General features: G+C 41.7%; 1 protein-coding gene across 1 annotated transcript; it reads left to right on the forward strand.

The window, feature by feature from the left end:
- The first annotated feature begins 26,654 nt into the window (after positions 1–26,654).
- On the forward strand, positions 26,655–113,616 carry LOC124803151 (stress response protein nst1-like). Its single transcript, XM_047264332.1, has 2 exons — positions 26,655–27,525; positions 113,336–113,616. Exons 1-2 carry the CDS (start codon positions 26,655–26,657, stop codon positions 113,614–113,616), a joined length of 1,152 nt encoding a protein of 383 aa, XP_047120288.1.
- Positions 113,617–144,179: the final 30,563 nt, after the last annotated feature.

Below are 144,179 nucleotides of genomic sequence, written 5' to 3' on the forward strand. Positions count from 1 at the left end.
TGGCGAAAATGTTTGTAGATTACTCAACCTACGCTATGGGATGGAAGGTTGTAGGACGCTCCTCGATAGATCAGGGGTGCACTACACACAGGTAGCAGATACGTGGGTAGCACAGTACTTGTAGTGTGCACATGGTTTTTTTTTAGATTAGGTTCCGCCCCATGGGAAACAAACCGCTGTCCTGTAAAATTACCAGTTCATGACACTGATGTGGGTGTGCCAACTGTAAAAATTGTTAGTTCTCCTAAACAGCTCATTCCAAAGGATTTAAATATGCGAAATCTCATGTTAGTAAATTGTCGAAGTGTCTGCAGCAAGATCTCCGAGTTAATCTCCGAAATAAACAGTAGCAATGCCAATGTTGTTTTAGGTACAGAAAGCTGGTTGAAACCAGACATAAAAAACAGTGAAATTTTGAACTCGGTTTGGACAATGTTTAGGAAAGGTAGGACTGATGCTATGGGAGGTGGTGTGTTCATTGCAGTTAAAAGCTGTTTAAACGCAGTTGAGATCGATACTAGTTCGGACTGTGAAATAGCCTGGATAAAGCTGTCAATCAGACAAGGATTGACCATTGTATTAGGATGTTTTTATAGACCACCAGCATCCGCAACAAACGTCGCAGAACGTTACAGGGAAACTCTTGAGTACATAGGAAGTAAATATCCAAATTATCCATTAGTTATAGGTGGAGACTTTAATCTAGCATACATTGACTGGGAAAATTACACGTTTATCACAGGGGCAGAAGCAAAGATTCGTGTTAAGTTATTCTAGGAGCGCTCTCAACATACAACCTTGAGCAATTGGTTAGAAAACCAACTCGAGATGGGAACATATTAGATATCCTGGCGACAGACAGACTTCATTTTTTGGAGGAAGTTAATCTAGAAGAAGGTATTAGCGACCATAATGTCGTTGTGGCTTCTATGTCAGTGGAAGCTGAAAAAAAAGCAAATAAAAGTATCATTAATGAATACCTTTATAGTCAGCTCCAAGCATTCACCTTGGGACTCAAAGATATTGAGCATCTTAGGTCGGAATTTAAAGGTATTTTCCACCATGTGTTAGAGAAGTATGTGCCTAGAAAAAGTATAGGGGAGGGAAAGGATCCATCTTGGTACAACAAACATATTAGGAAGTTGCTGAGAAAGCAGAGAATTTTACACATTCGATTTAAACGTAGTCACTGCCCCGCTTACAAACTGAAGTTATGCGAAATGAAAGCAGCTGTCAGAAGGACAATGAGAGATTCTTTTAACGAATTTGAAAGCAATGTTTTATCTGCAGATTATAAAAATAGCTCCAAAAAATTTTGATCGTACGTAAAATCTGTGAACGCTACAAATAATTCAATACCTTCTCTTGCTGACGGTACAGGTAATGTAACTGATGATGATAAACAGAAGGCGGAAATTCTAAACCTAGCCTTCAAAAACTCGTTTACGGTAGAGGACTGCAGCACCATTCCACCTTTCAATTGTCGAACAAACCAAAGGATGGTCCTTCTCCGCCTCTATCGCGCCTTAGTGCGCTCGAAATTGGATTATGGAAGCATAGTCTACTCCTCTGCTCGGCCGTCTATTCTTCGGCGTCTCGACTCTATCCACCACCGTGGATTACGTTTAGTGTCTGGAGCTTTTTACACCAGCCCTGTGGAAAGCCTTTATGCTGAGACTGCTGAACCTCCGCTATCCAATCGGCGGGCAGTCCTTCTGAGTCGTTATGCTAGCCATTTGTCTTCCATGCCTGCTAATCCAGCCCATGACCTTTTTTTCGACGCCTCCCTTGATGTCGGGTATGCAGGCCGCTCCTCCTCCCTACTACCCCCGGGAGTCCGCTTCCGTCAACTGCTCCATTCTCTTTCCTTCCGCTTTCCTAAAACCTTCTTGACAACTTGGGGTACAGCACCGCCTTGGCTCCGTCCCCGGATCGACTTGCTCAGAGACCTATGTCAATTTCCCAAGGATGGTACCCCTACACTTGTTTACCGTCGGGCATTTGCTGCTCTATGTGCACAAATGACGGAAGCCACATTTATTTACACCGATGGCTCGAAAACATCGTTAGGTGTAGGGAGTGCCTATATTGTTGGCGACACCCCAAATCACTTCCAGCTTCCCGACCAGTGTTCGGTTTATACTGCGGAGCTTTACGCTATTCTCCAGGCTGCCCACTACATCCGCCGCCATCAGCGGATACAGTACGTAATCTGCTCAGATTCTCTCAGCTCTCTCCTAAGTCTCCAAGCTCTTTACCCTGTGCACCCTCTGGTCCACCGGATTCAGGACTGTCTGCGCTTGCTCCACCTGGGGGGCGTCTCAGTGGCGTTCCTCTGGCTCCCAGGACACGCTGGTATCTGTGGAAATGAGGCGGCCGATATAGCGGCCAAGGCTGCAGTCTCTCTTCCTCGGCCAGCTATTCAGTCTCTTCCGTTTACCGATCTACGGAGCGGTTTATGTCGCCAAGTTGCTCATTTATGGCATGCGCATTGGTCAACACTTCCCCATAATAAATTGCGGGAAGTGAAAGCCCTTCCTTGCGCATGGACCTCTTCCTCCCGATCGCGTCGTCGGGAGGAGGTAATTTTAGCTAGACTCCGGATAGGGCACTGTCTTTTTAGTCATCGACATCTTTTAAGCGGTGATCCTCCCCCACTCTGTCCCCACTGCTCTCAGCCGTCGACGGTCAGACACCTTTTAATTGAATGCCCCTATTTTAATCCGTTACGCTCCCGTCTACAGCTATCGCCTGATCTATCGTCGATTTTAGCAGATGACACGCGCTCAGCTGACCGCGTTCTACAGTTTATTAGTGACAGTGAAATGACGTCAGTCATTTGAAGCCTTTTTTTTGAGGGACAACCAACCCCTTTCTATAGTGGATTTTTAAGCATTCCTTCTGCCCTTAGTTTCTCAAATTTTATGACTTTGTTCCCATTGCTGCTGATTTTAAATTTCGTTTTTTTCCTGTTTTCTACGTCACGGGCTGGGCGCTAATGACCATAGAAGTTTTGCGCCCTAAAACCACAAACAACAACAACAATAGTGTTCAGTGTATCTGGTATTGTAAAACAGTTAAGATCCTTAGACGCTAGGAAAGCATCTGGCCCAGACGGTATCCCCGTAAGATTATACACTCCTGGAAATGGAAAAAAGAACACATTGACACCGGTGTGTCAGACCCACCATACTTGCTCCGGACACTGCGAGAGGGCTGTACAAGCAATGATCACACGCACGGCACAGCGGACACACCAGGAACCGCGGTGTTGGCCGTCGAATGGCGCTAGCTGCGCAGCATTTGTGCACCGCCGCCGTCAGTGTCAGCCAGTTTGCCGTGGCATACGGAGTTCCATCGCAGTCTTTAACTCTGGTAGCATGCCGCGACAGCGTGGACGTGAACCGTATGTGCAGTTGACGGACTTTGAGCGAGGGCGTATAGTGGGCATGCGGGAGGCCGGGTGGACGTACCGCCGAATTGCTCAACACGTGGGGCGTGAGGTCTCCACAGTACATCGATGTTGTCGCCAGTGGTCGGCGGAAGGTGCACGTGCCCGTCGACCTGGGACCGGACCGCAGCGACGCACGGATGCACGCCAAGACCGTAGGATCCTACGCAGTGCCGTAGGGGACCGCACCGCCACTTCCCAGCAAATTAGGGACACTGTTGCTCCTGGGGTATCGGCGAGGACCATTCGCAACCGTCTCCATGAAGCTGGGCTACGGTCCCGCACACCGTTAGGCCGTCTTCCGCTCACGCCCCAACATCGTGCAGCCCGCCTCCAGTGGTGTCGCGACAGGCGTGAATGGAGGGACGAATGGAGACGTGTCGTCTTCAGCGATGAGAGTCGCTTCTGCCTTGGTGCCAATGATGGTCGTATGCGTGTTTGGCGCCGTGCAGGTGAGCGCCACAATCAGGACTGCATACGACCGAGGCACACAGGGCCAACACCCGGCACCATGGTGTGGGGAGCGATCTCCTACACTGGCCGTACACCACTGGTGATCGTCGAGGGGACACTGAATAGTGCACGGTACATCCAAACCGTCATCGAACCCATCGTTCTACCATTCCTAGACCGGCAAGGAAACTTGCTGTTCCAACAGGACAATGCACGTCCGCATGTATCCCGTGCCACCCAACGTGCTCTAGAAGGTGTAAGTCAACTACCCTGGCCAGCAAGATCTCCGGATCTGTCCCCCATTGAGCATGTTTGGGACTGATTGAAGCGTCGTCTCACGCAGTCTGCACGTCCAGCACGAACGCTGGTCCAACAGAGGCGCCAGGTGGAAATGGCATGGCAAGCCGTTCCACAGGACTACATCCAGCATCTCTACGATCGTCTCCATGGGAGAATAGCAGCCTGCGCTGCTGCGAAAGGTGGATATACACTGTACTAGTGCCGACATTGTGCATGCTCTGTTGCCTGTGTCTATGTGCCTGTGGTTCTGTCAGTGTGATCATGTGATGTATCTGACCCCAGGTATGTGTCAATAAAGTTTCCCCTTCCTGGGACAATGAATTCATGGTGTTCTTATTTCAATTTCCAGGAGTGTATATTGAGTATGCTAAAAATATAGCACCATTCTTATCCATCGTCTATCAGATATCATTGGAACAGCGGAAAGTTCCACTGGAATGGAACAAGGCCCAGGTCATAGCAATCTATAGAAAGGATAGAAAATCGGATGCACATAATTACCGGCCAGTTTCACTGACATCGATTTGTTGTAGAACCATGGAACATATTTTGTGTTCAGACATAATGACCTTTCTAGACTATGAGAAGCTCAGCTGTAGAAACCAGCTCGGTTTTAGGAAACAGCGGTCATGCGAGACACAGCTGGCCCTCTTCGTGGATAATATACAACAGGCTCTAGGTACTGGCTCCCAGGTTGATGCCATATTTCTCGACTTTCGAAAGGCGTTCGACTCAGTTCCGCACTGTTGCTTGCTACAAAAAGTGCGCGCTTACGGTCTATCCGATGACATATGCGATTGGATAGAAAATTTTCTAAAAGACAGGAAGCAGTATGTCGTCCTGAACGAGGTGACTTCAACAGAAACAAGCGTAACTTCAGGTGTGCCCCAGGGCAGCGTAATAGGTCCTTTGCTTTTTACGATGTACATAAACGATCTGGTTGATGGTATTGACAGACTGTTTGCCGATGATGCTGTAGTCTACAGGAAAGTAGTATCACACGAAAGTTGTGAACAGATCAGTAAAGATTTGCAGAAAATAAATGCGTGGTGTAATGACTTGCAGTTATCTCCAATATTAGTAGGTGTAACCTACTGCGTATAACAAGGCGAACTTCCCATTAATGCAAGAGTACAAAATAAATGCCCAGTCTTTGGAAGCGGTAAAGTCTGTTAAGTATCTGGATGTGACTATTCGAAATGATCTCAAATGGAATGATCAGATTACACAGGTAACGGGTAAGGCGAACTCTAGATTGCGGTTTATTGGTAGAATCCTGAAGCGATGCAGTCCCTCAACAAAGGAAATAGCTTATAATACGTTAGTTCTACATCTACATCTACATCTATACTCCGAAAATCACTTGATGGTGTGTGGTGGAGGGTACTTTGTGTACTTCTATCTGTTCTCCCTTCTATTCCAGTCCCGTATTGTTTGTGGAAAGAAAGATTGTCGATATGGCTCTAATTTCTCTGATTTTATCCTGATGGTCTCTTCGCGAGATATACGTAGGAGGGAGCAATGTACTGCTTGACTCCTCGGTGATGGTATGTTCTCGGAACTTCAGCAAAAGCCTGTACCGAGCTACTGAGCGTCTCTCTTGCAGAGTCTTCCACTGGAGTTTATCTATCATCTCCGTAACGCTTTCGCGATTACTGAACGATCCCGTAACGAAGCGCGCCGCTCTCCGTTGGATCTTCTCCATTCTTCTGTGAACCCTGTCTGGTACGGTTCGCACACCGGTGAGCAGTATTCAAGCAGTGGGCGAACAAGTGTACTGTAATCCACTTCCGTTGTTTTCGGATTGTATTTCCTTAGGATTCTTCCAATGAATCTCAAATGGTTCACGTGGCTCTGAGCACTATGGGACTTAACTTCTGAGGTCATCAGCTCCCTAGAACTCAGAACTACTTAAACCTAAGTAACCTAAGGACATCACAAACATCCATGCCCGAGGCAGGATTCGAACGTGCAACCGTAGCGGTCGCGCGGTTCCAGATTGTAGTGCCTAGAACCGCTCGGCCACTCCGTCCTGCAGTGAATCTCAGTCTGGCATCTGCTATACCGCCGATCAACTTTATATGGCCATTCCATTTTAAATTACTCCTAATGCCTACTCCCAGATAATTTATGGAATTAACTGCTTCCAGTTGCTGACCTGCTATATTGTAGCTAAATGATAAAAGATCTTTCTTTCTATGTATTCGCAGCACATTAGACTTGTCTACATTGAGATTCAATTGCCATTCCCTGCGCCATGAGTCAATTCATTGCAGATCCTCCTGCATTTCAGTACTATTTCCAATACACTTGCGTCCAGTCTTGGAGTATTGTTCGTCTGTATGGGACCTTTACCAGTTGGGTTTGATTCAAGAGCTTGAGAAGGTCCAAAGAAGAGCGGCACGATTCGTGACTGGTACATTTAGCCATTGCTAGAGCGTTACAAATCTCATAGAGAGTCTGAAGTGGGACACACTTGCAGATAGACGGCGCTCAAAACAGAAGGGGCTGCGCACGAAATTCCGGAATCCGATCTTCTCCGAGGATGTAGAGCATATATTAATTATTACATCAACTTTCAAATGGCGCAATGATCACCATTCAAAGATAAGGGAAATAGGCGCTCGTACTGAGGCGTTCAGACAGTCGTCTTTCCCTCGCGCGATCCGCGAGTGGAACAGAGCGGGGGAAATATGACTTTGGCGCGAATTGTACCCTCCGCCACACACCGGTCGGTGCCTAGCGGAGTATATATGTAGATGTAGATATTGAGAACTATGGCAGACAGAAATGTGCCACTCTTCTGTCTGTTTCTCCTCTGACAGTTTGCGTATCCATGTTTTGAAACTGGAGGGTGCTAAACAGGACCCCAGACAGCTGTGCGCGTTAGCATGCCGCTCCCGGGATTCAGGGATACGCACCGCAGCCAGACACTGTGACCGAGCGCTTCTAGGCGCTTCAGTCCAGAATCGCGCTGCTGCTACCGTCGCAGGTTCGAATCCTGCCTCGGGTGTGGATGTGTGCGATGTTCTTAAGTTAGTTAGGATTAAGTAGTTCTATGTTTAGCGGACTGATGACGTCAGATGTTCAGTCCCATAGTGCTTAGACCCATTTGAGACGCGCCGTTCCCAGACCGAACCACCCCTACGGACTAATGAGAGTTGACGTGCCAGCCAGCGTGCATGTGGTTTTTAGGCAATTTCCTACATTTTCTTAGGTGAATACAGGACTGGTACCCAAGTCGCACCTCAGTTACATGATTTGCAGACGTTAAGAAAACTTTCGCACTATTTCACATCGGATAAGAGTAGATGCAGTCATGTTATTTTTGACATTGTCAGTGGGGAGATAAGGCGATATTTTGATTAAAAAAATTGTGGATAGAATCCTATGTCAAGATCGCCAATTTTCTTTATTAATTACCGGTTTAGGTTCACTGACGAGCCAGATTAATCTGAAATATTGTTTCGTGTGTGACAATCATTACACATTGTCGTATTCTTAGAGCTAAGTCGCCGTAATATGAAAAATCGTGGTTCGTTATGTAACTTGACAACGATAACCACTGTAAGACGTCGTGGTCTCCTGACTTTCATTGCTTACATATTCCGCCCTCACAATCATATTCCGCACATCAAGACACTTCGTTTGAACCCAAACTCGATAAGATAAAGTCAATGCTGTATGAATTCATGTAAACGATACACAAATAACAAGTGCGCACCGGGCTTGAGATACTCCAGGCTGGCGTACACACACACACATTCAAGACACGACGGGCACAAGAGCTTTTAGTTCGGGAGAGGCGGACTGCACGCCGAGAGGTCAGTCCCTTCAGAGGACGATTCAGCCTATCTACATCGGATGGCGACCGCCCATGGAGCGGACAGCATTTGGCCGAGTGAAAGGGAAGAATGGCCGCGTGTTCGGCTTAAAACCAAATTCCGCTACATTGTGTGGGAGCGCCTAGCCTACGCATTCTTTACAAACATAGAACGCAGTTTCAGAGGTTTTCACAGGGAGACAGCAAACGCCAAACGCTGATGCTACAGATTTCTGGATTGGTCGGCTTAAACGAAACGTCATTCTCTCATTTTAGAAGAGCAATGCTGATTGGTATACGATATTCCTGACGCCTTGAGCTGAAGGAGTAATGGAAGAGATATACCCCTTCACCTCTGGCGTGGAGAGGGGCCGTTCTGTTGTCGCTCTTGGAGTGAGAACACGTAAGGAGAGTGTGTGCGCTCGATCGGAGTGCGACTCTATATTGAGTCTTTGCGATTAAGCGTTGTTCGCTGTGTTGGCCGCCACACTTATTGTGTGGTGTGAATGGACAGAATTATAGTTAAACGCTTGTGAGCGAATTTTTGAGTGGCATTGCGGTGGACTGGTTATCAGACCGGTGTACCACGCCAATAGTTAGACTAGGGGAGAATAGGAGTCCTTGACTTTATCAAGGTGTAGGGAGAGTTTGATTGGCAAGGGTCAATCCAAACAGAACGAGAGTTATCTTATTTGTCAGCAGCGAGCGGCGCAGACAGCAGTCATCGCAGCATGCGGTATTGTCCTCTACAGATCTTGCGAGCGCCATATTTCCTCCACAACAGTACACTTCACTGCATTTCACACGCAACAGCCTTGACTGTACCTGGCAAGATTCTAACGGATAATTATTCAAGTTGAGTAGGCGCGACTCTCAGCCATTCTACCAAGTCAATAACAATGTTAAACTTTGTATAGAAATTTCATTAGCGAATCCTATCCTTAAGAGGTAATTTCACATTCCGAAAAGAACCTGGAAATAACTTGTTCAGTTCATAACTAAAAGTGTCATTGTGATTTCTCAGAATTTTTGCAAAATAATTAATAATTTTTGTTAGTTTCATGTTTTTCTTACACTAACTGGCACTAGTCCAGTACCCAAGTATCCCACTAGTTACGCAAGAAATTTTGTGAATTTTTGTGTCATTTCCTTACAGCGGACGACTGCAGAGAATATTTATTATTATTATTTTAAGGCATTTCTCTTTAGAACGTTAAGAGCGTCTGTCTGACTTCTGGAGTAGTGTGGGGGTGGAAATTGCATCTTGCAGGAGCCACAGGGTAAAGGGTACATCTCAGATTAATCCGTTGCACAGAATGACAGAATAGCACCCACACGCTCACATCACTAATCAGATATTGTTACAGTGTCCATATTACCTTACATGTGTGCGAACGACCGACAGCAGTAGTTGTTGCATCGCCCATGAGTGGATGTCAACAAGACATCACTTCTAGTATTCATAGCAGGACAAGGAAGTGTCCACGTGGCGGCTATCAGTCTACTGGTAACTGCTGCTGTCACAGAGACGTTTCCTTGACTTGTTATGAATACTAAAAGTGATGTCTTGTTTACATCCACTCATGGGCGATGCAGCTATCATTGCTGCCGATCGTTTTTATACATGTGTGGCAATATGGGCGCTGTAAAAATATCTGATAGTGACTAACGTTGTCAGTTTGCGTAATCAACTACGGTTTTGAGTTTAGGGCGACTTAGCTCCAAGAATACGATGATGTGTAATGACTGTTACACACTGAAAAACATTTTAAATTTATAATTTATATGAGGGAGGCTCAATGAGCTGGAATCGGTACTCAATAAAGAAAATTTGCAACCTTGATACAAGCTTTTTATCGACACATGTATTAGGTGTAGTCAGTTGGGGTACAGAAAATCAGTCCTAAGAAGGGGGGGAGGGGGGGGGAGGTGTTGGCTACACTGTACCTTCAATGGATTGCGATATGTACTTGTCAATAGCTGGAATTAAGTTCGTGAAAGTTATATTCCCCAAAAGCCACATTGTGACTGCGAATTAGAAGTGGCTCTGGAATCTGATAAATGTTAATAATAGCTGTGGATAATTTTTAAAAGGGAGGATGGAAAAGAACCTTCAACATCGCAGCGCGTCAGCAATCGTTAGTTAATATATTAGTTGTGTTGGGAAAAAATGTTTCACAGTTATGTTTTGCGATTACTTACAGTTAGAGTTCAAAAATCCTATGTCATGTGCATTCTCATGTCATGTTGATATCCACACACAAACACTAGAAACGTTTTGGAGAACTTCACAGGTAAATAACACATTTCAACTTTGCAAAACATATTGCAGCAACATGAACACTGTATTTTGCAAAGTGGGAAAGTGCTATTTACATCCACGTCTAATGGTTGCTCTGCGATTCACAATTAAGTGCCTTGCAGACGGTTCATCAGACCACCTTTAAACTACTTCTCTGTTGTTCCTCTCTCGAACAACTCGCGGGAAAAACGCACACTTAAATCTTTTCGTGCCAGCTCTGATTTCTGTTATTTTATTATGGTAATCATTCCTCCATATGTAGCTGGGCGCCAAGAAAATATTTTTCACACACTGCGGAGATGATTGAAATTTCATGAGAGGTCGTGCAGCAGCGAAAAATGCCAATTCTTGTATCATAGGCATGCCACTCTCTCCCTTATTACGCGATGATACAAAACGAACTGCCTTTCTTTGAACATTTTCGATGTTCTTCGTTAATGCTATCTGATGCGGATCCCTCACCGCGCAACAATACTCCACAAGAAGATGGACGAACGTAGTGTAAGCAGTCTCTTTAGTAGACCTATTACATTTTGTAAGTGTTCTCCCAATAAATCGCAGCTTTCGTTTGCTTTCCCCATAATATTATATATGTGATTGCAATTTAAATTATTAGTAACTGTAATACCTAACTATGTAGTTGAGTTTGCAGCCTTAAGATTTATGTGATTTATCGTGTAAATTAAATTTTTAGTGTTAATGTGGATGGCTGCACACTTTTCTTGATTTAGAGCCAATTGTCATTTTTTGCACCATATAGATATCTTATCTAAATTATTTTGAAATTCGTTTTGATCATCTAACGACTTTAAATAGGGATAAATGACAGCCTCATCTGCAAAAAATCTAAGCGGGCTCTTCAGATTGTCTCCTGAATCGTTTAGGTATATCAAGAACAGCAAAGGGCACATAACACTTCCTTGGGGAACGCTAGATATTATTTCTGTTTTACTCGATGAATTTCCGTCAGTTATTACGAACTGTGATCGTTCTGACAGGAAATCACGAATCCAGTCACAAAACAGACGATACTCCACAGGTACTCAATTGAATTAGAAGTCACTTCTACATCTACATCTACATTTATACTCCGCAAGCCACCCAAAGGTGTGTGGCGGAGGGCACTTTACGTGCCACTGTCATTACCTCCGTTTCCTGTTCCAGTCGCGTATGGTTCGCGGGAAGAACGACTGTCTGAAAGCCTCCGTGCGCGCTCTAATCTCTCTAATTTTACATTCGTGATCTCCTCGGGAGGTATAAGCAGGGGGAAGCAATATATTCGATATCTCATCCAGAAACGCACCCTCTCGAAACCTGGCGAGCAAGCTCCACCGCGATGCAGAGCACCTCTCTTGCAGAGTCTGCCACTTGAGTTTGTTAAACATCTCCGTAACGCTATCACGGTTACCAAATAACCCTGTGACGAAACGCGCCGCTCTTCTTTGGATCTTCTCTATCTCCTCCGTCAACCCGATCTGGTACGGATCCCACACTGATGAGCAATACTCAAGTATAGGTCGAACGAGTGTTTTGTAAGCCACCTCCTTTGTTGATGGACTACATTTTCTAAGGACTCTCCCAATGAGTCTCAACCTGGTACCCGCCTTACCAACAATTAATTTTATATGATCGTTCCACTTCAAATCGTTCCGCACGCATACTCCCAGATATTTTACAGAAGTAACTGCTACCAGTGTTTGTTCCGCTATCATATAATCATACAATAAAGGATCCTTCTTTCTATGTATTCGCAATACATTACATTTGTCTATGTTAAGGGTCAATTGCCACTCCCTGCACCAAGTTCCTATCCACTGCAAATCTTCCTGCATTTGGCTACAATTTTCTAATGCTGCAACTTCTCTGTATACTACAGCATCATCTTCGAAAAGCCGCATGGGTCTTCCGACGCTATCTACTAGGTCATTTATATATATTGTGAAAAGCAATGGTCCCATAACACTCCCCTGTGGCACGCCAGAGGTTACTTTAACGTCTGTAGACGTCTCTCCGTTGATAACAACATGCTGTGTTCTGTTTGCTAAAAACTCTTCAATCCAGCCACACAGCTGGTCTGATATTCCGTAGGCTCTTACTTTGTTTATCAGGCGACAGTGCGGAACTGTATCGAACGCCTTCCGGAAGTCAAGAAAAATAGAATCTACCTGGGAGCCTGTATCTAATATTTTCTGGGTCTCATGAAAAAATAAAGCGAGTTGGGTCTCACACGATCGCTGTTTCCGGAATCCATGTTGATTCCTACATAGTAGATTCTGGGTTTCCAAAAACGACATGATACTCGAGCAAAAAACATGTTCTAAAATTCTACAACAGATCGACGTCAGAGATATAGGTCTATAGTTTTGCGCATCTGCTCGACGACCCTTCTTGAAGACTGGGACTACCTGTGTTCTTTTCCAATCATTTGGAACCTTCCGTTCCTCTAGAGACTTGCGGTACACGGCTGTTAGAAGGGGGGCAAGTTCTTTCGCGTACTCTGTGTAGAATCGAATTGGTATCCCGTCAGGTCCAGTGGACTTTCCTCTGTTGAGTGATTCCAGTTGCTTTTCTATTCCTTGGACACTTATTTCGATGTCAGCCATTTTTTCGTTTGTGGGAGGATTTAGAGAAGGAACTGCAGTGCGGTCTTCCTCTGTGAAACAGCTTTGGAGAAAGGTGTTTAGTATTTCAGCTTTACGCGTGCCATCCTCTGTTTCAATGCCATTATCATCCCGGAGTGTCTGGATATGCTGTTTCGAGCCACTTACTGATTTAACGTAAGACCAGAACTTCCTAGGATTTTCTGTCAAGTCGGTGCATAGAATTTTACGTTCGAATTCACTGAACGCTTTGACATCGTTTAGCTTCTGTTTGTCTGAGAGATTTTGGCTGCGTTTAAACTTAGAGTGAAGCTCTCTTTGCTTTCGCAGTAGTTTCCTAACTTTATTGTTGTACCACGGTGGGTTTTCCCGTCCCTCACAGTTTTACTCGGCACGTACCTGTCTAAAACGCATTTTACGATTGCCTTGAACTTTTTCCATAAACACTCAACATTGTCAGTGTCGGAACAGAAATTTTCGTTTTGATCTGGTAGGTAGTCTGAAATCTGCCTTCTATTACTCTTGCTAAACAGATAAACCTTCCTCCCTTTTTTTATATTCCTACTAACTTCCATATTCAGCGATGCTGCAACGGCCTTATGATCACTGAATCCCTGTTCTGTACATACAGAGTCGAAAAGTTCGGGTCTGTTTGTTATCAGTAGGTCCAAGATGTTATCTCCACGAGTCGGTTCTCTGTTTAATTGCTCGAGGTAATTTTCGGATAGTGCACTCAGTATAATGTCACTCGATGCTCTGTCCCTACCACCCATCCTAAACATCTGGGTGTCCCAGTCTATATCTGGTAAATTGAAATCTCCACCTAAGACTATAACATGCTGAGAACATGTTTGTGAAATGTATTCCAAATTTTCTCTCAGTTGTTCTGCCACTAATGCTGCTGAGTCGGGAGGTCGGTAAATGGAGCCAATTATTAACCTAGCTCGGTTGTTGAGTGTAACCTCCACCCATAATAATTCACAGGAACTATCCACTTCTATTTCACTACAGGATAAACTACTACTAACAGCGACGAACACTCCACCACCGGTTGCATGCAATCTAACCTTTCTAAACACAGTCTGTACCTTTGTAAAAATTTCGGCAGAATTTATCTCTGGCTTCAACCAGCTTTCTGTACCTATAACGATTTCGTCTTCGGTGCTTTCTATCAGCGCTTGAAGTTCCGGTACTTTACCAACGCAGCTTCGACAGTTTACAATTACAATACCGATTGCTGCTTGGTCCCCGCATGTCCTGACTTTGCCCTGCACCCGTTGAGGCTGTTGCCCTTTCTGTACTTGCCCAAGGCCATGTAACCTAAAAAACCGCCCAGCCCACGTCACACAACCCCTGCTACCCATGTAGCCGCTTGTTGCGTGTAGTGGACTCCTGACCTATCCAGCGGAACCCTAAACCCCACCACCCTATGGCGCAAGTCGAGGAATCTGCAGCCCACACGGTCGCAGAACCGTCTCAGCCTCTGATTGAGACCCTCCACTCGGCTCTGTACCAAAGGTCCGCAGTCAGTCCTGTCGACGATGCTGCAGATGGTGAGCTTTGCTTTCATCCCGCTAGCGAGACTGGCAGTCTTCACCAAATCAGATAGCCGCCGGAAGCCAGAGAGGTTTTCCTCCGATCCATAGCGACACACATCATTGGTGCCGACATGAGCGACCACCTGCAGATGGGTGCACCCTGTACCCTTCATGGCATCCGGAAGGACCCTTTCCACATCTGGAATGACTCCCCCCGGTATGCACACGGAGTGCACATTGGTTTTCTTCCCCTCTCTTGCTGCCATAACCCTAAGGGGCCCCATTACGCGCCTGACGTTGGAGCTCCCAACTACCAGTAAGCCCACCCTCTGCGACCGCCCGGATCTTGCAGACTGAGGGGCAACCTCTGGCACAGGACAAGCAGCCATGTCAGGCCGAAGATCACTTGTGAGGAACGGTGTCAAAAGCCATCTGGAAATCTAAAAACGGGGGGGGGGGGGGACAATTTGACGTCCCTGTCGATACTACTCATTACTTCGTGAGAATAAAGAGCTAGTTGTGCTATGCATGACGATATTTTCTGAATCCTGGTTAGCTGTTTGTCAATAAATCGTTTTCTTCGAGGAGATCCATGATGTTCGAACACAGTGTATGATTCAAAATCCTACTGAAAATCTCAGTCAGTCACATATTTTTGTAATTCAGCGTATTACTCACATTTCCTTTCGTCGGTACTGGCGTGACTTGTGAAAATTTCCATTCCTTAGGTGCGGATCTCTCAACGAGCAATCTAATTTGTGTTTGCCGTCTGACTTTAAATGCGAATATTTTTGGTTAGGCTTTATCGTGACTGTTATTGACATTAAATGAAACGAGAAGTTTACTGTTACCAGTCACTGTTTATTTATCTCCACGACGCGTGTCAAATGTTTAAACCTTCATCATCAGGTGGATTTACATTTGTTAGTATGACATCTGTCTGTGTGTTGTGTCACGATCTTTTGGATGAACTTGTTGCACTGTCTAGTGGGAGAAACAAAACGCTATTTCAGAACATGGTTTTTGGATTTTTTTGACAAAAAACTAAAGGTGTATCGAACGGTAAAAGTAAAATAAGTACATTAGTGTACCTCCAGTGGTCACAGGTTCCTTTCACTGCCGTAACACATCACATTTATACTGTCATATTTTGTAAACAAATATGACGTCGTTCTGAGGTGGGTCCGCTGTGTAGAGCGGCTACAGCAGCGGGCCGAGAACAGATTCCTGAGGAACAACTGCTTGAATGAGACGATCAGAGGAGACTCCGTAATAGTCTCCCGAGGTGTGTAACTGCCTTACACGAGGACTTGCTGCAAAGTACTGCCTCCGAATTTTTGATGTGAAAACTCTTTAAGCTTTTAAATAAAGCAAATATTATTAACATTGCACATATTTATTCTTCTTCATGTCTACATATTTGTCCACATATTTCTCTCAGCTAAAGACCAGTTTGTTGATACACTCAGTGTACCATGTTCGTCTTTGTTGATGGAGCCACAACCTCACCTCTGCTCGCAATGCTTCATCACTATAAAATTGAAGTAATGGAAGGCGTTCTTTAAGTTTTGGAAACACTTGAAAATCAGATGGGTCAAGTCGAGACAGTATGGAGGATGATCGATGACAGTGAAACCAAGGTTTCGGATAGCTGCAGACGTCACAGTGCTCGTGTGTGGTCTGGCATTGTCATGATGAAGGAGACGATGAACCACATACGGATGAACTCTTCGAATTCGAAACTGTATTACAGCACACTGTTTGTCACGCACCAACCTAGTTACGTTACATACTGTCGTCTTATACGCTAGTATTATAGCGGCAGAGGATTCAAATACGTAAAGATAAAAAAATAAAGATGTATTACGTTAATTACGTTTGTTTTATTTAAAAAGCTTTAAGAGTTTTCACAAAAAGTTCAGAGACAGCATTTTTCAGCACGCGACGAGATATTTGGCTGCAGAAGACCATTTGACAGTTTCACCTCGCACTATCACTTTCTGTAAATCTTTGGACGCCATATTCTGACTAACTACAATGCTCTGTGGTTTCAAGTCGTTCCATGAGAATCGCCATTTTCTTGTTCACTCGGCGTGGTTGTCGGTTGCCAGCTACAGTAGTTGATGTATCATATCGGCGTTTATACTGCACGTGAACACAACTCAAGTTACTACAGACTTACCTACAGGGAAGAGGTTACGTCCAAGGATCATATGGCAGAAGAGAAACGTTACCTCAGAGTACGAAGAATTAACATCGTAACAACATTATTACAGAATAAATTATAAAGGATTTTACAGAATAAGTTGTAAAGAATTTTGGAGGTCTTTGTTATGAACTGTTGAATACATGTGCTGTCATAAATATTTCAGGTGGTAAAGAAATCCGATTTTGTCAAGTTCATATAACATAACCTTTACACTTATTTGTATAATGTGACATGTTGCAACGTTTGAATATAATAATTATGTTGAATACAGTGGTAACAATATACACAAGTAATAATTTTGGTTGGGATGCACAGACAGAAATGAAAGGCTGGACGCAGAGCGAGAGGAAGAAAAAGAGTAAGTGAGAGGGAGAGAGAGGGTGGAAGGAGTGATTGGATGAGAGCAAACTTTCAAAGCAGGGGTTCTTATGATTATATCTGTTACATGTGATAACTGCCTAAAAGCTGGTGTAATACATTGGTTAATGCTTTAAATATGAAAATGATGTACAGTTTGTGCCATTAATTGATGTGCATAAGGTTTCAAGCTGACAGGGGTGTACAAGCTGTTGGTGTGATGATATATTTGTAAATGAGGTTAATCCCTTATATATTTGGGGGATGCCATGGTAACATAACTAAATATCAATGGTAAATATTAAGGTGTGTGCGCGCGCGTGTGCATGTGTGTACACTGAAAATTTAATAACGTAGGCAGTTGCTGAAAACAGAGATGATACTATTGTGAACACTGTAGTTTTTGTCATTTAAGATGGATTCAGGTTGTTTCGTTTGATGTTTCTATATTTGTAATGTTTCTGGGATGTCTAGTTTTTGAGTTCTCGGCCATTTTAGCGAACGACGCGCCGGCTGTCGACCGCAATTCACTTTTTATCCGTCGTAGCAAAATGGCGAAGGACATTCAATTTTTGCTTTAGGACCTCCGTTGTCTCTATCGCGAATTTTACAGACCTTTCTTCAAAAGAAAGTCCTTCTTTTTAGCTGCCTTTCTTCCGTCGATTGGGCTTAACGTGTAGTCGCTTTTAACGCCTTTTTCGTCTTCGCGTTCTACATTTCTGATACGGGCACTTATGACATTAGTAGTTTTTGTGAAAAAAAGAGAGAAAGGGTTTCCGTGAGCCAACTATGAGTAATCGGAAAATATATTCGCAAAGTACTTCCGCACAGCAGAACGGCATTTTAAGATAAAGTGATGAGTTAGCTCGACAACCAAATTCTCAGAAACATTCTTTAATTGCAGATGACATGCTACCAATGTCCAATAACGTGGAGATTGCCCTACACTGCCCAATAATCTAACATTAAGGCAGTGACAACATTATAGAGAAACAGTTATTAGGCCTAATTTTCGTTATAATAATTATCACTCACAATATGTTTACATTTTACAGGACTGACGACGGCACGAAGGTGATGAAGCACATACGAGTAAGCATACATGAAAAAACAGTTGTTCGCGTAACTGGATCTTATATCCGTAGTTCAGTCGATTATCTGTAGCTCGTGTGGTCGCAATAGATGTTTGACTTACGAAAAGAGCGGAGTTATCAATAGGATTATATGACACAGTCATCGCGTAAAGAAAGGTAAGAACTGAGTAAGGAGAGTCAGCAGATCAGATATTGTTCCTTACCTCAGTCAGTACGAACTGAACCCTTATAGTCACATCGTTGTCTGTCTGTCTTTCCTGCTATTAATAATCCTTTTCCGCAGGAACGCGCAGACGTATCAAGTTGAAATTTATACCACCTACTAAAATCTACAGTCCCTTGCCGGTGTAAAATGTTGAACGTCGTAAGTTAATGAGTCCATAGATACATTAATTTATGTCACATATTTTTATCTACATCTACATGGATACTCTGCAAATCACATTCAATTGCCTGGCGGAGGGTTCATCGAACTACCTTCAAAATTCTCTATTATTCCAATCTCGTATAGCGAGTGGAAAGAATGAACATCTATATCCTTCCGTACGAGCTCTGATTTCCCTTATTTTATTGTGGTGATCGTCCCGCCCTATGCAGGCCGGTGTCAACAAAATATTTTCCCATTCGGACCAGAAAGCTGGTGATTGGAATTTCGTGAGAAGATTCCGTCGCAACGAAAAACGCCTTTCTTTTAATGATTTCCAGCCCATATCCCGTATCATTTCTGTGACACTCTCTCCCATATTTCGCGATAATACAAAACGTGCTGCCTTTCTTTGAACTTTTCCGATGTACTCCGTCAGTCCTACCTGGTAAGGATCCCACACCACGCAGAAGTATTCTAAAAGAGGACGGACAAGCTTTGTGGAGGCAGTCTCCTTAGTAGGTCTGTAACATTTTCTAAGTGTCCTGCCAATGAAACGCAGCTTTTGGTTAGCCTACCCCACAACATTTTCTATGTGTTCTTTCCAATTTAAGTTGTTCGTAATGCGTAACACCCAGGCATTAAGTTGAATTTACGGCTTTTAGATTAGACTGATTTATCGTGTAACCGAAGTTTAACGAGTTCCTTTTACTATTCATGTGGATGACCTCACACTTTTCGTTATTTAGGGTCAACTGCCACTTTTCACACCATTCAGATAATTTTTCTAAATCGTTTTTCAGTTTGTTTTGATCTTCTGATGACTTTATTAGTCGATAAACGACAGCGTCATCTGCAAACAACGGAAGACGGCTGCTCAGATTGTCTCCCAAATCGTTTATATAGATAAGGAGCAGCAAAGTGTCTATAACACTACATTGACGAACACCTGAAATCACTTTTGTTTTACTCGATGACTTTCCGTCCATTACTACGAACTGTGACCTCTCTGACAGGAAATCGCAAATCCAGTCGCATAACTGAGACGATATTACATAAGCACGCAATTTCACTACGAGCCGCTTGTGTGGTACAGTGTCAAAAGCCTTCCGGAAATCCAGGAATTCAGAATCGATCTGAAATCCCTTGTCAATAGCACTCAGCACTTCATGTGAATAAATAGCTAGTTGCGTTTCACAGGAACGATGTTTTCTAAACCCATGTTGGCTGTGTGTCAATAGACCGTTTCCTTCGATGTAATTCATAATGTTCGAACACAATATATGTTCTAAAATCCTGCTGCATATCGACGTTAACGATATGGGCCTGTAATTTAGTGGATTACTTCTACTACCTTTCTTGAATATTTGTGTGACCGATGACTTGCCTGTGTCAGTGTCGATAAGAGGCAAAAATCCTCGAGATTCTAGATTCCCAGTATGGATGAACTGTCTATATCCGTAAGTAAATTTTCACGGAATTCACAGAGCGCGAGTCCTACAGACGGTGGCCAATTTTTTAGTTTCTCTGCGGTATTTGAGCCTTGGCTTAAACGCTGCTGGCGGATGAGCGAACACCGTGGAGAGAATGAGCATGCAGGGCACGTTCCGCAAACTAGACGGGTGTCTGCGGTCTCTGGGTATCGTTCCCGGAGCCAAAGTTTCCAGGCGTCGGCGTTTGGGGTGTTGGGTGGGTGGTGGGAGCGAGAGGGAAGGGGCGGCTGGGTTGGGGGAAGGGGTTGTGGCGAAGGGTGGGGGTTAGGCTGCTAGCAGAGATGGGGTGGGGGCTGGCGGAAGTGACCGAGGGAGGAGGAGGAAGATGATATGTGTGTGTGTGTGTGTGTGAGAGCGAGAGAGAGAGTGATAAAGAGAGGGGGGGGGGGGGGAAGGGCCAGAGTGAGGGCAGTGGGTGGTGGGTGGTGGATGGTGGGAGGTGGAACGTGTGCAGCAAACCGCTGAGGCTGCCCGCCTGAGCGGACAGCTAACGACGCGGTCGCCTGCAGTGTAGTCTGCAGAGTGTGGCCTACACTCTACACCCTGCAGCCCTCCTTGATGGCCAGTCCAGCCCAGACGCAGTGGCGCCAGCTGAAGAGCAGATCGGCGAGAGGCCACGCCGTACTACTGCCTACTGTTCGTCCTGTCCCACTGCTGCACTGATGGTGCTTATCGCTGAAAGAATCAGTTTTCTGTTACACCATTTTTAGTCATCTCTACATCTGCATCTACATCTACATCCATACTCCGCAAGCCACCTGACGGTGTGTGGCGGAGGGTACCTTGAGTACCTCTATCGGTTCTCCCTTCTATTCCAGTCTCGTATTGTTCGTGGAAAGAAGGACTGTCGGTATGCCTCTGTGTGGGCTCTAGTCTCTCTGATTTTATCCTCATGGTCTCTTCGCGAGATATACGTAGGAGGGAGCAATATACTGCTTGACTCTTCGGTGAAGGTATGTTCTCGAAACTTTAACAAAAGCCCGTACCGAGCTACTGAGCGTCTCTCCTGCAGAGTCTTCCACTGGAGTTTATCTCTCATCTCCGTAACGCTTTCGCGATTACTAAATGATCCTCTAACGAAGCGCGCTGCTCTCCGTTGGATCTTCTCTATCTCTTCTGTCAACCCTATCTGGTGCGGATCCCACACTGCTGAGCAGTATTCAAGCAGTGGGCGAACAAGCATACTGTAACCTATTTCCTTTGTTTTGGGATTGCATTTCCTTAGGATTCTTTCAACGAATCTCAGTCTGGCATCTGCTTTACCAACGATTGACTTTATATGCTCATTCCATTTTGAATCATTCCTAATGCGTACTCACAGATAATTTATGGAATTAACTGCTTCCAGTTGCTGACCTGCTATTTTGTAGCTAAATGATAAGGGATCTATCTTTCTATGTATTTGCAGCACATTACACTTTTCTACATTGAGATTCAATTGCCATTCCCTGCACCATGCGTCAATTCGCTGCAGATCCTCCTGCATTTCAGTACAATTTTCCATTGTTACAACCTCTCGATATACCACAGCATCATCCGCAAAAAGTCTCAGTGGACTTCCGCTGTCATCTACAAGGTCATTTATGTATATTGTGAATAGCAACGGTCCTACGACACTCCCCTGCGGCACACCTGAATTCACTCTTACTTCGGAAGACTTCTCTCCATTGAGAATGACATGCTGCGTTCTGTTATCTAGGAACTCTTCAATCCAATCACATAATTGGTCTGATAGTCCATATGCTCTTACATTGTTCATTAAACGACTGTGGGGAACTGTATCGAACGCCTTGCGGAAGTCAAGAAACACGGCATATACCTGAGTCTCGTGGACGAATAGCGCGAGCTGGGTTTCACACGACCGTCTTTTTCGAAACCCATGCTAATTCCTACAGAGTAGATTTCTAGTCTCCAGAAAAATCATTATACTCGAACATAATACGTGTTCCAAAATTCTACAACTGATCGACGTTAGAGATATAGGTCTATAGTTCTGCACATCTGTTCGACGTCCCTTCTTGAAAACGGGGATGACCTGTGCTCTTTTCCAATCCTTTGGAACGTTACGCTCTTCTAGAGATCTCCAGTTTAGCCTCACTGTTAAAAGTGCTCAAAATAACTGGTTACTCAGATAACCGATTTTCGGTTTTTTACTGCTATTATTTCCAATAACTAGCTTGGGCATCGAACAAATGTTTAACCAGACTACTGAAACTGCTCACAATAAACGTTTTCTGAAATAAGCGAGTTTAGTTTTTTTGGTTGCTATTATTACAAGCAATTAACGTGAACGTCTAACAAATGCTGAAATGGTCTACGAGGGGCGTTTGAAAAGTCCGTGTAAAATTAAAAACTAGTTATGTGTTTGGGATAAACCTTTTTTATTTTTCGACATAGACTCCTTTTAGACTTACGCACTTCGTCCAACGCTGTTCTAATTTGTTGATCCCTTCCGAATAATAGGAATTGTCCAAATCTGCAAAATAGCTATTAGTTGCTGCAATCACCTCCTTGTTTGAATAAAATCTTTGTCCCGCCACCCATTTCTTCAAATTGGGGGACAAATAGTAGTCCAAGGAAGCCAAGTCTGGAGAATAGGGGGAATGTGAAACGAGTTGTAATCCTATTTCCATTAATTTTGCAATCAAAACTGCTGAGGTGTGTGCTGATGCATTGTCGTGATGGAAAAGGACTTATTTGCGATCCAGTCGCAGCGTTTTTCTTGCAACTCGGTTTTCGAACGGTCCCATAACGATGAATAATATGCACCTGTAATAGTTTTACCCTTTTCCAGATAGTCGATGAGGATTATCCCTTGCGAATCCCAAAAGACAGTCGCCATAACCTTTCTGGTCGAAGGAATGGTATTTGGCTTTTTGGTGCAGATTCTCCCTCGGTAACCTACTGTTTAGATTGTTGTTTGCTCTCAGGAGTATAGTAATGTATCCATGTTTCATCCACAGTGACGAAGCGATGCTTATCGTGAACAGCTGCAAACAATCCTTGCAACACTTCACACGATTCCGCTTTTGGTCAAGCGTGAGCAATCGTGGAACCCATCTCGCGGACAGCTTTCTCTTGTCCAAATGTTTATGCAAAATATTATGTACCCGTTCATTCTAGATGCCCACAGCACTAGCAATCTCACACACCTTAACTCTTCTGCCATCCATCGTCATATCATGGATTTCATCAATGATTTCTGTAGTCCTAACCTCCACAGGGCGTCCAGAACATTGAGCAGCACTTGTGCCCATATGGCCACTCCAAAAATTTTGAAACCACTTATAAATTGTTCTAGCAGAAGGTGCAGAGTCATCGTAATGTTTATAGAGCTTCTCTTTAGTCTCCTAGGCATTTTGCCTTCCATAAAGTAATCACCACACGAAATTCTTTTTCATCCATTTTTTGACAATCACTCGACTACCTTGATTGACACGAATGCCAAACACAAAGAAATAGACCAATATGGCTGAAACTTGGTGTGCGTTCTTTCCAAAGATGCTACTAACTAAACATAACCTCGATACGCGCTGGTGGTGCAATCTCTCGGACTTTGCACGGACTTTTCAAACGCCCCTCGTAAAACTCTCTCAAATTTTTGCATTATACGTTTCAAGATAGAATCAAAATATGAAATAGGAATGTAAAACCGTTCACGGTTTGCCGTTTTTCTCGGAAGGTAACAAAGGGTTGAAGTCTCCCACTGATTCTAGTTTTCATGAAACCCCGCTATAAAATCATGTCGTAATCGAGAATCGTACCGCTATTTGGGCATTACCAATAGTGCTAAAATGTGAAAAATAAAGTTGAAGGACTCTGTTATTTGTGGTAAGTTGTCTATTTCAAAGGACTACAAGCAGATAAAGACATATTATGTAGACACAGGCAGAAGATGAGCTATTTCCTATTTTTATCATAAACTGTGAAAGAATTATTGTCTAAGCAATGATAGACCATGTGTGGGTTTTACTGCACGTGCACGTGCGTTGTCTATTAAGCCACGCCCCATGGAAACAGGTATATTATTCACGATGAAAGAGAACGTCAGCCGCATGAGGACTCCGAAATAACCCAATGGCGACTCGAACCTGCCTTTCCCACTTTACACGAGCTATCGCCTTAATCGCTTCTGCTATCCGGGAGCGCTTCCAGTCCGACCTAAACTTGTCGCACACAACTTCCGTACCACCCGAGTCTATTTTCGTCGTAGCTCATAGCATTTCACATAATTCTTGTAAGAGGTTGGACCTAAGATGCATCCACACTGAAGATATGATGAAATTCTGGCGATGCTTAGCTATTACTATTATAAGTTTGGTGTCTGTTCTTTCGGACATCTCCGAAAGAACAGACACCATACATATGATAGAAGTACATAATTGTCTCAGTTATTCTTACCATTCTTATGTCACGTGTTTGTTTCTCGATGTTTTTTTATAGTAGCTCTGACCGCTTTTTCCACTTTTTGGTAACAACCCAATATTTCAAAGCAATGGAAATTTTACAAATAAACATTACTCGTTTCTAAAGAATATTTTATTTAAAAACAAAAAGTTTTCAGCACCGCTGATCAGGCAATTTGATATACCGTTTCTTTTAATTTGGTTATTAGTGAAAAAAATAAAAGCCTATTATAACTGAGACCAAACAAATACCGTAAAATACTGGTTATTCAGATCTATAATTTCAGTATCCGTTTTAACCGGTCAGTTTTTCCATTTGTTCACTGCTGGGCTGAGCGTTTCACGTTATAACATGCCCGTCGGTATGCGTTTCCTGCCTAGTATGTTCCAAAACACCGCAATTAAAAACCCAGGGCTCATATCTCGGGTTCTGTTGGTGATAGAAAGATAGGGTCAAGTAAATGTCTCCCTCGGGTATGGGTGTGTTGTAACGTTCCCTGGCAAACTCACGTTATTAAAAAGAAAAAAGGAGTTTATTTGTACCATATACGCCGCTCTGGGCAAGTTGTATATATCGTAATTATTGAACAAAAATATTACTGAATGTGGTGTAAAAGACATTTGTTATTCTACTTATATTTTTTGTTGTAATATTTGTCTGTATTTAGGATAGGAATTTTTTTCTGTATTTATTATGTGATTGTAAAATGTGTCAGTATTTGCGATAGCAGAGATATGTTGCCAGAAGAGAATAATATCGTCAATTTGCAAAGAAATGTTAATAGTCAGCAATACTATTTAAGCACAATGCATTATGTATTCTTTGGTCTTCTCTGTTCAGAAGTCATTGCGGTAGGACACTGTGAAAGAGTTTTTTACGAATGGGTAGACTTCTTTTGTCTCTGTCTGGACTTAGCCGCCATTAGACGATGCGTTACGAATTAATGTGAGTTGTATTGTTGTTTGATCTAAATATATTAGAGTTTATCAAAAGTGTGAATTATTTATGTAAATTAGCTTGCCCACGTCATCTATAAAATTTCTTTAAGAATTTTTCAGCATTTTTTAGCGGTGTTGCTGGGCTGTGCCGCGACCAACAATAGCAAACCCGTAAATCGGGAACAGATGCATAAAAATCAATGGTGAATTAAGAAATTGTTCTTCCTTTTCAGTGATCCTGTGGCTGATAAAATTTGAATTAATTATACGTTTGTGCATTCGTAGGCGGATAGCTAATGTTAGTTAACATTGAAATTTAAACAGTTTGGTTCTTTCAAAATATCTTAAATGTGTAATGAAGTAGGTTTGATCAGTGATAAATGTCGGCTTGGCAATAATTAAAACATTTTCTGCTAATAGAGGTAATCTTGTGTTCTATGGCTAGTGCCGGGATAAAATTCAGTAAAAATATTTAACAAAAAATCCACTGCATCAGGAAAGTGTATGCCAAGGCCGAATGATTTAAAGGACCCAATTCTCAACCTAATATTCTTAACCAGTTCATATGAGTTCACGTAAATATTATTTTTTCTTTAAATGTACGTAATAATTAAGTAAGTAAAAATTTTTTATTACCACACGAAAATAAGAGAGTGGTTCTACAACAAAGTTCGCACGAAAGAAAATTAACTTAAAAACAACAGATAAATTTTATTATTCTTCTTTAACGAAATTTCAAATCAATCCCATTCATTACGACCGATTTCGTTAAATTGGCGCCCAACGTGGGGCTCGAATATGCAGTGGCCACTAAATACCCGTGAGATAACTAGGGAATTAATATAGTCGAACTTTGTTGCAGAACATTTAATAATTTTTCTATGTATTGTATGTATTGCATAACCAATATTGTGTGGTAATACCTGTGTATGATTTTTTGCATGAGAACACTATGTACCCAGAGGCAAGCTGAAGAAGAGAGCTCAATATTTCGAAAAATTAATTACCTACCACAATATCAGGGGGCAGCTGCACCCAAGATAGATCACCAAAAGGTAAAGCTACAGTGTAGTTGTCCTGTGGGTAGTAAAGTAGCCTCAGTGCAGTGTTCTCGGATCATTAGTGGTGTGCTTGTTGTTAGTACTTTGTTTTAAAATAACAGGACATTTAGGTAGTTAGTCATTGTAGTATATAGTAAGTGTGTATTAGTTAATGTCCATTTCTTGTGTGATTATGTCAGTGAAACCTGAGTGTTAGGATATTTAGTTCAGATTTTATTTCTTTTGTTTACTATGGTTAGATTGCGTAGTCAGAAAGATATCAACATGGATAATGAGCAACAGTCAGTAAGTAGTGATACCGAGTTGGAAAGTGGGACACAAAGTAATGTTAGTGACGTAGTTCAGGAAGTACAATGTGAGAATCTGGGGGCAGAAGGACAAGAAATGTTGCCATTGCCACCCAGTGATTCAGTTGATAGCGGAAATACTGTGCCATCCGCAAGCACTGGACACGGACCAGAGAGTGGTGAGGTGTCAGAAGTGCAATCATTAAGAGTTATGTTCGAGCGCATGCTCAATTTCCAAGCTGAATTTGTACGTGTGCAAGCAGAACGTGATAGAGAACGTGATGCTAAACAAGCAGAACGCGATAGAGAACGTGATGCTAAACAAGCAGAACGCGATAGAGAACGTGATGCTGAACAAGCAGAGCGTGACCAGAGATTGGTAGCTGAATTTGCATGTATGCAAGCAGAACGCGATAGAGAACGTGATGCTGAACAAGCAGAGCGTGACCAGAGATTGGTAGCTGAATTTGCCAAACAAGCAGAGCGCGATGGAGAACGTGATGCTAAACAAGCAGAGCGTGACCGACGCCTGCATGAGAGGGACTTGCAGTTGATGCAAACTTTAGAAGTTATGCAAAGTGAGATTGTTAGTTTGAAACAAAAATATGAAACCATACCCAAAACGGTGCAAGAATTAAGCGAAAGAGTAGATAGTGTTCAAGTGGCTAACGCCAATATAGTAGAGGAAATCAGTGTCCTGACTAATAGGGTCGAACAACTAGAAATTGACACAACTCAAGTAATTGAGAACAAAGTGATCGAACAAGTGCACAAAGTAGAAAATGAAGTCATGAAAGAAATAGATCAGAAAGTGCACGCCGCAATTGAGGCCAGAGATGTGGGCTCAAGTGCGGATGTGCAAGATCTAAAAAGGATAGTGCACAAAGACATTCCGCCGTGGCAGCGGAGTGTGGACCGTCGTCTTGCCGAGATGGAGCTTAGCTTGCGGCATGACGAGGCACGGGCGTATATCACGCCAGCCAGGTCCAACAATGATAGGCATATAAATACTGCAGTAAAAAATTGCGACTGCGAGACAGAACAGGCAACCAATGTAAGCGAAACAAATAAATGTCATTCCAAAGTAGTGATTGAAGAAAGCTTGATTAGGAACCGACAGTTTCAGATCTTTACAACGGAGAAGAAATCTGTTCACCCTGTAGTGTTTATCAAGGGATTTAGAAACATTTTGCCTAGCGTTTGGAGTCATACCCAGAAAATACAGTTCGTTATGTCTTACATACAAGGAGATGCTGCATTATGGGCAACCGAAGCAGCTGACAGTTGTGATACATATGAGCAATTTGAAAAAGCATTCTTGGCCAAATATTGGTCAACATGTATCCAGGAGAGATTACGGAAGGAGGTATATAATCCAGAGCCGTATTTTCCACGACTAGGCAATTTGCGAAAATATTTCGAGAAGTACATTAATAAGACCCGTTACTGGGACGAACAGATTTCATCCCGGGATTTGATCAGGCTTTTGAAATCACACTTGCCGATACATGTAAAGGAAAAACTTATACACGTGCCTGAAAATGATATGGAACATTTCTTGTCTGTTCTGGACTCAATTGACCTGATTCAGGAGGACGTTAAGGCAGCCTCTGAACAGGCTAGAAGTAACGGAAATGGTTATAGAAATGGTAGAAATAACACGCCTCCACCAAGTAATGGAAACGGCGGAGGTAATGATAGGAGACAGGAGTATGCACAAAACGGAAATAGAGGTAGAGACCGGAACGGCAATAGTCCGCCGGTGAATAATGACCGGAAAAGGAGGTTCGATGACCGGTATGAGACAGGCCCACCAAGCAATAATAGATGGAAAAATGCCAGGGGGCCGAGCAACACTAATACTTATAATGATGCAAACCGAACTTGGCCGCAGAACCAGAGGCCCAGTCCGGACCGGCAAAACAGTGATAGATATGACAATAACCGACCGCCACCACAAAATGCGCCAATTGCGCAACCGTGGCGGCCGACGCAACACAACGTGCACATAGTGGAGGTCAGTGACACAGAGCAGCCACGCCCATCCACTAGCAATAATTCAACAAACTAGATGCAGCCGAGATACGCTCTCCATCGTCGGCTGAGGTTTGGAGTGAGAGCAGCCCGACACAGAACAAAACACCGAACAAAATCTGTATCCTTAGGTATAATGACGGGGTACAGATGGGAGATGAATTAATAACTGAACCATCCACGTGCATAAAGGAGCACAAAGACAAAGTACAAGCGATAATAGAGATCAAAATTAACAATATTGATGTGCAAGCGGTCGTAGATACAGGTGCTACTGTCAGTGTTATGAGTATGGACTTATTCAAAGTACTGGGGAAGGAAAGGCGTATGCTGACTTTTCCCGTGAATAATTGTAAAGTCACTGGAGCCATAAGTGCACAGCGACAAATAATTAAACTCCAAGTGCGAGTAGAGATGTATGTAGGGGATGAAGCCATAGCGTGCTCATTCCTGGTAGTAAAGGGTTTAAAGGTAGCCTGCATTTTGGGGGTAGATTTTTTAAGAGAAAGGGACGCAATAATCGACCTTTCTCGGGGAAAATTAAGCTTGATGAATGCTGGTAGGAGAATAGAATTGTCCATGCTCAGATCTGAAGAGGTACCTGTACCTAATTGTAACGCTATTAACATAAGGTGTAGGAATCAGTGGATACTACATTTAGACAATCATTGTCTAGGTCAGAATCTCTATTATCCTGACGTACAAGATGATCAATTAAAAGCAAATGTGGACGCACTTGTGAACAAAGTATCACAGTCCGAAAATTTGAACTCTATGCAACAGCAGGATTTGGTACAGTTATTATCTAATTATGCAGATGTATTTTCAGAACGACCAGGAATTGTTAAGGGATATCAGTACAATATCGAGGTAAAGCCTCACAAAACTTACTGTCGAGCCTCATACTCCATTCCTTGGTCCAAGAAGGAAATAGTAGCTAAAGAAATAAGAAAACTGATCGAGTGGGGAATAATAGAACCGTCTTTGTCCCCTTATAGTAGTCCTTTGGTGGCGGTAGCAAAAGCAGACGGACAGGTACGGTTAGTACTAGATGCGAGAGACATAAATGAAATTATTGTACCTGTTAGGACTCAACCGGAAAATCTTGATGAGCAAATTCAAAAATTTCATGGAGTGCAATATTTGACATCTATTGATATGAGAAGTTCTTTCTGGCAAATCCTGCTCACACCCGAGTCGAGGAAATATACTGCATTTATATTTGGGGGAAGGAGCTACCAATTTAGGGTACTACATTTCGGCCTAAATGTAAGTGCAGGAGTTTTTATAACAGCCCTCGACGCGGTTTTAGGTCCGGATTTGCTGCAAAGTGTAACAGTGTATGTAGACGATCTAGTGATTGCCACTGCCACCTGGGAGGAGCACGTAGAACTACTGAGTAAAGTCTTAGAAAGGTTTAAGCAAGCGGGAGTAACAGCGAATCTTGATAAATCCAAATTTGGACGTAATCAGATTAAATTTCTAGGTCACATAATAACACCACAAGGCATCAAGCCTGACAGCAAAAAACTTGATGTAATTCGTGGGTTTCCTAGTCCGAGAACTAAGAAACAGCTCAAAGCATTTATAGGTCTAGCATCTTTTTTTAGACGGTTTGTTCCAAACCAATTAATGAATAACGAATCTTTATTGAGCCTGTTGCGTAAAAATGCGCACTGGGTGTGGACAGAAGAATGTCAACGCGCATTTGACGCTATCAAAAATGCCTTGGTGAACGCCAACATACTGCGACACCCAGACATGACAAAAGATTTTCGTATAGCGACAGATTCGTGTTCATACGGTCTGGGCGCGTGTTTATTTCAGTGGGACAGGAGCAACGACCCCACAACAATCAATGTAATCGGATTTGCCAGCCGCACACTAAACAGCTGCGAGAGAGCATATTCCGCTACCGAATTAGAGGCTCTTGCAGTGGTTTGGGCGGTAAAGAAATTTAACTATTACATCTATGGTAAAGAAGTCAAAGTATTCAGTGACCACCAGGCTTTGAGCTATTTAATGACTTGCAAATTATACCATACCCGCTTGCTAAGATGGAGGTTAGCATTACAGGAATATAAAATTAAAATCATGTACCTTAAATGACAAGATAATGTTGTAGCAGACGCCTTGTCGAGGCTTCCACTAGGGCAATCCTCAATGTCAAATATTTTGGGACAATCGGAGGAATATCGAATACTATTAGTACAAGATAAGGTACATAGGAGGGACTTTTTACATATGTGTAAAAATATGTCCATATTGCAGGAAACTGATCCGATTTGGCGAGATATCATTAGTAAAATTAAAGAAGGAACCAATCTTAAAAGTGTTCAGAATTTCAAAATAGTAGATAATATTCTGTATTATAAAACAGGTGTGTCAAATGACCATGGAGTCGTGTGTATACCACAACAGGCTATCCCAGCTGTAGTGTGGCACACGCATTTAGCATGGGGTCACGCTGGGATAGGCAAGACAATAAGGATTTTGTCCAAATTCTGTTATTTTAAGGGGATAAGCCAGCAGACTCGCACCATTATCAGGACTTGTCCTCTGTGCCAAAAAGCTAAGTTTCAAAATAAGTCCACAAGGTCTGAACTGCATCCTATAGTGCCTCATCGACCACTTCAGTTAGTATCTATAGACATAGCAGGACCCTACCCACGAGCCAGGGGTGGATTGAAGTACATTTTAGCGGTGTATGACCTTTTCTCTAAATATTTAAAAATATACTGCCTTAAATCAGCCACTGCTCGTGGAATAGTTAAATGGTTAGGGAAGGAATATTTTACACAAGTGGGTAAGCCTGAAGCGATAATATCGGATAATGCTTCCTATTTTACAGGCCATACCTGGAAAAACTATTTACATGAACAAGATATAAAGCATATACTAATTTCCCGTTTTCACCCACAAGCAAGTTTAGTAGAGAGAACATTTGGAGAGTTAAATAAATTTTTCAGGTTATACATTGCATATAAACACACAAGATGGCCAGATCTGATACCTAAGTTTGTAGAAGTTCACAACGCAACCCCGCATGCTTCTACGGGGTATCCACCAAACGAGATTATAATGAATAATAATAGAGTTTTGAATGAGTGGCTGGCACCTTTGCCTAAGGTCCCAGTCATTCCTGAGCCTAAGGAAGAGAAGATAAGAAAAGCAGGGTGCAACCTTACCAGGTGCGCTCAGAAAAGGAAAGAAAAATATAATCGACATGTGACGAATAACCAAAAATTTAGTGTTGGGGACTTGGTACTCTTACGCAATCATCCTAAGTCCTCGGCATCCTTGAAACAGAATATCAAGTGGCAATTGGTGTACAATGGACCTTTTAGAGTAGTAAGTGTGCCACATGAGTGTAGCTATCTCTTAGCAGATCCCCACTCAGGGAGAGTACGGGGACTGTATCCGCGTAAGGATGTAAAAGCATTCCTACAGTAAAAGACTAATAGTCCTATGTGGACACCATTCTTTTGTAAATAATGAACATTAATGATGTGTGATCTTTAGAGATAATATACTAGTGTAGAAGTGTTTAGTTATAAGAATATGATTGACTTTCTCATGTGTATGGATATTTGTGTTATGTACTCTTTTAATTTGTGTTATCTAGAACATGCTCTAAATGTTTGCACAGATAATCTGATTAGTGCAATTATTTGTAGTGTTAAGCTGTGACAGAGTTCAATCAAAAAGAACATTTTAGTAATGATTAGTTAGTGTACTACATAATTTTCTATGTGCCCAAATTTGAAATATTTCTTGGCACAATCTTCTCTATTATGTGTATGTATGTATATATGTGTAGCTGTCAGATTGACAGATTCGAACCCAGAATAATATCAATAATATGAGGCCCTGAGAACTTTATTATCTAACCAATGTTATTAGAGAAAATAATGCACCCAGTAGTGACCCGAGGGCACCACGGGAGGCAAACTTGTTGCAAATTTATGTAATGCAAAGTTACGCACAAAGAAGCTTCAATTGAAGCATGTGCAGATTCAAACAGTAAAAAAGAGCTAGCCAGATACAGTCCAAGTCAATTTTTGCCTACAGAGACTACACTGTAGTTACGTAGGACGTTGATAGTAAAGTGTGACATGAGTTCAAAGGAGTTATTGAACAATATGCCTGAATCCGGCTGGAATGCACAAATAAAATCTACTCGAACACGAATATAGATGACTTTTGGGCAAACTAATACCAAATTTTAATATTTTGTTACCATGTACGCAAATATCACACCTTGGTAAAGAGTTACGAATGTGCTATTACAAAAAAAAAAAAAAAAAATTGCACAGCGGACATTGTAAATAAAAATAAAGGAACTTAAACAAAAGTGCAGTATTGTGCGGCAGAGACAGACAGTGACTGTTAAACCTGCAGCAATACGTCACGGAATAGTTGTGTATAAGTGATAAAAAACTGTATCATCGCCGTGTGTGCAAGTGGACAAGGAACTAGCACGACACGAACAGTGAACCGATAACGGACGGTGGATCAAGCTAGTGTCAAACTTTAACTCTTTGTGTGTCAAGGGACGCTAGGAAAGCGCATTGACTACGAAGATACATTTTGTCCTAAGGTGAAAACTCGCGTGTGACTAATGACAAGTCATGACATGGTGAAAAATATTGTATGCCCATAAAACGTGTTACTGTGACAAAGAAACATTGTGCAAACCAGACTAGGGAAGGCCTACTGAGTAATAACTGCCGCTAACTGTGTGCGTTCTTTCCCACAGCAGGAAAAATGCCTATAAGGGTAGTACACTGTTTCTGAACTTGTTGCATGTTTCCTGGAGCACTGCAAGAAAACGTCGCACGGGCGAGCGGATATCCAACGCGCATCCGGCTACATCAGCTATGCAGCGGCCGCAGCAGCCCGTAGCAGACCAGACAGACAGCCACGCCCCTCCGCGCCGTAGCTGTCAACGCCGGGGGCGGTGACCTACACGGAGTCAGCGCGCCGCGCCGTGCGCCGCTCAACAATCACTCCGCACCGCTCACCAAATACAGCATTATTGATTTTTTTTTATGTTCACATAAACTGAATAACATGTCAATGACTTCATTTCGATAAACATTGATCATTTACTACGTAGGACAAGTGACCTTGTAGTGTATCACACGAATAATAGTATCACACACAAAAAAACTTCAGTCGAACTGTATGTGACTGTGATATTGTGTAATTGTGTAACCGTTTGTGACGAACTGAATTTAATTCAAATGAATAACTGCATTTAATTCAAATGACCATGAACCAACTGGGATGGCTGGGCTCCGGCACAGTTTTGCCCAGGTTTCCTGTTTGCCTACGCCCAAATGGGGGAGCCATGAACTTATATAATCCTGGGACTAAATAAAAGAGCCATTCCGTAAAATATACAAGTGTAAAGAACGTTACTGGCACCATTGTGTCAAAGTGTAAAAACTCTTTGCCAAATGCTGCCAGGGGGCAATGTAACGTTCCCTGGCAAACTCACGTTATTAAAAAAAAAAAAAGAGTTTATTTGTACCATATACGCCGCTCTGGGCAATTTGTATATATCGTAATTATTGAACAAAAATATTACTGAATGTGGTGTAAAAGACATTTGTTATTCTCCTTATATTTTTTGTTGTAATATTTGTCTGTATTTAGGATAGGAATTTTTTTCTGTATTTATTATGTGATTGTAAAATGTGTCAGTATTTGCGATAGCAGAGATATGTTGCCAGAAGAGAATAATATCGTCAATTTGCAAAGAAATGTTAATAGTCAGCAATACTATTTAAGCACAATGCATTATGTATTCTTTGGTCTTCTCTGTTCAGAAGTCATTGCGGTAGGACACTGTGAAAGAGTTTTTTACGAATGGGTAGACTTCTTTTGTCTCTGTCTGGACTTAGCCGCCATTAGACGATGCGTTACGAATTAATGTGAGTTGTATTGTTGTTTGATCTAAATATATTAGAGTTTATCAAAAGTGTGAATTATTTATGTAAATTAGCTTGCCCACGTCATCTATAAAATTTCTTTAAGAATTTTTCAGCATTTTTTAGCGGTGTTGCTGGGCTGTGCCGCGACCAACAATAGCAAACCCGTAAATCGGGAACAGATGCATAAAAATCAATGGTGAATTAAGAAATTGTTCTTCCTTTTCAGTGATCCTGTGGCTGATAAAATTTGAATTAATTATACGTTTGTGCATTCGTAGGCGGATAGCTAATGTTAGTTAACATTGAAATTTAAACAGTTTGGTTCTTTCAAAATATCTTAAATGTGTAATGAAGTAGGTTTGATCAGTGATAAATGTCGGCTTGGCAATAATTAAAACATTTTCTGCTAATAGAGGTAATCTTGTATTCTATGGCTAGTGCCGGAATAAAATTCAGTAAAAATATTTAACAAAAAATCCACTGCATCAGGAAAGTGTATGCCAAGGCCGAATGATTTAAAGGACCCAATTCTCAACCTAATATTCTTAACCAGTTCATATGAGTTCACGTAAATATTATTTTTTCTTTAAATGTACGTAATAATTAAGTAAGTAAAAATTTTTTATTACCACACGAAAATAAGAGAGTGGTTCTACAACAAAGTTCGCACGAAAGAAAATTAACTTAAAAACAACAGATAAATTTTATTATTCTTCTTTAACGAAATTTCAAATCAATCCCATTCATTACGACCGATTTCGTTAAAGTGTATGTTGTCCTTAGCGTAAGTTAGTTTAAGCTAGATTAAGTAGTATGTAAGCTTAGGGAACGATGGCCTCAGCAGTTTGGTCCCATAAGACCTTACCACAAATTTCCAATTTTCCAATTTCATGTAAGTGTTTTGTACAGCCCATGGGCTAGGGACCATTTGTGTATCCAATAGAAGGATCGCCTTAGAGTTTGATGTGGTCTACAGTCGGTATTAAGAGAGATGAGGAAGCACCAATAGTTCATGGGTGCATGGGCGTTTCCTTAGAAAGCTCCAAAAAAAGGTTTTTTGTCATTTCTTTGTATCAAACGGAGCCGCTTATTCCAAGAATGCATAGCATATGGCTGAAATAGTTATGATATATTCCTAAGATCTCGGTCCGGAACTCTAACGGCAAACTCTCTAGGCATTTATCTAGAAGCGCCATCTTATCGTTTTCGAAAATAATGAGAGAGTATATAACAATGTGAACGACGAAGGGCGAGATGGTGAGAGCGAGAAGAGACACAGCAGCAGTGGTAACGAGTGAATAATATAGTAGCGTTAAGACACAGCAAGAGGCAGGCAGCGACACTGACAGGAGAAAGTAGTAGTAAGACAGATCGAAGGGGACAGTGGCCGTGAAACAGGGGACAGTGACAGTCAGAGCAACAGAAAGAGATGATCAGTGCGAGTTGGGCCGAATGACTGAATGAGAATGGACAAGTGCAGTGGACAAGTGTGGGCGACTTACAGCGATGGACTCACGGGTGTGAGCGTGTTACAGTTGGGTGTCAGAGGAGACTTGTACGTTAAAAATTACCCTAGTATGTTCGCATGCCAACATTTCTCGGATAATTTTTAAAGGTGCTGAAGAACATATAATGAGGCACCAGTCTTCATTCGGAGAAGGATATTCGCCTTTTTTGTGCTCTGATCGGAGCATTTTTTCAGCGCTTTCACGCTTTCAATAATATTTATACACTGACTCATCCAGTACACGAATGTTGGTCGTTTGTGGATGAAACTGAAGAGATGTGTGTACAGTCCTAAGCCATTAACATTGTGCATCCCTAATTCACTCAGTGTCGGCTTCGCTGGCTCGTATGAGGAGCCTAGAAATCTCTGCAGGACTTGAGTATATGAAGAAATTGTAGTATTTCCAAGACTGTACAGTTCGAGGACTCACTAAGTACCAAATAAGAACATTTCTTCATTATATTTGCAATTCTCTTAATTACTCGGTAAAAAGTGAAATCAGTGTCTTCATTGTATCTCGTGTTTTCTTAATCACTCATATAACTGGTTCACGTTGTATATGAGCTTCAAAGTTCCCAATGTTCCTTACGTCCGCACAAAAAGTGTCTGTTTCTCACAAATTATTTCACAAGACTCCCATATACAGCTGCTCTTTCCGGCCTATGGAGAGTAATAAGACTGGAGATAATGTAGATGCAATCCAAAGATTTCAGTCACTTACACAGACATTCAACGATATGTTCCGTCAAAATATTACAAAAGTTGTGTAAACATTTATGCAACTACTTTATAAAAATTAGAATATTTATGTTAATTTCACTACACAATTGATAAATTTGTATTCAACAAAGTGGCTGTTCACAAGCTATAAAGATCTATTTTTACAACGCTTTTATTTTACTTATAAATGAAGTTATAGATACCCATCGGTGTCTGGGATTTCATAATATGTAATAGGCTTCACTGTATCACAAGGTACAGCTGAAGGTCCGCACTTACATTTTATTTAGGCCAAAACGTCTTACACATTCAGTAACGTCATGTACCGTCTCTGATATTCAGCTGTTTGTTGGGAAAGGTCATCTGAGAATGGTGGAAAGAAATGATCAATTCAGGGTGAGCACCGAATCTTACAATCGACTGTCTGGCCTTTATAAATAACCTTGTGATCTTTCCAGTTTCCATAGATACGGCAGCAAAGCAGCTTAAGCAGCCGAAGACACAGAAAGCGAAGGTTGAGCTTCAAATCTGCTTTCAGAAGACCCTCTTAGTAACAAACATAAAATAACGCCAAATGAACTGGAGGTCAACATAGAAAAAATTAAGCATAGTGAGAAGTACAAATACCGAGGCTACTTGAAAGAGCCTGTAATATACCCACTCCTTCCTATTTGCAGCTACTGTCCACATTAGTCTTTTATGCAGACCTGAAAGCAGAGAAGATTACAATACCGTTATTCTAATGGATAATAATATAGGCGTGGAACATTTTAATTTTTTTATAAATAATGAAGTATAAAAGAAGAAGAACATACGCATTGCCAATCAGACTTATGTTAGGTAAACTTCATTGTTTACTAGTATCGAACGGTGGGTAATGTGGACTAGAGTTATGTTTGCAAAATTCTGTACTGTAGTCATACTAAAGTAACAGGGGCGTAATTGACTTAGACAGCTTCGTTCCTGACACCACGAAAGAAATGGTAAGGTACCGAAAAAATGGTGTGATACAAGGTAGTCACTAGTGTAAAATACATACTAATCAATTTAAAAAACTAATCATTCTAATAAAAGTATAAGTTAACACGTTGCTGAAATAATTTCTATGTCGGTGTCTCATCGAAGGCTATGACCAGGGTCTAAAATAAGCAATTCCAGTAAGTTTACATGGTCAAAATCACGATCAGGTACATGATAATGCTCTAAATAGAAGCAATCTAGGTAATGTCAGTTGAAATAAACGGTCATATATGTAACCTATTTGTTGTTCCTCTAATAAATACACACAACCACAGCCACTCAGTAAAATACACGATGTGTAACTGTTGTACTAAGTACGTGATCTCGTCGAGTGTCAATTCTAGTTAATTACGATCAATGATGCGCTTAAACTCTGTTTACTATGGGCAAATGATCTACTGGACCAATCACAACTACAACGTGGGGACTCATTCATTTTACTTATCTTTATAATTCAGTTGTTGTATAGCATTGGTAGTTAAAGCATATCGGGTACCCACTGATTAACAAGAAACGAGCATGAAAGTTGGAAGAACAATTATTTTGACTGTAAGATCAATTTACTGATTAAGATAAACTGACTGTAATAACGGAAGTTGATAATTTACTAAGTATAAAATCTGTCTAAGGAGGGCAAGTTACTCATCGAAGTGACAACATATTGAACTCTATAGTAAGTGTAAGCGGATATAAACACGTGAACTACTATCTTAATTGGCAATGCGTACGTTCACCTTTTTTTATAGTTCATTATTTATAAGAAATTACAATTTTCCACACCTACACTGTATTATTATCCATTTGAATAACGGCTTGTCACTTAAGCTTTTATATACTCCCGTTTTTTAATACCTATAATAGAACGATTGTGCATATACAGCTTCATTTGTATTTAGTGATACCATGTAAATGGCTAATGTCCAGAGTGATGGCATTTTAACGGAAATGACCAAATATATAATTAGAACCACTAAAATTATCCATTATGTAATATGGTTATAATAGAATTGTTTTGCATAATAACTCATAAGTTACTGTTGTTGCATTGGTTGTTTATGTATGATATGTTGTATTTAGATCCTGAAGATGATGATATAACAACATCGAAACTAGCTGCTAGTAAAACCAACACCTTAATACAGCTGGAGGAATTTCGTCATTTTTTAACATATATTATACTAACTGACGTCCCAAGTCGTCCGTTTCAACTATGGATATACAAAGACTGAGTATGTCTTTCCAGGGGATGGGACTAATCCGCAAGTTCTCAGCCAGTAACATCAAGCTGATGAAGACAACAGTAGTCATCGCATACAACAAACGATGTACGGCGGAAGTCGTGACTCCAAGCTATACGGAGGTGAAGATAAGTACACGTAGTGTAATAGGACACAAAGTGAAAATAAACAGTGAAAAACTATGGATGAGATTAGAACTCAGAAAATTGTACCATAAATATCACCTACTGTGTGAACATTGATTACTTGAAATTAAGTACAGTCTTGAGTACTGAGCAATTCGATAGGGCTATGATGTGTATTATCGAAACAGTTAATAATACTAAGATTATTATTGAAAATAGCCATAAAAAGAAGCTTTATATGTTAAAACGTAAGAAGGGTGAACTGCATAAACCAGAATATATACATAGTGGACATATCTTTTGTGACAGAGTAGTTAATGACAGTGATATTATTTTTAGTAATGAAGAACTACGTCTGTTACAGAATGGCAATAAATATGCAATCAATAAGAAAATACACTCAAAAGATATCAAAACCCTTCTGGTTGAAGTTAAGAGAACTCTTAACTAAGCTAAGGTTAATAAAGCACAACAGAACCTTTTAACGAGTAAAATAGCTGAATCCATTAGCAAACAGCTCTCCAATAGTAGAAAAATGAATAATGACCAATGCAGATAACAAACTAATCTATAACATTAATCGTAAATTAAAAGAACATGAGGCCTTGGTTGTTAGAGCTGATAAGGGAAATACTTAGTAATATTAAAAATAAGTGAACATTACAATAAAGTTAAGAAATTTTTTGAAAGTAATAACATTATACGACTCAATCATGACCCCACTAAATGGTTTGCGAAACAGGTTAAGGAAGCATTGAAGACAACTTCACTTTTATTTCACGAAAAAACTAGTAGGTCTTTAGAGGTAATGAACCCACACGCCCCATGTTTATGGGCACAACCTAAGATACATAAATTAAATATGCCCATAAGACTTATTGTTAACTATATAGATTGCCCGGCATATAAACTTAGCTAATAAACTAAATAATATTTTAACCAAAAACTATATCTTTGAACAAAAATTTTCTGTAATGAATACATATGACCTAGTAGATAAGGTTAAACAGATCCGAATACCTGGAGGTTACAAGTGGGTGTCACTAGATGTTGTTAAGTTATGTACTAATGTCCATGTAAAAGAGGTACTTTTACTTATCAGGAGAAATTTTATGAAACATAAATGTATGTCGATAGCAGAAATTGATGAGTTCCTGAGATTAGTAGAAATAGTACCGTCTTACAATTACTTCTCTTTCATTGGAGAAATATTCAAACAGTTAGATGGGTTATCCATGGGATGCTGCTTGTCAGGAACACTGCAAACATTTTCATTAATTATCTCGAAACTGAGTTATTCATGAAGCAACGAGAGATAATACAGATTATTCTATACTATTACCGCTATGTAGATAACACTCTATTATTACATAGAGATAAGGGTAAAAATCTAGACAGGATTATTGAAACGTTCAATGGATTATACCACAACATACAGTTCAGACATGAAAAAGAACAGAACAGAAGAATTAACTATCTTGACATTACATTAATGAACGATGAAGGAAACTACAAGTTAGCAATTTACAGGAAACCGACTACGACAGATGCAATCATACCACACAGTTTTGCACACCATGACAAATATAAGATGTCCTTCTCCTATAGTGCCATTAGCAGACTAGTAAAAATTCCCTTAGAGCTAGAACATATTGAACATGAAAAACACATTCTTAAAGACATTGCTTATAATAATGGTTGCAGACCCGAAATAGTTGACAGCATTCACTCCAAGATTATAAATAAAAATTCTCATCACTTGAAAGAAATAACCCTCGAACTTATCACAAAGAAAAAGGAACTATACGCCAGTATGAACTTCATTGGCCCAATTTCTCATAACATTGCACGATCCTTCAACAAAATCGGCATTCAAATAAGTTTTAGAAACAGACACAGACTATCTAGATTACTTACACATTCGGTTGAAGAAATCGAACCGCTCCAAAAATCAGGGATTTGTAAGATTACCTCTGACGATTGTGAATGCATATACATGTTGGTTCATTGATAGTGACCAGACCAAATATCTCACGAAATAAGCATCAAACGAAAAAACTACAAAGAACGAAACTAGTCTAGCTTGAAAGGGGGGGGGGGGGGAAACCATATGGCGCTATGGTTGGCCCGCTAGATGGCGCTGGCATAGGTCAAACGGATATCAGCTGGTTTTTTTTTAAATAGTAACCCCCACTTTTTACAACATATTCGTATAGTACGCAAAGAAATATGAATGTTTTTGTTGGACCACTTTTTTCGCTTTGTGATAGATGGCGCTGTGATAGCCACAAACGTGTAAGTACGTGGTATCACGTAACAATCCGCCAATGCGGACTTTATTTGCTTCTTGATACATTACCCGTATTACAATGGACTATTTACCAATTGCGGAAAAGATCGATATCGTGTTGATGTATGGTTATTGTGATCAAAATGCCCAACGGGCGTGTGCTATGTATGCTGCTCGGTATCCTGGACGACATCATTCAAGTATCCGGACCGTTCGCAGCATAGTTACGTTATTTAAGGGAACAGGAAGTGTTCAGCCACATGTGAAATGTCAACCACGACCAGCAACAAATGATGATGCCCATGTAGGTGTTTAAGCTGCTGTCGCAGTTAATCCGCACATCAGTAGCAGACAAATTGCTCGAGAATCGGCAATCTCAAAAACGTCGGTGTTGTGAATGCTACATCAACATCGAATGCACCCATACCATATTTCTATGCACCAGGAATTGCATGGCGACGACTTTGAACGTCGTGTACAGTTCTGCCACTGGGCACAAGAATAATTACGGTACGATGACAGATTTTTTTGGACGCGTTCTATTTAGCGACGAAGCGTCATTTACCAACAACGGTAACGTAAACCGGCATAATGTGCACTATTGGGCAACGGAAAATCCATGATGGCTGCGACAAATGGAACATCAGAGACCTTGGTGGGTTAATTTATGGTGCGGCATTATGGGAGGAAGGATAACTGGCCCCCATTTTATCGATGGCAATCTAAATGGTGGAATGTATGCTGATTTCCTACGTAATGTTCTACCGATGTTACTACAAGAAGTTTCACTGCATGACAGAATGGCGATGTACTTCCAACATGATGGATGTGCGGCACATAGCTTGTATGCGGGTGAAGCGGTATTGAATAGCCTATTTCATGACAGATGGATTGGTCGTCGAAGCACCATACCATGGCCCGCACATTCACCGGATCTGACGTCTCCGGATTTCTTTCTGTGGGGAAGGTTGAAGGATATTTGCTATCGTGATCCACCGACAATGCCTGACAATATGCGTCAGCGCATTGTCAATGCATGTCCGAACATTACGGAAGGCGAACTACTCGCTGTTAAGAGGAATGTCGTTCCATGTGTTGCCAAATGCATTGAGGTTGACGGACATAATTTTGAGCATTTATTGCATTAATGTGGTATTTACAGGTAATCACGCTGTAACAGCATGCGTTCTCAGAAATGATAAGTTCACAAAGGTACATGTAGACTATCACATTGGAAAAACTGAGATAAAATGTTCAAGCGTACCTACGTTCTGTATTTTAATTTAATAAACCTACCTGTTTCCAGCTGTTCATCTAAAATTGTGAGCCATATGTTTGTGATTATCACAGCGCCATCTATCACAAAGCGAAAAAGGTGGTCCAACTAAAACATTCATATTTCTTTACGTACTACGCAAATATGTGATAAAAAATGGGGATTCCTACTTAAAAGAAAAACGCAGTTGATATCCGTTTGACCTATGGCAACGCCATCTAGAGACCAACCATAGCGCCATCTGGTTTCCCTCTTCAGGCTAGACCAGTTTCGTTCTTTGTAGTTTTTCGTTTAACGCTTCTTTCGTGGGATATTTGGCCCGGTCACTATCAACAATGGACCACCCTGTATATAGGGCAGACAGGAAGAAGTTTTAAAGAAAGGTACCGCGAACACACAGCATTGGACACTATAAAATATTCAACATTGAAACAACATCTATTAACCGAGGACCACCATGTCACAAGTATTGACAAGAATTTTAAAACACTGCCTTTTGTAGACAAAGGAGGGACTATGACCCTGTTGGAAGACATTGAAATTTATATTGCGTTACAGAAAGAACCACTGACCCTTCTAAATGATCAGGTTGAGTCTAAGAATAAGGCATTTTTCGATAATTTTCGGAATCTCTTATGTAACTAAGAACCCGCATAACCCACATTTTAGGTTTATGTTACTTGTATGACTTATTATTTTACATCTTTCAACCAGGAAGTCTTGCACCTATTGCTGTAATTTTGTTACAGGAAGGGTTACTTGGCTGTATACATGGAAAAAGGAAGTTGTGAACTATTGGTACATCTTTCAAATATAAACAAGTAAGACGAATATATTTCTTGTATGTAGATTTATGACTACTTCGATACACAATCTATGCGCTCTGCAATCAGACATATGACGAAGTGTTTTATACGACAACATTTTAATAAGTAGATAAAAAAAACTGTTCCATCCCATCCTTCATCACTTTCGATATTAATGTATGTCCTTTTTACTGCGGGTTCATACATATGAAAGGTTTCCCTACGTTTGTCAACCAATGATAAGGTTACTTTCAGAATATATGTTCGATAAAAGTTAGAAGTTGATTCGGAGTAGTTTGCGTCGTATCTGCAAAAATTTCGTATATATGCATCGAATATTCTGATTCTCGATACTATAAGTAGACTACTTCAACGATGTTGTATCTTTGGTGCTGAAGTCGTCTTAGTTACGATCTTTGAACCACAAGTTTTAACTTCATATCAGTTACTACCTGCCTTGCACATGGTACACGCCTATCTCACCACTGACTACTAGTGATAGACACATACGGTTACTGTCAACAAGTATGGTGAGTTACTTGTAACATGTTATCTACTTAGACGTCCTACACGTCATAATAACGAAGCACGACCGTTTCTCCGTCCTCTTACCGCGTGTTACTGTTACATCGGTTTAGAATGACGTAGCTTCCTTTTAGGTTTAATGTCAACATGTTGACGCTACTTGAATTGCTTTCCCCTACTTGTAGAGATTGTTCTGTTTGGTACTGATTACAATTAATGGTTCACGTATTTACACCCAGGTTATACCTACGTTGGAGTGCAATATGTTGTTACTTCGATGAGTGTGTGTATGCATCGAATAGTCTGGTTCTCGACACTGTAAGTGGAACATTTCCACGATTTTGTATCCTTGGTGCTGAAGTTATCTTGGCTACGATCTGTGAAGCACTAGTTTTGATTTCATACTAGTCACTACATGCCTTCCGCATGGAACGCGCCCATCTCACCACCGACTACTAGTGTTGGCCACTTACGATCGCTATCCACAAGTATGGTGAGTTACTTGTAAAATGTTGTCTACTTAGACGCCCTACACGTCATAATAACGAAGCACGACCGTTTCTCCGTCCTCTTACCGCGTGTTACTGATACATCACTTTTAGAAAGACATAGCTTCATTGTAGATTTAATATCAACTTGCTTGACGATACTTGAACTGTTTCACCTTCGTGTAGAGATTGCTCTGTTTAATACTGATAAGATAGTTCACGCGTTTATATCCGCTTATACCTACTATAGGGTTCATTACGTTGTCACTTCGATGAGTAACTTGCCCTCCTTGGATTTTATACTTAGTACAATATCAACTTCCGTTATTACAGTCAGTTTATCTTAATCAATAAATTGGTCTTATAGTCAAAATAATTGTGCTTCCAACTTTCATGCTCGTTTCTTGTGAATCAGTGGGTACCCGATATGCTTTAACTACCAATGCTATACAACAACTGAATTATAAAGATAAGTAAAATGAATGAGTCCTCACGTTGTAGTAGTGATTGGTCCAGTAGATCATTTGCCCATAGTAAACAGAGTTTAAGCGCATCATTGATCGTAATTAACTCGATTTGACACTCGACGAGATCACGTACTTAATAGAAGAGTTACACATCGTGTATTTTGTTGAGTGGCTGTGGTTGTGTGTATTTATTAGAGGAACAACAAATAGGTTACATATATGACCGTTTATTGCAACTGACATTACCTAGGTTGCTTCTACTTAGAGCATTATCATGTACCTGATCGTGCTTTTGACCATGAAAACTTACTGGAATTGCTTATTTTAGACCCTGGTCATAGCCTTCGATGAGACACCGACATAGAAATTATTTCAGCAACGTGTTAACTTACACTTTTATTAGAATGATTAGTTTTTTAAATTGATTAGTATGTATTTTACACTAGTGACTACCTTGTATCACACCATTTTTTCGGTGCCTTACCATTTCTTTCGTGGTGTTAGGAACGAAGCTGTCTAAGTCAATTACGCAGCTGTTACTTTAGTATGACTACAGTACAGAATTTTGCAAACATAACTCTAGTCCACCTTGCCCACCGTTCAGTGCTAGTAAACAATGAAGTTTACCTAACATATGTCTGATTGGCAATGCGTATGTCCTCCTTTTTTATGCTTCAATATTTATAAATAAATTACAATGTTCCACGCTTATTTTATTGTCCGTTAGAATAACGGCTTGTCGCTTAAGCTTTTATATACTCCCTTTAATACCTGATATTAACCTATAATAAAACGATTGTCCATATACAGCTGCAGTTGTATTTAGTGATACCACGTAAATGGCTAACGTCCAGAGTGATGGCATTTTAACGGAAATGACCAAAAATGTAACTGGCTTCATTAAAATTATCCATTATGTAATGTGGTTATAATAGAATTGTTTTGCATAATAACTCATAAATTACTGTTGTTGCATTGGTTGTTTATGTATGGTATGTTGTATTTAGGGCCTGAAGATGATGTAACAACATCGAAACTAGTTGTCAATAAAACCAACACCTTAATACAGCTGGAGGAATTTCGTAGTTTTTTAACATATGTTATATTAGCTGACGTCCCAAGTCGTCCGTTTGTTATGGATATACGAAGAATAAATTTTCTAGTTAACTTATCTTTTCGCATGGAGCTGACTCCAGTTCTTCTTTTCTAATGGGTCTGATTATTGAAGATGAAATTCTCACATTTTAGGTTTCATGGTTGGATTGATCTAAATAAATTTGAAGATTATTGTTGCAGAATTCTTGTTGTTACGTAAATATATTTCGTCATATTTTAGTATATCATACTGTTTTTGATTTTTCACATTAACAGAGTCGAAATATCGTCATCATCATCAGTTATCTGCTATATTAGCAGGACCTTTGCCTCTCCATTTTCTGCGATCCATTGCTTCCTTCTTAAGGCTGCTGTATGTTGTACCGTCCATCATGTCATCCAGTATCTGGAATCTCTTCCTTCCTCGCTTTCTTTTCCCTTCTATATAACCTTCTAAAACTGTTTTTATCAGTCCGTCATTCTTTCTTAATATATGCCCAATCCAATTTCTTTTTCTTCTCTTTATTACATCTAGTAACTGCCTTTTCTCTCCCACTCTCCTCAGTACCTCTTCATTTTTTACTCTGTCCATCCAACTTATTCCTTCCATCTTCCGCCATGTCCAGATCTCAAAAGCCTCCAGCCTTTCTCTGTCTTTTTTCCTCATAGTCCATGTTTCAGCGCCATATAGAAGAACACTCCATACAAGACATTTTATGAGTCTCTTTCTGAGTTCTCTGTCCATACCGCTGCAGAAGATTCTCCTTTTCATATAAAACGCCTCTTTTGCCATTGCTATCCTTGTTTTAATTTCTGTGGTGCACTTCCAGTCGGTGTCTATCCTGCTTCCAAGATACTTAAAATTTTGCACCTGTTCTAGTTTTTCTCCATTCAGCACAATTTTTAGTTCCTTATTTCCTCCTATTGCCAATACTTTTGTTTTATTTGTGTTAATTTTCATTCCATATTTTTTCCGTTAGTTGCAATGGTGTCCACCAAATCCTGTAATTCTTTTTCCCCTGTGGCTAGAAGGACCATGTCATCAGCAAATCTCAAGCACCCTACTCTTCTTCCTCCAATTTCTACTCCTTTGTCATCTAATGAGCATTGGTCAATCATATTTTCCAAGTACAGGTTGAAAAGAGTAGGTGATAAACAGCATCCTTGTCTTACTCCTTTCCCTAGTCTGATCCAGTTCGTACTTTCTCCTCTCACTTTAACTGAAACTTTTTGATTAAGGTACAATGAGTTTATAAGTCTTCTGGTTTTCCAGTCCACTCTCTTTTCCCTCATAATAGTCGCCAGCTTGTCCCAAACCACATTGTCAAATGCCTTTTCTAAATCGATGAAGCACATATATAGGTCTCTTCCTTTTTCAATAAACCTTTCTCCTAAGATTCGTAGGAGCCCTATTGCATCTCTGGTGCCCGTATTCCGTCTAAAGCCAAACTGCTCCTTGCCGAGATTCTCCTCTATTACTTTTTCAAGTCTTTTATTAATTATTCTTAACATCACTTTGGCTGCATGTGAAATGAGGCTGATTGTCCTGTGCTCGCTGCATATCGTCATTCGCACAAAATTCAAAAATATATCCGATCATATCAGAGGGATGCTTACTGCTATCTCTCACTCAGCGGAAATAACAATATTCCAAAGGTTTTAAAATTTTTCTTGACAAATGAATTTCTTTTAGTTTCGATTATTATTTCATAAATGAATCCAGAAATAAAGATAGTAAACAGTACTAGATTTCATAATTAATAATAGAAATTTTAAGTGTGCCAAATAATTCATAATTTCAAATGTTTCTAAAAAAAAGTAATTTTAACTGTACATTCAGAACTAGTATTTATCGATCATAACATCCAAAATAAAGTAATTCCTTTCAATAAGTTTTAGTTCGAAATATAACGTACTGTGTATAAAATTATATGAATGTTTTTAGAAGAGCAGCTGAGATAATACTAGCTGTCCAAAAGTCGAAAAATATTGGTATCGACAACTACTGTTGAGGTAAAGTAATGCTAGAGGGGGATGCCCCGTTACAAGCCTAACCTATGAGGGAAAGAAATATACGTGTTAAGAACGAACAAAACGAAAGTGGTCTAGAGATTGAGTAAAGACGTATATACGAGTACATCTAGAGGACGATGTCCTTAAACAACAAAATGTGACAAAACTGTTCAATTGTTCAGGTTGACGCTCTATATGCGGCAGGGAGTCTCATAATGAAGCACAAAGGCCTAAGAATATGTGACGCCAACGGAAGAAGGATTATGATGACAATTGTCTCCTCAAAGAAAACGGAGTATAGAAGGCGTCACAACCACGAACCATATAAGCACTTGGATAATGCGAGACAAGTGATTCGGAAAGGATTGCGTTTTGTGACCACGTGATAAGAATGAGGCCACGATGTATCATCTTAAGGAAATCAAAGGCGAATGGTTCGCAGAACCGAAAAAGATCTACGTGAAACTGAAATTTCTTCTGAAGAAATCCAGGAAAAACTAGGAACACGTAAAGGTTTTCAGGAAAAATGGCAACAGAAGAGAAGAAAATCGTGGATCAAACAGAGAAAAGAACGATAGAAAACATAGGACAGTAGTTTACATTCACAGTCTCCAGTTCGCCGAAACGAAGACAGAAGAAGAAACGAATGCCATGCATAGGGTACTTGAAAATTTCACTTGAAAAATAACTCCAGAAATAAACCTAAATCAGCGATTTTTAGCGACATAACATGAAACCAGCGGATTTTACGAAGCGCCACGAAACATTGCACTTTCCTCGTTCCCGCGCACGACTGCCATTATTCAGAGAGCAGCAATTTACTAATATCGTATTTCTTTAATTACTGGGTCTCCAGTCCTCTGGACTGATGCGAACTACCGCGAAGTCCTCACCTGTGACATCTTCATATCAGAGCGGCACTTAACTCCAACGTCCTCAGTTATTTGTTGGATATATTACAGCCCCTGTCTTCCACTACAGTTTTTACCCTCTAGAGCTCCCTCTAGTACCATGGCAGTTATCCTGTCCCTTCTTCTTGTCATTGTTTTCAATGCGTTCCTGTCTTAGACGAATCTGCGGGGACCTCTTTATTCCTTATTTTATTTGTCAACCAAATTTTTATCTTCCTTCTGTAGCACCTCATCTCCAACGCTTCGATTCTGTTCTTTTCCGGGGTTCCCACAGTCCATACGATGCTGTATTTGAAACGTACGTTCTCAGAAATTTCGTCCTTAAATTAAGGCCTATGTTTGGTACTAAAAGACTCCTTATGAGGAGGAACGCCCTCTTTGTCTGTGATAACTTGCTTTTTACGTTCTCTAGTCTGCTTCCAAGGTATCAGAACGCCTTCACTTCGTCTACTGTGTGGCCCTCAAAACTGATCTTCAGTTTATTACTAATCTAATTTCCACCACCCCTCACTACTGCTGTCTTTCTTACTCTGTCCATATTCTTTGCTCGGTACATTGTTCATTCTATTCGTTGCTTGTAATTCTTTTACTGAGAAGAGCAACGTCATCAACGAATCATCGTTGACATTCTTTCACAATGAATTTTAATCTCAGTCGTCTACCTCTTTTTTTATTATTTCATTATTGCGTCTTCGATGTACAAGTCGAACAGTGAAGTAGACAGACTACATACCTCTCTTATACCCTCTTTAATCCAAGTACTTCGTTCCTGGTCTTCAGATCTTATTGTTCCCTCTTGTACGTATTGTAGATCAGCTTTCTTTCCCTCACTATTGTACATTATCAAGCGCTTTTTCTATGTGGGTACCACCTATGAAGAGTCTCGATTTTTCTTATTTCTTACTTTCACTGTCAAGCATATCAAGGAAATGTCATGACCGCTTCTCTGGCGCCTATACCTTTCATAAACTGATAAATTGTGAAGCTTATTGTGCAATAATTCTCTCACTTATCTGTCCTTCGTATCCTCGAATTTCTGTGGACGACATTTTTCCGAAAATCTAGTGGTGTTTCTCTTGTTTCATATATTATACACACCAATTTGAAAAGTCTGTTAGTAGTCATTTCCCACAAAGATTTAATAAATTCTATGAGAATGTTATCTGTGCCTTGCTCACAAGTCCTTCATATTTCTCTCAGCTTCTGATTGTAATATTGACTCATCTACGTCCTGAAAATTGATTTCCATTTCGACTTCTGCCACGTCAGCAGACAGTTTCTCCCCGTCGTAGAGGCCTTCAATGCACTGTTTACACCTATCTGCTCTCTCGTCTACGTTTAACAGTAGCATTCTCCTGGACACTTAATGTTCACATTTTTGCTTTGAATTTCATCTAAGTCTCTTTTCACTTTTCCATGTGTCGAATCTATCCATTTCCTCTTTCGATTTTTTCACTTTTTACTGCAGCTATTTCGCGTTGGCAAATATTGGTAACAGATATTTACCTAATGTTTAAAGTAGATGCTTACTTTTCTTTAAAGCCATAACTTCGCATATAGCTTTAAAATGAACGTTCACATCAAGTGTAGAGAATTTATGAGCACGATGTGCCATCAGACGGAAATATTCTACATATCGTTATCCCTATTTCAGTAACAATTTTATTTGCTGACGTTACATTTTCCGACACTTTTGGCATCTAATAGTTCCAAAAACGTTCTCTTCTTTGAGAGAACGTTAGAAAAGTGCATCAGTTAAATTGAATCTTTTCGTAGAAAGCAAGTTTATACGAGTCATAGAAATGTGACAAAAGCACTTCAGCTTTCCAAATATGTGCGTCTATATATTTTTCTTCGATTTGCCTTCATCGGCCAGTAACAACTGATATGTACCAAAATCACTGCAGTCATGCTTCATCAAGAAACAAAGAGCACTTCTGGGTCAACCTTTCCATTGCGCGCAGAATGCAATATCACCTACGGTACTATATCGTCCAGCCGATGTACTAGCGTTACTTTGTAAAGCTTCAGTTTCAATTTGTACTCAACTCTATCAGCAGACTCACGAAACGAAGTGACAAGTATGGGAAAGACTTTGTCGAACTTCTTTCTGCCGCTCCTAAGTCAAGTTTTTTCTGCTGCTACCCCAATATGTCCTCTGTCACAATCCGAAATACGCGCTAAAGCTTTAAGTCGTGATCACAAATCAGTTTTAATGCTACCTCGCCTCGTCGTCAAATACCATTGTTTCACTAAATCAAGACATGCAATGTGTCAGTTACTGTGTCTCGATACATTTCGTTAATGAAGAACGTAAATAGGAATGCACCTGTATTTGCGAGAGTGCGGGTATGGAATTCATAAAGCATGATGAAACGCATTAGTTTGAAAAGCCGATCTCGTAGTATATTTACATCATTAAATACAGCTGAATGAGAAGTTATTGTCCTGCTTATCACAGAAGATGTTTGTAACATTACAGCTGTTCACAAAATTAATTATTGTATTTTAGTTATTTAGGTCTATTTAAGGCATGTTTAACAGCGGTTAACTTTCGTCGACGCAACATTGTCCTCAGAATTTTAAAAATTCTAATTGTGCTTGTCACACATGGAAATGCTTCAGACACACTTTCATTAGATAACGCTGATACTACTTGTCGCAAGTTTAAATGCTTCGATTTTAGTCATGAGTGGTACGACGTTATTTGGGCCAGCCAAAGAAGAATGCTAAACTCGTTTGTAACAAATGATAAAGCAGTAGAAAATTATTATTATAACGTGACACGATTCTGTCCACATGACCGTCTTCAGATCCATAAGAAAATTGTAATAGATCTGTAATAGAACTAAAATATGCACAAGGAGACAGCAAAAGTCATCGGAAGGCACTGGATGTGTCAGTTATTGAATCCTATTCCGTGCTTTTGGCTCCGTAAATCCCGGTAGAAATGCGTTCCTGATGCCTCATATTCCAATTTGCAGCAATGTGACTAACAGTAGACTGTCGAGTTCTCTCTATTCTGCGGAGGCTGTGTGGCGTCCGAAGCTCAAATACTTGTGGTTGCTTTGTGCGCCACGGCGCATCTTCAGATGGGACATCAGTTCCCGTAACCTTCTGCCACTCAGTTCATATGGAATAGTTGACTATTGTAAGGATAATTAACATCTGTTCGCTTATCGCACGTATGGCTATCAAAAAGTGGTCCTTACAGGGTAACTAGATCTTCTACCCACTATCTGCTGAGGGGTCTCCTTCCTGGACTCGAGTGGACAAATCATTTTCTTAATAACTGAACACGATGAAGAAGCGGAAGAGCAGGTGCGGTATCTACACCACACTCGTCGCACAAAGCTACGCAAGAGACGGCACATTTAAATTTCCCACCTGTGCGCCGCCGGCGACCTCGCTCTTCCATTGCTTGCAGTCTCCGGTGGGGGACGTAACGCATACACGCCAAGAAAGCACGCGGAATTAACGTAACCCCACTGTCGTGACTGATTGGTCCGTGCGATCATTTAAGCAGCTAGAGTTCAGAGCTTTTTCCAAGATGCACTGTATCTCTAGAATTATTAACAGTAGTATGCAAGATTGTCATATGGGATCATATTCTGGCATAGCTAGTCAAACCCGGAAATATCTATGAGAGAAATAGCGTCTAATGAGACTCATTTGTGGCGTCAATTCAAGAACGTAATGTAAAAATATGTCCGAGGAGCTGGATATTCTAAAAACTACATCTCAGTGTATTTATTCCTTAATTAAATTTGTTGCGAATAATATGCCTCTTTCCAACCAACAGCTCAATATACAGTATCAGTACTTATTTTATCGGCTTTTCCGGCCTGTTTGGTGAATGAGCCAACAGACAAATAATAGATAATAATAGTATGCGATCAGAGTATAGATTTCTAATGGTGCTTAATACAAACTTTAGGTGCTTGACAATGGCTTTTTGCGTAAGGCCCGTTTATTATAAGGTTGTCAGTGAGTGACTCTTCTGAAAATATTTCTTTATCGGATTTCGTAGTCTGAATAATTCCAAAGCAATAGGATTTGTAACACGGAACCTTTAGCCATGCCAAGCCGTCATTTAATTGAAACAATAGCTTGCAACATATACGAAACAAGAGATTAAATAATATCATTGTATTCACAAAATATTGCTCTAAATTAAATTACATAGACACATTAATTCTGCTGCAGTTTGCAAATATGAGTATGCCTAGTGAGATTGGGTCTCAGTAAAATAGTAATAAGGTCGATGTGCCCAATAATATCTAGCGATGACAGATATGCGTCCCATCTGGACCGCGACAAGAACAAAAAACGTGCAGTCTTTTCGGAAAGACAACTAAATTGCGTAATTACTCTGTTTCAGTGGTTTAAAGCCACAATCGATACAGCAGCTTATACTAATTAATATCTTAAGCAATTCTTTATCTATACTCTCAACTTTTATCTGCTTCTTTGTAGCATATCAACGCCCATCCTGCAAACGTGCCTTCCAAATTCCCCCTGAATTGTGAGGCAAAAGGACGCACCCGCAGGCAAGCAATTCACCCTAAAGCACATTCAGTACAATATTTACATACATGTTCAAATACAATTAATGGTATACAATATCTGAATGCGACTCGTGAATATTGGTATTTCGGCTGCTGCCTGTATTTCAGTGTGGCAGTAGCCGTTAGCGTTAGTTGAACTCGTGACACGGTGAACACAGTTCATACACAGTACGTATGTCCGTGTGCGCAAGACATCACTGTGACAGAAGTTTTTACGAAAAATGTGCACTAACATCTATAACGGGTACAATAATCTTAAAACTACTACATTTGTTAAAGAAAAATACATTTCATTATTGGTCATTGTCTCTCATGGACAGTATTGCATTCAAAATGTCTTTATGTTTCAGATTATCTGTCTTTGCATGACTTGCCGTAATTTGCAGTTTATACATACAATAATAACTCAAAGGTAAGCATGGTTCTGGAGGTTTGCATAAAATAAATGTTACTGCATATCGACGTCCCTGTTCAGATTTGACAACCGATATATGGGCATGTTCACTAGTTGCACTGTTTATTTTCACTGATAACGCTGTTATTCCTAGGTCAGGTTCACGTGATTGAAGATCAGTGGATTTCCATTCCACAACGTAAGTTTCGTGGAGGCATGGATGCAAGAAGTCGGACGGCAAACTACTGGCATCGATCCTCGATTTGTCCAGATGAGAGTGGCCGTCGTATTCTGAGAACATTGCATTCCCTGAAGTCCTATCCAAAATTCCTCCACCCGTGGACTTCTCTTCAGTGCTTTTGTGCGCCGAGACCGTAGGTCCAGTCGTTTACCAGTTCCTTATTTTGCACAGTTGCATCGCGGTAAACGTCGTTAGGCGATTCCCTACAAATGTTATTACACTTCACACTCCCAGTTCCATCGCGCTCACAGTTTATCTGGCGATGTACAAAGAATATTTGTTAACAAGTTTCTACATAAATATTTCATCGTGATCATTCTCATAGCGATGTATGAAGAATAGTTTTTAACAGTTTTTCACACATACTTCATCGCGTTTACAGGCATTGCGATGTATGTAGATTGTTGAGCCACGCGCGGCTCGTGTTCATGCTTGTCATCTTGCTTTTACGGTACTGCCACCTCGTTTCTTATTCGATTTACTGGCGCCAATAAGTTCCTGTCTTGCCTGCCCTTGAGTGGCAGCAGCAGCGCTTATCGATAACAGCACTGACGTATTATCCTTGGAGCGACCGCTAGTATTTCCGGGTCGTCATGTGTCGGGAGGTCAGTCGGGATGGAGCTCCAGTGATGTTGTAACGCCGGAAATGCATATCCTCCTACTTCCATCTATTGTACTATAATTTTTTTCCTTATTTTGTTACCTGAATATATGATATTTCTGTGTCTTTATATATTGTAATTGTTTTACTATTTGTATATACGAGGGCTATCCACAAAGTACATTACGTTTTGCAATTAAAAATAAAGTGTTGGAAATTTTTTTAATTATACACAGATGGAAGCCACACTTAAATACTACTTTTCTACATAGTTGCCACTTAAATTAAGGCACTTATCGTAGCGATGGACGAGCTTGGAAATTCCTTCGTCGTAAAATTCGGCCGCTTGCGCCTTCAACCACGTGGTTACCTCTTCTTGAAGCTGTGCGTCGTCATCAAAACGCTGCATAGCCAACCACTTCTTCATTGCTGGGAATAAGTGGAAGTCGCTCGGTGCCAGGTCGGGACTGTACTGCGGATGGGGAAACAACTCCCACTTAAAAGATTCGAGAACTCCACGAGTGGCATTTGCCGTGTGGGCCCGGGCGTTCTCGTGAATCAGCAAGATCATTGAGCCCAACTTTCCCCTGCGCTTGTTTTGTATTGCTGTTCTGAGGTTGTGCAGAGTTTGGCAATACCTTTGAGAGTTTATTGTAGTGCCTCTATCCAGGAAATCCACAAAAATCACACCTTTTCTGTCCCAAAAGACAGTCGCCATCACCTTCCTTGCCGACATTGTCTGCATGCATTTCTTGGGTTTTTGGGGGGAATTTGTGTGCCCCCACTGCTTTGACTGCAATTTTTGTCTCGCAGTTCACATGCTTAACCCATGTTTCGTCATCAGTAACGATGCGATCGAGTAATGAGTCGCCATCTTTCTCGTAAGCGTCCAAAAACTTTTACGCTGCAGCCATTCGCTGATTTTTGTGAATCTCTGTCAAGATTTTTGGCATCCATCTTGCACAAAACTTGTGGTAACCAAGATTTTCGGTAATGATTTCGTGCAACAAACTTCGTGAAATTTGTGGAAAACTAAGTGTGTTCCGTTATTGTGAAATCACGGTTTTCAACGACCGTGGCATCGACTTTTTCGACAAGTTCGGCAGTCACTATGCTGGGTCTTCCACTTTGCTCTTCGTCGTGAACGTTAGTTCGGCCATTTTTAAATTTTATGACCCATTGACGCACTCCACCTTCAGTGATTATGTTGTCCCCATACACTTCACAAAGCTGCCGATAGATTTCTGTCGGTGTACAGTTTTTTGCAGTCAGAAACCTTATTACAGCACGCACTTCACACTTCGCGGCATTTTCAATTAACGCTGACATTTCAAACTGTCACAGTAACTCAACGGAGTACAGCACGAACCTCTCACTAGCACGGCAGGTTGCCGACTGAGCGGCGGAATGCCATGACACAAAGATGGCCGCGCTAGCCCCGCCCCTAACGGACACAAACGAAAACGTAATGTACTTTGTGGATAGCCCTAAGATATATATATATATATATATATATATATATATATATATATATATATATATATATATATATATCGATGTATAATTGGTTTGTTTTGTAAATACTATTTGTATTTTTATGCTGGGTCTTGCCTAGGGAAAACTATGCTATCGAACGAATACATCGATAGGTCGTGTGGAGAACCAAAGTGTATAGGATTTTTGGGAGTGTTAACTCTGCTGCGTGGAGCGCGGGCGGAGGAGTCTGGCTAGAGTAGGGCGGTGGAGCAGATGTGTTGTATAACGCTCCCGCGAGTTGCCGCGCTTTCGTGGTTTGGCGGCATGTAATTGCGCTAGACTTGCTATGATAGTTTCTGACACGATGTCACGGACGAGAAGCATTAGCTGGCGCACATCAAGAGCACGTTTCGCCTGGTGACCGTGTCGAGAAGGCGCGCCAACATCCAGCTTCTGCAACAGCGACGGCCGACAATGAGTGACTGTCGCCACCTGCCCGATCGACGGCTGAAACCTTCAATCAACCAACAAAGAAGACTAAAAGCACGTAAAGTTTTAGGACTGTATGGCAGACCTCAGCTTTTCAAACTGTTGCATCACAAAAATGCAGCAGCTTAGCATGAATCTTTGTTGCTCATTGTCCCAATTGCATTACCAAGCAGGGTCCCTTCCTTTTCTGGAATGAACCCGAGTGTCGTTGAAATTCAAGCGCCAGCATTAAAGTAATATCATTGTGTTTCACTGCTTTAATTTTAAAGTTCAGTTAAAGTATTCATAGCTGGCTACAATATTTAGATTACGCAAGCAGAAATTAAGAGTGCCAGTTTTGTTACCATATTTTAGCTTACCCGTGACTGCAGCTCAGCTTGGTACGTACTAAATTTTACTATTGTTAATTGTTCAGAATCATTTAATTCAAGTTCAAAGTTATATCTGTTATTTCTAAATTGCATAGATTAAAGTACCTTTTGAAATGATTGTTGAGGTAGCCCAAGACTAACCTTATTTTATTGAATTTCGTGGTGCTTCAGAAACAAAGTTCACTTTTAATTTCAGTCACTAAATTGACTTTGTTTTCCGCTTTTATTAATTCTTTTGCTAAATTAAGTCAGAGTGTAGCGAAATTTATTACTTCTGTCAACCTCAGTTGCCACGCTTTTAGTGCTAATTATATGTGCATTAATCTTTCATTTTCAGTTATTATAGTAGTTGTCCTTGGGACTGGCGACCGTAATTTTCCCCAAATCTCAAATATCTAATTAACGCCAATTAATTGTTAATGTAACGACTGCACATTTACTTTCTTCATTAGTTTTATCCTTTTCTCAAAATTAATTTCCACCAATTTCATTTGCATTTTTCCTTTCATTTAGATGTAACCCTTTCCTCTCTCTTTACCGACAAATTAACTCTGGTGACAATTGCTTTTTCCCAAATTTCCATTAGGTGCATGCGGTTTAATTTTTCACTGTTATTAAGGTCGATAAGTGAGGGGGAGGTTACAAGGTCTGCACAGACAGTACTCGCCCAACTGCTGGTGACACACATGCACTGTCCGACGGAAGAAGACATGAGCAGGGACGACTGTTGGTTGATCGTTCGGTCTGTCGTCTCATCGGGCTGTAGGGAAGCAGCCTACTCACGCTGTAGTAAATTCACATCAGTTTCCATTGTGTGTCAGCCAGTCTGCTGTAACTAGCTCTGACGTCATAAATGTTGCGCAATACCTTAAAAATCAAGCGAATGAACTAAAACTTTTCTAGCATGTCAGAAATAATACTAAATTAATGTGTGTTAAATATCAGTTCGATAACTTCAGCCATTTCCGAGATTTGGACGTTTTTTCTGGAAAAATCATTGGCGCAACAGAAAAGAGCTAGAGACTTCAAAATTTATATTTAGATTCATCTTTCATAATGATTTAATAAAAACAGTACTTTGGATTTCACAAATTAAGACTTTAGTGGAAATTCATGATTTTCTGGTTTTCGTCTCAAAACTGAAGGAAGCAAGATAGATTAAGTAGGCTAGTAAATAAGGCTAGGATGTTTAGATTTAAATAGGTTGGAGGTCCGCTATGATTATGAAGATGTGTAAAGTTTCTTTTTAACACCTATAAAATTATAGCGATAGCGGATCTCAAAAGGGGCAGTTCAGAGCTCATCTACTGCGGGCAGTGTAATTAGATTAATTCTCTCGCCCAGAATATTTAACTTAGCCAAGTCAAAATTTTATTATCAATACTTACCTGCGTGCTGAATGCACGTTTAAATTAAGAGCTTCTTCGGCCATCAGCCAAAGAAGCTATAAATTATTATGTAACTTGAAGTGGTGCGTTACTAGCCCAGCGGCTAGTCGGGAGAGCGGATTTAATCAGGCGTTCCCTCAGCCGTCCGCACCGCGGCTTTATATATAAGAACACTGCGCGAGGAAGCAAGGCCCCAGTTCTCTCCAGACGCTGAATGACACGCCATCTGTGTCGGTAGTCGCGTCGCATCAGTGTATCTGCTACAAACAGCCTCGGGTGCCGTATTAAGTTACTAGAGATACGCGGAACCATGAAAACATTTCATGTGAAGTGATAATTCTGGAATGATTTTCATTAACTAGCTTCAGTTTGCGTATTGTCGTATTTTCACGTGCCGTCGCGGGACAGACATTCTACCAAAAATTTAGCGTGGCGTTTGATGAAATATTTTCATCAAATTATGGCGAGCATTCTTTTTAACATTTAATTCGGACATTTATAGTTGCATCAGCGCATTAGACTCTGAACTGCTCTGTTAGTTAGGTTGTAGGGATACTTGTGGTTTTTATCAGTGAATTTCAGAATATACTCAACTATTTTGGAAAACCGTTTTTGATTAGAAATCCCGGACAATCTCCTAATTCCTCAGAGCTATAAGCTGCAGCTATAAGAACATTCTCAGGTAAAGTGGGCACTAGGATATCTATTTACTGGCTCCAAGTTTTATTAAATCACTTTCTGGGGGCCACGGAGTAAATAGAGAGCCGGTGTTGAGAACGGCAAAAGACAGCATTAACAACATTCAAAAAAGCTAGAACTAATTCAACACGCAAGCGTTTATCCAGCAATAGATTTACTATTATTACAAACTTATACATCCGCCGCCCCACAGGGCGACGTGTATTTGGTATTCCGACCGCTTGTGGGCCCCTTCAATTGGTCATCTGGTGGGATGTAGATCGGTTTTTTCCTTCTGCAGAGATGTCGGGTGGCAAATGGGCAAGTGTTCTGTCTGCATGGTTGGGTCGGAGCCAGTGTCTGCGGGTCGTCGGATGCCCGAGTTGCGAACGGACATCAAGGGAGTCGGGACGGAGCAACAGTGGGGACCGGACAGACATGACTCGCCTGATCGCTGACTTGAGTGGGGACGACCTTGGTTGGTCGTTCAGTCGGTCGTCTCATCGGACGACGTGTATTTTGTCGCCGACCGCTTCTGGGTTGTGTGTGTGTAGACTTGCGATTCGTACTTGTTGTTCCCCAGTGACTAATTTTAGTACTGTTCGAGCTGTTTGTGGAAGGCTTTCACGGACCCATGTGTAGCTTGTGTGGTTTTAACTGAGCAGTTATTTTAATGCTGTCTGCGTGCTGGATGGAGTGAGTCGGTTGGGACGGACCAGCAAGCAAGTCTCTGCGGCGGGATGCCAGGCCAGGGCCACTGGCGGTGAGCACGCAATGTCGGATCGTGAGGCGCTAGGTGCGAGAGCGACAAGTTCGTTGCCCACTGCACCTGGACGCTGAAGTTGTGTGATCAGTTAATCTGTTACGAAACCTCAACTATTATGACATCTCATCGTTGATTTGCGGGTTGTTGCCCCCTTGGCCGTTCAGGCGAGCAGCATCGTATGATGTGCTGGAGTCGGCGAAATCTTCCAGCTGTCTTCCTATCTTGTGATTAATTATTAAATTGCACTGTTACCTATCAGTGAAGTGCACCAGCGGTATTTTCTGCCCTGTGGCCGTTAACGCTCCAGTTACTTGCCCTGGTCGTTTGTGTAGTTTGTAGGCAGTGTACCTTTTCCTCGTCGTGTTGTTGCTGTCCAGCATGGCGTGTAGTTCGACAGCCTTTTAAGTTGTTTGGTTCATATTTGCTTAGTGGTTATTGTTCCCCTGGCTGTTTTTAGAAGCCAGTTTCTGGAGGCGTAGTGCTGTTGTCATTCTCGTACTCGGCCGATATTCCCCGTCATCGTGCCGTTGGTCGGAAAGAAGGGAATTGATTAAATTGTTCGTCGGTCCTAGGTCCGTCCCTAGTTTGTGTTGCCATCCGATTATCTAACTTCAGCTCTTGGCTGCCTGTCTCACCTCACCTTACATTTGAGGTACCTTCCCAGGCCGACCCTAGGAACACTTCTGAGCTCCACTTCTGTTGGTTTTAAATTGTGATTTTCATTTTAGTTAAAGTATTGTGTGAGGTATTCGGCCGTGTATTAATTCAGTTTTTAAAAAAAATTTACATAAAGGCCTGTTAAATAAAAATTTTGAACATATTGTTTTAGAAAACAATTTTTTTTTATTCTTAGAAATTTTTCTATCTGAAGTTGTTTGTAATCCGTGCCCTAAGCCGTTAGTTGTTCCATGTGTTATACATGGCCTTCAGCCGAGGATTTGCGTGAACCCTTTAATAAGGCCTTCAGCAGTGTGTATTCTGTAAAGGAAAAATTTTTATAAGATGCAAGGGGTTTATTCTAAATTATTTATCTGACTTGTTCTTCAGGCCTTCAGCCGTTGTTTCAGATTTGCTTGTGGCCTTCAGCCGTGCACTAAGTTAATCAGGCTTTAGCCGTTCTGTTGTAACTTTAAAAAGACAATTTGTTGCTAAGTAAAAACTGTTTATTAATGTGCCTTATATTTGTCCATCAGACTTGCACTGTAGGCCTTCAGCCGTTAATTGTTTTCATAAAAATTTTTACCTTCTATTTTAATTGCTGTTGATTTCTAAGCCAGGCCTTCAGACGTTCTTGTGTTTGCTGTGTGATTTTGGGCTTTTAGTCCAGAAAGCATCTCAAGTTTTCTTTAAGTAGAACTTCAGCCGTATTGTTTAATTGTGAAACTTTAAGTAAATGTGTAAATAAGTGGTTCTTAGAAAATAAAGTTGTGTGTTTGATTGTGCAACCCACAGTAACTGTTTACTGCCACATTCACAACTTTAAACTTATCCTGTGGGTTCTCTGGTTACCTAGCAACAAGGTTTCAAATGTCTTAAATGCAGCCTCTTCCACATAAATCTCGTGGTTTTACACATTTTGATACATATTACAAATTCTGATCACATTTGTGTATAAACATATTACATTTTGCTTTACATCAATATAAATAATTATACATAAATATTTTACATTTTGGCTTTACATTGATTACAAGTATTTACGTAATCTTTCAAACATTAGAAATTTTTTAACCAAATTTTGCATTCTCAAATGATGTCACCTGAAGTTGGAAAGGTTAGACACATCTGGATACATCAGCAAACAAGCCCAAGAACACATACACTAATCGACAAACGTCTAAAGCAACGCACTGAAATCAAACCTACAGAAAATTCGCGTTACGAGTGTGTGAAGTGTGTGTATATGGCCTTGGCTTCACATAAACATGTGCAATACAGCATGCAGTGCATCTAATCCGATCCTAGGTGATAGTGTTTTGTTGTCATGTGGTTTTTGTGTACACGTCAATCAGTCATGAGTAGTCCTCTACAATTAATCATGTTGAAAATATTTTTAGTCATCACACTTGCGTAAATGTCATCATAACATTTGTGTTAACATTTAGGCATATGTTGTTTATGCACGTTCGGCGAAGTCGAAATCTCTTCTTACTTCTACTGCTCGCTGGATCAGCTGAAATAAAATTTCTTATGCTGCCTAATCTTCTTTCAATAGTACTGAGAGGTACGTGTGTTTTAGAAATACACAATTTACTTACTCATTACTTATAGACATACGTTTACTGCTTAGAATGAAATAATGATTCTGTTTTTGGGTTCTGCAGCAGGTACGCACCAGGATGCGGTATGTTGACAATTACATGTGGACCGCCATGCAGCAGATGCCACTTCGCGTTCCGCCGTTTTAGTGCAGATGATTTGTGGTGAGTACGCAATAATACTTGTTTGCCTACCTTGAATTCCTGCTTTCCCTTAATAGTGCTAGAGTAGTATCTGTTTCTTGCATTAGAATGCTGCGTCAGTGTGGTTAGTACAAAGTACTTCTTACCTTTTCATCATGGGACAGCTGCTGAGATGAAAACTTTGACAACGGATCGCTCCACTCATTTGACTCCTTGCGGTCGAACATAGGCTCGTTAGGTGTGTAGGTTGTGTCATATATATTCAGGTTGTTGTGAACTTCTTCAAATAGTGACAAAAAACTTACCAAATTTAATGCTGTGTAAGTATATTTCTCATGGATCTGTTGAATTATCTGAAAACTCATTCAGTGGGATTGATTGTGGGCTAACCTTCGAGATAAAGATGCTCTTACCGCTATTGTCCTTTAAGACTTTACGCCATTTGTACGCTGTGTAGTACGTGGCGTAGTCAGATAAAATTGCCTTGTGTTTTTCCACGTGAGGAATGTAGCCACGTGAGAATCGTGTGATAACTGCAATAACACCTGCAGATTTTATGGCGTACAGCTTAACGTGGTTATAAAATATGTCATAAAATCCTAAAATATATTCACACCACCACTACTTGTTAGATGTGGACTACTTGTGTCCGCACTTAGTCTCTAGAGGTTTGCTGGGTAGTATGGAATGTAGATCTCTCTTTGAAGATAGATTTCTGACAACATATGCATGTAAGTACATTGTGAATCTTTCGTCTCATATTAGTGAAATAAAAATACGTGCTAAGTTTTGCAAGACACTTCTTCGTTCCATAATGTCCCCAAACTAAGTGTGTGTGCTAGATTATGTTGGGTTCAGAGTCCTTGGGAATACATGCACATCAATTACAGCCATCAAGATGACGACGATAGAATAACATGTCATTATAAATTATACCAGATAACGGCTAGACAGTGGATGCTCAGGTTGGCCTACGACTAAAGTTCTTACCTTGTTCCAGTGCGGATCAGATTTTTGTAAAGCTGCCATATTTCTACGCAAATCAATGTGATATTGGTGATATTGTTTATCCTGCGTTAGGAGTATTCTGCAGTCGTTCACATTTTCAAGATCAGTGTTACAATCATTCAAACCTTGTGGAAGACAAGACAAAGCATCAGCAATGATGTTGTCTTTACCTTCAATGAATACAATCTCAGATGAGTAATTCTGAAGAAATATAGCCCAGCGTGATTATCTAGGATGAACTAACTTACATATTAACAAAAATTTCAGAGCTTGGTGATCTGTATACATTGTCGTGTGTTTACCATACAAATAATTGTTAAACTCTTTGAAAGCCCAGACAATAGAGTTTCAAGTTCAGTGGTTGAATAAGTACGATTGCATTCACTTAAAGTACGGCTTGCAAATCCAGTGATTTTTACCTGTCCCTCTTCTCTGTTCTTAACTAATTGAAATAAGCAACAACCCAAGCCACTGCATGACGCGGCACACGTCACACAAAAACCTAAACTAAAGTCTGGATGGTCTAAAATGTTTGTATTCAGCAGTGCTTGCTTAATGTTATCAAAATCTTTCTGGTACTGCTCAGACCAGAACCATAACTGATTCTTCTTAATTTAGTCTAGGGGATGCTTACTGTTCAATAGTTGTGACAGTAAACGTCGAAAGAAAGAACGGAGTCCTATAAATGACTACAGTTGTTTTTTATTGCGAGGACTAGGAAAATTCCCAATAACGTCCAACTTACCTGGATCAGGGTGTATATCTTGTGCATTAAATGTGTGTCCAAGATACCTAATCTCACTACAAGCAAATTTTGACTTCATTAAGTTAGCTGTTACACCAGCTTGTGCGAATTTATCAAGAATCTTTTCAAGGGTGTAAAGATGTTCATTCCAAGTCTTAGTGGCTATCAATATCATCCAAATAATGTGTAACAGTGTCAACTAACTCGTTACCCACGCACAGTATCTAAAGCAGTAATAAATGCCCCCGAACTGACGCTCAATCCGAAAGGAAGAACACAGAATTGATATGTTGGTCCCCCAAATATGAAAGCAGTATATTTTCTGGAATCAAGGGTGATTGCCACTTGCCAAAACGAATTTGGTAATAAGATCGTGGAAAAGTACTTAGCATCTAAAAATTTCTGTAAGTGTTCCTCTAAATTTTCTGGTTTCGTGCATACGGGAAGCGTAATTTCATATATGGTAAATGTGTCCAACACCACTCTAATATTTCTGTTAGGTTTCTCGACAACAGGTAATGGACTACAGTAGGGAGTTGTGGAAGATTCGATGATCTTCCACTGAACATCTGTTAAAGTTCTTGTCACACCGCAGGTCGTTGATAGTGGTGCATTTTGGTTTCTGTGATAGAAAATTTGGTGAGACTTGACTTCAGTTTTATAAACAAATGTTTTAATGACACCTGGTCGTTTAGTAAAGACTTGTACATAATTAGACAGTACTTGATAAAACCTATTGCGTTCATCACTGGTAATAGCAGTGTTTCACTTATAGCTAATCAATGTTTTCAAATCATCATATTCTGCATCAGGTGCGGGTGTGTGTGTGTTTGTTCACTGCTCCTACGTCTAAGGAAACATTTACGTTTGGAGGAGTCAATGATACTGTCCTCACAAAACGTATCTAAATCTATAGTACAGTTAGTGACTAGATTCTGGACCACGAGGAATGGCAGTTGTACTGTTCCATTATCTATCTTAATGGTCACAAAAACCTGTTTCGTAACTCTGGTAGACTTACTACCTACGGCTGTTAAAATCTTACACTTTTGAACAGGAAACTCTGGTACAGGTTCAAATTCAGTCATTTTCTTATTGAAATTATACGCCAAAACACTCACAACCGCTCCTGTGTCCAAACCAATACTGATTGAAATACCTTCTACTATACCAGTAGTTGTAGCTAAAACTGTTTCATTGCTAGATGAACGACATTGTGTATTTTGCTGCTTGCCATTTTACGTTGGCATGACACAATTGGCCCATTTTGTGGAATGGAATGACTGTATTGCTGTGATAAACAGTATGATAAAAATAATTTGGAATACGCGATCCTGCACAAATATTTCTGCTACGGTTAAGGAAAATTTTGACAAAGCTTGGAAGCAAATTACAATTAGTGAAAGCGCTTGGACTAGCATGCTAATGTAAAAATGCGATGTCTTACCATGGTTCCAAGTATGCAATGTAGATTCGAGGTTTCATCAAGAATTCCAATAGTTCGTCTTTTTGTTTGGTCTTCGCTGTGGCAATGGCTCGTCAGACATGATCCCGTTATCCATGGAACAACGAAAAACAATGCAGCTAATACAATAAAAGGACAAGACACGAAGTCGCCAGTTCATTTTATCGGCTTTTTAGGTCTGGTTTGTTAATATGAGCCAACAGACAAATAATATTAGATACTATAGCAAAACGAGGGTAATGGAATGTAGTCGAATTAAGTCGGGTGATGATGAGGGAACTAGATTAGGAAATGAGATACTTAAAGTAGTAAAGGAGTCTTGCTATTTGGGGAGCAAAATAACTGATGATGGTCGAAGTAGAGAGGATATAAAATGTAGACTGGCAATGGCAAGGAAAGCGTTTCTGAAGAAGAGAAATTTGTTAACATCGAGTATAGATTTAAGTGTCAGGAAGTCGTTTCTGAAAGTATTTGTATGGAGTGTAGCCATGTATGGAAGTGAAACATGGACAATAAATAGTTAGGACAAGAAGAGAATAGAAGCTTTCGAAATGTGGTGTTACAGAAGAATGTTGAAGATTAGATGGGTAGATCACGTAACTAATGAAGAGGTATTGAATAGGATTGGGGAGAAGAGAAGTTTGTGGCACAACTTGACTAGAAGGGATCGGTTGGTAGGACATGTCCTGAGGCATCAAGGGATCACAAATTTAGCATTGGAGAGCAGCGTGGAGGGTAAAAATCGTAGAGGGAGACCAAGAGATGAATACACTAAGCAGATTCAGATGGATGTAGGTTGCAGTAGGTACTGGGAGATGAAGAAGCTTGCACAGGATAGATTAGCATGGAGAGCTGCATCAAACCAGTCTCAGGACTTAAGACCACAACAACAACAATTAATAATAGTATGTGATCAGAGTATAAGTTTCTAATAGTGCTTAATACAAACTTTGGGCGCTTGGCAATGGCTTTTTGCGTAACGTCCGTTCATTGTAAGTTTGACCGCGAGTGACTTCTGAAAATATTTCTTTATCGGATTTCATAGACTGAATAATTCCAAAGTACTGGCTCGTGCTGGACCATTAATAGGATTTGTAACACGGAACCTTTAGCCATGCCAAGCCGCCGTTTAATTGGAAAAGTAGCTTGCAACATATACGAAACACAAGATTAAATAACATCACTGTATGTACAAAATATTACAATAAATTAAATTACATAGAGACTTACATTAATTCCGTTGCTGTGTGCACTATAGGTAGGCCTAGCGAGACTGCGTCTCAATAAAATAGTAATAAGGGCGATGTGCCCAATAATTATTTGCAGCAATGGCAGATGTGCGTCCCATCTGCACTGCTAAAAGAACCTAAAAGGTCCCGTCTTTTCGGCAAGACAACTACATTGCGTAATTATTCTAATGTTTTGGTGGTTTCACTCCAAAATCGATACAAACGCTTATATTAATTAATATCTGAAGTAATTCTTTGTTTAAATCCTCAACTTATATCTAAGTTTTTGCAATATATCAACGCACATCCTGCAAATGTGCCTAAATACCTAAATCACTTAACTTGATCCAAAAAGGGGTCCCATATTCAGGAATACACATTTCCATTAATTGACAGCAACCATTAAAATCTTGGTTTCAGGTATGGCACAGTTTGAACTGATTTTGAAAGACTTTTCGATAGACAATTCCTTCTACTCTGTAGATGAATTTCTTAACAGGGACCGTAAGACCAGCTTAAGTAAAAATGTCTGTTGGATTTCAGTTTTGACAGTACTTGGTTACAACAGACAAGATTAGATATTCTACGTTTGATAAATTTACAAAACGTGCATAAGTATGTTATATTCTGACGGTGTATTAATTCTGTAGAGACCGTCCAGTTTTCCGTAATGTATTCAGGTACCTTGACAATCGCCTGACAAACTATTAGAGAAGTGAGTGTTATGTTCAAATGTTTTCATTTTATACTCTTTGACATGATCCATACCCACGAGAATCATCTAATTTAGGGTCTATGGAACGAAAACTGAATCTAATCTAATCGAATTGCAGTGAGGACAATACACCGATGACGCTGCTAAAGATTACGATATAAGGGTATCAGCGTTCATGACTATTTGCTACAATCAAGAACTTTACTCACTTTGTATACAACTCAGCACAATAGAAGAACCTACAGCATACTAAGTTACTTGTAGCTTATTTATTAAATTTAGGTAGTATAAACAAACTTATTAACGTGTTATATTTTTGTGGATGTCTGATTGTATTTATTGATCACCTTAATTACCAATAAAACAATATGTCTAGGCAGTTAGCAGGCAGCCGGCCGATGTAGCAGAGCGGTTCTAGGCGCTTCAGTCTGGAACCGCGTGACTGCTACGGTCGCAGGTTCGAATCCTGCCTTGGGCATGAATGTGTGTGATGTCCTTAGGTTACTTAGGTTTAAGTAGTTCTAAGTTCTAGGGGACTGATGACCTCAGATGTTAAGTCCCATAGTGCTCAGAGGAATTTGAACCATTTTTTGAAGTTAGCAGGCATGTATGCTTGTTGAGCGAAGCAGGTGGTGGATATAGATGCAGACAGCAAATAGTCCGCCAGTCAGATGGAAAGTGTGAAAGAGGAGACAAGATGCCAGACAGGATCCTGCAGGGCTTCATGCACGAACCGAACCAAAGATAGAACGATATGTAATAGGATGATTTGTAATCCAAGAAGAGAAGTTTTGCAACAAGCGTCGTACTAATTGGAAGAAATTTATCACCGTGGGTATAAACAGAGCCATTCAAACCGCAGAGACCTGGTAAAGGTTAATGACAGGGAATTTTTCTTAGAGTTGAATTAATTTACGTGCTGTCGCACCGTGTTGGACAAGATTCATCAACAGGCACGCGTCAATCTACCATTGAAATGCACAGTTCGGAGGAAATATGGAGAATACTCGTGAAACACGAATTTCATCCAAATCAGAAACAATGGGTGTAACGAGTGAAGCCAGGTCGTTTTGAACCCTGAGTTGAGTTCTGTCGACGTACAAGTATTATATGTAATGCAAGCAATGAGTATTTAATACGAGCTTAAATTGTTGCTTTTTTCACTAAGAAATTATCCTAAATATATAGTTTAGCAGCCACCCCTATTCGTGTAATTTCGCTGCTTAAGGTCTGTAATTTTCTGAGTAGCACAATAACTCTAGTCCTAACACAGGAAAGAAGTGTCACTTTGGTTAGACTTAGAGGATCCAGTGTTAGAATCAGAGTTTGAACGAACTTTGGAAGCCTGCGTTGAAACAAGGCGAAAGGATTGGATAACATTTCGTTCGTAAATTCCTAAATTATTTATGCAAGTGGCAGCTAAACGATTACTCAGTTTGTGTGTATAGATTATGAAACGGGAAACGTACTTTCGGACTTAAGTAAGAATATCACCCGCAGAGTACCGAACATAGTGTGGGCAGACAAAGGGAAGAGCCATCGTGTAATCAGCTTGTCAGATCATGCTCAGAATGTGCATCTGGGACAAAACACTCCATGGAAGCGAGTAGTGGATTGTGGGAAAAATGGAAAAGAAGAGAATCCAAACGTCTGAGTTGTGGTTCAGGAGGATATTAAGAGTTAGGTGGACTGAGCAGGTTCTCTTCAGAAACATCGAGGGAAGAAACACATAAAAATCATTAATCAGAAGAAAGATCACAAGGCATGTGTTGAAAATATCAGAAGAAACTTACATGGTATTGGAGGGATCTCCATGGGACACATATTGTGCGGCAAAACAGTGATTGGAATATATAAAGTTATTCGTAAGTTAAGACATTGGATGTAAGTGCTGCACTGAGACAGAGAGATTGCCACGTGGAAGGAAATCATGGCGGCAAGCGCCAAACTAGTCAGAAGACTGAACTCTAAAAAATAAATTCAATACACAAACCAGTAAATATACTGTCTCACCATTCCTTTGCTGGTAGACGTCCTAGTATTCAGTACACACACTAGGGAGGATCAGTCCTGCACTTTTAGACCATCGGTAATACAAAAGTGAAAGTCCTCTGGGTCACAAAGTGTACGGTGCTAGACTTAATTCCTTAACCTCAAATATTTTATAATTCATTTTCGTGGTATGTTTGTGCAAAGAGGAACAGTGAAATATCGGTGGACGCCCTAGGGTGAGGAAATCACTAAACAAGCATGGGAAAGGTGCAGGCCATTTATAACAAACCATTTTTTTATTTCACAAAATAACAATCTTTTATTGCACAGGTTCCAAAAACACTAATAAGGCACAAATAATTCCAAAATTCCTTCAACTGAACCAATAGATGAATAATCAGTTAATTTAAATGAATAAAATGCACCAATTTAGGAAGGGCTAACAGACAAATAATACCATCAAATATACTTAAAACATGCATATAGCGCTGGACAAACAATGACAGCATGATGGTAAAGATTAAAATTCCATACATTTGGCTGGCCTAAGCGGTGCTTAACATTAGTGAACATAACTTACAAAAGTGTAATAGCACAAATGTACACAAGTCCCGTATCAATACAAATGTCCAATATCTTCTTAATAAGAGAAGCTCCTTGGGCATATTAAAGATACAAATGTGGAAAAATAATAAAATACCATTTAATAATTGGATCATTAACCAATATTAAAACTATTACTTTAAAATCCTAAACGTCAAACAGGAAAGACATGGAAGGGGCAGGTACGTCAGGCCAGGTTTGAATCAGTTGATTTAGAATAACGGGTACTACTCGCTAAATTAACGCCCGATTGCTACGAGACAGAAACTCAACTTATGAGGGATTGCCGTAGCAATCCAGGACTCCGTAACGTCTCAGGGGCTACGGTGAGACGGGAAGCGGCGCGTCGCTCAAATGGTTCAAAGTGCTCTGAGCACTATGGGACTTAACATCTGAGGTCATCAGTCCCCTAGACTTAGAACTACTTAAGCCTAAGGACATTATACACATCCATGACCGAGGGAGGATTCGAACCTGCGACCGCAGCAGCAGCGTGGTTTCGGTCTGAAGCGTCTAGAACCGCTCGGCCACAGCGGCCGGTGAAGCGTCGCCCGCCCGCACGTCCACAGCTGACGCGGAAAGGCTACTCTAGATGAACCGACAGATAATACCCCGGGGCAACACCTTCAAACGCTACGAACAGCTCTGAAGGCCGAGAGCAAACAAGCGAACATATAATTCATGCATAATAATCATAAACCATATGAAAATGCTCAGACCAAGATAAGAAGCTCAATATGAGCGCGGCTCCAAGCCCCAACCAAACCTTACGTATAACAACAAGAATTTTACAATAAGAATTACTAAAAGAATTCAACCGTTAATCTTACAATAAAATGTTGTTGTTGTTGTGGTCTTCAGTCCTGAGACTGGTTTGATGCAGCTCTCCATGCCACTCTATCCTGTGCAAGCTTTTTCATCTCCCAGTACCTACTGCAACCTACATCCTTCTGAATCTGCTTAGTGTATTCATCTCTTGGTCTCCCTCTACGATTTTTACCCTCCACGCTGCCCTCCAATACTAAATTGGTGATCCCTTGATGCCTCAGAACATGTCCTACCAACCGATCCCTTCTTCTGGTCAAGTTGTGCCACAAACTTCTCTTCTCCCCAATCCTATTCAATACTTCCTCATTAGTTATGTGATCTACCCATCTAATCTTCAGCATTCTTCTGTAGCACCACATTTCGAAAGCTTCTATTCTCTTCTTGTCCAAACTATTTATCGTCCATGTTTCACTTCCATACATGGCTACACTCCATACGAATACTTTCAGAAATGACTTCCTGACACTTAAATCAATACTGGATGTTAACAAATTTCTCTTCTTCAGAAACGCTTTCCTTGCCATTGCCAGCCTACATTTTATATCCTCTCTACTTCTACCATCATCAGTTATTTTGCTCCCCAAATAGCAAAACTCCTTTACTACTTTAAGTGCCTCATTTCCTAATCTAATTCCCTCAGCATCACCCGACTTAATTAGACTACATTCCATTATCCTTGTTTTGCTTTTGTTGATGTTCATCTTATATCCTCCTTTCAAGACACTGTCCATTCCATTCAATTGCTCTTCCAAGTCCTTTGCTGTCTCTGACAGAATTACAATGTCATCGGCGAACCTCAAGGTTTTTATTTCCTCTCCATGAATTTTAATACCTACTCCGAATTTTTCTTTTGTTTCCTTTACTGCTTGCTCAATATACAGATTGAACAACATCGGGGAGAGGCTACAACCCTGTCTTACTCCCTTCCCAACCACTGCTTCCCTTTCATGTCCCTCGACTCTTATAACTGCCACCTGGTTTCTGTACAAATTGTAAATAGTCTTTCGCTCCCTGTATTTTACCCCTGCCACCTTTAGAATTTGAAAGAGAGTACTCCAGTCAACATTGTCAAAAGCTTTCTCTAAGTCTACAAATGCTAGAAACGTAGGTTTGCCTTTCCTTAATCTTTCTTCTAAGATAAGTCGTAAGGTCAGTATTGCCTCACGTGTTCCAGTGTTTCTACGGAATCCAAACTGATCTTCCCCGAGGTTGGCTTCTACCAGTTTTTCCATTCGTTTGTAAAGAATTCGTGTTAATATTTTGCAGCTGTGACTTATTAAGCTGATAGTTCGGTAATTTTCACATCTGTCAACACCTGCTTTCTTTGGGATTGGAATTATTATATTCTTCTTGAAGTCTGAGGGTATTTCGCCTGTTTCATACATCTTGCTCACCAGATGGTAGAGTTTTGTCAGGACTGGCTCTCCCACGGTTGTCAGTAGTTCCAATGGAATATTGTCTACTCCGGGGGCCTTGTTTCGACTCAGGTCTTTCAGTGCTCTGTCAAACTCTTCACGCAGTTACAATAAAATATAATAAGTTAATACAACCATGAAATCACACGCCACTCAGACACAATAACGTAAGTGGCTTAAAAGGCAATACACAAATATTGAGCGTTAAAACTCAAACAACTACAACAATAATATTTAAAACAATAAATATTAATTTTTTTGAAAGTGGCAAAATCTCACCAGAGTTATAGAACTTAATTACGCATATGGGCCTCTAGAGTTTGCATACCACAGTTGTAGCAGTTTTATAGTCGCTACAACATAAAGGGAAGCAACAACTTCCAACGAAAATAAGACTCAATTTTGACCTCAGTGGTCACTAACACACGTGGAAGCATTGAACATATGACAATTTCAGTCGCAGTTGACAAACAAGCAGGCATTTAACAAGTTGTAATTAAGAGAAATTTTAAAACACACAAATATGACACTCAGATAATTTCAAACAGAGGCACCAAATGCTGAATTTAACACCGTACGTCACCTGTGCCTTTCGTGTCTCTCTCTCCCTGACTGCGACCAACTGACTGCTTATGTGGTCAACAATCCGCTCCAAGGAAATACTACCAAAGTCTCAACCAACAGGCGACGGAAGCGCCATCCGGGGACTGGACAGAGACGTATTGTGCCAGTAGGCAAAGATGTAAAAACATACAACGAATCAAAACGTCTCAGACAGTCACAAGAGACACACAAAACGTTGGCCAAAGAGCTTTGTAACACTATTAAACACTAGAATTCACTTAGTTTTTACAATGTATTTTGATGGTTTCGCCTGCGGACAACAGTTGCCGATAAGGTGAATACTATGATTTTGCTGTCTGGTAAATCTAAGAACTTGTTAAGGTTACAAGTGAATTTAAAAGTTAAATATTTCTATAGGTGTCGTGGGGGAGTGAAATAGGCTTCACCGGGAAGTTCATATGCGTCCTAACGAAAACTAACATTGCCAACGTAAGATGGGTAATTGTGTCCGATTGAAGAACCCCAGAAGACTTATACCTATACATAACGTCAACATTAGAAAGTAGTGTTTCATAAATTGATTCATTTATTCGTCTCACGTTGAAGCAACACAAAACACTGTTACCCCTTCACCCCTTACGTTGACTATCCGAAGCAGTGCGAAGAGTAGCAGCATGGGATTCATGAACTTCTTACCATTGTATTATGATCCCCACTTACTACAGGCAGAGTTAGTTACTATTTGACCAGCGCCTACATTGTCTACTATTAGTTAAATACTAGTTTTCTTCTTCTGTCTTGTGCGCCAGCCACCACACTCTAATATTCTTACGTACTGCTGAAACAGTTACGGGATCACGGGGTTGCCAGTCCAGTGAGTCAGTACATCTCATAAGACTGTTAAAATTGGCTTTTATTAAGAAACTTAAAAAGTTCGTTTCTCGCTGCACTGTTCTATGCATGTTCTCCTTTTACCCACTCTACACTAAAATATAATTATTCATGAACATTACAGCCTCATTAACAAAATCAGTGTGTCGTCTTAAGTGCACTCGTTTCATGAGCACTTGGAGTAGTTGTAATATTATTGTAATTTATTCTATCGCGATTGAATCAACATCATCAATAATTTGATTGCTGTACGGGGAAGTAACATCTCGCTTCACCATTTCGAGGCTCTTGTGATCGCACTTATTCACACTAACCCCAAGCAGTGCCAATACTAGTACGTCCCAACCGCTTCAAAACTCAATGAAATTGTTTATCGTCTTACTGATGCGCTAACGTGCTCGCTCGCGAATCTCACACAACCAGAAGAGCAGGTAACGGTCCAGTTACATTCATATCTTACTCTCCCTTAAAGTATTACAGTAGCGTAGTATGCAATGAAGTGTATAATAAATACTAAACAACTGCTGAGTGATGAGAAAAGGGCAGCATGTGGGAAAAAGTTTCGGAGAATGAAATAACCGAAGACCGACGTGGAAGCAACAGAGGTAGGGAATAGTGGTCTCTGCATTCACATTCCGGAGGTATGAATGAACTGTTAGTAGAAGGGAGTGGTGGTGGAGGGGCTGCGGGTAGGATAAAGGTTGTAGGGCGAGACTCCAAGGCATGGATACACTTAACAGGTTCAAATGGATGTGGGGTGCAGCAGTTCACAAGACTAATACAGAATCGTAATATACTGAGTCCTTATATTGCATTCATTCTGGATTGACGTGTTTATACTCGTAGTAGCGCCAGATCAGGGCTATTGTTTTCTTGACTGATTATTCAAGATACTACGCAAGTTAATTCTGCGAGAGGCTGAGGCTGCAATACTACTCGCAAAATATACCAAGTTTTTATCAATTATTATTTGTTTTCCTGCCTTAGATTACTGCATTTAAACAGAATTTTTCACAAGACATATTTCGCTTTTATTTATAAAGCACCTCCTGTGGTCATTCTGAAATCATATGCTCGTAATGTCTCTATATTTTGGTATTCATGGATTAGAAACTGTATTTCCGTATACAAAATTGGCGTACAGTTTATTTACGGTGTATTTGATTCTTTTTTTACATATTTTGAAAACCGCTGCTTTTTCCTTCGTTGGTATAGGGAATTGAAGTCGAAAAAACTCACATTTAGCAATTTTTCGCCGTTTTTGAACCCACGTGTGTGTGTGTGTGTGTGTGTGTGTGTGTGTGTGTGTGTGTGCGCACGCGTGCGCTTTAGATGATAAGCAGAGATGTGAATCTGGGGGAGAGTATGTGAGAGCGGTCGTTCGAGTGGAAATGATTATAGGGAAATCAACTGGGAGAAGATAGTAGCTATGAATGGGACCTGAGTTTGAGGAGCGAGTGTTGATGGTGAGCGGATGATATATGTGGTGTTGTGGTCATACCCCTGTATAGGCATATCCTACACAGACATATGACCACACTCTCTCTTCTCTCTGATATCCCTCCCCCTCCCCCACAGTCTAACTTCTCCCTGTCCTTCCTCTCCCCCCCTCCCCCCCCCCCCCCCCCACACACACATACGGCTACGAAAGAATAATAAATTTATGGGTTGTCAACGATCAAAAACTACCTATAAAACACATGAATAAACATAAATGTAAACCAGAAGTATTAACACCGTAAGTACATTCTATGCCAATTTTATGAGGGAATACATGTTTTACTCTATAACTAGCAAAGCACAAATACTACGTATCCAAATTGCCAGAATGATCACAGAAGATTCTTCACGAAGCAAGCAAAAATTTTATTATTTTTTATTCATTCAGTGATATATTTTACACAGCGAACTGACCTGACGTTGTGCTCGTTTTACGTTTTATTTTCAGTGAATTTGCGACAACACTTTATTTCTTGGAATTGCAATTTTTTTTAGGGGTGCCGAGGCAGCGCAAGATACGTGATACAGTTAGATGCCATCCCAGGGCCCTGTTATGATTTTTATACTGATTGATAGGTTTTTCCACACGATTTTTAATTAGACCATTTAATTTGGCAGTTAAGCATATCCAATTATATTTAAAAAGCTCCTTGTGTTTCCAGTGAACTGTAGAGCTCAGCATGACATTCAAATGGAAGTCACTTCCTTTTTTTAGATGTCTAAATTATAAACTATTGATACTGGAGGCAGCGATACTACGTACTGTTTACACATTTCAAAAAAATTAGAAATTAAAATAAATTTTCAGCCCTTAATCTCTTGTTACAAACGTTGTACTAAATTCTGCTTTTGTCTTATCACGACCTTCGGTTTTGAACCAGACAACACTTCATTCTAATTAGAAACAAAGTTGTCTAAATATTTTGGTCATCATTTTATGAGCACTTCGTGTTTATTCGGGCCGAAATGAATAATCAGAGTCTAAAGTAAAGTGAAATGAAGGAATTATGGTTAGCGTTTCACCAAAAACCAGTACTCTAAAATAAAATAGAAAACATTTTTTGTGTAGAGTTTGGAGAGAACGAGCTGAGATGTTGAATTAAGAAAACTGAAATTGAAGTTTTTGCAGATTCAAAATGCACGAGTTGTTTGAGGAATAGTCGCTATGTTGAGACACGCTTGTAGGGATCGTGAGTAGGGAAGTGGGTTTCCTTGAGGCTGTAGCGGAAGCAGACCCCCCCACCCCCCAATATTGCTCACGCTAACAGCTGCCACCCTTTCTCTCAAAACAGTTCATTAGCCGCCCCGTAGGGCCTGCAAACTCGCCCGTCTTTGATATATAGCAACGGAAAATAACGCTCCTCATTCTATGAAGGGCGCTAATCCATTGTCCTTTGCTGTGTGGGTACAGCACGGCGTGGCCTCGGAAAACATTCTTCCACTCTGGATCGTGTAGTACGACTTTATGTCCTTTCACATCCTTCGTCGAGAAGTATCTGCAACCGGAATTCCTCGCTACAGTGGAAAGTTCTTCTCCGCCCTGAACTTTGAAAGAAAAGTTGCGATGTCGTCTCTTGCCGTCTGCTGCGCAACAGAAACTTTAATCTCGGTCCTCTACTTGCTCGTGTGTCTCTGGGTGCGAGATCGCACGAGCACCACACACAGAAGAACAGTCGGTGGGGAGAGACGGGAGATAGCGAGGAGACGGCTGAGGAAATGGTAAGGGCTCTAGGAAATGTCACTTTTGTTTCACAGGCCCGATAGGAAATTAACGTAGCCCATTTTCATAAAAAAAGCGTTTTAGTCTGAAAGGGCAGGTATAACACTACTATTTTCAATTATCACTATTGCTTATGTTCAGTCTTCATGTCCTCTTCTGATATTTACCGAAGGTACTTCGACGTGCAGTCGCTTAGAATTATGAAGCACAGACGTAGGTCTAGAAAATTTTTTTAATTGTCTGTGAAATCGTTAGCATCATCATCATCATGATCATCGTCTTATGAAGGCTATGCCTTGTCTACGCTCTTGCCTATTTTTTGCTCTTTACTTCATTTCTTGATAATTTTGATTTTTTTACATCAACTGGATCTACTATATTCGAAATGCATACTCCAGAGGAACTTTTTGACTAACTGTTTTTCTTTTCTATACCAAAAGACTTGTACACTTAAGTCTTCCGCCATAGAAAGTACGTTTAGCTGCTGAAATTCTCTGATTTCAAACCCACATTTGTTGTCCTCTTTAATTAAGATGTCCAAATGACAAAACTTATCTTCAATTTCAGGTTTGTCTCTTTCAGTTTTGAGTTCAGACGTCCTCCCCATGTTTGATTTGCTTACTAGTACATTTCTGTTTTTTTGACTATAAATTTGCTCATAATTACTGAAAATTTAGAATGTACGAATATTCTGCAAATATTTCTGGCCATCAGCTATTACGGCATCATCATCTGGAAATCCTATGCAGTGAATGGAAATTCCGTTCAGTTTAAAAGTTACGGAAAAAAGAAATTAAAGAAATCTCATATGTCAATTTATTATTAATGGTGCAATATGTTATTGCGCGCTACCACCAGTGGAAGTGCGATTGTTGCTCGTAACCTTAGTGAAACTCTTAAATGGATGCAAAGCACAGTTGTTTCTTAGGAAGTGTCCTCATGTCACAGTAAACGTAAAGATGAATATGCCGCAGCAATAAAACATAAAACCCGGGTAAAGATAAAAATCAGATTCACAGACTTCTACGAGACTCAACTCCAGTACTCCATCCGAGAACCTGATTAAGTTTTCATGCAGTGACATCGTCGCTAAAATTACAAAGAACATCCATTCACTTAGCAGCTAGAACATGAAGAGTGAAAATAATGTACCAAGCAATTTACATCTATAAATAATACTGAATTAGAGTCCCTCGCGGCGTTTTTCTGTATGTATGTTAAGGCTAATCTCAGGAACGACGTAGGGAGTTTAGACTGATTCACGAAGGGGGATGTGCGTGTATAATGTATAACCGTATTACCTACCCCCATGAACCATGGATCTTGCCGTTGGTGGGGAGGCTTGCTTGCCTCAGCGATACAGATGGCCATACCGTAGGTGCAAACACAACGGAGGGGTATCTGTTGAGAGGCCAGACAAACGTGTGGTTCTTGAAGAGGGCAGCAGCCTTTTCAGTAGTTGCAGGGGCAACAGTCTGGATGATCGACTGATCTGGCCTTGCAACACTAACCAAAACGGCCTTGCTGTGCTGGTACTACGAACGGCTGAAAGCAAGGGGAAACTACAGCCATAATTTTTCCCGAGGGCATGCAGCTTTACTATATGGTTAAATGATGGCGTACTCTTGGGTAAAATATTCCGGCGGTAAAATAGCCCCCCCCCCCATTCGGATCTCCGGGCGGGGACTACTCAAGAGGACGTCGTTATCAGGAGAAAGAAAACTGGCGTTCTACGGATCGGAGCGTGGAATGTCAGATCCCTTAATCGGGCAGGTAGGTTAGAAAATATAAAAAGGGAAATGGATAGGTAAAGTTAGATATAGTCAAAATTAGTGAAGTTCGGTAGCAGGAGGAACAAGACTTTTGGGCAGGTGAATACAGGGTTATAAATACAAAATCAAATATGGGTAATGCAGGAGTAGGTTTAATAAAGAATAAAAAAAGGAGTGCGGGTAAGCTACTACAAACAGCATAGTGAACGCATTATTGTGGCTAAGATAGACACGAAGCTCATGCCTACTACAGTAGTACAAGTTTATATGCCAACTAGCTCTGTAGATGATGAAGAAATTGATGAAATGTATGATGAGATAACAGAAATTATTCAGTTAGTGAAGGGAGACGAAAATTTAATAGTCATGGGTGACTGATATTCAACAGTAGGAAAAGGAAGAGAAGGAAAAATAAAAAAATATGGATTAGGGCTAAGAAATGAAAGTGGAAGCCGCCTGGTAGAATTTTGCACAGAGCATAACTTAATCACAGCTAACACTTGGTTCAAGAATCACAAAAGAAGGTTGTACACATGGAAGAATCCTGGAGATACTAGACGGTATCAGATTGATTATATAATGGTAAGACAGAGAGTTAGGAGCCAGGTTTTAAATTGTAAGACATTTCCAGGGGCAGATGTGGACTCTGACCACAACCTAGTGGTTATGAACTGTAGATTAAAACTGAAGAAACTGCAAAAAGGTGGGAATTTAAGGAGATGGGACCTGAATAAACTGAAAGAACCAGAGGTTGTGCAGAGTTTCAGGGACAGCATAAGGCAACAATTGACAAGAATGGGGGAAATAAATACAGTAGAAGATGAATGGATAGCTCTGAGGGAAGAAGTAGTGAAGGCAGCAGACGATCAAGTAGGTAAAAAGACGAGGGCTAGTAGAAATCCTTGGGTAACAGAAGAAATATTGAATTTAATTGATGAAAGGAGAAAATATAAAAACACAGTAAATGGATCAGGCAAAAAGGAATACAAACGTCTCAAAAAAGAGATCGACAGGAAGTGCAAAATGGCTAAGCAGGGATGGCTGGAGGACAAATGTAAGGATGTAGAGGTTTATCTCACTAGGGGTAAGATAGATACTGCCTACAGGAAAATTAAAGAGACCTTTGGAGAAAAGAGAGCCACTTGTATGAATATCAAGAGCTCAGATGGAAACCCAGTTCTAAGCAAAGAAGGGAAAGCAGAAAGCTGGAAGGAGTATATAGAGGGTCTATACAAGGGCGATGTACTTGAGGACAATATTATGCAAATGGAAGAGGATGTAGATGATCAAATGGGAGATACGATACTGCGTGAAGAGTTTGACAGAGCACTGAAAGATCTAAGTCGAAACAAGGCCCCGGGAGTAGACAACATTCCATTAGAACTACTGACAGCCTTGGGAGAGCCAGTCCTGACAAAACTCTACCATCTGGTGAGCAAGATTTATGAGACAGGCGAAATACCCTCAGACTTAAAGAAGAATATAATAATTCCAATCTCAAAGAAAGCAGGTGTTGACAGATGTGAAAATTACCGAACTATCAGTTTAATAAGTCACAGCTGCAAAATACTAACGCGAAATCTTTACAGACGAATGGAAAAACTGGTAGAAGCCGACCTCGCGAAGATCAGTTTGTATTCCGTAGAAATACTGGAACACGTGAGGCAATACTGACCCTACGACTTATCTTAGAAAATAGATTAAGGAAAGGCAAACCTACATTTCTAGCATTTGTAGACTTAGAGAAAGCTTTTGACAATGTTGACTGGAGTACTCTCTTTCAAATTCTAAAGGTGGCAGGGGTAAAATACAGGGAGCGAAAGGCTATTTACAATTTGTACAGAAACCAGATGGCAGTTATAAGAGTCGAGGTGCATGAAGGGGAAGGAGTGGTTGGGAAGGGAGTGAGACAGGGTTGTAGCCTATCCCCGATGTTATTCAATCTATATATTGAGCAAGCAGTAAAGGAAACAAAAGAAAAATTCGGTGTACGTATTAAAATCCAAGGAGAAGAAATAAAAACTTTGAGGTTTACCGATGACATTGTAATTCTGTCAGACAGCAAAGGACTTGGAATAGCAGTTGGACGGAATGGACAGTGTCTTGAAAGGAGGATATAAGATGAACATCAACAAAAGCAAAACGAGAATTATGGAATGTGGTCAATTAAGTCGGGTGATGCTGAGGGAATTAGATTAGGAAATGAGACACTTCAAGTAGTCGATGAGTTTTGCTATTTGGGGAGCAAAGTAACTGATGATGGTCGAAGTGGAGAGGATATAAAATGTAGACTGACGGTGGCAAAGAAAGCGTTTCTGAAGAAGAGAAATTTGTTAACATCGAGAATAGATTTAAATGTTAGGAAGTAGTTTCTGAAAATATTTGTATGGAATGTAGCCATATATGGAAGTGAAACATGGACGATAGATAGTTTGGACAAGAAGAGAATAGAAGCTTTCGAAATGTGGTGCTACAGAAGAATGCTGAAGATTAGATGGGTAGACCACATAACTAATGAGGAGGTATTGAATAGAATTGGGGAGAAGAGGAGTTTGTGGCACAACTTGACAAGAAGAAGGGACCGGTTGGTAGGACATGTTCTGAGGCATCAAGGGATCACAAATTTAGCATTGGAGGGCAACGTGGAGGGGCAGGAAGTACTGGCAGATGTAGAAGCTTGCACAGGATCGAGTAGCATGGAGAGCTGCATCAAACCAGTCTCAGGACTGAAGACAACAACAACAACAACAACAACAACAACAACAACAATTTTATTAATAACTGACGAAGGGGAACTCCTTTTCTATCATCGCGAAATAGATGAGACTGAGCCACGGACATGATACGTGAATTTGTGTGGCAATCATTGAAACAAACGCGTTTTCGTTGCGGAAGGATTTTCTCACGAAATTTCAGACACAAACTTTTTCCTCAGAATGTGGAAACATTTTCTTGGGGCCCACCTACATAGGGAAAAGTGATCATAATAAATCAAGAGAAATCAGAACTCGAATGGAAAGATTTAGGTATCCATCTTTTGTTCGCGCTGTTCGAGAGTTGAACAGTAGAAAAACAGCTTGAAAGTGGTACGATGAACCCTCTGCCAGGTACATATTATCATTATTTGATGTCGAAATAGTTCCATGGGAGCAGACTGAAGCTGTGGAATGAAGTGTACATAGAAATTATCCATACGTTGCGTCTAAGTATTCCCATATATAGGTATTCAAATAGTGTCGTACTCACATAAAAATAAAACTTAGCAGGAAGCTTACGAATGCGATGGTTGTAAACTGATAGCAGCTGGACAGTTAAAAGATCCAACACTACGTTAAATAGTATAAGAAGTGCCACTTTTTATCGTATAATAGTTCTTTCATTTCAAGTTGTTGCCACCATGCTGGGTTCACCTAAATGATTGTTATGTCATTTATTACGTGTTCGTCTATTGTAATTTGACTACATTTTATGATGCTTATGTAGATTTTGTATTATGATGTTTGTGAACTTATTCCTTCACACTTATATTTTACTTATTATTCATGTCGGTTTTATGTTGATATCGTGCCACACCAGTTATTGGTAGCAATTGTCCTCTGTTTTGATTACTGACTAAAGACTGCCTCCGTATCATTCTTTACAATGTGACCTAACGATGCACTTTTCATGTTGTCAGTATGAGTTTATTTCCCATAAAACTAGAGTAAATGTTTTTGTCAAATTTGTACACGAGGTACTGACGTGTACTTAATCATATCGTATGGAAGTTCGTAAAGTTACCCTTTGACTTGCTTTCTATGGTCAACGCTAGCGCCACCTACTGGCTTTTGTTTACCTCTTTGATAGTTCAATCGCAACACTCAGTTTAGCACTGGTTCTGTTCGAATAAACGAGGGCACTGTCAAATATGCCTACATGGGATGAGATTTGTTTTGTATTCCATCTATGTGCTCGCTTTCGTGAGCTTTGCACTGAAGTTTGACTTGTGTAAGTACGCTACTATGTGAAATTTCTGTATATTGGAATACTTAGATGAACACTTATGTATATTTTCTGTTATTGATTTCTTGTACATTTCATTCCAGAGCTTCAATCTGATGATGAAATTTTGAAACGAGTGACGCTTAATAAGGATTGTGCGATCAAGATCTTTCTATATTTCAAAGTTGTACTTAATTATAAATTACAAAGTAATCGTGTGGATCTAGACGTGAAAACAAGGTTACAAAAAATTATGAGAATAAGAAAAGGAAAACATATTTGCTGAACGAAAATTCTTGAAAGAAGCTTTATGAGATAAAACCCAATTAATTATGTGAAAAAACAGAAAAAGCCTAGATCAAGACAATGAATGGAAAAATATTAAAAATTTAATAGACGGGCAGCTGCAGAGGCTGTAGTACATTAAAGTCAACGAAAGAGCAAAAAGAGACTGAATTACTCGAACGATGACATAGGTAGATGAAGAGGAAAGAAGAGAGCTGTTAGAAAGGGTTTCAGAAGAGAGCATCAACTTTACCTAATATTAGTTTCATGTGTTAATTGCAATTTTGTCGCTCAGGACGCTTACTGCTAAGTATCCTACGACCGTTACTTGTTCAAATGTATGTGAATTCCTAAGGGACCAAACTGCTGAGGTCGCCGGTCTCTAGACTTATATACTACTTAAACTAACTTATACTAAGAACAAGACACGCACCCATGCCCGAGGGAGGACTCGGACCTCCGGCGGGAGGAGCCGCGCAATCCGTGACATGGCGCCTCAAACCACGTGGCCACTCGGAGCGGCGCGTCATTACTGTATCCAGTGTTTTATTTCCAATAGCACACTCGAAAAGTAATGAATCCCTTTAAAATCTGGCGACATTCTTCGGTAATAAGGTTTTAATGACCTGTGCACATAATGTTCCTTATCTAGCACAAAAAGTTATCGATTCCGAAAAATGGTGCTAGCAGAAAGAATGCAACCAAAGATATAACTGAATCGCTAACGCAAAGATACTCATTGTGTACAACAAGGATCGGAAAGAAATGTCGATACGGAAATAAACAGTGCACTACAGTTAGCTATGACTTAGAGTAAGCAACTGGAACTGTATGAAATTTGAGTACCGGTTTATAAACTACTGTCCTCAATTCAAGACTTATTATTGAAACAGTTCAGATGAAGTTCCTACATGAAATGGTTACATTTACATATCAACAGCACAAGCGTTTGTGAGATACCATATGTCGACCCACGTTGAAACACCCATATTAGTACGCGGTGTAGTCTCCACTGGCAGCAATGCAGGTGCTGACTACGGCATCCAGTCGGTCGTACTGATGGCGAATACTTGACTGGGATACTGTGGTCCACGCCTGCTCCACCATTTCACACAGTCTTGTAAGAGTTATTGGACGAGTCTGACGAATCATTTCTCGTGCCATCATACCCCACACGCGCTCGGCTGGAGACAAGTCTTGATATCGTGCTGGCCAGAGTAGTTCCTGCACACCTTGATATCACGTTGGGTTTCACGGGCAGTGCGTGGGCGAGCATTATCTTGCACATCACCTTCCTTTCGCAAGAACGGCAAAAGAACGCATATGTCAACATTCTGCTCGTACCGAACGCTGGTTAACGTCCCCTTCAGAAGTACCGAAGGTGAACGATCGTTAGAGCTTACGGCATCCCAGACCATAAGACCTGAGGTGTGGCCATTGTATCTTGGACGAATGCACTCTACGAAAGAGCGCTCACTAGGTCCACGTCTTAGGTGCAGATGACCAGCGCAGATGCAGCGATGAAAGCAGCATTCCATCTTCCAAGTAAGCCTTTGATGGCGCCAATCGAGCCGTTCTTGTCGATGCTGTCGGTGAGTGGAAGACAGGCTAAAGATATAGTCCCTCTACTAATAACCGGTCCACAACAGTTCGTGTTGACACGTCTGGATCGCAAGACCTCTTACAGTACTATGGTAGCTGTATGCTCTGTCACTGCTGCCCTTACAATACGGCGATCCTTGGAGAGGCAGAGAAAGAGACTAAAAATTACCTCAAAAGCTCAGTGAGCGAGAGCAATGTGTACGATCAAAACTAAGTGGTATACAAAATGAATTTGTCCTCATGGTAAAATAAAATGTGTGGGGGCGAGACTTTTTAATGATTCTGATTTGGATTTGATTTTGAATTCAATTGAAATTATTATCGAGATTTTATTTATGCTTCTGAATTTATGCTTTTAATAACTGGCTGATTAGCCGGCCGCGGTGGTCTCGCGGTTCTAGGCGCGCAGTCCGGAACCGTGCGACTGCTACGGTCACAGGTTCGAATCCTGCCTCGGGCATGGATGTGTGTGATGTCCTTCGGTTAGTTAGGTTTAAGTAGTTCTAAGTTCTAGGGGACTGATAACCACAGCAGTTGAGTCCCATAGTGCTCAGAGCCATTTTTTGAACTGGCTGATTAATAAAGAATAAATGAGCAAACTCTTTGTTATCGTTAAAGTTGCTTTAATATGAGCCAGTCTAGAAACATATTGCATTTAAATTGAAAACTGAAATAATATTTTTGTATTTGCTTCGGCTAATATTTTTTAACAACCATGAGTTCTTTGTTATAATTTGCAACTGCCCACTCACGCGAGAGAATTGCTCTCACCGCTGTTAACAAATAATTGAAATCCGAGTCGTGGCTCTGGATCTCGGCGAGTACCTGAAAATAAGAAACTTAAAAACTATGTTTTCTTCCGCTAAGTCAGGCGGCTGTGGTAAAAATATTTATGTTTTGAGCGGGCGATCTCTTCGCTTCCTCTAAATTCGTCAGTTAAAAATGCTACTAAATGACGTCTGTTGCAGCAGCGGCGACTGCAACTGTTGAGCTGAAAATTACTCAGAATACTGACTTTAAAGGGATACGTACAGGACACCGGGTTCACCTTCTACAAATAAAGGTGAAAAATAACTTTAAACTATTATATTATTGAATTAATATCACAAATGAGCTTACATTCGTCAGCAATTAACAAACGTGTTCGACCTCTTCAACATCAGGCAAGAGAAAAAAAAGTAGAACAAAAACTGACCGCTGTTCTTCCTCACATTAAACTTACATAGATTATATTGTGCATAATTAGTAATCCTTGCACTCAAATATTGAAATTAACGTTTTACATAATAATAATACAAATGAGAGAAATTATGCCGCCTATGCGACCAGTATCGCAATCAATACAATATTTCGCATTGAGATAAAAGCTCTCGTCCATATTAAATCTTTTTAATTTTTGCGTTTAAGTTTTTTCAGTACTTTCACCGGGGACGTCACACACTGCTGCCCTTAAAATATGGCGATCATTGCGGGCGTCTATGCTACGTGCACGTGCAGAACCTCGTATACTGGTGCAAGAATGTTCAAGTGACCACTGACAACACCATCGTTGCACAACTGACGTAGCATGTCTAACTTGGGTAGCAATGCTCCGAAAGGACCATCGCACCACTCGGAAGACCATAATTTCATCCCCTTTCAAACTCGCTCAGTTGGCTTTATGAAGAAGGGGTGTTGCTTGCTTCACACGTTTCCACCACACTGAGCCTTCTGGCTGTGAACATTCCCTACTAAAGGATAGACACAGATGGCACTCTGGTAGCCATGCAGCTACGCAATCTATTGACGGACGTCACTGGAACGATTATCAGTACACCTGCCATCCCCCCAGGTGGCATGTGCCGTCGTCATGTCAAAATCGTCCTCGTCTTTACAAGGGTGCTAAGTTTTCCTTAGGCAGTGAAATTACAAGTTTATAGGAAGGCAGTAGGAAAATTCGGACTCACGAGTTTGAATGTAAAAGCCACGAGGGACAAAATGAATTTCTGTTAATTAGAAAAGCGCTGACAATACTTGCAACTAACAAACACCAACACTTTAAGCGATATGTAGTTAATGATGTCGCTGACCATAATGCTATGTGTCCTGAGGTTCTGTGAAACAAATAAGCACAATCACGGTTTCCTAATACATGTTACCTCGTAAAAGTTTTTAATTACTTCATTAATTAACAATAAACATCTTTGCAATGCCTGTGTTATGAAAGTCAAAAACACATGAAATACGAGGGTAATCCCAAAACTAAGGTCTCCTTTTTCTATAAGTACATAGACCTGTTTATTTCTACAATGGTTTACATCAGTTTACAGCTTGAACATTTAACTATTTTTCGACATAATCACCATTTCTGTCGATGCATTTTTGTAGACGATGTGGCAGTTTTTGTATGCCATGTCATTCCAGCTCGCTGCCATGCTGTTCAGAAAATTATGAACCTCTTCTTTCACCTCGTCGTCGGAGCTGGATCGCTTTCTGGCCAAATGTTCTTTTAACCTAGATAACAGGTGATAGTCACTGGGCGCCAAGTCATGACTATAGGGTGGGTGGGTGATTGTTCCACTGAAACTGTTGCAGGAGAGCAGCAGTTTGCCGAGGGATGTGTGGGCGAGCGTTGTCATGGAGAACGTGTACACCCTTGATCAACATTCCTCTTCTCCAATTCTGAATTGCCCGTTTGAGGTTTTTCAGAGTCTCACAATACCTGTCAGCGGTAATTGTGGTCTCAGCGATTCAGCTCCAACGACGAGGTGAAAGAAGAGGTCCATAACTTTCTGAACAGCATGGCGGCGAGCTGGTTCAAATGGCTCTGAGCACTATGGGACTTAACATCTGTGGTCATCAGCCCCCTATAACTTAGAACTACTTAAACCTAACTAACCTAAGGACATCACACACATCCATGCCCGAGGCAGGATTCGAACCTGCGACCGTAGCAGTCGCGCGGTTCCGGACTGAGCACCTAGAACCGCTAGACCACCGCGGCCGGCGCGGCGAGCTGGTATGGGCATACAAAAACTACCACAGCGTCTACAAAAATGCATCGACTGAAATGGTGAATATGTTCAAAAATAGCTAAAAGTTCAAGCTGTAAACTGATGTAACCCACTGTAGAAATAAACAAGTCTATGTACTCATAAAAAATAGGAGACCTTAGCTTTGGGATTACCCTCGTATTTGCAAACACATAAAAAAATAATAAATGTCTCATTCGTCTAAATCGCATATGCACTTTAGATTGTCAATAATTTTAAATGGTTATTGACTGGATGCAGTAGAAGCATTACAATACATAAAAAACTTTATTTGCTACTGCATCTAGTTTCATGAGCTACTTTAAGTCATCTTAAAATGTAATAAATTTTCTCTTCATGAAATTAGCCTTATCTTTTTCATTATGACTCTTTCAATAATAATTATGAAGGAATAGGACCCCGCCGATGGTTTATGAATTGGATAATTAGCAACACAGACAAAGCTTTTACCTCAACTACGAAAAACTCTGTAATGTTCAAAGTGCTTAAATTACCACGCTGGATGCCATATACAGAAGTATAGGTTGGTGGTTTGTAGGGACTGAAGGGTCCAGACTACAAAGGCCATTGGTCCCTTACAGAAATGTAAAGATGAGTGGTTTGATCTTACTTTGTGGCATGTTGCAGGTCGGGCGACGTATTGGATTTTGTAATGATCGTTATTACAATTAGTCTCTTCCTTAACGATGAACCACTTTTAATAATTTTGGCTATAATGTACTGTTATTAAGTTACCAATTATTTTTATATGCGTTGTACCGAGCGCAGAGCTGTGCTTGCTCACCCATTAATAATCCTTTTCGTTGCTTAAAACACCATTTCGAGCATTCTCCATTACACCCTGAGAATCGCCAGTTTGTCTCCCTACTTCATATCACACCAGCAACTCTCTCTCTCGGTTTCTCTCTCTCACTATCTTTCTCTCTGTGCTACTGACTCTTCGTGCGCTCGCGTCCAGCAACATTACTGCCAACTCTGGAACAGATTCTTTGGATTTTGAACTATACGAACTGCCCTGACTTTGACAACGCTTCTGCTGCGAAGCTTAAATAGCATTATTTCTCAGTAGTTTTTCGCTTTTAAGTAGTGAATACTGACAAACTTAATAAAGCATAAGTCGATCAAAAGTTTCCGTTTGGTGGCATTGGCTGCCTAAGTACGAACACCAGTAGTCATCCATCGGAGAATGATAAATGTATATGGGACACCGTGTCTGTCGAAAGCCGCCTTGTAGACAACGTGTGGTGCCGCTTTATGATAAAGTTCCCATGTAGCAAATGCCGTAACGCAGAAGTTACGCCAGCTCAAGTGGGAGACACTAGAGCACCCGCCCTATTGTCCTGGTCATCACGCCTTCGGTCCCTTGAAAGGACTTGATGGATCGACGTTTCATGTCGGACGAGGATGTTCAGCAGGCAGCTAAGGACTCCTTCACGAAGCAGGACTCTGTGTTATATCAAACGGATATCTTCAACCTGGTGCGTCGGGGGCATGGTTGTCTCAGTAGCCATGGCAGATTCTGGACTACATGGCCTCTTAACCGAAAGTTTTTGATAGCGCTTTGTACATAAATGCACAAGAACCTACCTTAAAATTCTAGAATCAAGCAACTGAAAAATTGAGGCACCGTGTTGTTATACCTTCACTTACTGATACGAAAAACGTTGCATCCATTTGAATTTGGGGTCAACTGACAGCCTCTGCTCCAAACTGTCATTCCTCCACAAGCCTGAATTTCAATCTCTCTTAACAGTTTCTTCCATTGGAACCTACCGGCAAAAGACAACTTTGCCTGTGAACAGCCTCACAGAGCCTCTGGTCTTATCCAGATAATAATTTGTTTGGAAGCTGCTTTTGCTAAATGGGCACACTGCAGAAAGCGATGCTTGAGAGGATAGGGAACAGAAAATGCCACATGGGCATGCAGCCGCAAACGCTTTCCAAGGGAGCTACATTCACCTGAAGGTGGGGCTAAAGGATCTTTGGCGGTGACTCCAGTACCAGCGTCGGGCAGGTGACCTGCAAGCTTGAGTTAAGCGAGAAGAGGGTGTCGAATATCCCTGATGACAAGTGCCACTGTAAAGCGTACAGGTCTCACTACCTATGGATTTGACTCAAAAAATGGTTCATATGGCTCTGAGCACTATGGGACTTAACGTCTATGGTCATCAGTCCCCTAGAACTTAGAACTACTTAAACCTAACTAACCTAAGGACATCACACAACACCCGGTCATCACGAGATAGAGAAAATCCCTGACCCCGCCGGGAATCGAACCCAGGAACCCGGGCGCGGGAAGCGAGAACGCTACCGCACAACCGCGAGCTGCGGACGGACTTGACTCAGCAGCGACTGTGTTGTCGCAGGTTCGACGCATAGGCCACCATAGTGCTGGGACTTCTGTCACCCATCCTGTTCACAGATGAGGCTAGCTTTTACAAAGTACTGTATCATCAGCCTTCGCGACATCCACCTGTGGGCTGTAGGGAATCCCCACGGTATGGTGGCATGGGACAATCGGCACCGTCTGAGCCTCACTATATGGGCAGGGATTCATTGACGTGCTCCTCGTGGGATCAGCCATCCTCCCACAACGCCTCACAGGCGAGGCGTATCCTTACCTCCTGTGGATGATGCTGCCTCCCCTGCTGGAAGACATGTCTTTGGTAGTATGAGAAGTAGTGTGGCTACCAGATAATGTTGTTGCAGTTCACTGCTCTCTTGACTGTGGGGCTTGGTACAGTTTAAATGAGTGCAAGCTATAGATCGACGTGAGTGTGGCGCGTTTCTTCCAAATTGCATTAAAAAAAAAGCACATTGCTGACTCAGTTTTATTGTGACGATACTGGTTTGTCACAAATATCTAAGCGGCTGTATATACTTATATAATCATTTCATGTTGTATTCTAGTAAATTTTCTGAATGGATATGAGTTCTAGGAATTTATCTCGTGTTTCTCGCAATAGTTCGTGGTGTACAGCAAGCAACTGCATTTCTCCCAATGGTGGAGTGTGGCGAGACATGAGACCTGCAAGTTTTAGGCGATGAGTAGACAACGGCGGAAATAAGGAAGGTTTCCTACCAGTAAATCCCACTGGCTGTGGTCGATCGAGTAAGCAGCTTTGGGTATCTCAAAAGCGCTTTCAGGAGCAGTGCAAGTCACGTGAGCTCTCGACAGATTTCAACAAAAGCCGACAGGTTGTCCCAAAAGCGGAAGCAGGGAACAGAGCCACTGCTAGGTTTTGTAAATAGGCTGTTCAGGTTTTTATGTTGGTAACGTCACCTAGCGCTCTGTATGAAAATCACTGGCTGTGCCGTGTGCAGTCTGTGGGTGGTTGACATTGTTACCAGGCGAACGGTCTACCCGACGGGAGGCCCTAGCCACACGACATTTCATTTCATTGCTGGAATATTCGCCATTGTAGTGTTCGGCAGTTGGATGTGAACAGCGCATAGCGTTGCGCCGTTGGAGGTGAGCCGCCAGCAGTGGTGGATGTGGGGAGAGAAATGGCAGAATTTTGAGAGCGGACTTTCTGGACGTGTGTCCATCATAAAGAGTAAATTTGTAGTATTGGATATCATGAACTGATATATGATGACTTTGGAACATTATTAAGGTAAATACATTGTTTGTTCTCTACCAAAATGTTTCATTTGCTGACTATGCCCATCAGTAGTTAGTGCCTTCAGTAGTTAGAATCTTTTATTTAGCTGGCAGTATTGGCGCTCGCTGTATTGCAGTAGTTCGAGTAACGAAGATTTTTGTGAGGTAAGTGATTCATGAAACGTATAGGTTATTGTTAGTCAGGGCCATTCTTTTGTACGGATTATTGAAAGTCAGATTGCGTTGCGTTAAAAATATTGTCAGTTTACTGTTGATCAGAATAGGTAAAGAGCGACATGTCTGAGTACGTTCAGTTCTGCTCAGCTGTTTGAAAAGCAAATAACGTAAGAGGTTTTCCAGCACAGTAATTAATAAATTTTTCTAAGGGGACGTTTCAGTTTCTGTAAACAGTGTGTGAAGAGGTCTGCATTTGCGCCCTCAGACATGGTTCAAATGGCTCTGAACACTATGGGAGTTAGCCGAGCGGTTCTGGGCGCTACAGTTTGGAACCGCGCGACCGCTACGGTCGCATGTTCGAATCCTGCCTCGGGCATGGATGTGTGTGATGTCCTTAGGTTAGTTAGGTTTAAGTAATTCTAAGTTCTAGGCGACTGATGACCTGAGAAGTTAAGTCCCATAATGCTCAGAGCCACTATGGGAGTTAACTCCTGAGGTCATCGGTCCCCTAGAACTTAGAGCTACTTAAACCTAACTAACCTAAGGACATCAAACATATCCATGCCCGAGGCAGGATTCGAACCTGCGACCGTAGCGGTCGCGCGGTTCCAGACTGAAGCGCCTACAACCGCTCGGTCACTCTGGGCTATCCTCACATATCAATCCACCAATCACAATGTGAGGAACAGTACGCTGCGAGCTTTTAGCTTCTTGACCGAGAACACAAAAAGTGCTGGATGAGAACATTCTGGGAACTTTCCTTGCATGCAGGAAAAGCGAGAGGAATTTTCGGTTGTCAATGTGGCAAACACTGCCCTGTTCTCCCCTCCTACGATAACTCTGAGTAGTGCATGAGAGTGGGCAGTCAGTAGCCGATTTTTGGGGCGAGTACACGACGGCTGTTCGTGCTCCGTCGTCTAAGAGTCGCTTTGCGGTGCCCGGCTTCTTCTTGGCCCCCCTTTAGATGTTTTGGCGTAACTGTGACATTTAGTGTTTGCGTTATCCTCGCACTGCATAGTTCACGATTTGAGAGTCTGTTTAGCAGCTTGTGATTGCTTTTCATCGTCAGTTCTATACCATACTGGGCTCAAAAGCCTGTGCTATCCAGTATATGTTCGCTTTGTGAGTTGTTCGGACTTTGGAAATTGATTTGTACCTCAATTTACAGTCTCCAAGGGACCATTAGGGTGCCCTCTGTGAAGATACAGTGATTATAAATATGGATATTATTATGCTAGTTACTCAGAGAAATCTTAAGAATGTATGGATAGCGTTGTTTACGTTTTAGAAGAAAGTAATTGTAAATCAATACAATTGCAACTTGGAAAATATTGATTGAGAGCAAATAATTAATATTTTTAAGATAACTTTTTCTGACCTCATCATTTCATCATTTCCTCCTACAAAGTTCTAAAGACGCGATCCTTTCCATTAACCTACCCTTTAAAATATATATATATATATATATATCTCGTCTGAGATTTCTAGCTCACTGTATTTTCAATGTAATATAGGTGCCATTATAAGAAACATATTTTCTTTTATCTGGAAAGGTAGCTGCGCCATTTTTAATTACATGAATTGAATTAAAATTTATTTTGTTGATAGTGAAGCTTCAGCTGCATTAGTACTTATCCGCATGAATAATTATCAGTTTAACAGTTGAGCGACTGTGTAGTATTCTGTCTGAGCACAGAATCGCTTGTTTGGTTATTTTTAGAGTTGAGTGTGTCGAGAATGACGTTGGCTGCTTGCACAAACGACTGCTGAGCCCCACTTGACTAAATATAGTACAACAGATGCTACAAGAAACATTTCATTATTACAGTAAAACACTCCCATAAAGAACGCAGCAGTTTTTATAAACTGGATACTCTCATCTAATGATGACGATATTACAGCACAAAGCCGAAAATAATTTCAAACAACCGCATGGATACACCTTCACAATTTGCTCGGCAGATAACAGAACCCGAGGTAAAATACTTTCAGGAAAAGCTTCATAACTGCAATCATAACGTCTTCAATAAAACAGTATGCTTATGGAGAAAGTGCAATATCCTTCTTGGATGTCTTCGTTATGAGACAGACTGATGGCAGCTTGAAACGTAGTCTTTCTGAAGGTTACACATACCGACAGATACTTGCATAAGGATTCCAGTCATCATCCACAACAGAAAAGAGGTGTAATTAAAAATCTTGTGGACAGCGTTAAAAGATTTGGACGCCGGAATACCTGGACGCCGATTTAAATATCTAAAGCAGGCTTTTGAGAAGAATGGGTACTCTAACAAGGAAATAGAGATTTGCGACCGAATAACAGGAGGCCTAAGGACAATAATAAGACACAGCGATCGAAGAACACGGTTTCTCTACCCTTCATCAAAAAAGTAACGGATCAAGTCGGCAAGATTTTAAGGAAACATAACGTTCGACCGATTTTCAGACCAACTAAGAAAATAGGCCAAGCACTTCGTTCCGTTAAGGATAAACGTCCCCACTCTGTCTGCAAGTGGTGTATACAAGATAACGTGTACGTGTGGTAAGATCTACATTGGAATTACAAAGAAAAATGTGAATACATGGTTGAAGGAGCATAAAAGTCTTTTCCGACTAGGGAAAACAGACAAGTCAGCCGTGGCGGAACATGCTGTTCAGTCAGGCGATCACGTAGTGAAATTTTCGGAAACTGAAGTTTTATGTACTATGACGAACGATTACCCACGGCTGTATAGAGAAACCATAGGAATATGTAAACATGGGGATAATTTTGACAGAAAAGAAGCCATGAAACTCAGCGATATATGTACAGTGGCGCTACAGAATCGGTGAGAAGTTTTTATCTTTGAAGTGCTATGATCGATAGTTATATTTTATCTTTGACAAGGTTTATCTCTGCTAGCACGTGAAATCCAGACCACGCCCACTTTCCACGGTATTTAGGCAGTTCTTCGACGTCCGACTCGTCAGTTGGCAAGACTCAGCACAACCAGGAGCACCTCCGAAAATGTCCAACGTAGCTTTGGACGAAACGTCAGGGATAGAAGAGTTCCGTGGACCACGGCCAAACAACCCGGAAGAATTCCCAGCAATATGCTTATAACTCATTATCTATAAAACTTTTATCCGTTATGGATGAGGAACACTGCGACTGTGATGCATAAAGGTTTCTTGAAATTTCTGCAACCAGTCGCCTTTTGCTCTGATTTTCAATTTTTGTATTGTTCCATTACCAGTTTCGAACCACCAAGCTATTCATCTTCAGATTGTACATATTTATTAATTGTATGCAGTAGAGTGGGGGTCGTGTTTATACATCTTTCCACAGCTACAAGCCTCCCACACTGCTGCATACAATCAATAAACACGCGCCATCTGACGATGAATCACTAGGCGATTCGAAACTGGTAATGAAACAATACAAAAATTGAAAATCAGAACAAAAGGCGACTGTCGGCAGTAATTTCAAGAAACCTTCATTACCTATAAATACCCCAGGCTCCATACAATTGAAAATCCTACCGCAGAAACGAGTAGCATTAAACTTTATAACGATTTTACATACACCAAACAATCATCGGCACTTATCAACATAGTTATCCCTAACCAAAAGCTCAAGGCAAATGAAAGTGGTACAATATTATTCATGAACAGTCACGTAACTCAGCGCCGATTAAATACAGCAAACAAATAGAACTGGAGCCGCCGACCTGATAAACTCTTGAGACAGTCACTTACTTAAGCTAACGCCACCAGCTGCTTCCTGAATAATAACCAAGTCCTTTCTGGATAGTAGCCAAGGCCACCCAGCACTTCTGCGCAGCTACCGAGATACACCTGGCTCCACAACCCAGGACAGGCAACATTACGGGAGATTCTAGTCGAGAACGATGGAAGAAAATAGATTCGTTCACATAATTTACATCCCTGAATAACGTAGATTTTGCCTTCAAAAGGATGTTTTGATCGTGAAAGTACACTATTGATCAAAAGTATCCGGATACTTGGCTGAAAATGACTTAAGTTTGTGGCGCCCTCCATCGGTAATTCTGAAATTCAATATGGTGTTGGCCCACACTTAGCCTTTATGACAGCTTCCACTCTCGCCGGTATACGTTCAGTCAGGTGCAGGAAGGTTTCTTGGGGAAAAGCAGCACATTCTTCCCGGAGTGCTGCACTGAGGAGAGGTATCGATGTTGGTCGGTGAGGCCTGGAACGAAGTTGGCATTCCAAAACATCCCAAAGGTATTCTGTAGGATCTACGTCAGGACTCTGTGCAGGTCAGTCCATTACAGGGATGTTATTGTCGTATAACCACTCTGCCACAGGCCGTGCATTATGAACAGGTGCTCGGTCATTTTGAAAGCTGCAATCGCCATCTCCGAATTGCTCTTCAACAGTGGGAAACAAGAACCTGTTTAAAACATCCCTTTTGGCCTGTGCTGTGATAGTGCCACGCAAAACAACAAAGGGTGCAAGCCCCGACTATACCCACACCCTGCCCTCGGGTGGCCACATTGTGTACCGTGATACGTCACTCCACACACCGTTTTTCCACTGTTCAATCGTCTAATGTCCGCCCCCTGGTAGCTGATTGGTCAGCGCGATGGAATGTCATTCCTAACGGCCCGGGTTCGATTCCCGGATGGGTCGGAGATTTTCTCCGTTCAGGGACTGGGTATTGTGTTGTTCTTATGAGCATCGTTTCAGCCCCATCGACACGTAAGTCGCCAAATTGGCGGCAACTCGAATGACTTGCACCAGGCGAACGGTCTACCCGACGGGAGGCTCTACTCATACAACATTTACATTTATTTATTTATCGTATGATGTTTTCGCTCCTTACACCAAGCGAGGGATCGTTTGAAATTTGCCAGGGTGATGTATGGTTTATGAGCAGCTGCTCGATCATGAAATCCACGTTTTCTCACCTGCCGCCTAACTGTCATAGTACTTGCAGTGGATTCTGATACAGTTTGGAATTTCTGTTGATGGTCTGGATAGATGTCTGCCTATTACACATTACGGTTCACAGATTAACCGTAAGTTTTGAAAAATAGGGGTTTTCTTTGTTACTCCAATATTTTAACGCGCTTTTCGGGAAACATTTTTCTACGCGCAAAACGCTCTAGACTCTCGACAGATTAATCGATTCAATTGTCTTTTAAAAAGTAAGACATTTAAATTTATTCGAGTTTTAAATAATTATTTCAAATGTTTGAACACAGAAAAACATGGCAAGAATTTTATTTGTTTTCAGATAGCTGCCAGTTTTATTTTTCGTCGTATTTTTCAAAACCATGACGTGATAGTCCCTCAAATTCATTCTAATTTAAGAATATTCTATTTTTTATGGATTTCAAAAACAGCCAAGAATCCGCACAACGCTTCGCATAAACCAGGACGCGCCGAGTGGTGCGTACTTCGACAAGGTCTGCAGCCGTCATTTTTAATTTTTTATGAGAAAAGTAAGTTCCTTATACACGAATGTATCTGTAAAAAAGTGGTAAAACTAATATTTTAACTAAAAAAAATCCGTGCTTGAAAAGATCATTCTAAACGTCTGCCATTTTACGTGCTTCTCCACAAGAAGCTCCCCTTAGAGTACATTAAATGGATTCACAGTTTTCTAATATGAACAACTATCAGCTGTACGAGGGAATGACGACAGTGAAAATTTGTGCCTAACCGGGAATCGAACTCAGATTTCCCGCTTATTAGGAGCTCCTTACGATTTGGTAATCCGTGCACGCATCACGGACTGACCCAAACTTCCACATGTCGTTAAGCATCTGTCTATACCCTATAGTCGTACATCGATTGTGTATATTCCCATACAAGGGAGAGATTTTTCTTGAAAGTCGCTTGGCCGGTGTCGGTGCATAAATACGATAATGCAGTGCCTCTGTTATTCCGAATACGATGCAAAGTTCCTTTGGAGATGCATGCACGCCCAGGTTGTAGACGCATCTTTGAGACATGTGGAAATTTGGGTCTGACCGGATAGCCAAATGGTAAGGGGACCACACTCTATAAGCGGGAAATCGGGTTTGAGTCCTGGTTCGGGACAACTTTTCATTGTCGTCATTCCATTCTACAGCTGATGGTTGTCCATACTCGCGGCGACGAAAGTCGAGCAAACGACCTTGACAGATTAGATCACTCGATGGTACAAACAACTCCTCATAATACGGAAGATGGAGGCAACAACGTCCACGGCGTGGCCTTACAGGTCGAAAGCTGGATGCGGAAGACCGCCCCTGTTGTCGTTCGGCGTCAGGTAGGTAGCTTTGTTTAGGAGGCCCCACAGTCGCACTGCCCACAGCACCGCTCTGCACTGCACATTGCTGAGGCCCGCGCGGCTGTTCGAATACGTCGCAACTTCTACGACTTTTGAATCGGCCCAGAGCTAAAACACTACAGCAGACAGCGACTGCAAAAAAGTGCAGGCGACTCCTGTATTTAAGAAGGGTACAAGAACGGTTTTAGAAAGCACCGTTCGCGTGAAACTCAGCTTGCGCTTTTCTCACATGATCCTGCGAATTATGAATGAAGCGCCCGACTCGATGCCCTATTGCAGGCTGCTAACGAAAGTATGAGCATGCGGAATAGCTTCACAGATATGTCAGTGGCTCGAAGACTTTTTAATTAACAGAACCCAGTACGTTGTCCTCAACGGCCAGTGTCCATCAGAATCAAGGGTATCATCAGTAATGCCCCAGGGAAGTGTGATAGCACCGCTATTATTCTGTATACATATCAATTATTTGGCGGCCAAGGTGGTGAGTAATCTGCGTTTTTTTGCTGATGATGCTGTGGTGCATGGGTCGAAGATGTGTGACTGTAGGAGACACAAGATAACTTAGACAAAATTTCTAGTTGGTGTAATGAACAGCAGCTAGCTCTAAATGCTAGAAATATGAAAGTTAATGCAGATGAGTGAGAAAAACAATCAAGCAGCGTTCTGATACAGCAGCGGTAAAGTGTTGCTTCACACAGTAACGTCGGTTGAATGTCTTAGGCGTAACGTTGCAAAGCGATATGATATAGAACGAGCACGTCAAGTTGGTAGTAAAAATTGGAAATCTGTGGTAAGGGCTTATGGAACCAAACTGCTGAGTTCATCGGTCCCTAAGCCTACGCACTACTTACTGTAACTAATACTAACTTACGCTATGGACAACACACACACACACCCCTGCCTGAGGGAGGACTCGAACCTCCGACGGAGGGAGCCGCACGGACCGTGGCAAGGCGCCTGAGACCGCGCGGTTACCGCGCGCTGCCAAGTAGTAGGAAGGGCGAATGGTCGACGTCGCTTTAGTGGGAGAATTTAGGGAAAGTGTATCTCATGTATGGAGGAGACAGCGCATAGAACACTTGTGCGACCCACTCTTGAATACTGCTTGAGTTTTTGGGGTCGCGACCGGGTCTGAATGAAGGAACACATCGAAGCAATCCAGTTGTGGGCTGCTAGCTTTGTTACCGGTACAATACGCTAGTATTACTGAGATGCTTCGCTAACTAAAATGGGAATCCCTGGAGGGAAGGCGACATTCTTTTCGAGGAACACTATTGAAAAAAATTTGAGAACCGGCTTTTGAAGCTGATTGTTTACGATTATACTGCCGCTAACTTACATGTCGCATAAGGACCACGATCATAAGATAAGATAAATTAGGACTCTGAAGGAGGCATAGAGACAATAGTTCTTTCCCTCGCTCTGTCTGCGAGTGGAGCAGGAAAGGAAACGATTAGTAGTGGTACAGGATACCCTCCACCACGCACTGTACAATGGTTTGCGGAATATCTGTGTTGATGTAGATACAGAACATTCCCACTTGCCTCATGTGTTCTCAAGTCTGCTTTCAATCACCGGAACCTACACTCTTGCAAATCTCATATTTCTACATTGATGCGGGTATGAGTCCCTTGGGACGCATTTCGGGCTAATCTCTCAGGGTTAGCTTGTTATGTTTTGTTCCTGTTTAGCAAAACCACCCCGTATACAGTAAACAATAACAGCCTTGCAACAACGCTTCTTGAGTTACTCCAGAAATTGCCTTTACATTTGTCCATCTTGTCCCGTTGCGAAAAACGTGTTAGATGATCAGAATCAAGTCTCAAAACTTGGTCCGATAGTCGATAAGCTTGTATTTAGGCCACTGAGAGTGTTGCGCTCTACCATAACCACTGTTCGATAGTTTTGGTACAGTACATAAATGACGTAGTAAATGCTGGGATCACCAATAGTACTAGTAGCTTTGGTAGGGAAGAAACTTAAATGAATGTGTGAGAGACTGGTAACCAACGACTTCTTGTTTTTTGTTTGTTCATTTGTTTTTTTTGCACATAATCAGACCCGCACATTATTCAGTGTTAGTCCATTGTGTATTTTATATCCTTACAAAACATAAGTCGCATCTTACAAGTAATAAAAATTATCTGACCTTTTAACTTCTGCACTTTTATACAACCAAAGCAGTTGCTTTTGATGCTAGTACAGTTTACGTGCACAAACACACAAAAATCTATGTAACTATCGTTGTTATTTTGTACTCTAGGGAGAGTTCATCATCATTGTGAAACGTCAGTGTTTCCTATTCGGTCATTGCTACTATCCCATGTCCAGGTTTTTATATTGTTCTCTTGTCCGGGTTTAAGAAGACAGGCGAAGAACACGTTTGGCGACAGAGGAGTCTCTGAAGGACCGCTTGAAGTTGCACGTGCAACGGCATGATCGGCTAACCTCAATGCTAATGAACTTGCAAAAGACGCAACTTATCGAATTTTTTCTTAACGTTTATTTCTGAGCACATCTTACCTTGCAACTCACAAGTTTTCCAGACGGTTTCTGACCACTCTGTGCATCCTAACCCAGCTTCTAGACGGTTCACCACTTCCGGTTTCTAGGGGAAACTACACTCATGCTCATAAATTAAGGATAATGCTGATACATGGTGGAAAAACGTCTTGGTGGGCGGTTTGCGGGTTTAAATCACCTCTGGGTATGACCATGCGGTGCATTTGACCTGCGGTCGTCGGACGGTGGTGTTGGTGCATGTCAGAGTACGGTGCAGCGAGTAAGTGTGCAGACGTTCTCAGACGTGCTAATGGCGACTGTGTGTTGAAAATGGCTCAAAGAACACATATTGGTGACGTTATGAGGGGTAGAATACTAGGGCGACTGGAGGTTGGTCAAACAGAGCAGGTCGTAGCACGGGACCTCCGTGTGCCACAAAGTGTTATTTCAAGATTATGGCAACTATTCCAGCAGACAGGAAACGTGTCCAGGCACTACGGTTTGGGCGTCCACAGTGTGCAACACCACAAGAAGACCGATATCTCACCATCAGTGCCCGCAGACGGCCACGGAGTACTGCAGGTAGCCGCGCTCGGGACGTTACCGCAGCCACTGGAACAGTTGTCTCCAGACACACAGTCTAAAGACGACTGAACAGACATGGTTTATTCTTCCGGAGACCTGCAAGGTGCGTTAAACTGACCACTGGTCACAGGAGAGCCCGTAAATCCTGGTATCACGAACACAGTACATGGTCATTGGAACAGTGGTCCCAGGTTATGTTCACGGATGAGTCTAGATATAGTCTGAACAGTGATTCTCGCTGCGTTTTCATCTGGCGTGAACCAGGAACCAGATACCAACCCCTTAATGTCCTTGAAAGGGATCTGTATGCAGGTCGTGGTTTGATGGTGTGGGGTGGGATTATGATTGGGGCACGTACACCTCTGCATGTCTTTGGCAGAGGAACTGTAACAGGTCAGGTGTATCGGGACGGCCTTTTGCACCAGTATGTCCGCATTTTTAGGGCTGCAGTGGGTCCTACATTCCTCCGGACAGTTGATAACGCACGGCCCCACCAAGCTGCCTTCGTGGAGGAGTACTTTGAAACAGACGATTTCAGGCGAATGGAGTGGCTTGCCTGTTCTCCAGACCTAAACCCCATCGAGCACGTCTGAGATGCTCTCGGTTAGCGTATCGCTGCACGTCTTCAAACACTTGGGACACTTCAGGAGCTCCGACAGGCACTGGTGCAAGAATGGGAGGCTATACCCTAGCAGCTGCTCGACCACCTGATCCAGAGTATGCCAACCCGTTTTACGGCCTGTGTACATTTTCATGGTGGTCATATCCCACATTGATGTCGGGGTACATGCGCAGGAAACAGTGGCGTTTTGTAGCACATGTGTTTCGGGACAGTTTTGCCGAAATTATCGCCAGTGCCGTGGATTTACAGGTCTGTGTCGTGTGTGTTCCCTTTGTGCCTACGCTATTAGCGCCAGTTTTGTGTAGTGCCATGTTGTGGGGCACCACATTCTGCATTTTTCCTTAATCTATGAGCATGAATGTAGTAAGGACATTGATCGCCAACGCAGACAAACGGATCGAAATGAAGTAACGCCCGATAGGTATGCAACACACCTAACATACAGGTAATGCAGTTATGTTCTTAACTGACCATACTCAAGTAGGAAAACTATCTTAATCTACTCTTATTTATGATAGTCTACTGCAGCCTACAGTACTTTTACAACTCTTAATCACAGAGCGACGGGACGGAACTGTATCGAATGGTGAGTGGCACCAGGCACTTTGGATGACGTGCTGTCGCTCGCAGCCATGCCGGCTGCAGACTGCGGTTTTATTTTGTGGACCGCCTCCAGGGAACGCTGGTTTGACCTCAGGAGAGCCACAAAATATTGCACTCCCGCGAGTTATGCGACGACGTGGTGGCGACCGCAAAACTCATAACGTCCACTCAGGTATTCTGAGCGCGTGACCTGCCTAAGGCTGCGGGGGCGACGCCGTTCGTAGGAAAACTGCACCATGCGGCGCTGAGAAAAATGCAGCGGCGCTCTTCATTTCCGTTTCCTAGTAATTTTAGTTGTCTGGAACGAAATGTTTGCTGGTGACTGGTAAATAACCCGTCGCCTTAAGGCAAGGATCTGGTCGAGAGGCATGAAAAATGAGTGAAGTTTTAATTTTTCTTTTCATACAAGAATTTTTTATGAAAATTGGTGTTTTACCAATTTATTATACATTCAATCGTGTATGAAAAAATCTCACAACAATTAAAGATGGCGACTGCAAGTCTTGTCAGAACATGCGCCTTTTGGCGCATCCTGATTTGCATGAGGCGTTGTACAGATCCGCAGCTATTTCTGAAACACACAAAAATAAATAATTCTTACATTAGGATGAATTTGGGGCACCTTTGCTATGGGGTTCTGAAAAATACCTTAAGAAAAGACAGCTATTTGAGAAACATGTCATTTCGTGGCATCTATTCTAAGTTTGAATGCTAAAATATATTTAAAATTCGAATACAAAAAGCACTCACTTTGTCCCAATAAATTTAATCACTTTTCATTTAAAAGATCGAATGAATTGATTAATCTGTCAACGATCTAGATTGCTTCGCACTCTGTAGCAAGTTGCTTCGAAAAAGCGCGTTTAAAAAAGGCCACCCGTTTCCTGTCAGATAACTCCCTGAAGTAACATGTTCATGGTCTTCAGAACAGATGAATAACCTTCATTTAATATACCTGCAGCTATGTATATGCTACTATTTCAACAGTTTTTGTCCCACATTGACGATGTTTCGGTACTAGTTTACAAATGCTCATCCTGAAGGTCTCGTTGCCGTTTTGCGTATTGGCGCCGGAGAACCTTTTACGCATGTCTTCACGGGACAGAAATTCTTATAGTGGTCGAATCTTTTCTTGAACTAATTCGTCGAGAGCTTACAGCTGCCTAAATTTCAGTCAGCACACGGTTCCACTCAACACCAGGTAAATTCTAAAATACTTTCAGAATCAAAAAATCCTTTTGCAACCATAATCTCTATACTTCAGGGATGCAAATTATGCTCAGAATTTCAATTTTTTCACCGGTCTTGACCAAAACCTCCCCTTAACTACACACCACAACCGTCCAGTCCACATAAATACACTACGGTACCTAGGAATAATGTTGCGTCATAAACACAGGTGGTATCCCTTCCAGAACGAGATTTTTCGCTCTGCTGCGGAGCGTGCGCTAAAACATACCTTCCTGGCAGATTAAAACTGTGTGCCGGACCGAGACTCGATCCCTTCCTACCAACAGCTCAAAAGAAAGCTTACTACCAAATGAAATTACTAAAACTACCAACCGATTGAATATGGAGGCTGAATCCAACGATCGTCGTCCATTCCTCAATACATCAGCTCATTGGACAAAGTTAGTCACCTCCTTAAAATAGCAACCTCGCTCCTACCTTCCTAACTTCACAGAGGTTTTCTAGTGAGGCTGCATCGCGAATGGTGAGTGGGCAGTTCAGTCAGTAGAGAAGCTTCCTGCAAAAGACAAAGCTTGCAGGTTGGAGTCCCGGTTCGGCAAACGGTTTTAAATCTGCCAGGAAGTTTCAAAGCAGACGCTTTTTTGTAGTCAGCCATGGTATCGCATAAAATCCATTCAGTAAATAACCGGAAAAGTTGTATAAAAAATACAAAATTTCGACAAAGTTTGTGATTCTTTGCTGTTTCTTTGTGGTGTCCGAGAATTCAGATCGGGTTGGCACGCCTTTCTGGAGAACATGATGCTGGGAATCAGTGTAACAAGATGGCGACCCGCTTGCAGGTTTCCACCAACTTGAAACAGAGTGTCATTAGATTTATATTAGCTGAAAGTCTGAAACCAATCGAAATTCACCGTCGGAAGGCAGTGCAACACGATGCAAGTAGTTTGAGTCGAATCGAAGTGTTCGAGTGGGCATATAAGTTCAAACGATGTGTAACAAGTGTTGTAGTTTCGCCACGCAGAGGACGCTTTCTCTGTACAGTCACGGAGAACTACAGTGCGAGAGTTGATAGGGGAGAACTGACGTATTGAGGTGACATTGAAGAAACGATATACATGAGTGTCGGAGCAGTCCACCTTGTTTTTCACAACGTACTGATGTTTGTGAGTCGGTCTCGAAAACATTTGAGGTCAGAAATGAAAGGTATATGGATGTGTGTATTTTGACTGCTTACCCGATCCCACGTATTCCCTGCATCTAGTAGCTTCTCATTATCAAATTTTTTGTCGTCTGAAAGAAACTTGTAGTGGTGCGAGGTTCGCTGACGATGAGTTTCAAATGGTTCAAATGGCTCTGAGCACTATGGGACTTAACATCTTACAAGGGAACCTCCCCATCGCACCCCTCTCAGATTTAGTTAAAAATTCGCACAGTGCATAGGCCTTGAAAAACTGAACACAGATCAGTCGAGAAAACAGGAAGAAGTTGTGTGGACTTATGAAAAAATAAGCAAAAATATACAGACTGAGTAGTCCATGCGCAACATACCCAGCACCACAGTAAGTTGTGAGCTCAGAAGCGCCGTGGTCCCGTGGATAGCGTGAGCAACTGCGGTACGAGAGGTTTTTGGTTCATGTCTTCCCATGAGTGAAAAATTTTTCTTTCTTTCTTTTCGCAAAGTTATGATCTATCCGTTCATTGACGTCTCTGTTCACTGTAATAAGTTTAGCGTCTGTTTTGCGACCGCACCGCAAAACCGTTCGATTAGTAGACGAAAGGACGTGCCTCTCCAATGGGAACCGAAAACATTTGATCGCAACGTCATAGGTCAACCGATTCCTCCAAGGGAAAACACGTCTGATATATTCTATACGACACTGGTGACGGCATGTGCGTCACATGACAGGAATATGTTGTCGACCCACCTAACTTGTACACTTGCCGAATGGGTAAAAAGATTCTTCTACCTTGCCCGATTTAGGTTTTCTTGTGGATGTGATAATCACTCCAAAAAAAGTGATGAAAACATAAGAGTTAGTCACATAAACTGCAACAAATGAATGCAACAGTTTCACAGTCGCAAAGCTTTCCCTGTGTTCTGTCAAAACATATGTTTTTAACGTTTTCATATTTTTCCGTGCGTAGACCGTCAAATCCTGCATATGTCCAAGCAAATCTGAACATGTCCTGGAATTTTGGAGAGCGAAGTTGATTATGTGTGGGTGCCTGAACTTTGATAATTGTCTGAAAATAGAAAATTAAACTTTTCACTCGAGGGAAGACTTGAACCAAGGACCTCTTGTACCGCAGTTCCTCACGCTAACCACGGGACTACGGCGCTCTTAAGCTCCCGGTTGCCTGTTATGTTGCCTATCTTTCGCATGGACTACCCAGTTTGTATATTTTGCTAATTTTTTCATAGTTCCACACAACTTCTTCCTGTTTTCTCGACTGATCTGTGTTCAGTTTTTTAAGGCCTATCCACTGTGCCAACTTATAACTAAATCTGAGGGGGGTGCGATGGGGAGGTTCCCTTGTTAGGTCATCAGTCCCCTAGAACTTAGAACTACTTAAACCTAACTAACCTAAGGACATCACACACATCCATGCCCCAGGCAGGATTCGAACCTGCGACCGTAGCGGTCGCGCGGTTCCAGACTGTAGCGCCTAGAACCGCTCGGCCACCGCGGCCGGCTGACGATGAGGAAGTCCAGGCAGCCGTGCATAACTGGTTACGCACACGTCAACAATATTTCTTTCACATGGTATTAACAAGTTTGTCCAACTCTGGCGTAAGCGCATAAAACTAGAGGGATGCTACGCTGAAAAATAAATAACGGTTGTATTCCATTCTCGTAATACACTGTTTAAAAAATTACCGGTTTTGTATTGAATAACCCTTATAAGTGTTTGGTAAGATGCGTATCAAGTTCGTCGAACAGTGTAATTGGTTACTAACACAATGCCAACAGACAGGACCGCAAAACGTGGACTTAGATTAATCAAACCTGTTTCGTAGACAAGTGTGTTGTATTTCTGAATGATGAAAGACATATCCCCATGAGGCGTCGCAGATAGGGCGCGATTGCTTATTTGTCTATTAAAGCTTTCTTGTATAAATGTATGTGGGCTCCAGTGTAAGCAGTCAGAATCTTATACGATCTGCAACGGACGAGCTGTGTCCTGCAGACGTGTGTCATGGCCATATGGCGTGACTGCAGCGTGTGAAAGTAGCGGAGAGGCGCTTACAGAGTAGTTACACTCTCTTTAACTATAAAAATTAACTGATCTAGAAATTGCCCGAGGAACATCATATTAGGTACATAACCTTCTGTTGCGTAAAGGAACAATCTGTCAAAATCTGAACTCAATAACTGTCATAATTTGGAAGTAACAAAAAAAAGTCAGTAAAAACGTAATTATCCGAGACTTAAAAAACTAAATCAGTATATATATGTTAATAGTTCACCAACTGTGACTATTTGAAAGATGTAACACCTTCAGTGTTTAGATTCAAATTTGGAAAGCTCTCATTTTAGAAAACCTTTCGTAATTTTGCTGTAGTAATAACTTCAAGAATTTCAAGTAGATATTTATGTTTTGTGTTACGATGAGTGTGAAAGAGAGTACTTGTGTGAGTGTATGTGAGACATTCGCCAATATTAAATTTTCAGTTTGTAACTCTATAGGAACTTGCAAGTGTTCCAGCTTTGTATCGTGGGAACGAATCCACCAGTGGTTCCCCTACTAGTGTGTGAAGGATGTCCAAGCGTCTTTGAATATGTAAGAGCTAGGCAGAACGTTCGCGACTATATAGTTAAATTCCAGACGTAAATGACAGCTTAAAGTTTATTTCATTTTATTTGGTTAACAAGAGAGTTTTGAGCTACTTATTTTAATGACGTCAATGAACTGCGAGCAGTGGTTGATTCTTGCTAGATTTTGGCGCGAGTCGCACCCTGAAAGTCAGTTCCGATTGGCCGTAATTCTGTGCAGCCAATAAGAAGTGAGACGGTTTGCCACCTACCGCGTGAGATAGAGGGGCTTGTGGAGGCAGAGAGAGAGGAAGTGGTGGACTAGCTTTCGAAGTAGCCGGTCACGCTGAAAGTGTCTGAATGAATTATGTGTAAAATGAAGTGATATTGTGACTTCCGCGTTTCGGAACAGTGATAAAGGCAGCTGGCGTTTACCATTAACTATTTGTGAAGTTTTAAGAGTTGAGAGATATTTTGTTCTGGAGAAATCGCGTGTGTAAGCTTTGAACTAAAAGCGTGGTGGTACTAAGTAAATTTTTTTTTACTGAGGTTTTATGGTGAGCAAATATGGCGAGTAAATAGCAGTTTATTGACTGCGTTACTCTCGTAAATGATTTCGGAATTGGATAGGAAAAGTTCTGGCTGTTTGAGTGTGACGAGGACTGTGAACAGGAACTTTAATGATTTGAACACATGTGAGCTGATGATCTTGCTTAACAGCAAGAAAAAAATTATAATGCAAGTTTAAAAGGACCTTTGAACTTAGAAATTTGAACAGTAACCCATTTCCGATTTATTCTTTAGAGTTCACAACACTATTTTCAGCTTTTTGTACTTATAGCGGCCTCCGACGTGTTGTTATGAAATCTCTGTTTCTTCAACAATGCTTTTCTGAGATCTCTAAAGTAGCTGCAGTCAGGAGTTACGCTTGCAGATCTGCAGCAGTATCGAGGCAGGTGGACAATTTATGTTGCAGAACCACCGTCGATGTGCAAAAGAGCGCGTTACGTCGCTCCCAGAGCAACGGAGTAATCGCGCAGTTAAAATAATGACTTTGCCGTTACCTCTTTGATGCACCATTTTACTTAGTTGACGTCAACTACTAATACATTCAGACTCTGTCCGGTGCTGAACCTTCACAGTTGCCGACTGTTAATATGTTTGGTTCTCAGGATCTTGCTTTCGGTTCAATTCATAGCGTCACAGACGCCACAAACTGCACCACAATGTGGCGAAAGGACCTCGCTGTTTAGCACGAAACAGCTTTGTCCTTCCATCCGTCACCAAAGTTAAAAGATTTTTCATCCTTTGGATATGCAGTTCTTGACTTGCTCTCCGTGCCTGCAGTTACATTATAGTTTCCAGCTTTTTGCAAACACGCTGGTTTTTTCTTTTTAGCCAGACATGTTTCAGCACCTCTGTCCGATCATCAGTGGGTTTTGTTTATTGAAAACTGTAAAAAGTGAACATATTTTAGGCTTTATCTGATCAGATGTTTAGGACGGGTGGTAGGGACAGACAATCGAGTGACATTATACTGAGTGCACTATCCGAAAATTACCTCGAGCAATTAAACACAGAACCGACTCGTGGAGATAACATCTTGGACCTACTGATAACATACAGACCCGAACTTTTCGACTCTGTAAGCGCAGAATAGGGAATGAATGATCATAAGGCCGTTGCAGCATCCCTGGATATGGAAGTAAATAGGATTATAAAAAAGGGAGGAAGGATTATCTGTTTAGCAAGAGTAATAGGAGGCAGATTTCAGACTACATAACAGGTCAAAACGAAAATTTCTGTACCGACACTGACAATGTTGAGTGTTTATGGAAAAAGTTCAAGGCAATCGTAAAATGCGTTTTAGACAGGTACGTGCCGAGTAAAACTATGAGGGACGGGAAAAACCCGCCGTGGTTAAACAACAAAGTAAGGAAACTACTGCGAAAGCAAAGAGAGCTTCACTGCAAGTTTAAACTCAGCCAAAACCTCTCAGACAAACAGAAGCTAAACGATGTCAAAGTTAGCGTAAGGAGGGCTAAGCGAGAAGCGTTCAGTGAATTCGAAAGTAAAATTCTATGTACCGACTTGACAGAAAATCCTAGGAAGTTCTGGTCTTACGTTAAAACAGTAAGTGGATCGAAACAGCATATCCAGACACTCTGGGATGATGATGGCATTGAAACAGTGGATGACACGCGTAAAGCTGAAATACTAAACATCTTTCTCCAAAGCTGTTTCACAGAGGAAGACCGCACTGCAGTTCCTTATCTAAATCACCGCACGAACGAAAAAATGGTTGACATCGAAATAAGTGTCCAAGGAATAGAAAAGCAACAGAGGAAAGTCCACTGGACCTGACGGGATACCAATTCGATTCTACACAGAATACGAGAAAGAACTTGCCCCCCTTCTAACAGCCGTGTACCGCAAGTCTCTAGAGGAACGGAAGGTTGCAAATGATTGGAAAAGAACACAGGTAGTCCCAGTTTTCAAGAAGGGACGTCGAGCAGATGCACAAAACTATAGGCCTATATCTCTGACATTGATCTGTTGTAGAATTTTTGAACATGTTTTTTGATCGCGTGTCATGTCATTTCTGGAAACCCAGAATCTACTCTGTAGGAATCAACATGGATTCTGGAAACAGCGATCGTGTTGAGACGCAACTCATTTTATTTGTTCATGAGACCAAGAAAATATTAGATACAGGCTCCCAGGTAGATGCCATTTTCCACTTCCGGTGGCGTTCGATACAGTTCCGCACTGTCGCCTGATAAACAAAGTAAGAGCCTACGGAATACCAGACCAGCTGTCTGGCTGGATTGAAGAGTTTTTAGCAAACAGAACACAGCATGTTGTTCTCAATGGAGAGACGTCTACAGACGTTAAAGTAACCTCTGGCGTGCCACAGGGGAGTGTTATGGGACCATTGCTTTTCAAAATATATACAGGGTGAGTCACCTAACATTAGCGCTGGATATATTTCGTAAACCACATGAAATACTGACGAATCGATTCCACAGACCGAACGCGAGGAGAGGGGCTAGTTTAAATGGTTAATACAAACCATAAAAAAATGCACGGAAGTATGTTTTTTAACACAAACTTACGTTTTTTTAATGGAACCCCGTTAGTTTTGTTAGCACATCCGAACATATAAACAAATGCGTAATCAGTGCCGTTTGTTACATTGTAAAATGTTAATTACATCCGGAGATATTGTAACCTAAATTTGACGCTTGAGTACCACTCCTCCGCTGTTCGATCGTGTGCATCGGAGAGCACCGAATTACGTAGGGATCCAAAGGGAACGGTGATGGACCTTAGGTACAGAAGAGACTGGAACAGCACATTATGTCCACATGCTAACACCTTTTTATTGGTCTTTTTCACTGACGCACATGTACATTACCATGAGGGCTGAGGTACACGTACACACGTGGTTTCCGTTTTCAATTACGGAGTGGAGTAGTGTGTGTCCCGACATGTCAGGCCAATAGATGTTCAATGTGGTGGCCATCATTTGCTGCACACAATTGCAATCTCTGGCGTAATGAATGTCGTACACGCCGCAGTACATCTGGTGTAATGTCGCCGCAGGCTACCACAATACGTTGTTTCATATCCTCTGGGGTTGTAGGCACATTACGGTACACATTCTCCTTTAACGTACCCACAGAAAGAAGTCCAGAGGTGCAAGATCAGGAGAGCGGGCTGGCCAATTTATGCGTCCTCCACGTCCTGTGAAACGCCCGTCGAACATCCTGTCAAGGGTCAGCCTAGTGTTACTTGCGGAATGTGCAGGTGCACCATCATGCTGACACCACATACGTCGACGCGTTTCCAGTGGGACATTTTCGAGCAACGTTGGCAGATCATTCTGTAGAAACGCGATGTATGTTGCAGCTGTTTGGGCCCCTGCAATGAAGTGAGGACCAATGAGGTGGTCGCCAATGATTCCGCACCATACATTTATAGTCCACGGTCGCTGTCGCTCTACCTGTCTGAGCCAGCGAGGATTGTCCGCGGACCAGTAATGCATGTTCCGTAGATACACTGCCCCGTGGTTTGTGAAACCCGCTTCATCGGTAAACAGGTAGAAGTGCAACGCATTCTATGTTAATGCCCATTGACAGAATTGCACTCGATGATTAAAGTCATCACCATGTAATTGCTGATGTAGTTACAAATGAAACGGGTGAAAGCGGTGACGATGCAGTATGCGCATGACACTACTTTGACTCAGTCGACCGGCTCTTGCAATGTCTCGTGTACTCATGTGTGGGTTCATGGCAACAGCAGCTAACACACCAACTGCGCCCGCTTCTCCTGTGACGGGCCTGTTACGGACCCGTTTACGTGCTACGACCATACCTGTTGCATACAGTTGGCGGTAGATGTTTTGCAATGTGCGGCACGTTGGATGCTCTCTGTCCGGGTACCGTTCTGCATACACCCTGCAGGCTTCAGCTTCATTTCGTCGACACTCGCCATAGATGAGTATCATCTCCGCCTTTTCAGAGTTAGAATACACCATGGTCACAGTTCCTACAACACTACACTATCACAGACGTCTAGTAACACGGTGTATTACAGTTGGTCTGCGTGCGGAGACGAATGCAGAATATCAGTAGCAGCAAGCGCTACATGCGGACACTGCGACAGCTAGACCAAACCACAACAGTGCACTACAGCCACACTCGTAAACACGGTCGTCATCGTAAACATGTCCCTGCAGATGCTGCTCGCTGACCGTGGCCCGTGTTTGTTACAACACGCAACTGAACATCGGAGGTTTCAAGCGTCAACTTTAGGTTACAATATCTCCGGATGTAATTAACATTTTACAATGCAACAAACGGCACTGATTACGCATTTGTTTATATGTTCAGATGTGCTAACAAAACTAACGTGGTTCCATTTAAAAAAACGTAGGTTTGTGTTAAAAAACATACTTCCGTGCATTTTCGTATGGTTTGTATTAAACAATTACTCTAGCCCCTCTCCTCACGTTCGGTCTGTGGAATCGGTTCGTCAGTATTTGATGTGGATTACGAAATACATCCAGCGGTAACGTTAGGTGACTCACCCTGTGTAAATGACCTAGTAGATAGTGTCGGAAGTCCCATGCGGCTTTTAGCGGATGATGCTGTAGTATACAGAGAAGTTGCAGCATTAGAAAAATGAAGCGAAATGCAGTAAGATCTGCAGCGGATAGGCACTTGGTGTAGGGAGTGGCAACTGACCCTTAACATAGACAAATTTAATGTATTGCGAATACATAGAAAGAAGGATCATTTATTGTATGATTATATGATAGCGGAACAAACACTGGTAGCAGTTACTTCTGTAAAATATCTGGGAGTATGCGTGCGGAACGATTTGAAGTGGAATGATCATATAAAATTAATTGTTGGTAAGGCGCATGCCAGATTGAGATTCATTGGGAGAGTCCTTAGAAAATGTAGTCCATCAACAAAGGAGGTACCTTAAAAACACTCGTTCGACCTATACTTGAGTATTGCTCATCAGTGTGGGATCCGTACCAGGTCGGGTTGACAAAGGAGATACAGAAGATCCAAAGAAGAGCGGCGCGTTTCGTCACAGGGTTATTTGGTAAGCGTGATAGCGTTACGGAGATGTTTAGCAAACTCAAGTGGCAGAATCTGCAAGAGAGGCGCTCTGCATCGCGGCGTAGCTTCCTGTCCAGGTTTCGAGAGGGTGCGTTTGTGGATGAGGTATCGAATATATTGCTTCCCTCTATTTATACCTCCCGTGGAGATCACGAATGTAAAATTAGAGAGATTCGAGCACGCACGGAGGCTTTCCGGCAGTCGTTCTTCCCGCGAACCGTACGCGACTAGAACAGGAAAGGGAGGTAATGACAGTGGCACGTAAAGTGCCCTCCGCCACACACCGTTGGGTGGCTTGCGGAGTATAAATGTAGATGTAGATGTAGAAGTAGAAGAAGGTAAAAGAGCGCCTGATGGCCCCAGTCAGATCAGCTTAAATAAATAAGCAGAAGACGACTGCATTTAACCAGCTACTGCTCTAATATGCCAACGTCAAACTGTTGAGCACATGGTCCATCATTTATGGACGTCATTGTGTGTTTGAACTGGTGTAAAACACTGTAGGTGTGCGGGCGCCTTTGTTGGAACTGCTCGGTCCGCCGCCCAGACTGTCCCACCGCCCCCCACCACCCCTGCCACCCCCACCTCCCCTGCCGCCCCCACCGCAGCCTCAGCGCCTCGTTAGGCGGCTGTCGCGTCCGCGAGTCCGCTGTCTGTCCCCCGCCAGCCAAGTCTCGCCCTACTGGGACGCCGCTGCAGTTCTTCAGTTCCGCTGTCGCCACTGGTTTGTTCCGCCACTGCGTCTCGGCGGGGAAGCTTTTTTTCACGTTCCAACTCTAGCGTAATTAACTTAACTTTCTTTGTTCCGAGGGAAGCAGGCAGAATTTCTTCGTGTTGCGCATTTTGTGTAGGTGTGTTTCGCCTCTGATTGCAGTCTTTTGCTAGTTCAACTCTATTGTTACGGGTGCCGATAGACGGTGCACGGCTTATGAATATGGAGGCGAGGCGGCAGTGAAAGACTGTTAATGTCAGCTCAGAATTGCACTTACATTCCTATGTAGCCATCTATTACAGAGAGTGAATATTAATAAAACCGATAACTGCAGTCACGAATTCCTGATTGGAAATGGAGCAAAAAAGTTCCTATGAGCAAATGCGCGGAAATGCATCGTTGCCACGGTAGATGGCACTGGTTCCTCTGACCACGTGCCGTGTGCTCCCTATTTTGTGATTGACACAGCGTCCTGTAAGCAGTAGAATTATCCGGTTTTTATGTCGGGAACAAGCCGAGATGTTATTTATCTATGGCCAAGCAGATGGAAACGGTCAAGAACCAGCACGGCTATACAAAAACAAATACTCTCACAGACAACAAACACATCACAGAACGTGTCAAGCCCTTTCTGGTCGTTTGTGTGATCATGAGTCCTTTCAGACAGACGAACGTACAAGGACGAAATTAGAACTTATTACTACAGCTACTAACGGGCGTTGATATAGATCAACGGGGACAGCTGAAAATGTCTGCCCGGACCGCGACTCGAACCGGGGATCTTCTGCGTACGAGGCAGACGCTCTATTCATCTGAGCCACCGAAGTCACAGAGGATAGCGCGACTGCAGGGACTATCTCGCGCTCGCCTCCCGCGAGACGCACATTCTCACCTTGTACGTCCACACACTACATTCGCAGTGTCCCACCCCAACACACTGGATGCACACATTTTGCCCGAACTCTTACGGGACTAGGTAAGAATGTCTTCCACGAGTATTGAGTGTGTTGGGGTGGGACGCTAAGAATGTGATTGAGAATGTAGATCTCGCGGGAGGCGTGCGCGAGATAGTCCCTGCAGTCGCGCTATCCTCTGTGCCCTCTGTGGCTCAGATGGATAGTATCTGCCATGTAAGCAGGAGATCCCGGGTTCGAGTCCCGGTCGGGGCACACATTTTCAGCTGTCCCCGTTGATGTATATCAACGCCCGTTAGCAGCTGAAGGTCATCAATGGTGTCTGTCCGAAAGAACAGACACCATATCCATATATGTATATAATGTACAAGGAGATGACGTACAGTGCGTGCACCCGATTTGGAAGATCGGATTCTACAGGATATTGGGACGAAATCTAGTACAACCTCTAGGCAAGTGTCCTGGCAACATGGTGTAAAACAAAGTGCGACTATGTGTATCCTGCATGACAACCGCTACTATCCGTATCAACTGCAACGAGTGCATAAGTGGAGGATTTCCCCCGACGGGAAGGATTTTTTCATGGTTTTTGCACCAGACCATCACAGTTATGGAATTTCTGTCATAATTCGTCTTTACGGACGTAGCAACCTTCACCAGGACTGACATCATCAATCCGCTTAATCGTCGTCTGTGGGCTGCAGTCATTCCTCGGAGAATGGTTGAGGCGTCTCTTCAGCATCGGTTCCGCACGAATGTGTGGGCAGGGATTCTTGGCGACCACATACTTCTTGGGCCAGTTATAATTCCACAACGCCTTGAAGGTGAAACGTACTTGGACTTCCTGCAGAATACTCGGCCTGTACTGCTTGAGAATGTGCCTTTTGCAATACGGCAGGTCACGTGGTTTCTGCGTGACGGAGCACTACCCTACTTTCGCACTAGAGTTCGCCGACACCTCAGCGTCTTCCCCGGACGATGGATAAGACTCGGAGGTCTTGTAGCATGGACTGCTAGATCAATGGACTTAAATCCTCTGGATTTTTTCCTCTGGGGGCATCTGTAAAGCGTTGTGTATGCTGGAACATTTTATGACGTGCAGACCCTTCAACAGCGTGATTACGACGCATGTGACGCTGTTTGGAGAGATGCCGGAAAGTGCGAAAGACTGCGACAATAAACGATGCGCCTGATATGCTTTCCGTATTTCTTCTGACTTTAGTTTCTTAATGTCACAACTTTTCTGTTTGTGGCCTTTTTATTTACTCAATAATTAGATCCTTTTCCTGTACTTAATTCTCACTAGATGATGGTCTGAACTGCAGTCAGCTCCACGTAGGCTCCTAACATCCATTGTCTGATCCGTGCCTCCTGTCAATCAATATATGGACTATCTGATTTCTAGTTTGTCCATCTTGTGACATCCGTGTTTCTTTGTGTATATTTTTGTGTGGAAACCATGTACTGCTGACAGTCATGTTTTTACTTGTAGCAAAATCTACAACCCTAATTCCATTGTCATTTGATATTTCATGGAGGCTGTCTTCCTATAGTTAGCTGATAAGCCTCTTCTTTTCCTATTTTTGCATTAAAGTCTCCTATTAAGATCTTAAGATCATGCTTAAGAGCCTGATCATTCAATTGCTATACTTTGCTGTAAAACACATCCTTCTGTTGTTCATCTGCCTCCTCTGCGGGTACATGTACATTTATAATTGCTATGTTGAAAAATTTTCCCCTTAATCTTAATATGGACATCCGTTCATTGATTGGTTCGAAGCGCATTGCAGCATGTTTCAGTCCTTTAGCGACCACAAAATCTGTACCAAAGGTATTCGTCGTCCTGCCACTATAGAAGATTGTGAAACTTCCTGAGTCCATTATGTCACTTCCCTTCCACCTAATTTCCTGGAGAGCCAATAGCTTTGTACCGTAGTTGTTTACTTGCGTTAGCAGCTGCCGTAGGGCTCCAGCTTAGTATAGGCTCCGCACATTCCATTTTCTTATGTACATATCTCTTATCCTTTTTTTTTGTTTGTTGGGGTCGTCATCAAAATATTTGTCCAGCTTATTCCTTTGTTAGCATTCTCAACAAGTAATTTTTACAGGGAAAGATTGTTAATCTTCCGCCCAACCATTTGAGGGGTTGCCTCTTACAACTCGCCAGGTAGCTGGTTCCATTTTCAGGGGAACACCCTTAGCCTTTGTAGATCCCTCTACCGACTGCAAGGCAGCAGTTGATGGTTGGAGGCTCCTCTGCCTTCCTTCCAAGCCACTGGCCCTCATACCTGCTGGTTTTGGTCCGCCCCCGGTATTTCATTTCCCTGGTACCTCCCATATCTGGAGAACGTTCCCCTATCCGCCAATTGGGGAGGTGCCACATCGGGGACCAGCAACCCCACATGGGTGCGTAATTCTTTAGTCATCCTGTTTTAGCAGATCTTTGCCCAGAGTGGAACGTGTTAGAGATTGTGTACACGCCCTTTCTTTTACTGCTTACACTGTACTGCCAGTCTCCAGTCAACATGAACTTAGATAACGATTCAAATAATTTATAAAGGAAGTCTGAAAATGAATCTGAAATTCCACTGCTTTAAAACTAAAATTATATATAATCCGCTCCCCCCCCCCCCCCCCCCGCCCATCATGAAGCACAGGACCTACTGTGCTGGGTTCAAAAAATGGTTCAAATGGGGACTCAACTGCTGTGGTCATAAGTCCCCTAGAACTTAGAACTACTTAAACCTAACTAACCTAAGGACAGCACACAACACCCAGCCATCACGAGGCAGAGAAAATCCCTGACCCCGCCGGGAATCGAACCCGGGAACCCGGGCGTGGGAAGCGAGAACGCTACCGCACGACCACGAGATGCGGGCTACTGTGCTGGGGTTGCTAGCGCGCCTCAATAATACAGACAGTCGTGCCCTGGGTGCAACCACAATGGAGGGGTATCTGTTGCAAGACCAGACAAATCTGTAGTTCCTGAATAGGGGCAACAGTCTTTTCACTAGTTGCAGGGGCAACAGTCTGGATGATTGAATGATGTGGCCTTGTATCATTAACTAATATGGCCTTGCTGTGATTATAGTGTGAACGACTTAAAGCAAAGGCAAACTATAGCCATTTTTTTCCCCGAGGGCAAGTAGCTCTACTGTATGGTTAAATGATAATGGTATATAGCTTCTTTTCTCTGTTTACTTCGTAGATTCTTACTTAAATTGCGTATGAGTTTCGTATAGGAGGTATAATTTCGAGTTTTCGTTACTGTAATCGTAAATTGAGGCAGATTGTAGAGCAGTCGTTGGGCATTTGTACAGGTTAGTTCATACATTCTTTGCGTGTTTCCCTTGCGTTATCTAGGCACGGACTCGTGTTTCAGCAACTGTTGTTCAACATCGATTAGAATGGACAGGTACTGTGATTGCTGTGTTCGGATGAGGGCTGAGTTGGCCTCCGTTCGCGCACAGCTGCAGACGGCGCTGACTTTGGTCGCGCAGCTTGGGGCTGTTGCCAATGGGCACCATTGTGGGGAGCCGGACTTGGGTATCACGGGGATATCAACCTCGTCCCGTCTGTCCCCAGATCGGTCTGCCGCTGTGGTTGCCCCGGTTGCTGCCCGCAGTGGGGCTGAGCCCTCGCCTGTGGTTGATTGGGAGGTCGTTCCAAGGCGTGGCAGGCAGCAAAAGACGTCCCCAGAGGCTGATCAGAAAGCCTCCCCGGTGCGTCTGACAAACAGGTTTCAGGTACTGTCTCTGGCTGAGCCAGATGCAGCTGCCTGCCCTGTTACAGTGGATGATTCTCAGCCTTCAAGGTCTGGGCAATCGCAAAGGGTGGGCTTATTGGTAGTTGGGACCTCCAATGTTAGACGCGTAATGGGGCCACTTAGGGATATGGCGGCTAAGGAGGGGAAGAAATCCAGTGTGCACTCCGCGTGCATTCCGGGTGGAGTCATTCCTGATGTGGAAAGGGTCCTTCCGGATGCCATGAAGAGCACAGGGTGCAGCCAGCTGCAGGTGGTGGCACATGTCGGCACTAATGACGTGTGTCGCTTTGGATCTGAGGAAATTCTCTCTGGATTCCAGCGGCTATCTGATTTGGTGAAGGCTGCCGGTCTTGCTTACGAGATAAAGGCAGAGCTCACCATCTGCAGCATCGTTGACAGAACCGACTGCGGACCTTTGGTGCAGAGCCGGGTGGAGGGTCTGAATCAGAGGCTCAGACGGTTTTGCGACTGTGCTGGCTCCACATTCCTTGACTTGCGCCATAGGGTGGTGGGGGTTTCGGGTTCCACTGAATAGGTCAGGAGTTCACTACACTCAGCTGGCGTCTACACGGGTAGCGGAGGCTGTGTGCCGTGGACTGGGCGGTTTTTTTAGGTTAGAAGGCCTCGGGAAAGTACGGGGTGGGCTGCAATCTCAAAGGGTGCATGGCAAATACAGGACGTGCTTGGATCAAGGAACAGTCGGAATTGTAGTTGTAAATTTTTGTACTTGTGCTGGGAAAGTCCCCGAGCTTCAAGCGCTAACAGGAAGCACAGAAGCTGAAATCGTTATAGGCACAGAAGGCTGCCTAAAGCCTGAAATAAGTTCTGCAGAAATTTTTACGAAGTCTCAGACGGTGTTCAGGAAAGATGGATTAGGCAGAATTAGTGGTGGAGTGTTTGTGTCTGTCAGTAGTAGTTTATCTTGTAGTGAAGTCGAAGTAGATACTCCGTGCGAACTGGTATGGGTGGAGGTTGTACTTAACAGCCGAACTAAGTTAATAATTGGCTCCTTCTACCGACCCCGAGACTCCGATGACATAGTTGCTGAACAGTTCAGAGAAAATTTGAGTCTCGTAACAAATAAATACCCCACTCATACGGTTATAGTTGGCTGGGACTTTAACCTTCCCTCGATATGTTGGCAAAAATACTTGTTCAAAACTGGTGGTAGGCAGAAAACATCTTCCGAGATTGTCCTAAATGCTTTCTCCGAAAATTATTTCGAGCAGTTAGTCCACGAACACACGCGAATTGTAAATGGTTGCGAAAACACACTTGACCTCTTAGCCACAAACAATCCAGAGCTAATAGAGAGCATCATGACTGATACAGGGATTAGTGATCACAAGGTCGTTGTAGCTAGGCTCAATACCGTTTCTTCCAAATCCTCCAGAAACAAACGCAAAATAATTTTATTTGAGAAAGCGGATAAAGTGTCACTAGAAGCCTTCCTAAGAGGCAATCTCCATTCCTTCCGAACTGAATATGCAAATGTAGACGAGATGTGGCTCAAATTCAAAGATATAGTAACAACAGAAATTGAGAGATTCATACCTCATAAATTGGTAAGAGATGGAACTGATCCCCCATGGTACACAAAACAGGTCCGAACGCTGTTGCAGAGGCAACGGAAAAAGCATGCGAAGTTCGAAGAACGCGAAATCCCGAAGATTGGCTAAAATTTACAGACGCGCGAAATTTGGCACGGACTTCAATGCGAGATGCCTTTAATAGGTTCCACAACTAAACATTGTCTCGAAATTTGGTAGAAAATCCGAAGAAATTCTGGTCGCATGTAAAGTACACAAGCGGCAAGACGCAGTCAATCCCTTCGCAGCGCTGTGCCGATGGTACTGTTACCGACGACTGTGCCGCTAAAGCGGAGTTATTGAACGCAGTTTTCCGAAATTCCTTCATCAGGGAAGACGAATGGAATATTCCAGAATTTGAAACACGAACAGCTGCTAGCATGAGTTTCTTAGAAGTAGATACCTTAGGGATTGCGAAGCAACTCAAATCGCTTGATACGGGAAAGTCTTCAGGTCCAGATTGTATACCGATTAGGTTCCTTTCAGATTACGCTGATACAATAGCTCCCTACTTAGCAATCATATACAACCGCTCGCTCACCGATAGATCTGTACCTACAGATTGGAAAATTGCGCAGGTCGCACCAGTGTTTAAAAAGGGTAGTAGGAGTAATCCATCGAACTACAGACCTATATCATTGACGTCGGTTTGCAGTAGGGTGTTGGAGCATATACTGTATTCAAACATTATGAATCACCTCGAAGGGAACGATCTATTGATACTCAATCAGCATGGTTTCAGAAAACATCGTTCTTGTGCAACGCAGGTAGGTCTTCATTCACACGAAGTAATGGCCGCTATCGACAGGGGATCTCAAGTTGATTCCGTATTTCTAGATTTCCGGAAAGCTTTTGACACCGTTCCTCATAAGCGACTTCTAATCAAACTGCGGGCCTACGGGGTATCGTCTCAGTTGTGCGACTGAATTCGTGATTTCCTGTCAGGAAGGTCGCAGTTCGTAGTAATAGACGGCAAATCATAGAGTAAAAGTGAAGTGATATCAGGTGTTCCCCAGGGAAGCGTCTGGGACCTCTGCTGTTTCTGATCTATATAAATGACCTGGGTGACGATCTGAGCAGTTCTCTTAGGTTGTTCGCAGATGATGCTGTAATTTACCGTCTAGTAAGGTCATCCGAAGACCAGTATCAGTTGCAAACGATTTAGAAAAGATTGCTGCATGGTGTGGCAGGTGGCAGTTGAAGCTACATAACGAAAAGTGTGAGGTGATCCACATGAGTTCCAAAAGAAATCCGTTGGAATTCGATTACTCGATAAATAGTACAGTTCTCAAGGCTGTCATTTCAACTAAGTACCTGGGTGTTAAAATTACGAACAACTTCAGTTGGAAAGACCACATAGATAATATTGTGGATAAGGCGAGCCAAATGTTGCGTTTCATTGGTAGGACACTTAGAAGATGCAACAAGTCCACTAAAGGGACAGCTTACACTACACTCGTTCGTCCTCTGTTAGAATATTGCTGCGCGGTGTGGGATACTTACCAGGTGGAATTGACGGAGGACATCGAAAGGGTGCAAAAAAGGGCAGCTCGTTTTGTATTATCACGTAATAGGGGAGAGAGTGTGGCAGATATGATACGCGAGTTGGGATGGAAGTCATTAAAGCAAAGACGTTTTTCGTCGCGGCGAGATCTATTTACGAAATTTCAGTCACCAACTTTCTCTTCCGAATGCGAAAATATTTTGTTGAGCCCAACCTACATAGGTAGGAATGATCATCAACAAAAAATAAGAGAAATCAGAGCTCTAACGGAAAGGTTTAGGTGTTCGTTTTTCCCGCGCCCTGTTCGGGAGTGGAATGGTAGAGAGATAGTATGATTGTGGTTAGATGAACTCTCTGCCAAGCACTTAAACGTGAATTGCAGTGTAATCATGTAGAAGTAGATATCCTTTTGGTAAAATAGTCCGAAGTTAAGATAGTCTCCCAGTTGGTTGTCCAGGTGGGAACCACTCAGGAGGATGTCATCGTCAGGAAAAGCAAAACAGGCCATCTGCTGGTCATAGCATGGATTATTAGATCCCGTAATCGGGTAGGTGGCTAGAAAATTTAGAACGGGAAATGGATAGGTTGAAGTTGATATAGTGGGAATTAGTGAAGTTCAGTGGTATAATAAACAGGACTTTTGGTTGGATGAGTATGGATTTATAAATACAAAATCAAATAGGGGTAATTCAGAGGTAGGTCTAATAATAAATAAGAAAACAGGAATGTGGTAAGCGACTATGAATAACGATGTGAACACATTATCGTAACCAAAATGGACTTTAAGCCAACACTCCGGAGTGGTCGTGCGGTTCTAGGCGCTACAGTCTGGAGCCGAGCGACCGATACGGTCGCAAGTTCGAATCCTGCCTCGGGCATGGATGTGTGTGATGTCCTTAGGTTAGTTAGGTTTAATTAGTTCTAAGTTCTAGGCGACTGATGACCTCAGAAGTTAAGTCGCATAGTGCTCAGAGCCATTTGGACCATTTTTGAAGCCAACACTCACCACTGTAGTTAAAGTTTATATCCCAACTAACGCTGCAGATGGTTAAAAGATTGAAAAAAAAAATTGTATGATGGGATGAAAGAAATATTCAGATAGTTAAGGGAGAGGAAAATTTAATTGTGATGGGCGACTGGAATTTGATAGCAAGACCCGACAGGGTAGCCGAGATCACTAAAGCGCTACATCCTGGACTCGGGTACGGTGCCGGCCAGCCTGGATGTGGTTTTTAGGCGGTTTTCCACATCCCGCTAGGTGAAGACCGGGCTGGTCCCCACGTTCCGCCTCAGTTACGCGCGTCGCAGACATTTGCACTCGTCCGCACTATTTCAAGATTTACACTAGACAGTTGGGGTACACTGATTCCGTCCTGGGGGCTATAGGGTGGCGGCAGGATGGGCATCCGGCCATCCCTCAAACTAACATTGCCAAATCCGTTGTAACCACGCCGACTCTGCGGTAGTTTCGGGACTATGGCGTAAGCGAAAGGAAGGAAGGAAGGAAGAAAGGAACTGGAATTTGATAGCAAGGAACAGAAGGAAAGATAGTAGGAAATACAGGCTGGGGCGGAAAGGAGTGAAAGAGGAAGCCACCTGGTAGAATTTAGCACACGATAACACTTGGTGAAGAATCTCGTAAGAAGGTTATAAAGAATGTTCAAAAAATGTCGAATACTTTTAGAGGTGTTAATGTACGTCGCAAAAAGAAACATAAGTCCAACAAATACGGGAATGGGAACGCATACTTTCCTAGATAAACACGCATCCATAGAAAGGGCTGCGCGACGCATGGTTGCGGATATTAGCGCAGCCGTTGGACTGGCGTTCAGTCAAATGTGCTGGAAGAGTATTAAGATCTCTTACTAACAGCACTCTACCTACCGTTAGGTGGTCAGCAGTCAGTTATGTGCTTCGATTCGTGTTGTAGGCTTCGTCATTAGTCGTCTTGTTTGTGTACATTATTGTATAGTACTGTCAGCGCTGGCTATGTATGATGGTGTTTTACCTTCTTCCAAACTTGGGTTCACTCTTGTGTTTACCGTTATTGCGCTATTTGTGCGTGCAAATGGTGTAGTATACTTACATTTTGTCTCTTTCACGAATTGTTAGAAATGGAAGCCCACTACTCGACAAGTGAAACGGCGGATATGATATACTACTATGGTTTAGCAAATGGATGTAGCCCGCGAGCCTGTTTCCTCTATGCTGCAAAATATCCACAGCGCATAGTGCCCTCTGGTAAGCCGTGCGGCAGACTTTTCCAGCGTCTGAGGGACACATCTATCCTTGCACCTCGGAAGACTGAAGTGGAAGGCCCCGTACAGTCCACACGTGTGACATGGAGGAGCGTGTGCTACGTTCGGTGGAAGAAACCCCTGGGACCAATGTGCGACGATTAGCAGTAGCAGAAGGCCTGTCTCACTCTCTTATCTGTAGGGGTACTTCACGCACAATTGCTGTACCCATATCATCTACAGCGCGTTCAGGCCCTAAGGGCACAGGATCATCATGGCAGACGGCGGTTCTGTCAATGGCTATTGCAAATGAGTGCCACAGATCCACTGATCACATCCAAAATTTTATTCACCGATGAGGGCTGGCTGCTATGGACGAGCGGTTCTAGGCACTTCAGTCTGGAATCGCGCGACCGCTACGGTCGCAGGTTCGAATCCTGCCTCGGGCATGGATGTGTGTGATGTCCTTAGGTTAGTTAGGTTTAAACAGTTCTAAGTTCTAGGGGACTGATGACCTCAGATGTTCAGTCCCATAGTGCTCAGAGCCATTTGAACCATTTGAACCACCGACGAGGCAGGGTTAACAAGGGATGCTGTTGTGAATTTACATGCAGGCGTACTTGGCGATGGATTAATGGGGCCATACGTGCAACCACAAAGGGTAAAACCCCGCATACGTGGAAGAGACATGGAGACACCAGAAGGTTTTACATTGATTAAACAGGGTGGTCAGAAAAAGTGTGAAACACTCGTAAGAGTGTTGTGGGGTGGGTTGTACGGAGAAATAATTGTTAGCAAAGAAATTCGACACGTTGCGTGATTTCCGAGTTAATTAGCACTGAAGTTAGCCGGTCAGGTTGTTGTGCGCGCAATTTCAAGCGGCTCGCCAGAGTCAGTAGCACCAAACGTGTTCTTCGTTTGGTTTCCTAAAACCGAATAAGACAGTGATACAAGAATTGGACATAGGACAGTTGTAAGGATCGAATCAGAGCCAGAGGTTGACCAGTCTCGTGCGCTGTTATCTACGCTACGAAAACAACTGAAGCTAATTGTACGTGGCGGGCCGCTTGAATTAGAGGGCGCAACGGACTATTGGTTAACTTCAATGCTAATCAACTCGGAACCAATACAAAATATCGAATTTTTTTTCTCTACAACTATTTCTCAGCACAATCTACCCTGCAACACCTTTACAGGCATTGCAGACTGAATCTGACCACTTTGTTTAGTGATAAGTTAGAGATCCTGGAAAACGATCTTAAATTGTAAGACATATCTGGCCTCTGACTACAATTTATTGGTTATGAACTGTAGATTAAAACTGAAGATTTTATGAAAGGTAGGAAATTAAGGTAATGGGACGTGGATAAGCTGAAAGAACCTGAGATTGTTGAGAGTCTTAGAGGGAGAATTGGGAAAAGACTGCCTGAAACAGGGGTAAGGAATACAGCAGAAGAGATGAAATAGTGAAGACAGTAGAGGAGCAAATGAGTAAAGAGATGAGGGCTAGTAGAATTCCTTGAATATCACGGCAGACATTGAATTTAATTGATGAAAGGAGAAAATATAAAAATACAGCGTATAAAGCAGGCGGAAGAGACAACGAACGTCTCAAAAATGAGATTTACAGGAAATGTAAAATGGCTAAGCAGGAATGGTTAGAGGACAAATGTAAGGATTTGGAAGAATCACTAGGAGAAAGATAACTACCACCTACAGGATTATTAAAGAGATCTTTGGAGAAAAGAGAAACAGCTGCATGACTATCAAGAATCAGATGGAAAACTACTAATAAACAAAGAAGGGAAACCTGAAAGATGTATGGAGCACACTGAAGGTCTGCACAAGGGAAGTGTACTTGAAGAGAATATAATAGAAATGAAGAGGACGAAGATGAAGATGAGATGGGAAATACGATACTGCAAGAAGATCTTCACATGGCTTTCTCTAAAATACTTTAATCGAAACAATGCCCTTGCAGTTGGCGACATTTCCTCAGAACTACCAATAGCCTTGGGAGAGCCAGTCTATGGTTTCTTTTTGAGTTATTAGTCTTCCGAATGCAGTCCGCCATGGATTCTCTACTGTGCCAGTCTCTTCATCTCAGAGTAGCACTTACAACCTACGTCCGCAGTTATCTGCTGGACGTATTCTAATCATGTCTTGTTCTACAGTTTATGCCCTTTACAGCTCCTTCTAGTACCATGGAAGTCATTCCCTGATGTCTTAACTGATGTCCAATTAACTTGCCCCTTCTCCTTGTCAGTGTTTTCCATATATTCCTTTCCTCACCGATTTTGTGCAGAACCTCTCCATTGTTTATCAGTCCACCTAATTTTCAACATTCGTCTGTAGAAACACATCTCAAATGCTTCGATTCTCTTCTGTTATGATTTTCCCATAGTCCATATTTTATTACCATACAATGTTGTGCTCCAAACATACATTCTCAGAAATTTCTTCCTCAGATTAAGCCCTATGTCTGATACTAGTAGACTTCGCTTGACCAGGAATGTCTTTTTGCCAGTGCTAGTCCGCTTTATATGTCCTCCTTGCTCCGTCTGTCATTAGTTATTTTGCTGCCTAGGTAGTAGCTTTCCTAAATTTTATCTACTTCTTGACCATCAATACTGATGTTAAGTTTCTCCCTGTTCACATTTCTGCTACTTCTCATTTCTTTGGTCTTTCTTCATATTCTATTCTCCTTAGACGGTTCATTCCATGCAGAAAATCCTGTAATTCTTCGTCACTTTCGCTAAGGATGTCAATGTTATCAATGAATCGTATCATTGATATCCTTTCACCTTGCATTTTAATTCCATTCCTGAACCTTTCTTTTATTTCCATCATTGCTTCCTCGATGTACAGATTGAAGAGTAGGGGCGAAAGGCTACAGCCTTGTCTTACACCCTTCTTAATACGAGCACTTCGTTCTTGATCGTCCACTCTTATTATTCCCTCTTGGTTGTTGTACATATTGTATATTACCCGTCCCTCCCTATAGCTTACCCCTATTTTTCACAGAATTTAGAACGTCTTGCCCCATTTAACGTTGTCGATCGCCTTTTCCAGGCCAACAAATTCTATGGACGTGTGTTGATTTTTCTTTAGTCTTGCTTCCGTTATCAACCGCAACATCAGAATTGCTTCTTCTGTGCCTTTACCTTTCCTAAAGCCAAACTGATCGTCATCTAACTCATCCTCAATTTTCTTTTTCATTCTTCTGTACATTATTCTTGTCAGCAACTTCAATGCTTGAGCTGTTAAGCTGATAGTGCATAATTCTCACACTTGTCAGCTCTTACAGACTTCGGAATTGTGTGGATGATATTTTTCCGAAAGTCAGATGGTATTTGCCAGACTCATACATTCTATATACCAACGTGAATAGTCGTTTTGTTTCCACTTCCCACAATGATTTTAGAAATTCTGATGGAATGTTTTCTATCCCTTCTGCCTTATTTGATCCTAAGTCCTCGAAAGCTCTCTTAAATTATGATTCTATTACTCGATCCCCTACCTGTTCTAAATCGACTCCTGTTTCTTCTTGTCACATCCCCATGATAGAGGCCTTCAATGTACTCTTTCCACCTACCTGTCCGCTCTCTCCTCTGCATTTAACATTGGAATTCCCGTTGCACTCTTAATGTTACCACCCTGCTTTTAATTCCATCAAAGGTTGTTTTCATTTTCCTAGGTTAGGAGTCAGTCTTCCTGACAATCATTTCTTTTTCGATTTCTTCACATATGTCTTGTTGCCATTTCGTCTTAGCTTCGCCGCACCTCCTGTTTATTTCATTCCTCAGCGACTTCTATTTCTATATTCCTGAATTTCCCTGGTATTGTTAAATTTACTTCTTTTATCGATCAGCTGAAGTATTTCTTCTTTTACCCATGGTTTCTTCGCAGTTACGTTCTTTGTACCTATGTATTTGTTTCCAACTACTGTGATTGCCTTTTTAGAGATATCCATTCCTCTTCATCTGTGCTGCTTATTGAGCTATGCGTTATTTATGTATCTATAGCAGTAGAGAAATTCAAGCGTATCTAGTCATTCCTTAGTACTTCCGTATCCCAATTCTTTGGTATTGATTTTTCCTGACTAATCTCCTCAACTTCAGCCTACTCTTCATCAATAATATATTGTGATCTGGGTCTATATTTGTTCCTGGGTTACGCCTTATAATCCAGTATCTGATTTCGGAATCTCTGTCTAACCATGATGTAATCCAACTGAAATCTTCCTGTATCACCCGACCTTTTCCAAGTACAGCTTTTACTCTTGTGATTCTTGAGCAGAGTGAAATTTATTACAGAACTCAATTAGTCTTTCTCCTCTCTTATTCCTTGTCCAGAGGCCAAATTCTCTTGCAATATTTTCTTCTACTCCTTCACCTACAACTGCATTCAAATCCTCCATGACCATAACATTTTCACCTCCCTTTACGTACTTTATTACCTTTTCAGTAAGCTCATATACTTTCTCTCTCTATTCAGCTTGCTTCGTCGGCATGTGTACCTGAACCATGGTTGTTGCTGTTAGTTTGCTGTCGATTCTGATAAGAACAACCCTATCACTGAACTGATCACAGTAATACACTCTCTGCCCTACCTTCCTAGTCAGAATGAATCCTACTCCTATTATACCATTTTATGCTGCTGTTGATATTACCCTATAGTCATCTGACCAGAAATCCCTATCTTCTTTCCATTTGTCTTTAGTAACCCCTGGTATATCTAGATTGAGCCTTTGCATTTCCCTTTTCTGATTTCCTAGCTTTCCTACCACGTTCAAGCTTCTGACATTCCGCGCCCCGACTTGTAGAACGTTATCCTTTCGTTGATTATTCAATCTTTTTCTCATGGCCACCTCTCCCTTGGCAGTCCCCTCTCGAAGATCGAATGGGGGGACTATTCCGAGATCTTTACCAATGGAGAAATTATCATGAGACTTTTTCAGTTAAAGACCACATGTTCTATGGATACACGTTATGTGTCTTCAATGCAGTGGTTTCCATTGCCTTCTGCATTCTCATGCCGTTGATCATTGCTGATTCTTCCGTCTTTGGGGCAGTTTCCCATCCCAAGGACAAGAGAGTGCCCTGAACCACTGTCCGCTTCTCCTCCCTATTTGACAAGGCCTTTGGCAGAATGAGGGTGACTTCCTATGCAGGAAGTCTTCGGATGTCAATGCTGATTATTAATCGAAATTTAATCAATGTTGGGTTTCGAACGCAGGACCGAGGAGGTTTGATTACTAATCCAAGATGCTATCCATAGACCACGACTATTCCAGCTGGCGTCCAAGATGTATGAGACAGACGAAATTCCGTCAGTATTCAAGAAGAATGTAATAAATCCAATTAAAAAGAAGAAATGTGCTGGCGTACATGAATATCACCGAACTGGCCGTTTAATAACTGATGGTTGCAAAATAATGACACGAATGCTTTACAGAAGAATGGAAAAGCTAGCGGAGCTGGCATCGGGGTACATTACTTTGGATTCCAGAGAAACGTAGGAATACGCAAGGCAATACTGACCTGTCTTAGAAGATAGGTTGAGAAAAGGCAAACCTACGTCTATAGCATTTATACGTTTGGAGAAAGCTTTCGATAATGTTGACCGGAAGACATTCTTCGAAATTCTGAAGGTAGAAGGTATAAAATAGAGGGAGCGAAATGTTATTTGCAGAAACTAGACGACAGTTTTAAGAGTCGAGGGGCATGAAAGGGAAGCAATGGTTGAGAAGAGACTGAGACAGGGCTATAATCTATCGCCAACGTTATTCAGTTTGGAGATGAACAGGCAGTAAGGAAAATGAAGAAAACTTGGAAAAATTTTGAAGTTCAGGGAAAGAAATAAAAATTTCGGAGGTTTGTCGATGACATTCTACAGCAAAGGACTTGGAAGAACAGCTGAAGGTAATGGACAATATCTTGAATGGTGAATATGAGACAAACATCGAAAATGCAAAACAAAGATAATGGAATGTAGTCGAATTAAACCAGATGCTCCTAAGGTAATTAGATTGGGAAACGGGACAGTCAAAGTAGTTGATGAGTTTTACTATTTTCGGCATTGTAACTGATGATGGTCGAAGTAGTGAGAATATAAAATGTAGAACGCTAATGGTAAGGAAAGCGTTTCTGAAGAAAAGAAATTTGTTAACATAGAATATATGGTAGATTTATATGGTCGGAAGTTTTTTCTGAAAGTATTTGTATGGAATGCAGCCAAGCATGGAAGTGAAACATGGACGATCAACAGATTAGACAAGAAGCGAATTGAAGATTTTGAAATGTGGTGGTACAGAAGAATTCTGAAGATTAAGTGGGCAGATCGCGTAATGCATGAGGGGGCACTGAATAATATTAGTGACACAAGAAATATGTGTCACAAATTGACTCGTTCTGAGGCGTCAAAGAATCACCAATTTATTACTAGAGGGAAAGTGTAGGGGGTAAAAATCGCAGAGGGAGAGCAAGAGAATAATACAGTATGTTGATTCAGTAGTTATTCGGAGAAGATAAAGCTTGCACAAGATAGAGAAGTATGGAGAGCTGCACCAAATGAGTCTCCGGACTGAAGACTGCAAGCAACAACATGTACAACCAATATTATTTTTGTTTTATTTAGAAAAGCTGAAAATAACGGCTACATGGAAAACAAAGTAAATAAACAGAAGAGTAAAAATGCAATGGAGTGCTTTTGGTAAAGTAAACAGAGTTTCTACTAATGGTTTTATTGTGTATCTGAACTGTTTAAAACCAATTAATGTTTGTCTATGAGACGCTTGCTGAACAATGGGGAGATGCATCTTGCTTGTTAGTGGAAGAAATACAGACCCAGACTAAAGCATTAAGAAACAGGGTTCTGCGAGTCAGAGCATGGGACGTCAGAAGTTTGAATGTATTAGGAAAGGTAGAAAATCTAAAAAGGAAATTCAAAGGGTCAATCTAGATAGTAGGAATCAGTGAAGTGAAATGGAAAGAAAATAAGGATTTCTGGTCAGAAAAATAGAAATTTGCTAATAAACAGGCGGCTAACATACAATATGTACAAGAACCAAGAGGGAACAATAAGACTGAAAAACGAAGAAGGAAGAGCTCGGATTATAAAGGGTGTAAGACATAGGTGCAGTCTTTCGCCCCCACTGTTCAATCTATACATCGAAGAAGCAATGGCGGAAATAAAAGAAAGGATGAAGGAGGAGGGATTAAAACTCAGGATGAAAGGATTTAAGCGCCAAGATTGGCTGATGCGATTATTATCCCCAGTGAATGTGAAGAAGATTTATGGGATCTGTTGGATAGAACGAACAGTGTAATGGGTACAGAATATGAATTGAGAACAAACCAGAACATAAAAATAATGAGAAGCAGCAGAAATGTGACTTGCAAGAAACTTAATCTCAAAGTTAGTGAATATCAAATAAATGATGATATGGAATATCTTTGAAGAAAAATAACCCATGATGGACGAAGCAAGGAGGAAATAAAAAGTTGACGATACCAGGAAAAGAGAAGTAGCTGGTGTCAAATGTGGGCTTTGAGGAAGAGACTTCTGAGAATGTACGTTTAGAGCACAGCATTGTGTGATAGTGATTCATGGACTGTGGGAAAACTGGAACAGAAGAGAATCGAAGCATTTAAGATGTGGTGCTACAGAAGTATGTCGCAAATTAGGTGGACTGATTAGATAAGAAATGAGGAATTTCTCCACAGAAACGTCGAAGAAAGAAACATACGGAAAACACTAACTAGAAGAAGGGGTAGAATGACAGGACATGTGTTACAACATCATGGAATAACGTCTATGACACTAGAGGGAGCTGTAAAGCGTAAAAAGTGTGTAGGAAAACAGAGATTGGAATGCAAACAAGTAATTGATGATGCAGGGTGCGAGTGCTATTCTGGGATGAAGATGTTGGTGGAGGAGAGGAGTTTGTAGTGGAATGCAGAAAAAGGAGATGATGGAAATGCCTGTTTGTATAGTGCAGCATCCAGTGCTATTTCTTGGGAGACAGGTCTGTGAGCCAGAAGATGAGATGGACAGAGAAAGGAAACAGGAGGAGATGGAAATGATAAGCGAAGGAAGAGATAGACACTGGAAGGGTGGAGGAGATGGATAAGTAGAGGGAGAGGAGGAAATGGCGAAAGAGAGAGAGGGAGGAGGATGTGTGGAGAGAGAGAGAGAGAGAGAGAGAGAGAGAGAGAGAGATAGGAGGTGGTGGACAAAAGTAGGGAGGAGGAGAAGGAGTTGCAATTAGATGGGGGAGGAGCAGATGGGTTGAGGGGGAAGGAGCAGATGGACTGAGTGGCTATGTGCAGATGGACAGACACAGAGGGGAAGAGCAGATAGCAGATAGGCAGAGGTAGGGGTAGGAATAGGAGTAAATGGACAGAAGGACGGACTGGAGAAGATGGAGAGAGAGTGAGGGTGGAGGAGGTGGACAGACAGTGTAAGTAGGCTGTTTTGGTTTTTATGTTGGTAAAGCCACGTAGCGCTCTGTATGAAAATCACTGACTGTGCTGTGTGCAGTCTGTGGCTGATTTGCATTGTCGGAATATTTGCTATTGTAGTGTTGGGCAGTTGGATGTGAGCAGCGCGTAGCGTTGCACAGTTGGAGGTGAGCCGCCAGCAGTGGTGGATGTGGGGAGAGAGATGGAAAAATTTTGAGAGCGGGCCATCTGGACATTTGTCCGTCAGAAAAAGGAAATTTGTAAGACTGGATGTCATGGATGTCACGAACTGATATATATATATATATATATATATATTGGATGTCATGGATGTCACGAACTGATATATATATATATATATATATATATATATATATATATATATATATATATATATATATATATATATATGGTGTTACAAAAAGGTACGGCCAAACTTTCGGGAAACATTCCTCACACACAAATAAAGAAAAGGTGTTATGTGGACATGTGTCCGGAAACGCTTAATTTCCATGTTAGAGCTCATTTTAGTTTCGTCTACCTACGCTCAATGGAGCACGTTATCATGATTTCATACAGGATGCTATAACTGTGCTGCTAGAACATGTGCCTTTACAAGTACGACACAACATGTGGTTCATGCGCGATGGAGCTCCTGCACATTTCAGTCGAAGTGTTCGTACGCTTCTCAACAACAGATTTCGTGACCGATGGATTGGTAGAGGCGTACCAATTCCATGGCCTCCACGCTCTGCTGACCTCAACCCTCTTGACTTTCATTTATGGGGGCATTTGAAAGCTCTTGTCTACGCAACCCCGGTACCAAATGTAGAGACTCTTCGTGCTCGTATTGTGGACGGCTGTGATGCAATACGCCATTCTCAAGGGCTGCATCAGCGCATCAGGGATTCCATGCGACGGAGGGTGGATGCATGTATCCTCGCTAACGGACATTTTGGACATTTCCTGTAACAAAGTGTTTGAAGTCACGCTGGTACATTCTGTTGCTATGTGTTTCCATTCCATGATTAATGTGATTTGAAGAGAAGTAATAAAATGAGCTCTAACATGGAAAGTAAGCGTTTCCGGACACATGTCCACGTAACATATTTTCTTTCTTTGTGTATGAGGAATGTTTCCTGAAAGTTTGGTCGTACCTTTTTGTAACAACTTTTGAACACTATTAAGATAAATACATTTTTTGTTCACTATCAAAATCTTTCATTTGCTAACTATGCCAATCAGTAGTTGACTTTCATTTATGGGGGCATTTGAGAGCTCTTGTCTACGCAACCCCGGTACCAAATAAGTCACAGACAGTAGTTAGAATCTTCTATTTAGCTGGCAGTATTGGCGCTGGCTGTATTGCAATAGTTCGAGTAACGAAGATTTTTGTGAAGTAAGTGATTCATGAAATGTATAGGTTATTGTTAGTCAGGGCCATTCTTTTTTAGGGATTATTGAAAGTCAGATTGCGTTGCGATAAAAAAAATATTGTGTGTCAGTTTAGTGATGATCAGAATAAGTAAAGAGAGAAATATCTGAGTACGTTCAGTTTTGCTCAGCTGTTTGAAAATCAAATAACGTAAGAGGTTTATCAGCACTGTCATTCTTAATTTTTGTAAGGGCATATTTCGATAGGAGGGGTGTAAGAGATGGACAGAGACAAGAAGAAAGAGGAAATGGACTAATGGAAGACTGGAATAAATACGTACTCAGACAATTCCAGGTACTCCGCTAGTAAAATTACAAGTTTGCGGGCTCTTGTCTATTTTTGTCGATATCAAATGGTTCAAATGACTCTGAGCACTATGGGACTTAACAGCTCAGGTCATCAGTCCCCTAGAACTTAGAACTACTCAAACCTAACTAACCTAATGACCTCACACACATCCATGCCCGAGGTAGGATTCGAACCTGCGACCGTAGCGGTCGCGCAGTCCTAGACTCTAGCGCCTAGAAGCGCTCGGCCAACCTGGCCGGCTTGTAGATATCCATAATTTGTGTGTCAGTGTAGTGGCTTGGATTATCTGTTCCGGTTCTTTCTCAGTTTCCATCCTGTTGAGGTTTGTCAGAGCTCTATGTATGGTGTGCAATTTTCCTTGATAAGCTTTGTGCTGTTGTTTTGGTCTTCAGTCCTGAGACTGGTTTGATGCAGCTCTCCATGCTACTCTATTCTGTGCAAGCTTCTTCATCTCTCAGTACCTACTGCAACCTACATCCCTCAGTATCTGTTTACTGTATTCATCTCTTGGTCTCCCTCTACGATTTTTACCCTCCACGCTGCCCTCCAGTGCCAAATTTGTGATCTCTTGATGCCTCAGCACATGTCCTACCAACCGGTCCCTTCTTCTTGCCAAGTTGTGCCACAAACTTCTCCCCAATCCTATTCACTACTTCCTCATTAGTTATGTGATCTACCCATCTAATCTTCAGCATTCTTCTGTAGCATCACATTTCGAAAGCTTCTATTCCCTCCTTGTCCAAACTAGTTATCGTCCATGTTTCACTTCCATACATGGCTACACTCCATACAAATACTTTCAGAAACGACGTCCTGACACTTAAATATATACTCGACGTTAACAAATTTCTCTTCTTCAGAAACGTTTCCCTTTCCATTGCCAGTCTACATTTTATATCCTCTCTACTTCAACCATCATCAGTTATTTTGCTCCCCAAATAGCAAAACTCCTTTACTACTTTGAGTGTCTCATTTCCTATTCTAATTCCCTCAGCATCACCCGACTTAATTCGACTACATTCCATTATCCTCGTTTTACTTTTGTTGATGTTCATCTTATATCCTCCTTTCAAGACACTATCCATTCCGTTCAACTGTTCTTCTAAGTCCTTTGCTGTCTCTGACAGAATTACAATGTCATCGGCGAACCTCAAAGTTTTTATTTCTTCTCCATGGATTTTAATTCCTACAACGAATTCTTCTTTTGTGGTATATAAAGATTTAAACAGACTGTCAATATGTGTTGCAAAATTCAGCTGCTTTACTCTCATGTCTGTCTGGAGCAGTGAGATCAGTTTTTGACTGCACACCACCACGCACACAGACCCTCTCGCTCTCTATGCGTAACGAAATCCGCCGATCGGCGCGAAATAAAAGCCGAGTTCGGGCGCATCCATTCATTAGGCAGCCGGCCTCCAATTGATGAGGGCTTCGCGGAACTTTCCCCCTCCCCTGCGCCCCTCTCCGCCCCACCACCGCCCTGCGCAGCACACCCTCCCCTCTCCTCCCCCCCCCCCCCCCCCGCCCGTTGGCGCCGTGGATCCGGCCGGCGGCGGCGTCCGCTGCTGCAGTCGTCTCGGCGCCCACTCGCAGGCAGCAGCAACCAGCAGCAGCCCAGTAGCAGCCGAAGCCGCCGCAGACAGCCCAGCCGCGCACCCCCTGCTGCCGCCTAGCGGGCCTCCTCGCAAGCTCCTGCAGCAGGTGAGCGCCCGGCGCAACAGCTGCCTTCCCTTCCCAGCCACTGTGCAGTCACCCTGCGACAGCCGCCGCGTCAGGCCACACCCCCTGGCAGCGCGCGCTAGCCCGCAGAACACGCCACCTGCTTGTTGCAGTTACACTTTTGGGCGGGCTCTGAAGTTCTCGATGCGCAGGTATCATCGAGAACTGAAGGAGCTCTGTGGATGTGGATTGAATTATTAGAAGAAATGCAATCTGCCAACCCTTTTTTAGAGCTGCAAAGCACAATCACAAAAAATGGTACCCATGTAGAATCACTTTGTTGTCCGTCTTTCTGTCTTAAGGGGGGTAGGAAGTAAGTTCTATGGTCCCTTGGTTGTGTGAAAAATATAAGCCTCTAAGTCAAAGGAGTTAAGTGATACGGCCATTTATGTCACGGATTTCGACACTCTAAAATTCACTCATCAAAACCTGTAGATTAAATATCTGTATACATAAGTAAATTTCTGCAGAACCCTGAAAACGCGAGTCCTACTAACACTTTATGTATCCCAAGACCCTTCTTTAGTTGGCGCAATACATTTATATCTTCAACAATAGATACATCCCAGGAAACTTGATAGCTGAAGTAATTGTTATTCAGGACAGGGCAGCTACAGATTTCATAATGCAGTAGGTAAAAAAGTTATATTCACGAAACCACAAGTGTATTACGCCAATTGGAGATGAGTAAAAGGCCGAAACACGATTTAGCGAAAATAAAGCGGTACAATAAAAGTTGTCGGATGTTGTACTTATTGAAGCAATTGAGTATCACGTTATCGATTACCTCATCTGAGGAAAAAGACTTCTCGTTTCACGTAAGTGGATCACAAACTGTCGGTAGCACTCGAGACTAGAACGAGAAAATTGTTGGCTGATCTCGCAGAAGCTCTGGGTTTTCCGATGTGTGTTCGTTTCTGTTTGTTTCCAGCTGCGTCTTACTACGGGAATCTGGGCAACTGCTTTCATTTTGTTCTCGTGTTGTACAAAAATGAATTATTTCTTTCCGTTGAGAGTGATAACCACGTAAAATTTAAAGAACATTGTTCCCATCTCTATTTTATATCAGTACTTTAGTCGATACTAGCAGCTCATCTCGAGCGCTTGTTCAGAGTAGATGTGGACACATCATCGAAGCGAGCAATTCAACGACAATAAACACACTCTACAAGCAGCAAGTAGCGTTAAGTAAACTACTGATTTAAAATAACAGCCTGGTGGAAACGGTGTAGCTCTACAAAGAAAATGTTTTACACCAGATTTAGATTATTTGTATTTTCAGTAATACAACACAACAGAGTTCAGCTAAGAAGTATCCCACTAGGTTAAGAAAATTATTATAAGAATGCAAGGGGATAAAAAATCGAAAACAAGTTCTGGTGAAAATACTGAAGTTATATGGCTTCCAGTTTAATTTTAGAGTTAAGTTCTCAAAAATATTTTAACCTTTGATCGAACAGAAAAAGTAAGTATATGGATATATATATATATATCCCTACAAATGAACGTGGATAAAATTGTAAACTCAGAATTAACATTAACTGTAATGGGACCGTCCATAAATTCCGTCGCAGATGTGCCACAAAGAGGGGACAGGAATGGACTTAATAGACGCAGGCATCCAGAATACACTTCCCAAGGACCGAGGGCTTGCACCAGTAAAGCCAACTATGGACTGTTGCGTACGCAGCCACAAACAACTAAGCTGTTTTTGGGGTATGTATTCGATTCCTTTTGGTTTTCGAAAACAGGGATCTCAATTCCATCAAATTCTGGATTGCGTTTATCACTACTGTCTTCTATCCTGGGGCGTTATCAAACAGTTTTATATTAAGCTTTATTTAGCTGAAGAAACCGCACTATAATCATGTTGTCTATAAAACTACATAAGGGCCACTTGAAGGAACTGTTCAAGGGTAAGAAAAATATTCCTAATCACCTAGCACCAACAGGGTACAGTTGTACTGGGCCGACTTGGAGCAGGAGAGGCACCACAGGACAATTTAATGTCCACTGTCTATGCTTTTACAAATAAATTCATAAAATTTTGTCAGCATGACCAGGAAGGATTCAGAATTCACACTCATAGCAGTGGAAGTTCGAAAACATAACGAAGTAATTTTTTTTCATGTGAAATTTCATCATTTTTTCACTTACTAATGGCAGCATTTGTTGCTATAGGTACACTTTTCTTCATAAGTAAGAGAGATGTTTCGATGAATTGTGCACAGCATACAAACCATACTTAAAGGTGTATGAAACTTTAGAATTTTTCAAATATATTAAAAACTGTGGTAAAAATTGAGGTAATTAACTACAAAATTTGTGTTTTTTCTAAACATGAAGTTTAAAATACAACAGATCATTCGTTTTTTCATAAATTAAATAAATTCTAGAGTTTCATACACCTGTAAGTATGGTATGTGTGCTGTGCAAAATACATCGAAGAATCTCTCTAACTTACGAAGAAAAGTGTACCTATAGCAACAAATGCAGCCATTAGTAATAGAAAAAAATGTTGAAATTTCACACGTAAAAAAAATTATTTTGTTGCGTTTTCGAATTTCCACTGCAAAGAGTGTGAATCCTGAACCTTTCCTGGAGATGCTGACAAAGTTTTATGAATTTATTTGTAAACGTATAGACACTGGAAATTAAAATGTCCTGTGATGCCTCTCCTGCTCCAAGTAGGCCCATTTGACGTCCTACCCCCCTTAACAGAGAAGGAGAAGGTAAAGTTAACTAGCTGAACTGTATGTCAAATAATAAGTTGTAAGAAATTCTAGCTTCTAAGTCTATGCAATCAAAAGGTACTGCCAATCACGACACATACTTCGATTCTTGAGAACTTACACATCAAAACTTATAGCGTACTTCCAGGTGACCTAGAATTATGAAATTTGACAAGAACCAAGATTTCACAGTAGAAGAAAAGGAAAAGTTCGAAAATTGGACATTTGTAATTTTATCACACAGTGTTTGCTATTTGTTGTCAATCTCTCTACATGTCCTCCTGTCAAGGTCACTTTTTTCTCAGGAACGGATTTAAGAATGAAGTTGAAATATAGCTCACATAGTAAGTTCTATGGTCCCTTGGTTGTGTGAAAAATATAAGCCTCTAAGTCAAAGGAGTTAAGTGATACGGCCATTTATGTCACGGATTTCGACACTCTAAAATTCACTCATCAAAACCTGTAGATTAAATATCTGTATACATAAGTAAATTTCTGCAGAACCCTGAAAACGCGAGTCCTACTAACACTTTATGTATCCCAAGACCCTTCTTTAGTTGGCGCAATACATTTATATCTTCAACAATAGATACATCCCAGGAAACTTGATAGCTGAAGTAATTGTTATTCAGGACAGGGCAGCTACAGATTTCATAATGCAGTAGGTAAAAAAGTTATATTCACGAAACCACAAGTGTATTACGCCAATTGGAGATGAGTAAAAGGCCGAAACACGATTTAGCGAAAATAAAGCGGTACAATAAAAGTTGTCGGATGTTGTACTTATTGAAGCAATTGAGTATCACGTTATCGATTACCTCATCTGAGGAAAAAGACTTCTCGTTTCACGTAAGTGGATCACAAACTGTCGGTAGCACTCGAGACTAGAACGAGAAAATTGTTGGCTGATCTCGCAGAAGCTCTGGGTTTTCCGATGTGTGTTCGTTTCTGTTTGTTTCCAGCTGCGTCTTACTACGGGAATCTGGGCAACTGCTTTCATTTTGTTCTCGTGTTGTACAAAAATGAATTATTTCTTTCCGTTGAGAGTGATAACCACGTAAAATTTAAAGAACATTGTTCCCATCTCTATTTTATATCAGTACTTTATTCGATACTAGCAGCTCATCTCGAGCGCGTGTTCAGAGTAGATGTGGACACATCATCGAAGCGAGCAATTCAACGACAATAAACACACTCTACAAGCAGCAAGTAGCGTTAAGTAAACTACTGATTTAAAATAACAGCCTGGTGGAAACGGTGTAGCTCTACAAAGAAAATGTTTTACACCAGATTTAGATTATTTGTATTTTCAGTAATACAACACAACAGAGTTCAGCTAAGAAGTATCCCACTAGGTTAAGAAAATTATTATAAGAATGCAAGGGGATAAAAAATCGAAAACAAGTTCTGGTGAAAATACTGAAGTTATATGGCTTCCAGTTTAATTTTAGAGTTAAGTTCTCAAAAATATTTTAACCTTTGATCGAACAGAAAAAGTAAGTATATATATATATATATATATATATATATATATATATATATATATATATATATATATATATATATATCCCTACAAATGAACGTGGATAAAATTGTAAACTCAGAATTAACATTAACTGTAATGGGACCGTCCATAAATTCCGTCGCAGATGTGCCACAAAGAGGGGACAGGAATGGACTTAATAGACGCAGGCATCCAGAATACACTTCCCAAGGACCGAGGGCTTGCACCAGTAAAGCCAACTATGGACTGTTGCGTACGCAGCCACAAACAACTAAGCTGTTTTTGGGGTATGTATGCGATTCCTTTTGGTTTTCGAAAACAGGGATCTCAATTCCATCAAATTCTGGATTGCGTTTATCACTACTGTCTTCTATCCTGGGGCGTTATCAAACAGTTTTATATTAAGCTTTATTTAGCTGAAGAAACCGCACTATAATCATGTTGTCTATAAAACTACATAAGGGCCACTTGAAGGAACTGTTCAAGGGTAAGAAAAATATTCCTAATCAGCTAGCACCAACAGGGTACAGTTGTACTGGGTATAACCATGAAACCGCCAAAAATGGCCATATCTAGAAACACATACCCCTGTTACTATTATTAATAGGTAACTAAAACCGCAAAATGATGTATAATTGATAAGAGGATTCTGCAAACGTTTGAGATCTTTGTGAATTCTATTAATATCTCCAGAGGTCTTTGGCATCTTTATTTTCTAGGATTTTCCCTGTACTGTAGATAAAATGAGGATGACGGCGGGGCCGGCCGGAGTGGCCGTGCGGTTCTAGGCGCTACAGTCTGGAGCCGAGCGACCGCTACGGTCGCAGGTTCGAATCCTGCCTCGGCATGGATGTGTGTGATGTCCTTAGGTTAGTTAGGTTTAATTAGTTCTAAGTTCTAGGCGACTGATGGCCTCAGAAGTTAAGTGGCATAGTGCTCAGAGCCATTTTTGATGACGGCGGTTTTTCCTCGTATAAGAAGATTCTCCATATCTAATAAGGAGGGAATCATTAGGCACTTCACCATACTCTCTTTGTTAGAGTTCCGGCTTTAACGCTTGTGACAATTGCAATGTTTCCCAGCAAAAGCTGGTAAGTTAAAGAGGGAACTTTCTCAATAGAGACGTGGCAATTACTCTAGACTTATCTGAAGAACAGTAACGTCTGAAAATGTATTGCGATTGTAACGATGAGGATAGTTTGGACCATAGAATGTTGAAAATATCGTGGACGAAACAGTAGAGAGTGATTTATACAAAACATTTTGATTAATTGTTCCTGACAGAAACATTTTCTGGAGCATGAGGAACCGTGAAAATATTTCAGGTCGGATTTTCTTTCATCAGTCCAAAACGCATATTTACTTCTCTTAACACAAAAGTGGAGGATACAACACTACAATAGTCTTAATTAAAACAACAGGAAGTTCGAGGAAGTATGTTCACAGATTGTGGATATTTCTACATCTACATCTTCATTTATACTCCGCAAGCCACCTAACGGTGTGTGGCGGAGGGCGCTCTACGTGCCACCGTCATTACCTCCCTTTTCTGTTCCAGTCGCGTATGGTTCGCGGGAAAAACGACTGTCTGAAAGCCTCCGTGCGCGCTCGAATCTCTCTAATTTTACATTCGTGATCTCCTCGGGAGGTATAAGTAGGGGGAAGCAATATATTCGATACCTCATCCAGAAACGCACTCTCTCGAAACCTGGCGAGCAAGCTACACCGCGATGCAGAGCGCCGCTCTTGCAGAGTCTGCCACTTGAGTTTGCTAAACATCTCCGTAACGCTATTACGGTTACCAAATAACCCTGTGACGAAACGCGCCGCTCTTCTTTGGATCTTCTCTATCTCCTCCGTCAACCCGATCTGGTAAGGGTCCCACACTGATGAGCAATACTCAAGTATAGGTCGAACGAGTGTTTTGTAAGCCACCTCCTTTGTTGATGGACTACATTTTCTAAGTACTCTCCCAATGAATCTCATCCTGGCATGCGCCATACCAACAATTAATTTTATATGATCATTCCACTTCAAATCATTCTGCACGCATACTCCCAGATATTTTACAGAAGTAACTGCTACCAGTGTACGTTCCGCTATCATATGTTCATACAATAAAGGATCCTTCTCTCAATGTATTCGCAATACATTACATTTGTCTATGTTAAGGGTCAGTTGCCACTCCCTGCACCAAGTGCATATCCACTGCAGATCTTCCTGCATTTCGCTACAATTTTCTAATGCTGCAACTTCTCTGTATACTAAAGCATCATCCGCGAAAAGCCGCATGGAACTCCCGACACTATCTACTAGGTCATTTATATATATTGTGAAAAGCAATGGTCCCACAACACTCCCCTGTGGCACGCCAGAGGTTACTTTAACGTCTGTAGACGTCTCTCCATTGATAACAACATGCTGTGTTCTGTTTGCTAAAAACTCTTCAATCCAGCCACACAGCTGGTCTGATATTCCGTAGGCTCTTACTTTGTTTATCAGGCGACAGTGCGGAACTGTATCGAACGCCTTCCGGAAGTCAAGGAAAATAGCATCTACCTGGGAGCCTGTATCTAATATTTTCTGGGTCTCATGAACAAATAAAGCGACTTGGGTCTCACACGATCGCTGTTTCCGGAATCCATGTTGATTCCTACAGAGTATATTCTGGGTTTCCAAAAACGACATGATACGCGAGCAAAAGACATGTTCTAAAATTCTACAACAGATCGACGTCAGAGATATAGGTCCATAGTTTTGCGCATCTGCTCGACGACCCTTCTTGAAGACTGGGACTACCTGTGCTCTTTTCCAATCATTTGAAATCTTCCGTTCCTCTAGAGACTTGCGGTACACGGCTGTTAGAAAGGGGGAAGTTCTTTCGCGTACTCTGTTTAGAAACGAATTGGTATCCCGTCAGGTCCAGTGGACTTTCCTCAGTTGACTGATTCCAGTTGCTTTTCTATTCCTTGGACACTTATTTTGAAGTATAGAACTCAACGTGTCCTTTTCACCTTGAATCTACTGAGGGAATGTGCATTAACGCAACAAAAAGCAAACCGGCTACTTCACAGTATTGGTAGCAGACGCGGTGATATTGCTGCGATAGTGAGGAAAGATTATTCTGTTTATAGAACAACTTTTCGTATTGCATTATACGGCAAAAAAGTCCGGAACAAGCCACTTACAGAGACTGAAACTTCCATAATCCATACTTGATCAAATACTGAAGTTTTTGTGGGCATTTGTAACATAGTACTACTATAGTAACTATAGCAGTACTTATTACTTCAAATTGTTAGACAGCTTCCTAACCGGGTACAAAATTCGTCAACTCATCTATCCGACCGAATATGCACACGCACTGTTGCAGAAACAGCCTTAGGCGCTCTTCACAGCATCTGTGTGGTACGGCGACTTCGTACGCTGTCGCCATCTATGACAGTGTCGTTATCGGCGTTGCGTTGAACGCCAGTAAAGGCAATACAGTACCTGGGTGGTGAGACTCAAATCGCGTCAGTGAACTTGCTTCCATCACGTCAGTCACAATGTTGTCTTTATTTTTGATTCGCACTACGAGGTTTGTGAGCATACTCCAGCGGTCATGTGCCTTTGCATTAAAGTATGTTTATATGGTGCCACACACATTGTTCAGCCATAACATAAGGACCATCAACTTAAAAGCGTGTTGGTCGACTTCTGGAACGCAATTCAGCAGTGCCATGGATTCGACGAGTTCATGGTAGGTTTCCAGAGATTTGTTCTCGTTCTAGTCTCGAGTGCTACCTACAGTTTGTGATACGCTTACGTGAAACGAGAAGTCTTTTTCCTTAGATGAGGTATTCGATAACGTGATACTCAATTGCTTCAAGAAGTACAACCTATGCACAGGTCACACACTTTCCGTAAATTACCTGTGGCTAGTTTGTGGACGCTGAGCCGGCGACCGTTAGCGTCCCAATTGGGTTTCATCCGATTCAGATAAGCCGACCGTTAGCGTCCCAATTGGGTTTCATCCGATTCAGATAAGCCGAATTTGGTGGCCAAGACATCGTCACTTCACTAACATGATCCTCAATTTACTGCAGCAAAATTCTGGCCTAGTGACACGGACAGTTATTCTACCGGAAGATACCATCGCTGTTGAAGAAATCAAGCGTAAGGGGTTACAGGTGATCCGTAATTGTGGTATCGCTAGCTACGATCCCACAGTGTAAGTACAAGTTCTTAGGTTGGCAGTACGACACCAACACCGACGACAGCGCCCTCTAGCCGGCGCTGTGCAGCTCTACGAGCGCCGCTCCAGATTCTCCCCAGTTGATCAAGAGCAGACGACCAAGCAACTTCTACTTCATAGGGGGCTACCCATTACAGACTTTGCCTTTGTTACTTCAATGATAGTTTGTCCAAGTACTAGTAACTCCTGGCTTTGATACATGGACAACGGCTTCGCACCTACTTG

The sequence above is a fragment of the Schistocerca piceifrons genome, chromosome 6 (assembly GCF_021461385.2).
Source record: "Schistocerca piceifrons isolate TAMUIC-IGC-003096 chromosome 6, iqSchPice1.1, whole genome shotgun sequence".
Taxonomy (NCBI): domain Eukaryota; kingdom Metazoa; phylum Arthropoda; class Insecta; order Orthoptera; family Acrididae; genus Schistocerca; species Schistocerca piceifrons.

Bases quoted from the DNA above. Each gene is read 5' to 3' on its own strand.
- LOC124803151 (XM_047264332.1), top strand. From the start codon at position 26,655: ATGGATAATGAGCAACAGTCAGTAAGTAGTGATACCGAGTTGGAAAGT. The intron at 27,526-113,335 runs GTGCGGATGTGC...AAAACACTGTAG, and splicing joins GGCCAGAGATGTGGGCTCAA to GTGTGCGGGCGCCTTTGTTG.